A 144,179-nucleotide genomic window follows, 5' to 3' on the forward strand; every position below is an offset into this window, starting at 1 on the left:
ATGTAATTTATGGCGAAATGTTTTTTCATCAGAAACTTTTTGATGTTTGATGGTCCCAAGCTTCTGAAAGTATGAAAGGAAAATTTTCAACTTTTAACAATGACCAATAAGGACGGGCTTTGAAGGTCTGAGTGGTGCGGTGCTTAGCTAATAATGATCGTATTCCTTGAAACTATTTCGATAAAAGGTTAATAATAAAACTGGTTCACAACAATGAATACATCGCATAATATTAGACACAAAAAAATTGATATTCCTACTACTGTTTTAAATGGAAATGTTTGTAAGGATAGATGAACGTATGTTTGCATTTTTACGCAAAAACTACTAAATGGATATATATGCAATTTTGTACAGGGATAGGTTACATCCTAATTTAGAATATAGGATATTTTATATTATACTGATTACATAGTCAAAACCGCGATAGGTATATACGTAGGCGGTAGGCAAATAACTTCTAATACCAAACTACATAATTTTATTATTTTTTACGAAAAACTACTATATTAATAATTTTAAAAGTGACTAACAAATTAACTCTCTTACTTTTACACTGTTCAATTTTTAAATGTGAAAAAGGAAATATGGGAGATATTATCTGTAATATAACTTACATTCCTCAGTATATTTCTTAATATAAATCCTCAAATGCCATCAGAATGCTTGCGCTAAATCAGTTGAAGAGTGAAAATTTGGGACAGCCTTGCACAACGTCGATTGGAGCTTGGCGTTCGACTGTCCGGAAATAGTCTGAGAGGGTTTAGGAGAACTGTCTAAAGAATGTGCACGAGAAACGTTGCGTCAGCAAGACTAGTGTTAAATGCTTTCAAGTTTTCCTTCTATTGCTGGGGTAGGCACCCAATTTGTGTTGTGTTATTTTAATAGCATTTTACCATATTCTGATGATGGTGAAATGAATTATAATTTCAGTCGTTAACTGTCCATTGCTGAACATATGCTTTTCCCGTAAGGGGGAATTTTGCCAGTAGTTGCTAGTTTGCAGTACTTGGCAAGCAGGTTGGCAACCGCAATTAGGGTTTTAGCCATGTTTTAAGGAGTACTCTGTTGCCCTTAGTAGACTCTTACGACACCCACGGGAAAGGAAGGGGTAGCCTATTTAATGCTGGGATCACACGGTGAAGTAAATACTGATATTAAATTTTTATTCTATTGCAATACATAAAGTAAATGTCAATATGATATATAATAGCAAAAATGCTAAAGTTCACATATTCACTTTGAGTACGACTCCGATGGGAATCTATGATCTTTTCGCATCTCTATAAAGCTTACACGTTGGATAACCAGCAGTCAATCGTACTTATACATATGTATATGGGTCCCAGATATTATATACAGATTTTACTGTTGAATGGCAGACGTGACGATGCGTACTTATATCTAGATTAAATGCTGGTATCTTTACACAACATATTAGGTACGTATAATGAGATTGGGGTCGCTAGTCAGTTTGAATATAGGGCTCTGCTCAGATTCAAACGGATCGGTCTTCAGATTGGAACTTAATTTTATTTGAGTGGTGTGTTGTAAATAAAATAGGTGACAATTTAGTTACAAAGGCTGCTTGTACCATCAAGCTCGTTTTATATCATGAATCTAATAATTCTAATATATTTTTTTCTAATGTGTTTTATATAAAATAAATAATAATAAGAAATAAATATCACAAGACATATTGCAGGGAGTCAGTGGATGCAGATGACCCAGGACTATTCCTTATGGCAGTCTTTGGGGAAGACCTATGTTTAGAAGTGCACAGATAATGACTGAAATGATGATGTGATGACTGGACATGTTACGCAGCGCCAAGTAATCTTAAACTAAGCAGAGCTTGTACTATGGGTACTAGACAACTACACTAGAGACTAGATAGACACACTTAATGCTTTTTTTGGAAATATGTACATAGTAAACATGCAGAGCGATACAAACAAACATAATCATGAATATGTGAAATATTTGTATTGTGCGGGGATGGAATCTGCGAATTACCTATCGCAACGTGTGTGTCAAGCCGCTAGACCGTCAAATAAAATGGAATAATACAAAGAAAATAAATAATCTGAAAACCGCTACCGAACAACGAAAATAGTTGTTTAGTCCAGCTTATATATATTATATTCAGAATTTCATGTTTTAATATTATATCTTGTTTGTAAAAACAACTATGGTATCTATTTTCGTATGGACCGCCCACGCGTAACATAACTTCCTTTCGAGTTTGCTATATCAATAGTCATGCTTAGTTTCCTTTTTGTATAAATTAATTGACTGTACTTACAGAATCTTTCTTATGTCTATGTAAATATATAAGCAAATTTTTGGTACGTGAAAAGTCTCATTAGAATTTTATAAGGATGTTTGCTTGAATATTATATGTACTCTTCTAGCCGATTTACCAATGAGATAATACAAAAGATTATATAGGTATATAAATGGCCAAATAATTCAACTGTATGTTAAGAATATTTAGTTAAAAATTATCCCTGTGCAATATAATAACCCGGTGGTACCGGCATAGAATGGCCCTTCCTCTCGCGTGAGTGCCGTAGAAGGCGACTAAGGGAACCGGGAACCGGGTCGAGAGATGGGCAGCAACGTCCCTCTTAAAACATCACTAAATCCTAACTCTGATTGTCAACCCGCCTACGAAGCATGGCAACTACCGACAAAACCCTACTAATAGGGGAGGCTTATGTTCAACAGTGGACAGTTAACAGCTGATACAATATACCTATATAAAAACAATTTATGTATATGTCTATATATCACTCATATTCCTTAATATGATGTTTTGTTCGAGCCGTTACTTTCTTTCCGGAAAATTTAAAATTGGGTATAAATTTTATTTTATAAAATATATTATTATGTAGATACATAACGGTACTTATAAATAATCCAATTTATTGGTAAAAATAATATTCAAATATATGCGGAGCAATTGATTAATCCATGTATCAGTATTGAACATTTTATGTAAAACAGTTTATTTTCTGTGGCAGAAAATAGCCGTAATACGCTTATTATTATGCCGGGCCCGCTCCATTGTTTTACATATCAAATTACATTAGACAGCGATTCAAATTTCGAATCTTCCCTTTAAGGGGATCATTTGAGATATTTACATAAGTCATTAAATTTAAGTTATTCATTGTAAATAGGTTAGTCTAATTCGGAGTCGACCTTGATGAAAAGAAAATCGAATGGAATCTACGCAATTTGATTAAGATTGATGACTGATTTAATCACATTTTATATACAGTTTGCGAATGTTGATTCCGGAATATTCCAAATTAATCAGAAGATGTTTTGCGATTGTTATTCTAAAGAAATATTAAAATAAACGTATTGGAAGATTATTAATTCACTTCAAATATTTATTGCATTCTATAATGTAATAAAAGATTTCATAAATTAATAGAATTAATTACAAGCCTTGTCAGGCTTAGTACTCGTAATTAGAAAGAGGGCGTCTTGTTTTATTATTAAATATTTATTCTTCAATAGAACAAAATTTAATTAATTTAATAACAATAATTGTTTAATATTTCACAATTTAAAAGTAAATTCATGAATACAATAAGAAATAAATATTTCAGTGTTGTTCATTATTATTAATTAGTTGTTTCCCTCGGCTTTACTGATGTCAGTTGGTATATAATATATCCTATATTCTAAGCGTGTATTAAATTAGGACATAATCTAATCGTGTACTTTTCATTCAAATTCATTCAGCCGTTTAAGAGATATTGAGTAACAAATACTTTTGCATTTGTTACTCAATCTCTCTTAATCTATCTCAAATTTAATTTTAATAAGATGAGTAGAATATTGAACTTATTTTATTAAATCGGTGCATTTCATTAAAATTGAATTAAAATTTGTTTATTTTTCCATATATGTATATAATAAGAAATAAACAAATTTTAAGAAGGATTGGATATGGCAGTGATATAGAGAGTATGGAGGCATAACATCATTGATTCAATAATAGTAACGCATGACGGAGGGGGGGGGGAGGGTTAGGGATTGTTGCGCCATGTGTATTACAGTAAATTCTGTGTCTATGATGTTATTCATGTTTATAAGGCTTATATGCTATTCTAAATATCATATTATAAAAATAATTTCAAATAATTGACTGGAATGTAATTTATTTATTATAATTTAATTGAATATATGTACTATGTCTAGCATATATGTGAGAATGAAAAACGTAACAACTTATATAAAGATTGCATAAAAAAATCAAAAATATATAACATTTTTTCATACAATTTAATACAGATTAAGTTAAATGAATAAATTACCCTGACAGTAGATGTCAGAAATTTTGCAGTAAAACACTGTGTTTTATTAATATTTATTTTCCGTCAGCTTGCAGTCGCATAGTTACGGTTCATTTTTCTTTATAAATGGGTTTCGAGTTGCTGTCACTAAGCGTCAGGTCTAGTTAACTTTCACAGTAATCTTAATTGGCGGCTAGGAGATTCTCCACTTCTGTTTTCCTGAATTATTTTGGATTGTAATATAATACTTAATGATTTACTTTTAAGCAAGATCCTGATATTAATACATTTAGATTAAATGTAACGCAAAACTGCCAGGGAATAAGCCAGGGAGTCGTTAGCTATTACACACACACACATACCTGTATATATGAGAGAATACAGAATACAATATATATGTTTGTTTGGATTTTTTTACATTTTCAATCGCCTAGTTAGATCATAAATTACAATTGAAAGTAAATATTTGTCAGAACTTAGGAATATTATAATATTGAAGAGGTTATATGATACGAATATACTAGGAGCAAAACAATAGGTAGCACGACGTTTGAACGGGGTGATCAGATAAGCTTTGAACATTTAGATGGGAGGCTAACATCAATAATTCAATGTGGGTAAATATGCCTAACCATATTCACGAGAGGGTAAGTATATCTATATATGTTTAATAAATAACGTGTCGGAGATAAATCACAATTGGCTGATGGAAGATTAGTGTTGTGACTTTGTTACAGTGTTATGGCAATGTGTCTTTATGAATGAATAATATGCTCTTCTTGTATCTTGAGATTAAGTTGTACGTATAATACTAAAATAAGTTCTGCGTACATAAGTTATAACTATGTAAAAAAGAAAATACTAAATGTATTAACAGGTTATGCCCGTTGTAGATTAGATGGCAGACGTAACATTCTTACTTTTTTATAATCTTTATGTTAGTTATTACATAATTGACATTTATAATTTCAATGAAATTTCAAAATTATTATTACATTTAGTATTTTCTTTGATGATAGATTATATTTTCTTCAAGTCATGTTAAGTAGTTTAGATTCCTTTTTCATACAGATTAAGGTACTAACGTCTACTTCCATTTACGTCTATGACTTTATTAATTTTAAATTAATAATGTTTTGTGGTTTTGGTTCTTTTTCCAATATATTTTTTTTAAATATTACCATCATTATTATTGAAGTCTTAAATTGTCTACTGTTGAACATAGGTTTCTCCTAATTTAAATGAACCTTTTATACATTTTATATAATATTTACTTTCATTTGGTCAATAGAGTTATTTATTATATATATTAAATAAACTTCTTAATAAACGGATCTGAGCCATCAGCTTCCATAGAATACTGCAACATTGCAGATTTTCATTTTGGATTCTATCACGTAGCTAAACTCTAAGCAAAGCAATTTGGAGTTTCTGCAGGTGGCTAGCCGTGCTGTAAAGACCTTCATTCAAATTTTGAGGTATTCTAGTATTGAATGAATTATAACTATTTTAATTGGTCCCGGTGTGTTAGCAGTTGGCTAGAAGTTTTCAATGCAAGAAACACTATCCTTCACATTATATAAATTGTTTCAGGCCAAATGTTCGAACTTGTGCACGCCTGACAAAACTCTTGCAAACCAGAAGGACTACTTACTGGAGAAGTTGCTTGTAACAAAGTTGAGTCATTTCATGACTGTGTTATGTATATGTATCGTAGACATGAAGATTGCTTTTTGAAATATGACCTTTCAAACTTTTACATAAATATATACCTGACGGTACATTGTTTATCTTATGCTATTAATATTATAATAGTGAAAGTTTGTAAGGATGGAAGGATGGATGTTTGTTAATATTTTATTAAATTAGGTGCTATCTTGCAGAAGTATATGTCACTGGTTATATGATTAGAACTATTTTGTTTAATTCTGCTATCATTATTACTACTAGAAGTTCAAAATAATAAACTTTGAATTTAATAAATGATATTATCATTCTTCAACTTCCCACGAATATAGTAGTCGGCTAGGGTCAGTTTGCTTCGATAGGTTCCACCCTTTAATACCTATTACTGTTGAGAGTCATTGTATTTCGGTCTGAAGTTATATATAATTTAAATATAGCAACTATGATTTTGAAAATTAAGCTGTAACAACTTATAGTTTTCGGCATTACAATATGAGTTCTATCTACAGATGATGACGCGTATTATTTATAATAATTGTAGCATATTTTGTGATATTCATTTATGCTTTCGTCTCTATGCAATAGTTACTATTTTCTTATTAGGTGGTGTAGCTATTATTCATAAATGTATAAAAAAATTGTTTTGTCAGGTTTGCTTACAACACTTCTGATCGAAATATTCAGAAAATTTCTCGATATAATATTTTTGCATCTACATATAACTTGGTAGTTGGTTGTGACTTAAGAAATATTTAAGGTGATATAAAGTGAGCAAGTTAACGAACCGAATCCATTAGACGTGAAATGCTGAAACTAATTTTAACGCAGGTGTGTGGTACGGGGCGGGGCGGGAGCTGAGACGAGATGGGGTGACAAGGGACGATCAGATAAACGCCTCAACGACCTGCACCCTCCTTCCTACCACATGCTTTTATCTGTCGTATATGAGAGTTCGTACGAGACGTATATTGCCAGTTTGGTTGTAAGTTAAGAATTATTTACTCACATGGTAGCTGTACCCGAGACTTTGTCTGAGTGACCGCGGTGTGTAAATTAACTGAGAGAAAAAAATTGTCTATGCCTCGCTTCATGTCATGTTGTATGTTGATTGAACAATTGAAATTTTTTTTCACTGTTCTTTAACAGACAACCCAGATTCATACGAACTACATACATATTAATTGTGTAATATTTTTTGTTGAATAATATTGTAAAAAACAAAAATGTCTAATTCATATTCTGTACACAAAATTTTTTTAGATTTTATAAAATTTTATATATTTTATATTATATCGGTGTATAATACCTACTCTTAACAAATAAATAAATATTATAAATAAATTGATTTTTGTAAACACTTTTGTTATTCAATCACGTTTAAACGGATGTTATATATAATAAGTTATATATAAATTATATATTATGATTTGGTATACAGATTGCTTATATCTGAAATCAACATTGTATACATTTTTTCTAATTATCGTGGATAAAGCCACGCGAGACAATTGGTTGTGCCTATAAACTTTCCTGTGAATGTCATATTAATTTCCTTTCAGATACTTGTATCAGCTCGATCATACGGACTGACAGCTACCCTTCAGGAATTTCTTTGTAACCTACCAACTAACGATATTATTTGCGAAAGTTGTTATATTTACTTACTTTATGAAATGCAACCAAACAAGTTTCCGTCGTTTGTCTCTATTTGTTACTTTCATGCGATAATTTGAATGGATTCGTGAGCATTCTGCATCGGTATAAGGTGTCCTTTATAGAAAGGTTCAGTTTCAAAATATCAGTTCGTACGTCTATTTGCTTAGTCTGGGGATCAGTTTGTTTAGTTTATCCAGTACTTTTGAGTAGATCTGAACAATGGTTTGCTAAGAAGTTCATATATGAAAATACTAGCTCTTGCCTGTAGTTTTGCTCGCGTGCAAGTAAACGGTTGTATAGAAATCTGAGATTTTCAAAGTGAGAACCATGAAATTCAATCATGGTTACAATAAAATATATTACAGCATTTTTATTTATCATTGCATAGTTTTATATATTTATACAAGGTTTTGTCTTCAATAATCCGTTAAATTTAAAAGTTTTATTACTATTTTAGTACAATCAAAGCGTATTACTTGCATCTTCCTAGATGATCATATTGACACATTTTATATTTTGCATTTCATTATTTGCACCTTGTAGCATGCACCTATATGAAGGTTTATTTAGTGAATACATACAGACAAACGTGCTAACCTTTCCAAACGAAAATATAAAAATTGCCACATTTATCAGTTCAATCAAAAAACATAAATAATAATTTTGAAGCAGATCAGACTATTTTAGTCCATTTCCCCATTTGAGTGGGGTTGAATTTCCAAAGCTTTAATATTATGAATATCATAAAATTAATTATGAATTTATTTGCAAGAAATATGATAAATTATATAGATGTTAAAATAGGTAAAAGTTCACATACTTCGCCATACTAAGGTATGCAAAATTGAAGAAGTATAAATGTTTGAATTAGGTATTGAAACGATTGGTAATGTTAAAAATTCTTATAAATCATATATCAGTAGGTTTGATTAATACCAATAGTAATAAATTTCATTCTTCTTGTTTCAATAATGACAGACTTCTCTATAAACTTTCAACACCTATTTCACTCTCCCAATGGATCAAGATAAGAAGGGTTCATAGGGTCACATTTTCGAAAATCCTGAAGTAGGTATTTATTTATTTCTAACCAGAAGAAGAAAATGATGTGATTCCATATAATCTTTGTATTAGGTAGGGGTGGAATTTTGGTGTCAGTTCTAATATTTCAATCACATAGAGAAACGTGATAACGACTGTAATCAGATAAAATGGTGACATTCTAGAGTCGACGGAAACATATGTAAGATCTAGTGATGTTGTATGTCGACCTTTTTTGATATTCTAATATTTCGCCACCATTTAAAAATATAATAGAATGCCAACTAGAATCTGAGGACTCTGACAGGTACTCGATATTACTTGTATTAGTATTTGAGTATTTATTCAGACTCTAATATTTTTTCGATTAATTTCTAAAGCTGACTTTTAACGAAAATAGTGAATGCATTTAATATTTTTGCCTTTGGTAATAAAGAAGACAATTAATAAAATCATGAAACAGAAACAAAAACTTACGATAAACAGGTGACTTGTATTCGAGTACTGCAAGTATTCCAACTGTATAAGAGTATCATTCATCCAAATTCCGTATATTGAAAACTCGAGTATCTGAGTATGCAATTGGTATTTGATTTTTTATTCGAATCAGCCTGATTCAGCACATCACTAATAGGAACCTTGGAAATTTATCAGTGTAAACCAACAGTTTTTGCCTATTTTCTCCTAGAATAAAAAGTAATGTTATAGCTTATTCAATATCCGTGTTGCAATATGCTCTCAAACTGATATTTATAGCTATGTACTGAATATTCGACACCCGACTCCATTGCATATGTATTCTGTTCGGGCATCTAACTGAACAGTGTAAAACGCTAATAGTTTTAAAACACTCTTATAATTAACAATGTATTTTTTTCTTAATAATTGATATAATAATTAATAAAATTTAATACTACTGTTGAAATATGTAATATAGCTAAAACATGTAATCTCAGGGATGAAACATAGGTACTTTAGTATTTTTTGTGTTTATTGTTGATTAAATGTAACAATGTATCAATTAAGTTTTACAAAATAAAAATTTGTATGGGACTATAATACGAATAAATAGGGTATTTACGATTAAAAAAAAATATTAAAATCAATTGTGAATTTCATGGGTGAAGATATTACGTAACAATAAAAAAAATAGAAGTGAATTGTGAAAATTTTCATTTCTGAAATTGCTTAAAAAGAGCAACTAAAGTGATCAAAAGTATAAAATTTAAGATTCTGTTTTACAAAAAGAGTCGATTCAATCTGGCTAAAATTAATAGGGGACCAACAAGCCGAGTAAACTTTTTCGATTAAAAATAATTATCAAAATTGGTTCGGAGTTGGAGAAGATATTGCGTAACAAACACAGGAAAAATACCGTTAAATTCGGAATCTTCTTTTTAAAGTCGTTTCAAAATCGTAAATAGCCAGGAACAAATAAAATGAATTGAACCCATAAAAAAAACCTATATTGACACAATTGAGTTCTTTGGTCATTTTCAATGAGCAATCGTTACAACTTTTGTCGTATAAAACGATCATTAAAACACAATAAACTTCTAACTTTTTTTGCGACACCAATAAAGTAAGACCAGCCACGTTTTATTATTCTAATAATATTTTGTGGCGAGCATTCAGTTTCTACATTTTTTACACCCTATTCCCCATTTTATAGAATGTTATTGAGTATTCGAACAACCATAAAGTGTAAAGGGCTTGCGGTGAACACCATAAAATGAGATTACATATGCATACATAGGTAGGTAGGTGTGTACATTGCGCTGCCAAACCATGAAGATGGAGAAGCTATTCGTTAAAACTTTATTTGAACCGTAGTAAACAATAATAAAAACCTAAGAAGTGATGGCAGGTAAATTTAATTTACGCAAAACTACCCGGAACATGAATCTGGGTTTATGTTTGTTTTACTTTGTAATAAAGAATACCTACTGCAAATTTAATACCCAAGGATAGGTGAGAATACGAGCATCTAAGGGAAAATTTAAATAAAACAGGGAATGTGTACGACATATACTACTTTCTTTTATTGCGTCTTAAGCAAGCAATCACAACTGTTCAAACTGTATAAACTATGTATATATATATATATATATATATATATATATATATATATATATATATATATATATATATATATATATTTTAAATATATATACCATTTAAAATAATTATTTAAGGAATAAATAAGTCTTTGAGAAATAAAAAATAAAATTTTAAACTACTTACGCCGTTAAGGTTTTATGTTTCATCATCTGTCAGTCATCTATGTTTGTTGTTTTCCTTATTCTAAACTACCGTTTTATAAAAACAGAGTGGGGCAGGTTTAGAGAATAATGTTTTATAACCGACCCCATTAATATATTAAAAGAGAAATTTGACTAGAAATCATGAATATTGAATATTTATTGGGCTTAATTATGATTTTGTAAGGATTATCTGTCATGATTAGACAGTTTTTTTCTAAGTATACTTTAAAAGTCAATAAGATTATTGTTAAAACAAATACAATGATAACTGCATATTCAAATTGAATGCATGTAAATGTTATTACATACATTTAGTTTAAATACAAATTGTACAATCCATTGCAATTTGAAGAAAACGTTCTAATAACCTATTCAGCGGAAAAAATTCCCGACAAGATTCCAAACCCATTACGTTTCGTATCGCTTCACCCGCTTCGCTTTATTTTGTTACACAACTTTTATTATGTTTCGTGTTTGGACTGAAACGGTATAGGTAGCTTCAAGTATTTTCGGTAAAGTCAAAACAAACGGTCAGAAACCACAAATGTGGTTTATATTAATTTCGTGTGGCGAGGTTGCGATTTTCTGGATGTTACAGGCACATAACACTGCGGTCGAGAATAACAAGATTAATAATTATGAATAAAAATACATATGATAAAATATAAATTATCAGGCTTATAGAAATAATATTTTATTTTTCATTTTGATATTACTTTCGAAAATGTGTATAGAATTAATTACCTTCTTTCTTACGTCGTTGTTGTTCTGGGTCTATATTTGTATTCTTGGTACCTTTATGAAGAAACCTTATTTTTATTAAATTCCGAGAATCTTAGTTCCTGGTACAACTGTCAGCTGGACAACATTCGTGTCTTGTTGAATACTAGCTTTTATTTGTGACATGGGCCGCTTGCCAACTATTATACTCATAACAGATAAAAAAAAGATAAACGTTAGCCTGTATATAGGTAGTAGTTGTATACCACAATTCATAACAATTGGTAAAAAATAAACAAGTAAACTCACCTTAAAATTTATAATACTAGTAAGGATGTATGAAACATAGCGTTACTTTCTATAGGTAATATAGAGGTGCCTCCTTTTTTAATCGAATCGGTATTTTATTCTATCTTGCTTCTGTCTTTCTTGAACTACATTCATAAAATAATCGTGGAACGCCGTTTTTTACTATGAAATTAGGGGATAATCTAAATCTTTTCTTATGTCTGAAGTGTGAGGCAAATATGTATGGAAATCTACTTATTACTAAACTTAGTCTTAAAGACAAAAACAATATGTTATATTTTACATAGATCGTGTTGATTAGCGCATTTAAAATGGACAATGGCATTGAAATATAGAATTTATTTTTATATAGCAAAGGAAAACAGTTATCATAAATATTGTAAGCAGGTATCTAGATAGAGTTGTAACGGCAAGACACAAAAAATCGATTCACTTCATTAAGCAGGTACGGAAGGGCAGATGAAAGAAAGTGGTGAGGTCAGGGAAGCCATTCAGTTCAACCCTGCGATACATCTAAAGGTCAAGGGTTATTATTATCTTTCGCGGCAACAGAATTATTATGCGATACTGGTAAATGGCGTACAATCAGACTTAGGTGCTCATTTGGAATATTTGAATTTTTAGCTTGATCCTACTTATTTATAGACTTACCTTTACTTTTCACGATTAATTTATTCCCTTTCTTATAGGTATAAAAATGTTATTATGACTCTATTGTATTTTGTCAATTATTAGCTATGATAAATGTAACACTCGATGTGCTCACATTTGGATTAGTATAGTTATTTTTTATAGCAGGACATTTATTTATTTAACTTTAGTATCCTAGTTCAGGCGCCTAACTCTCTTAAACTAAAACAACACTACTGCATTATATTTTACAGAATTATGCCTTCGATTGAATTGTTTATAATAATTAGTCCTCTCCACCCAAAGGTTGCCTAGAAGAGATCGCTTTTAGCGATAAGGTCACCTATTGTTTTCTCACTATGATCATTTATTGTAATTGTTTATATCTATAATAAGTTTATTATTGTAATCTTTTGGAGGAAACATTAAAGAGTATCTATCTATCTGTTTATTTATACACGAGTATATAAATTAGATAATTTAACAAAAGATAAAATCAAAGCCGAAATAAACAATATAGAATGAGGTCAGGGATAAGAAGAATGTTGATGAAACTGCTTGTAAATGAATATATTATTTATTATTATCATTTCTTAAAACACACATATCCCTCTTCAAAATTAAGAAAGCTAACTAATAACCAGCAAAAGCATAGTTAGCACAAATCCCAGGAGAGATAATAGTGTATAATGGTCAATACCTTGGAGCATAGATTTCTACACTTTTCTCGGAAGTGTTCTATTCCGAAAATGATTATTATATTATTTCACGGCTAGTTAACATCTCTAACGTTTTTACGTAATGATACGTGACACAACATTTTCGCGACTGACCTTATCATGATGACACATTTATAGGTTTGATCACAACTATTCATAATGATGGTTAGTCATTTACATTAGATTGTATAATCAAGCTTTTAAAAACTGCTAGCTACGAAATATATTATGCAACTTGTAAACTACTAACATAAAATCTAATTTGACATATGTTTAAGAATGTGAATATATATGAGTTACTTTGTTGATTAAAAGTACATGGGCATAACATTCAAGTGAGCACTTTGGGGCCTCGTGGTAAACCTACTATCCCAAGTCACAGGCGCAATAGACATGAGTTCGAGTTTCACTGACACCAAAAACTTTGCGTGTCATTTTTAATATCGGAGTTCAATTTTCTTTACTGGCACCAAAATACAACACTGATCTCAGATTTTCGCGCATTACCTAATTCTTCATTTAAGTATATATTCTTATTTTTATGATATGAGGAATGCCTGAGGCTTTAAAACTTTCTGCAACACATTTGAACCTTACCTATGTGTACGCAGTGTTTATTTGAACACTGCGTACACTTAGGTTGTTATATATATATACAGCGCACACTTATTTGATTTCCTTGTCGAATTTCGGATCATGATAATGTGAATACGCGAGAGCTCGTCATCACTTTGTTAGATCACTAGTAGACCCTTCATTTAGCGAAATAAATTAAATTGATCTACGTGACTCGATTCTGTCACCATATTATGATGTGTTGTCCTTTTTGTTTATTTCGTTTGCTCTCACGTTTAATCAATTCTATCTATATCTTCCAAGCAAAAAAAATATATATATAAAATAAAAAAAATTGTTTAAGCATTTGCTTGAATAAAGTAACAATTAATATATAATTAAAAAAATAACTTCCAAAGTGGTCAACTTTTTCTAAGACTCATAATGTCTTGAATTGTATTTAGTTATACGCATATATGAGGGTTTTATATTTTTCACATTTTTCATTAATTTCAGAAGATATTTACTGAAGTGTTAAAACACAAACGGACAAACAGATATTTCTAACAATAATTATTTATTGTTTTTAGTTCAGTACGTGATACTGAAGACTGAACTCATATATCTTATTGCATTATTTTTAATGTTATATATATATAATAATTATATTATTATAAAAATATAATAATTATTTTTAATTATTATTTTTAATAATGCATAATCCGTAGAAAAATGTGATTTGTCTACGTGTATTTAACAAGCAAATTATAGAGTTCAGTATATCTACTGAAAATTGTGCATCCAAATAATATTTGGGAAAATCTCGCAATTCTATATAATCAAGATTAATAGCGGCAAGCCACAGTTGAGAATAAACTGTAAAGCCCGTGTAAGTCCCGGGAGACTTCAAAGAATTTTATCAGAAAGTATTAGGAATAGTTGGAAATTACGTAAAATAATTCAACAATCAAAATAGTTTTCAAAGATATTTCATTTCTGTATATAAATATACGTTCGAGTCGCCCTCCTACATTTTACTGTAAAATTTAATTAATCATGATGCTATGACGTAATGTTAGGGAGATGGACAAATGGAGATTATAAGATTAGGCAAATACAATAGAACTAGACATGTAGGTGGGGTAAGGATATAATATAATAAGACTATGAGAGTGAAAACGTGAATACGGATCAATAAGAGTCTCGTTAGACGAGGGAAAAGAATTGTTAGTAATGGGTTCTAACAGCCCCATTGCTAGTAATATACCTTATCAGGGCGATTTCCACGCGGTTCCCCATGGAAACTATCGTGGTTAATTCTTGTCGAATTCTTCACAATGGGCCGATTGGCCTGCATAACCCTCACCTATTATCTATCATTGGTGATCCATTGGTTACCAACCATTTATACCCTTTAAAATAAATACTCGTAACATATGTGTGTGAATATTAGTATTTTTGGCGTAATTTGCATAATTATAATACTTATCTATTACATTATATGGTTCAAACTAGTGGTACTAACTATTAAATGCATTGCCTATCAAGCGCATCTGTTGCAAAAGAAGTTAAAAATAAAGTAAAAACGATATAAAAACGACTATTGCCAGTCTTGCCACCATTAACTGAGCAAAAATGTCTTTAATTAAAAGCTGGAGTATTTTTCTTTTTTATAGCTGATGCGAAATACCAATTAGCAGATTCTTAAAGTTAATATAGACGAGCTTTGTTTTAGATAGAGTTCAGTGATTTTTGTATTTTTAAGTAGAGGGATTCATTGTCGAAAATATTCATCAAAATAATTTTAGGGTTTTGTGACAAAGTTTTTGCATAATTTTCGTGGTTTAATTTATATACAACAAAAGATCTTTTCTTCTCTTAAATTTCCGGGGAAACGAGAACTGGTTTATTGTATTTAGTCTAGAAATTCTATTAATATTATAAATTTAAAAGTTAGTAAAGATATTTGCCTGTCTTAATATTTCGATGTTTATTTTTCAATCACGCTTAAACAGCTGAGCGCATTTCGATCAAATTTGGCACACGTGTATTTGGTACGTGGTATTTATTTTTGTACGTGGTTACATTCTAACTTAAAACGTAGAATTCTCTGTACACACAGTCATACAGGCAACGCCGCGGAAAACTGCTAGTGCTGTTTAATTACCGTATATGGTGGATTTCCAAAATATTACAGACAATTCAATGAATATAACATCTATTTAAAACCACCTGTATGTAGTAACGATTAAAAGTTAATTTACATCGGCATTCGTGAAGTTAATCAAAAAACGTTTTCCTGTTGGTGTACATTAATATTACTGGAGCGGCTCGGCTATAAAAGCGTGTACCTATCTACGAAAGGTTGCCGAATAACGTTGTAAAGAGAGAGTTTAATAATGATATAAAATCCAGAATATTGCGCGCTAAGAATTCCTTGAATCAATTTTAAAGATTAAACTCTAAAGTGATCATCCTTTTTTAACTGACCATTTTACGTTTACGGCGCATTAGCGTTCTACGGAGCGTGTCTTCTTTTACGTTTTGCTTTTGTTCTGAAAGTGTCTCTTAAATTAATTAAATATATGTAAATAGATACTACCTATTTACTTAGATTAAAGTTTTTATTATAATGCAATTTTGAAATTAACATAATATAAATTATTTTACTACGGACTTGATATTAATGCAAATTAATGATTATATTTCTTGCACTAATATATGTATTTATTATGTCTATCTCTCAATAGGGTACGCAGAAATAATGGAACACTACATGCTTCGATTTAAAAAAATAATAACAGGATGAATATATATTATCCTATTAATCCTACAGATATTATAAATGAGGAAATTTGTAAAGGTGTTAGGATATTTAGATGTATATACGTTTATTACTTAATCACGTTTAAATGACTGACCGGATTTTAATTGAAATTGGTATACGGCTAGGTATATCCTAACTTTATACATAGCATACTTTATATACTAATACACGAGGGTAAAGTCGCGAGATATAGCTAGTATACTTATACATATTATATCTACTACTAATGTGGTAGATATGTAAGTGTTAATTTAATAGGTAATATTGAAATTATGTAAACATATGTTTATTTTTGTAAGTAAATTGTATATACATACTTAATACATAATTACGTAATATTTACGTAATTAAAATAGATTTATATTTTAGAAAATATAATTAACAATCAAACCTATCATATTATTTAAAAATATATGTACCTTAGAAAGTGTCTTATTGCTGTGCAATAATAAAAGGAGCAAAATATGATATATTTAGAAAATAATTTTAAAACAAGTATAAAAACAGTATGTCATTATATAAATATATAAATTGGGGTCTTAATCTAAAAATAAAAAATAAAAACATTTGTTTCTGTAAATGTGACGTTGGACCCATGGGCGATCACTGCGATAATCTCCATAAGCTGATATCAATAGGATTTCTCGCACGGGGATTCGAAAGCTCCCTTTTAGCATAGTATGATAAGTAAAAGTATATTATGTACGTATTTTATTTTTAAGTATTAAAAATTATTTCAGAAAAGAATATAATTTCGAAATTAAACATGTTTGTATTCTAACATTATGTGTAAAATTACAAACAATTTTAGAAATTTTATTTGTATTAATGAATTTAAAAAATTTGTGGAATGATTAAACTACATTAATAATTGCATCATAAAACCGTCAAATATTAATTGTGACATAATACAGGAGTAATACGGAAGTAAATTGAAAAAATAATTAAATCTGATTAGAATCGACGAAAACAGCGTAATTAATATTCGTAGAAAAAATATATAAGCGAAGTGTTCTCTACAGAATTTCCTCGTCTTTCCTTTAAAAAGCCATTTAAGAATAAATAAGTCAAACAATAAATATAATATCTTCGTTTCCGCTCCGCTGAGGGGACTAACGCCGGTGAAATTAACAAAAGCTTAAAAAAGGCGCACAGAGCCAACAATAAATATTTTTACGTTTTGTAAATAATATTCATAAATTAAAGTTGTTATCAAGTATAGTATTTAGTAGAAATATGCACCTTGTTCCAATAAGCTTAAAGTCTTGATAATATGCGTAAATTATATAACTTACATACATATAAGCTGCGTTGCAGATTCTTTATGAAACTGTATTATATAATGTCGTGATAGCAATTTGGCTAAAGGCTCCTAAAATAGTTCTTGTTTTATTTTGTTCAACAAAGAAGATTGATGATGACAATAATATGACTAGACTGCCTCGGAGGAGAATTCCGAGATTAGCTTCTCCGTGTTGGGCCTGCGGGTGTTCAAATTCGTGCGGATTATCCGCATTGGCTCATGTCTCACAGGATAAGTCTCTTGTATTATAACACCGGAACAATTTTTTGTTGCTTTATAAAGCTAATAGCATCCAGCATAGGGCATCAAGTTTCTTGTTGTGATTTTATTTTAACCATTTATTTCTAAGTTTGTGTGCCACTTTAAATGGTTATAATGGTATTAGCTCTGTTAATTAAATTTTGATGATGCCTATGCATATATAGGTATATATCAAGATTAAGGTAAAAAAGTAAAATCTCAAGTACATAAATACACATAATATGTACATATACTAGAGGGAGACTTTGTACAAAAGTCTTTTGCTTGGGTACCTCTGTCCCATTTGTGTTTCCGCCGTGAAGCAGTTGTGTTCGCATTGTTGTGTTTCAGTTTGAAGGGTGGGATATGCCAGTGAATTTACAGGGTACATAGGTATAATACCTTAGTCCTCAAGAATAGCAACGTATGGGTATAATATATTTTGTTGTCCATGGTATTATGTCTATAGGCGATGGTTTCCATCAGGTGGGCTGTCTGTTTGTTTACCTTTCTAGTTGAATAAAATATATATAGCAATAAAATTTATAAGCATAAATAAATACATAGTGTGATGGATAATAAATAACTTTGCGAACCAAATTACGGATCATTAAATTTTGGAAAAGTTACAAAAGGTGAGCATGTACGTTTTTAATATTTATGAGTATATAATTTCTTGTGATTTTCTTTTCCAATTTTTTCTTTATGACTGCTCTTCTAATGGAAACTGATAATCTATATTTGATATTTATGTAGGCAATAGTTTCACTGCCCAACAGATGGAAATAATAATTGATTACAGATCATTTACGTCATCACTCACATTATACAATATTATGTATAAGGCATCCTTCATGCCAATCCTGATTCAAATATTATGTTAACCATAAGCTTATATACGTGAGTAAGTTATACTATGTCCTGTGACCTATTCTATCCCGGGACCACACGGCAAATTATTTATTTGAGTTTAAATGAGAATTAAATGAGACTGTGTTTTTTAATCATATCTTGTACACAATATTCCTGATAGTTCTATAACATTGCATTTAAGATAAATGTTTAAAGCATAGGTAATTACGTAAAAAATGTACAACTTTGTGTTTGTTTTTCATAATTTATATTATATTTAGGTACAGCATACTTAATTGTAACCAACAACATTTATTAAAAACTCATTTCATTTCGAAATGTAAAAATAATTAAAGCTTATTCTGTTCATAGTCCCGCCAAATCAGCTTCGAGCTTATATTTTTAAATGTTTTACTTGTCTTTCTTGCTCTATCATATGTTATTATGTTTTTTCTCTTTTACTTTACCATATTTTATAGTCTAAGGTTTATGTAGAGATTACATTGTCTATATTATAGTTCTCAAACTGGAACATACGAATACAAGAATTACTATTTTACAGCTGAAATAGGTGAGACGGTAGTCGATCCCAAGGGAGTCGTAAAACTACCACTATAAAGTTTTGGTTCCTAAAGTGTTTTTCAAATTGATAGTAGAGTTGCATACGTTCTATATATGTCTATATAGACAAGGCTGTTATCCTAACCACGGTAAGGGGGTGTGGATACTGCAAATCGATATGGCAGTACCTTTGCGGAGTTGTAAGCACGTCGACACAAAAGCCACGTATCTAATCTAACCCCATTTGCTGATTTAGGGTATGGAATAAACTGAGATCTTCTTTTGCTCACATTTCTCATGAAAGCGTTGAAAAAATAGCTTATCAGTTTTAAACAGCTTTTATTTATTTACTTATTAGTGAAATCAAGTATTTTGTTGTTTGTAGTTTAAATCATATCATGTATACAAATTAGTTCCAGAGACTTATCTCATACATGTTTTTGTTTTTTGATATTGTTGTGCATTTAGTCCATATCTGAAATAGATTTTAGTATAAAATAACTTTTCTATGAAATTTTAACGCAAAGAAGGTGAAGCTATTTACATAGATACCATTATTAAATACACTGCCATATCCCATCCTTCAAACCGAAACACAGCCAAAGAAACGCAACTACTTCACGGTTGAAACACAAATGGGACAGAGGTACCCTAGCAACTGAATTTTGTATAAAGTCTCCTTCTGAATATACATGTTTTGAAGTTACATAATATGGAGCATAATAGCTTAGTTTCTAGGTATGACAACAGATGGGTACTGCTAGTCATGGTACACCATGACGGTTATCATTTCCATCAAGTCATCAACTTGTTTGCCATATTATGAAGTGTAAAAAACTAAAAAGGTAGATTGTTAAAACATAAATAAATAAATAATGATGAAACTTAAATAAATTCTTTATTAGATAAAACTACTTATTTACAAAGAAAATGTTTGATATCGCTCATTACACTATATTTACATAATGTTCACCAGTAATCTTGGCTTGCTAAAGGAATAGTTATGAGGTTAATATTTCGTGTTCACGCCGTTTATTTATGCAGAGGGTTACTGTAGTGTCTCACTGAGGAATCATTATAATAATTTCCATAATCATAGAATAAATAATAGTACAAGTACTATAAGAGAAACACGGTGATTTGTTTCATCAAATCGTTTATATTGATGGAAAAATTAACGTGTATTCATTGTAGACTAGTGTAAATCTATTTCACTTATATCTATAAGTAAAATAATTAATTAGTGATACCAATAATGTAGATAATTATATAGTAAAATACAAACATTTATTTCGTGTTACGTTTGAAAAGTAGATCATTGTAGATTTCTAATAAAATAGAGCACTAATTTAATTATAAAAAAAATATTTGCTTCTTTATTTAAATATTTTACATAGCAAGTAATTTTATTTTAGCCACATCTTTTATTATACAATTTTCATTCTACAGAAATGGGCGGCAAGTGTAAACCGAAATAATGTTGAAAGGTTATTCGAAAGCAATAGCGAGAAACGCCTGCTTAGACCAAATGCGTCGTTTGTCATAATTTTTCATTATTGAACGATAGAGACAACCATTATCACTTCATCGTCCTAAAGACGCTATCATCATCGTTATAAAACTTTCACTACAGAAAATGATGTAGAATGGTATGTTGTAGTATATGCCTAAATATAGTGTGCAAATTAAAAGAATGTGTTAGTATTCTTTTAATTTAGCCTAACTTAAGGAAGCATAAATTGAGGAGTAACTGAAACTACTGGTTTTATATAAATTGTATACAGAAATGGTAGGAGTAACTACTAGAAGAATTAATATAAATTAACAAAATAAAAAAGATTTGGTTAACATTATATCTACAGATATAATATATAGATATGAGAAAATGTTACCATATTGCTAAAAGTTGTAAAAAAAAGATGGGTCAAAGAAAGTATTGAAATAGGCATTATGTAAGGTAAATGTCAATCAAGATATCTTAAATAATAGTGGTATAAAATAATATATTCTTGTGTAATATATATTTGTATATATATGTAAAGATACACACCGATTTTTGGTCCATAGTCATTACTTTCTATGTTGGGTATATATTGCTTGTAATCGTAAATGTCAATAAACTATTTAACTGTTATTGGTATTGGCAAACATTTTGTATGACATATGCTTACGGAGATTACGAGATATTGTTAATTTGATTTATAGATGGAATAAACAAATATACAACGCACGTCTCTAATCTTGGGCTGACAAGGCTAATCTTGACAACGCTGAAACAAAATCCTGGCTTTGACTGTTACAGTGTGATTTATTGGAAATTGTTTACACAGATATTTTGTTAACGCATTATACCGTTTCTATAACATATAGTCCATGTTAATCCACTACTGGGCATAAGTCTCCCTTATTTTTATCAAAATTTTGTTGCATTGCATCACCTCGAACCAGTTCTCTTTAAGTCAATTCAGGTCAACACATTAGTAATTTAGATTAATATTTGTATATGTTAATATATATTATGAAAATTAAAAATTTATTAGTAAGTATATATAACTATTTCTTTAAGAACACCATATTTTAAATTTTGTTTATAAAATAAATTATTTTGTAATTTTTTATCAACAAAAGTATATTTAATTATCTAGGCGGTGTAAATTGTCCGAAAGTCAAAAGTGAAAGCAAGTAAACATTTTTTGTAACAGCAAATATTGCTTTTCGTTTCACCAAACATCTAAGTCTTTTCGCACATGTTCTTTATTTATTTTACTGCTTTTGTGCTCCACATATGTTCCGTTATTATTCTTGTATACTTTTAGTATTACAAAGAATATTTCTGTATAAATATGTATTTGCCTAACAGAATACAATGCCTCTATATCAGACTTAACGAAGTTTCAAAAGGAGATTAAAAAATATACCAACACGATAGGTGTACCTTCCTTGATGTAATTGGAAACGTACTCAATTTGAGAGTAGTTACGGGTTCTTATGGGATAGTTAAATGTTACTTTTTTTTTATAATAATCCATAATCCATAAATAATTACTACTTTATTGAAACTATTCAATAAGGTAGTAACCTATATTATATAGTTTGTATGGGAACGGGACACTCGGGATTTATTACAAGCGATAAGAATAGACCGGAGCACAAAAAAAGTGTATTCTCTCGACATGTTATCCCTGATGGGCTATGGGGTAGGTATTTTCATAATATTACCGTTGTGGAGAATGCAGATAATACTTGACTTGCCCGCATTTCACCAAATATATTTGAGTCAAACGTAGGTAGACCAAGTATATTGCATTTGACAGCAGTCTATCTAATTAGTTTAGTTGTAATTATGCCATTATCATTAAATTAATAATAACAAAAATATTTTAACATTATATATACTTCGTATAACATTAATATACAAAGATTTTCGTGTTGCCAGACTCGAAACTCCTTACTTTTTTCGGATATCTTTATCTTCAGGTATTTTAGTAATTCGCTGAGTTACCAAGATGCTTCATGTACATATATATCTAATATGAATAATTAATAACTCAATTGCGAAAGAAATTTTGCGAGTTTTACTGCAATTGTAGCTAAAATGAGAAATTATATTTAGTAAAAGAAAAAAAAAGACACAAAGCCCCGGGGCGGGGCCGGGTTTCATTAGCAAAAGAACAGTTTTTCTGCTCTTCGTTTTAAATCGTGCCGACAAGTGGTGTTGAATTTAGGTTAACGACTACTCATTGACCTGAATTTATAGTCCACAAGATATATGTGCCTACATATATACCTACGCAACCTGCTCAAATAACTAAATTACTTTTTTTATTCATAAATTATTAGTGATGAAATAATTTCTTAAATAACCTTCGCAATGCTTCCAACAATTAAATAACTCTTTGAGAAAATTTTACGTAAGTACTGCAATAAACAAATACTGATATGTATATACATATTTGTGGGTAATTCCATAAACAAATTATGAAACACTTTGTTCAGAAATCTTTGCTCATAGGAAAGTGAGTTAATTTAAAACCTTTTGAAGTCTTGGAACTCTTGGGAGGCTTCACTAATATTTATGAAATTGGATATACAGGCAATATTCGGGATGGAGACGGGTGTAGTCTATTTTTTATTTCCACATTTTTTTTCACGCAAAATACAGGCACAATATTTAGTAGAACAATGTGTGTTAAATGAGAACTTCTCTGTATATGTAAATTTATTTTCGAGACTTAACGTGACGTGATTACATGTAAATATACTGTACGTATATACTATCTGATTTTATTTTTCCAGTAATCGAGCTGCGTTAAGTTAATCGCGTCGAGTGTTACTGCAATAGCCTCTGAGTACCTCATCAGGGATTAGAAGTGAGAATTATAATCTTCAATATTATCACATCGTAATAGTTGGTAGAAGATGCCTTTACGAGTATCATTAAATCCATCTTTTGTACCAAATTTTATTGGTCTATAAAGTTTAAATAACTAAAATATATAATACATTTTATAATATACATATATAATATACAGTTAAAAAATCGATATAGATTTAAATAGTTTCTGCAGCTTGAAATTTAGTTTTTAAAAGGGCTGAGATCGATTAAATTTAAACCAATAATATATATATGTATATATACTATTTTAATTTTCATCCACGAGTTAAATTGTTTGAATTGTCGAATAACTGTAACTAAATAATTTTCGCATCAAGCTTGCATTAATATTATAGTACAAACGTGCTCATATTATTATGTGATAGTCTATATTATACAGTTTTTTATATTACATCTATACAACGGTAGGTATATTTTATACCAACGACTTTTGGACAAATTGGTAATATTAGACATAAGCTAGATCATAAATATGTAGATAGAGTCCTGCTTAGAAATGCTTTAACAAAAATGGCCTAGCTTTTGTTTTAAATTGCGCGCTTCTCGAATTGTATAAAGTTAAATTAATATTGTAATTGGTAACTATTATTACACAAACTGTAATACGTATTATTTATTTAAATTTATTATATTCACATCAGACAACAGTTGGGTCGACATTTTGGAACTTTTTTAATATTCTAAGTTTCACCCATACGTATAATGATTTAACGTAAGTAATATTTACATTATAGTACGTATACTTATCAGACAAATTAATACAATGTCACATCCTGAGACATTTATATATCTAACGATTACTTAGATATTTGGTCTATAAACTTCGATAAATCTAGATGTAAGAAAAAAAGATGATATTTATTAGAAGAGAATAAAATACTATTCCAATAATAGGTGGTTGTCACAATGAACTACTGCTTCAACAAAACTATTGTTCCATATAACTTTATAAAACACCACTATGTTATGTTCTCTGCCTTTTTCTTGGTCTATCATTTCCGCTCAAGATCTTGATAAGTCTCACGGCTGGTGCTTCGAACGATATTGAAATAGCAAACGATGATAGGAATGCCATCACAGCATACCCAGCATATGTCACGATCTGCAAACAAAAACAAAAAATATATACTTGTTAATATTATAAATGTAAAAGTGTGTTTGTTTGATTGACTGACCTTTTTAAGGCGAAATCAAATTATGAAATTTGGCATATAGGTTTATTATGGGTGTTCAATGACATATAGATATGTATGTGTTTATATGTATTGACCGTCTGCTTCCGGCATAGAATACGCCACCCCTTCCTTTCCCATGAGTGTCGTAAGAGGCGACAAAGGAGGGGCGAGGCATGGGCAGCAACGTTCCTCTTAAAATATTTCTAAAGCCTAACTACGGTGGCCAATCCTTGTAATGCGTGCCTATCTGCTAAGTATGGCAATTACTGGCAAAACCCTTCAAGGGGGAGGCTTATTTTCAGCAGTGGACAGTTAAATGCCAATACGTTGATGATGAACGACATATAGTAATTTTTTTTTGGGTCTAAGGACTATCCGCGTCCTTAGCTATTGGAGGTACTATGCTTACGAGATACATCACTCGCAGGTGTATTATATAAATGTCATTAAATCGTATTTTGGTTTTGTAATTGTTTAACTAATTTGTTTCTTAATTCTTAGTATTATAATTATTACTATGTGTATCTACTAGTTTTGTTACTTCTTGATAGTGTAAGACGTGGATTTCATTGAACTATTTTCTATATATATAGTATTACATTATTATAGTGTAAAATCGTCTGAAGTTCACATTTTTTAGGTTTCAGATTCTCTACAGCGAAGGTGTCATTGTAGATGAAGGCTTTTGAAGTGACTTATCAGACAACGGCTTTACGTTCAAAGGATGAAGTAAATGACAAAAACTGTAGTATTCTGCTATTTCGTACGTGCAAATTTCAGAAGTTAGAAAACCAATGAAATGAATCACTTTAAGACTCATATCATAGGCTCATATCATAATAAAACATACACTAGTTTTTAATTTAGATCTTTAGAAATATACCAGTAAAAACTGCAATCAATTTGGTGCAGTAGTTTTTGCGTAATATTGGAACAAACATACAGACAAATAAAATTTCTAAAAAACATAATTTTGGCTACTATTGCTCCTATTAAAACATCTTACATAATTGTTTTTTAATATAATCATGTACAGATATCGTCCAATAAAAAATTCATTATATTAGTAAGACTCAATAAATTGTCACCACAGCCTGACAAATATTTTTTAAATGATTCAAACATCAATCCTTGTTTTCTGTGAGTGAACTTTCTTGTAATTTTTGGTATCTATAAAAAAATTATTACCAGTTTATCAAAGAGAGACTTTGTACAAATGTTATTTTGTTTGGGGACCTCTGTCCCATACGTGTTTCTACCGTGAAACAGTTATGTTTAAAAGGCTGTGTTTCGGTTTGAAGGGTGAGATTTGACAGCGAATATACAGGGTACAGAGGCATAACACTTTACTCCTCAGGATTGGCAACGTATGGAGGGTATCATGGGCGGAACAGTATATTCCGTTAGAAGCAACGGTTACCACTTTTCGTCAGGTTGGGCTATCAACTTGTTTGCCATTTTAAGTTACAATAAAAAGCTACTGTAATTGTTTGAAGGAAACAATAAAGAGTATCTAATTTATATATCATTCAATTATAAAAAGTAAAAAGGGTAAAAAAGAGAGCAGGTAGCTTTTTTTTAAACAACTTAGAAAGGCAAATAAGCTGACGGTCCACCTGATGTAAAGTGGTAACCGTCGCCTATAGACATGATCAGTACCATATACATAACAGAGTATACTGTTTTGCCCATGATATCCCCCATGCATTGCCATTCCAGAGGACTCAGGTGTTATTCCTCTGTAGCTAAAAATATACTTTCAAATAATTTTGTCTTTTGAAAAATTCAGATAAATTATCGGGAAATTTGATCTCGGAATCTATAATCGCAGTTAAAAGCTTTTCAAGTGAATAATCATTGTTCATGGATTAATAATAAATCTGCAAAAATTAAACCAAGTTCATATGATGTGAATCTGAATAACATTATTCACGGTTATATAATGTCACTTGTTATGTGATTGTTTTAGCTCATTCTCTATGGTTTTTTATTTTAACTGCCACTTTAGATCAACTATAGTAAGTAATAGATTTCATAAGCTTTCTATAAGCATTTATGTATTTAACTTTTATTACGTAAGGAGACAACTGTACTTCATTTCACAAATTCAAATTTTAACAAATATACGGTATGTCGTTAAAATTCATATAGATATATTAGAGAGTTAGGTGCCTATTGTTATGTAAATGTATGTGAACAAAACACTATAAAGGTTAGAGCCGTCTGGTGTGAATGTGATGCGTTTGCAATATTGATGGACTGAATACGTTAGCATTCAGTGAACTGACATTGATAAACATAATCCACATATTCAATCGACTTTTGTTCAATCCACTATCATATTGCCGCAATATTTAGAAGTTTTATGTACCAATAAGAAATTTTGTGTATTTCGTAGAAATTGAATATTCGACGTTTTCATAACTGATCAGATATGTATAAGAATGATTGAGAGTATTATATAAAAGATAGATTTATAGTAACTAATTGTTGTTTATGTTTTAATGTAGAAGTATTGAACTTGATTTAATTATTTATTTATGTTTAGGGATGTGTGTAATTATCTAGAATGACAGACCGTTCTAGATAATATTACCCTTGGTCGTAGACATAACTTGTTTATGCCCTAGCAATATAGAACCTTAGTAGCAAGTCAGGTACCGCTGCGATTGATCAACGTTCTTCGTTTTTAAAAAAATAACTTTTGATATTATATTTAAAACTTTACATTTCATAGACAAACCAGTTCCTTAGAGCACTTTTTTTGTAGTACTTGAAAGGTAGGGTTAAAACAAGTGACCAAAAATATACTTTATGAATAAAAAAATTTGACTTTTTTATTTCATGTCAGTATTAGTGTCAATTGTCTCTTAGTGAGCATCTGGGGAAACTGTAATGTTTACTAATAAAGTTAAAGAGAAATATATAAATATTATTTTGACCGACTAACCTATACATCTCGCTCTCATAATATTCAAATTAAATATTCAAATTCGCGCAACATTTCTTTATCCTATTCAATATATCTTTTTTTAAACCACATTTATCTACGATCGCACTACTTTCTATCTTATTGATCTGTTTAGCTTACTCATGTCACATTCAAAAAATATATATAACATATGAGTATATACATACATTTTGTATAACTTTTAATGAAAATATGAAGAATTTTTTTTTAACAATATAAATCATCTTTAAAAGGTTGCTGGCCAAAAAACTAATGAAGCAAAAATTGTAACATATTTAAAAAAATATATTTAAATTTAGTACAGAATAATCGTTATCATTGAATTTTATAATGTAAAAACTATTACTTTATACTATATAAATAATAAGTAATGCACAATGTGCACTTTCCAATATAGGAGATATAATACAGAGAGTGATTTTGAAATTTCACTTTAATTAAGTAATACTCAATATTAATTATAGTTATTTCCATACAAATACAATATTATTTTGTATATAAATTGGTTTGATAACAGTATCCGTTGATTTTCCTGTGGATTCTTAACGGATAACAACATTTTGAACATAAAAATAATGACAGTCACAAAAATAACGTTTTAAAAGAGCTTGAAAACAAGTCTATTCAAATAAAGATGATTTCCATTCTATTCTATAACCGGCGCATTTATCGCTTGTTTATTACGCATTGCATACGTTGTGGGGCGAGAGCAGTTAGGATATGGGGTTTTTCGCCGTTGTTTATTTTACGTTCTTTAGAAAGATCATGCCATATGTAAGAAACGTTATAGAAAAAATATTAAGTACACAGTGACAGCACACATAATTATTTTATCATATTGTTAAATAATTTAAAAGCGACGAAGTGATTAAAACAATATGAATAAGTAAGATGCCTTATGTTTGTAGTCGGCGCGTAAATGAATGCAAATGTTATCACCTTCAGGTTTCATTTTCTAACGCTTGGAAGGTGTAGACCTTTATTATAATATCATTGTTAATAGGTATATAAACATTATTATTTTCCGTTATGAGAATAACATTTAATACTAATATTACAGAAAGGGATCTTAGTGATACACGCAACTTCAGCGATTTAAAACAGTAAGTGCTTCACATCAAAACATTGTTTAGAAGAGTTTAAACCGCGGTGACGCCACAATACCCTGAAATTAAATGTTGATCTCGAATTTGCATGTTTTCGTTTACATTGAGCAATTTTCGAGTCCGTCCCTGTCCATGTCACCAGGCACGAGATTTATGGCTGCAATAAAGACTGTAGTTTACAAAGTCTGCGCCTGGAGATCTATGTTCCGGACAGGATCACTATTAATCGACGGCAAAATGTAATCCAATGATTCTTAAATTGAATATATTTAAGTGAAAACACTTTTATTTCACAGTATGTTTTTTTGTATTGAGACTTAAAGAGGAAATAAATACATAACTTAAATCAATTTAAGAACATTTAGATAAAAAATCAATTTGTTGCTATTTTTACATATTTTGTAATGTCTATGGTTTTGAAAAGTAATTCCACTTTTTTCATGTCTTACGATGTACGTACGTAATTTATAAGGGACTAAGTTAATAAAGTTATTTTGAAATACCTCATTTTTCAATGATAGTTCACATTTTAACATATGAGTCCATGATCTTTATTTATCTGTATATTTGTTATTGGTACTAACACAATCCATTATTCATGTCATTTTATCTTAACTGTAATAGGCACTATTACAATTTCACTTTAAAGGGTAAAGTCATAGATTAATATAGGGATATAAGTAATATTTTGTATGTCGGTTCATTGTCTAATAAACTACAAGTAAATTTAATAACGTTAAGTATACACATAATAAAGTTCCAAATAGACTATTAAATCCCAAGAGGCTTTATTAAATTTCAGGGTAAAACTTTTAGTTTTGATTAATGAACTTCAACCTTGAAGGCAATGTTAATATTTACACCTTAAGGATAACACAAAGTAATTCATAATATATTCCAAACACAGCGTCGACAATATCGAGTTAAGTATTTTATAGCGAATCTTCAGGGGCAGTAAAAAAAAACATTTTTCCTTGAACAAATTACAGTCTCAGATCGTTTCGAAAGAATTTATGGACAGAAGCAATTTATGCCTAATAATAAATTGATGTTATCCATAAATTCTTTTCAATATCGTAAATGTTTTCAAAATAGATCCGCAACTACCTAAATTTCTCGCCTTTCTTATCCCGTTAAGATACATGTATTGATTTAATATATAGTTATTTTAATCGAAACGTTACAATTTCCTTCAAATTGTATTGATAATAAAATTTCTAAAAAATATTGTTTTAGCTTGTATTGTTTTTATTAAGACCCTTCATATGAATTTTTCTTAAATATCTCCCTACAGACATCGTCTACTTACAATTTTATTGTATAAATAAGATAAAATTACCATTATACACAAAATGATTTTATGTTATACAGAAACATACCAACAACACCATTGAATTTTGTGTCTTTTATTTTGGGATTTTATTCTGTTAAATATCATATGCAGAGTATCATATACGTTCAAATGTTCTATAATATCACGACATAAATGACAGTAGGATCGTTTATTACGTAATTTTAGTCATAATGCATTTTGTATTACAGGCGTGCGCGTCAGTTTTTATTAAAACTAATCATATCAACTTCAAAAAAGTTAAGGTTCGCAATTCGATTGTATTCTTTTATTTGTGATATCTCTCATAATGGCGTCATTTATAAACTAATTTGTTTTTTTTTTTTATCTCAAAATATTTACTTTCAAATTGGTCTCATAGATATTTCATCAACATAAATGGTTTTTCTACGAGTCGGTGTTATTTTTTTAAATAAAATCTATTATTGTTAGCGTTACTTACCACCATAGTATTTTGCAGGTGAAGTGGACCATCGAGGTGGAATGTGGAGATGACCATGATGGTGGGGTGGATGAGATATGCACAGTACGTGAGCCTGCTTAGTGGCAAGAAGCCGCGGTAAGATAACGCCGAGTTGATCAAACCTCCGTAGCCGCAGCAGCATGCGATGGCCACCCACGCTAACGCCGCACCCCACGCTGCAAACAAGTTGATTATGTGTACAAATCTAATAAATTATGTGCGGGACAACAGGACAAGTTGTTATTAGAATGTACAGTATGATTATATTTAACAACTTATAAATAACAACTGATGAATTCCTACTCATCATATCAGCTTTTAACTGTCCACTGCTCCTAAACCTCCTTTAGGAGGGTTTTGCCAGTAATTGCCATGCTTGGCAGACGAGTTGGCAATCATAATTAGGTTTTGGAGATGTTTTAAAAGGGTCGCTGCTGCCCATCCCTCGCTCTATTAATTCCAACTAATCCTTACTAATTATTACAAATGTGAATGTGGTTTTGTTTATTTATATATTTATTTGTTTGTCACCTCTCTTGACATTTAACCGGTTTAATCAATCGTCATAAAATTCGGTATACACGCACTATTTGCAAGGAAGAAGGACATAGACTACTATTTCAGCCATTCAACATATTCTGGTCACTCAGATGAAGTCGCAGGTAAAAGCTAGTAATTAATAAAGATTATATATATACGAGTATATATCTCTGAACACCAAATCCAAGAAAAATGAGTGCTAACGACCACCCCTTATATATACTCGTATTTCTTGGTTCATCCGTCTTCATATAACACGGGGAATATAACTTACGGAGACTTGACTCCTCCCTAAGATAACATAAAGTCTATCTTATATTCTATTAACAGAAACAAAAACATCTGATAAGATCTCGACATAAAAGTGACCATGGAGATGACATGTTTCCCAAAGTACCTACCTAAGCGTAATGCAGTAGAAGAGATAATAAATCTTCTTTGTAGCCATATTAGTTCCTTATTGTTTGTCATGTACTTGACATAAAGTGTACTCGATAAGTTATTATGAATGTACCTACCGTCATAACTGTTATATTAAGGAAATATCAAATTAATAAACGGTACAGATATATTAATATATAGTATATTATTGTAATGACTACGTATTTCCTGTATGTACCCAAAAGGATTTCGCACAACTGTCGCGTAACGTACCACATTTAATTTCTCGAGAACAGTAATATTTACATAGTGTCTTATTAGCAATGCTTCGAGTAAAACATTATTGTTTTATGGTTCGTTCAATCAGGTACTCGTAAGCTACGAGTAGATAGGTTTATGTGGAAAAATACTGACGACGAAATACTGCATTCAATTTGAGAGATAAAATGTTGCAGTAAACAAATAAAGCCACAACACATACGTGCTGACCGTGAAAAAGCTATTTGCTAGAAATACGGAGTCCTCCTAGCCTTCCACGGTCAAAACATTCACATATAATTTAAATGGTATTGAGATTGGGCTATATTTTGTTAATGCACATTTACATGTGTTTACGTTTAAGCATTGCATACAAATTGCCATTTTAGTTCATGGATATTACCTTAGCAAATATTTCGAAATATTTTGCGTGTAACCTTCATTCAAGTATAAACATAATATGTATTACAAAAAGACTCGGAGGTTTCTACCACAAATTATTACAATAATATATGTACTGGTCCCGTATATTTATATATCATCATCATCACCGTCTACTATCCACTGCTGAACATAGGTCTCCCAGTTTTGCCAGTAGTTGCCACGCTTGGCATATGTATATTTTATATATATATATATCATTTTTAACTAATTTAACGTAAAATTGTTTGTACATTTTGAAATGACTTAAGTCAGAGCTTAGTTCACCTGTAATTTATTCTGAACTTATTAATTCTTAATTATTTTTGTTATCGCTAAAAAATAAAAATTTTGTCACAATTGAAGTTGATTTTTTTTGTGGAACCAAATCTTAAATTATTTTAAGTTGTTCTACATTCAAATTAAAGTGAAAATCTATATTTACCACTGTGCCCAATGCTGACGTAGAAAGCAGTTGGCCAAACTTCAAAGTAGCCGTCGACCATGCCAAAAATAAGACTACCGATGATGGCTAGGGCACTTATCCATCCAGCACCCACTAACCAGTACGGTATTCTCACTTGACATTTCGTTTTATGCAAATACCATCCTACGATCATACCTGGGAATGGAAAAATCTTTATTCCCTAAGCATTCATAATTATTAGAATAAAAATACTAAACACAAAAAGATTAATTTAACATTTTATTGACGGGCTGCTCAATACAGTAATGTTGGTTTAGGTAATTTAAGTTTGGAATTAAATTGCAATATTTTATAATCCGTATATGAAATCCTATTTTTATATTCTTCCTAATATTGTAAATGCAAAATTAAGTTTGTTTGTTAATTGTTTGCGCCTTAACGGCTTAACTAATTACTATAAAATTTGCCTATAATCTTCTCCATGCTATATTATACACATATAATATAGTATGGAGAAGATTATGGGCTTTTTATCCCGGTCAGTGGGCATATCCCGGTCACGTAGACAAAGTCTCGAGTAATAGCTAGATTTATAAACACAAATATTATAGTTATCTTTATTGAATATCCAAGTTTCATTGAAAGCTATTTTTATTTTTATCAAATCAACATAAGTAGCCTGCCCAGCCCTATCGACCTTCGTTAGTAGATATATACAAGTAAATATATATAAGAAGCTACAAATGTTGTTACGGAAAAAGTAAAAATAGGAACGTCAACGAAATAATTAGATAAGTATAATAAATAAAAGGACGAGTGCTGTTGTGAATAATAATAAATTAAATTCGGCCTCATTTGCGCAACGATTCAAAACAACTGTTTAGAAATTATGAGATATAATTATTAAAGGTAACGCAGATTTTAATTTAACAGGCAGGTAGTTAAAACATAGCTTTTTAAAATTATTTTTCAATTATCTATCAATTTTTATAAATTGTCAATGTAATTTAAAATTAATGTAGGATAAAAATAATTTAAGGTTTAAAAGATATCTCGAGTTCCGACCATTCGGTCGGGGGCCTGAAATTATCGGATTGTTCAATCCAGTCATTTGCTTTTTGTGGGCCGCTTTTATGACGGGCTCACTGACCTATAAAAGGGATAACCGATACGTTCTTAGAAGCAAACTACAGCTTTTTTGTAAGAAATCGATGAGGATTGTAGTAAACGTTTACCGTTCAAGGGTTATGTGAAGTCCCAAGGAGTATAGAGAGTTGAAGTCTTTATCATCTTACCGACTAAATAGGGACCGATTCTAGACCACGGCTTGTCGTAAAGTGCGTCGAACATTTCGAAGGGTTCTTGTATTCTTGCTTTATATTGATGCCACACTGAGATATATATGGTTGTCACCCAAGAGCTAACCAAGACAACACCCAGTGATATCGATGCAAACTTTGGATGCCTGCAGAAGAAATATATAATAAATCTGAAATTAGTTCAGTGAATACTTTAATATTATATGTTACAATAGTTTCAGTTTCTATAATCATAGGAATATTTAAATATATTAGCAGTAACATGAAAAATTCGTTCTCTCATCACTGCGATTCAAATGTCATCAGTTCCCCTTGGTAAATGTTGTTAAGAGGCTATTCAATTAGTAGAAAAAGCCAACCGAAATGAAGTCTTTTAATAAAAGGCGGTTCTTTGTCATAGTGAAATGAAATATTCAGTCGTATTTTTTTCTTATTTGTTATAATGATTTCGTTCTAATTTAAAATTCAATTCAATTAACAATTTAATACAAGACTCTTAAAAAAATTCTAAGCATATTTAAAAACGTATATGTAATTTCTTTATTTATACAACTTAGTTTGGCAAACAAGTTGACGCCCACTTAATGGATAATGGTAATAGTCATCTATAGATATAAATAGTACAATGGACATAACAGAGTATACTGTGTGCCCATGATACGTTACCATTCCTGCCTGGTCTCTTTACGCTATAATTTCGTTACCATATCCCTACCTCTGAACCGAAATACAACCATGTAAATACAACTGCTTCACGGCAGAATCACAAATGGTACAGAGGTATTCAAGCTGATGAGGTTTGTATTAAGTCTCCCTCTGGTAAATACCACTAAAACACATTTGTGTAATACAAATGTGTTTTCGGTGGTCCCTCCATTACATTTGTATAAAAATTATCTGTATAGATACATTCCTCTGTACCACACGTGTTTCAATTGTGAAGTAATTGTACTAGCATGGTTGTATTTCGGGTTGAAGAATGGGCAAACACCATAGACGTCGGGAATCAGTATCACTGCGTTGTCAATGCATGAGTGGTATCATGGGCACCATTGTGTTTTCTGTGATATCCTTAGAGCTGTTCGTGTCTATAAGTTATGGTTATCAGTTATCATCAGGTGGTGGATGAGCTTTGTTTGCATTTTTTTTTTTATAATATCTACTTAATGTGCTACTTTCAATGCAATAGTTGGCCGCATTATACCGGCTCACTAAATTATTCTTCATTTTACGTTTGAAAGATTTGAAATTATAGGATAGGATTTGATATCATTAAAAATTACACTATATACTTACTTTACTGAGAGTAACAAAATAATAATGCCAACCACATAGAACTGAGTATCGTTTGCCATGTACCAAGACCAGACCATGCATATCTCACGTTGAGGGTATAGGTTATTGATGTACAGTAAGTTCCTCCACCAGTATGCGTCGCATGTCAAGTGATCTACTATAGCTGGCTCAAACGCACTCTGATTGTATACATAAGTGAAAGAAATTTGTGTCAGCCAAATCACAAAAGCATACGCTGGTGTCAATCTCACAATTCTATATGAAATTAGCACGAAAAATGATCTGATGTTATTGAACAATTCTCTCTTTGTGCACATTTTACTCTTTGGTTTGTCGAGCATGTCATCTTTAAATGATTGCTGGCTTATAACGGAAACTGATAAAGCCGAATTGGTAAAACCATTAAGATTTTTATTAAGATCTTCTTTGTCAGCCTCTGCTCTTTTTTTCTTTTTCTCTTCTGTTCTTAGAAATAACACGGTCACAAGTAAGCCACTGAAATATAATAATACATAATTATAAACATTGTGAGTATTTTTTATTAAAAAAAAAAAATGGAATGGTAATCGCGCGTCCGCTATTGATTTACGCTGGCCAGTACATTCCCGTCTATTGCCCTTGAGAGCGATAGGCGAGCATAAAGTCAAGTCAGTAGGCCCATTGTGACGAATTCATTTGGAATTAACACGCTCAACGATTCACATGATGATCGACCTGATATGGTATATTACTAGCAATGGAGATTTAAGTTTCCATTACTGAGAATCCACTCTCCCTTTGTTAGCAGTTATGCATAATAAAATAGTAAAAGTTTTTTTATGTCCATAAAAATATGCTCATGTTTAAAATCTCTAATGAGGCATTCAGAGGCATTTGTTGATTGTTGCTGTATATATATACTCGTACGTATATGAATTGTTTATAACTATAAGATAAAATGTCAAACCTAATAAAAAAGAATGTATCCACACAATAAGATGCGTTGCCGACAGATTGGTACATTAGGTTTCGTTCGGTGACAACCCTCATAGTTTTGTTATCGGATATATAAAAGACGGTAAGGTAAGTGTGTACCATAATTACCCACGTTACGGATAAAAATCTGAAAATAAGAAAAAAATTATAAAATATTTATTCACATGTCAAGATATAATTAGAATGTTTCTAAGAAGTAAAATAAAATATATGGGGGAATCTTTATTCGATAATAAGATATTTTAATGCATTTATAGGCTAGGATGATAATATTTTTTTTTTAATCTAAATCTATGATAATGCATACCTGTGGTAGTTGTAAATCTCGATTTAATGACATTAATTACATTTATTTGGTGGCTTTAGTTACATTAATTGAATGAACATACAAAATTATTAAATTAAATATGGTTAATAATGAAGTACCTTATTCCATGTAAACTGGTCAAAGCTCCGTCACTAGCTCGATGTATACTGAGAATGGTACGACCATTTGAAAGTACTGAAAATGACAGTAACAATTCTGCCCAAATTCCTGTACAAAAAAGTATATTTATTAAGTACTGAAATTATTATGTTGTTATGAAAATCTGAAACTGATTGCATATAGTAAATCATTATAATGGAGTATGAGAAGCCAAAATTATAAATACGAGTATGTCTAAAATTCGTAATGTGTAAAGCAATTTTACGATACGTCTCGTGTTCTAAATTCAAACGAAGATCTACACAACACAGGGTACATTTTTGTTTACATCGGTTTAAATTGAAAAAGTTACCGTATTTGGGGGAGAAAATTGTAATGAAAAGTCGCTTTTGACGACGGAACTGTTATTGAGTAGATTTGAAATTCATTATAGGGATTTAAGTGGGCAGATTTCAAATAGATTAGATAACGTAACGTTTAATGCGCCTTTTATTCAAAATTAATAGTCGTAAAACAAATATGGAGCGATTTGCTCATTTTTATTTATGCAGGGTTGAATAATTGGGTCTTAATTATATTCTGAGCATATATTATTAAAATGTTATATAATAATACAAAACTATACAAATACTGGATATGTTGATTATTTTACAACAAAGACATCGTTTTTGTTTGACGTTACGTTATCACACAGCTTCAATTTTAACTTCAAACATGTACATATTTTGTTCTAACTGTGTGACTTAGACTTTTTTCATAAAATTTGAAGAAGTATATATATATTTGAATATCATAAAATCCCCACATATTTTTCTGTTTTCTAATGCAGGATATTTTAGCTGCCAACCATTAGATCTGTTAGTAAAGTCAGCAACAAACATAAACTAGGAATAAATCACAATTCTATTATTGAATAAATAACTATCTGACAGCTCGCTTGTGTACTCATAATGCTTTTTTCTAATCGAAATAGTATGATTTTCGTGAAAAGCTTGACCCTTGTGTCAATAGTAATTATAGGTTTTGCTCTTAGTTTTACTCTTTTGTAATGTAAAAAGATTTTGTAATGTAAAGAGAAGAAGAAAATACCATTAAATTCAACATACGAGAGGTTTTCTTATTTACTGAGGTGTAATAAAAGATAAAGGTTAGCTAATTGTTCGTTTGTCCTAAATACGACAGCAAGAAGGTTAATTATGAAATGTTAGATTTCACTTATTGCAATGTCACTTGGTAATTAACTAAATAAACTCTTTCAAAAAGTAGGTCTATAGCACCTACCTACATATTTTATTAATATTACTTTAAATATAAAAATATTTCTCTAGACGAATTACAAGTTTAACTTATTAGTTACCTATTTTTTAATTAGGGATAACGAATATTATGGGGAACAACAAACATCAACACAAGATAAGGATGTGTCATGCTTTATAGATTCAATTTTCAGATTAAAAATAATTTAGGAAATATTTCTTAGATTACAACAAATTATTGATCTTTACCGATAAATTTCATTGATCTGTTAATAAGATATGATATTAACATTATGTCAGTACTAAAATCAAAGTGAATTGCCAATGTAAGGCTATTATTAGCGGGCTATATAAGTTTACTGCAGAACATAAAAATTGGCTTTAAGACTTAGACCTTCCGGCATTAGATTAGAGAAAACTGAAGAGAACAATCTGCCACTGTATCTGGGGTTTTTATAAAAAAACATTTAGGAGTAGAAATATGAACTGCATTATAGTCACCTAAATCAGATACCATGTCAGTCTACGTAAATGTACGTCTGTCGAGAGGTTTTTTTTGGAATGATAATACCTTGGATAATTCACCAATGACATACTATTGGTATATACTAAAGGTTAAAATGTGGGCGAAAACGTTCCCTTGTGGATGTTTCTGTTCAGGAGACTTTCAGGAGAGGCAGTAGAAGATTTAGAAAAAAATAATGGAGGAAGAAATGAAATTATTCATCATTGAGATGGCGCGGAGGGACATGGGCAGACAAAAAAATATAGTCTAAAAATGCAGATAGAAGTAAAATTAAGACGGGCGACTCTAGAAAATAAAATATTGGCAAAGTGGGAGATGGGCAAAAAAAGGTTGAGAAACTATCTCTATACGATCAAGTCGACTCATCTCTTTCTTTCAGGACACTGTCACTATAAATTCTCAGGGCAGCAAAGGCGTATTTAAAGGTAGTCGGGTAACCCGTGCCCAGAAAGCGTCTGAGCGGAGCTTTCAGTTATGCGTAAAGATATATCTGAGAGTACATATGCGTCCTTTTTAAAAGGTCAGGCGCCACTGGAAAATCTTAAATAAGTTCATGTAAGACAGTGATTATGAAACATGTTCTTATATATGTATATATCACAAAAACTAAAAACAGTTCTGCTTGTTAGGGGAGATAATTCTTAGAACAGAAACATCTATTACGGTCTTACACTTAATCATACGGGCAAGTTAGAAATCGTTCAGATTCCGAGAAGGATTCTTGAAGAATTTTCCTGCACAAGAGATTCCAATTCGAGGATATTTACAGATAATCTTAATGAATTCAACAAATGTCAAAAACTATATAGCTATGAAAGACACGTTAAAATACCTTTGATCGGTAGAGCAATGTTTATTTGGGTAGCTTATTGGACCGGTAAATGCCTAATAATTAAGATCTTTTACACACTGAGCGCGTTCATTTCATATATTTACTTGAAACTAGAAATATATTAAATATAAAACTCATTTATAAATATAACAGGAAAGAAAAAAGTAATGAATGTAAAAAATAAATTTATAATAAAGATGTAACGTGAGCTACACTCAATTCAATTTAATCCTGGAATCAAAGGTTTCAGCGCTGTATTTTATTGGATCGTAACGTTATGTACCTTAAATAACATCTGATAATAACACTAAGTTTCAGGAAATATTTTTTTTTTTTTTCCAAGTCTAATACAAATATAATTCTTTTTTTTTTTTTTACAAAATTCCTTAAATACTAATAACAATTAAAAGTAATCTCCCAACGCACCACACCGAGGCAGCGTACCCAAGATACTGGCAGCATTACCTCTTTGGATTGCCAAACTTATCTTTTGGGCAAAGTAGCTACCAGCTCTTGGGTATATACAGGAAATATATATTGTTAGATATAATTTGTTTTGTAAATATTTATTCTTTGTTACTCAAAAAATATAACGTTTTTGTGTGTGCTGGTGTATATGTAATTGCGTCTCTTATGACTTACCGCAGGTTTCTCGTCGAGGGCCTTTTTCATTATTGTCTCCGTCTTCTTTGCGTTTCTCATCGGTTTGTGGTACATTATTATTATTCTGTAAACATACGTATCTTAAATCTAGAGGCACAATAGAATTCTGTTCACTGTGGTTACGCTTTAATTGAAAAACAGACTTGTTTGTAATTTGACAGTAATTTTTTTATTTGTATCTTAATAAATATTGTGTAAATAATGATATTATTAACTTGCGATGGAACAAAATCAGGTAATTATATTTGTTATTTCAGTAATTTTAAATGATGTTGCTTGCAATTATAAATTCTCAAAGCCTTAGTACGTACATTATAAAAATAGTTGATTAACCTACTTAAAATGTTCTTGACTCTGTTGCTCATTAATATTATTTTACATGCAACTACAGTCGTTTTTTTATAAAAAAAATCTGCTCAAAACTAAATACTATACTATAATATACATACATATATAAAGAAAGTTAAATAATAATAGTATTAATAAAAAAAAGGTTAACTTTCATTTTCTTTTGGTATACATACATCATTAAATCCCATTAGATGGGTCAATTTTGTAGATGTCCTTTATTATCTAAAGCGACACGTTATTTTTGTCTTCCTTACGCTCAATCGCATGGAAACTACCCTCGGTTGGTAGAACCGTTCAATAAAACCTTGCATAGACTATATTTAAGTACAGCTTTACTCCTCTACTATATGAAGTACAATCACCTTTTTCTTCTATTAGGTATAATAATCAACAAGTTTTGATAATAAATGTATGGTAAATTAATTAATTTTGTGATTATTATTATAAAAATAAAAAAAATCAGAGTGAAATGGTTTATGTATTCTCTGTGGGAGAATACATAAACCATTTATATAAGAAATTTCTGAAAATACCACAGGAATGGAAGATAAGCGGATAACGTGGTGGCAAAGCTGCGGAAAATAGCTAGTAGGTACATCATAATGCACTGAAATCTTAAATCTGAAACAGTAAGGCTTGGCAAACGCGAAGCGCGTTATTTACTGTTCCCTTGGGTATTTCCAAAAACCCATTCTCAGTGGATCAATATCAAGTGAAAAATCTTGGAGCAAAATGTTTTCAGACTTTATAAGGTTCCGATATTTCGTTAAAAAATCAGTGAATGGTATGACTTTATAAGTAGTTATTACTTGCTTTGTGTATTCAATTAGTGGATCGTCATTAGGTAAGTTGGTAGCTAGCTGGTTTATATTTTGAGAATAGATTTTTTTTCTTATAAAGTAACTGAGAACAATAACTGGAAACCAGAACGTGACTTGAACCCTTTGAAATAAAGTTTGACAGAACTGACATATTCTGACATGGACACGGGTTCTGTTCTTAAGTTAACGAACTGAAACTAATATTTAGCAGTACTGACTACTTATCTAAATGTTACAGAATATGCTTACTTATGAATAACAATATGACTGGAGTTTAAGACAGAAGAGTCCATTTATATATCTACATATATCCTAGAGATTGTCTGAAAACATATTGTTTTATTAATAAGACAGTTTTTTGTGTCTATTCTTAGTCAGTTTACTTATGTATGTTAGTAAAGGAATGAGAAATTAATTTACACATTTCCAGTTTTATACTGGAATATTTACAAAAGTAATAATTATGAAGAATGGTGGAAGATAAGAGATGGAAATATCTCTTAAAAAGAAGAATGGAGATTTTGCATAAAATTAATATGATGAGGTGTACCAACAGTTTTTTGAGTGGTGTCATTATGTGCCAGCTCGAGGTCACGTGCTGCTGCTGCTAGCTGGTACTTCCTCTCCAAGTAGCCCTCGAATAATGAAGCTGTGAGCATCAGGAGGAATATTACGCTCACGACTGTCCTGTGAAAATGTAGTTTATTAAATATGAGTCACACATGTAGATCTCGTATAGACCTCTAGATAGTGTCCTGTTACAAACGATTCGTCAAAAAGAGTCTATTTTTTATTTTTGTGTGCGTAACATTGTAAATGTCTATTGTAAGATTAAGTCTAAAAATAAAAATAATACAAAATTCTTATGTCCCCATTTGAAAGAACAGGGTAGACAGAGCGTATATATTTATAATGAAGGTTGTTTTCATCGATCATTTTAATCTATATTTAATACGTTTTTGTAATATATATATATATATATATATATATATATATATATATATATATATATATATATATATATATATATATATTCCTATACGAATTATAGAAAAATTGCACCTTTATATTGTTTTAAAAAATATGTCAACCAAAATTCATTTCTAAGTAACCGTTTTTGGTTTATTTTTTACCCTCGATACTTGATTTCGTGGTATATGATCTTAGAAGTAGCAATTACTGAGACGAATAAACCCGACAACGGCCCATTGGTCTAATGTAACAAATCCCCTCTTTTCAAGGGTCACGGATTTTTGATACCCACATTAAGACCACTTAGCGCAAATACTTGTGTGCCTTTTAAAACATTTGTTCCAAGTTTAGATACAAAATAAAACAAAAACATTTATTAGCTTGTGAAATGAGCTTAAGCTGTGCATTTTAGCTATTAAAAATAGCCACTAATATATAAAATTAAAAATGTAAATAATATGAAAATAAGTTTGTTTTTTATCTTTTTGCCTTCAATCAGTCATTATGAATTTGGATATATCAATTTTGGTCAATATATTTTGGTCGTCAATAAAGAACAGTGAATACTCGTAACGTCGTGCATAACGTATCGCTTTGTTTTGTTTATTTAATTTAAATTAAATTATCATTTATGCTTTATTTAAATCAATAGTATAGTAATGTGTACCACTGAGTTCAAGTTACGTTGTTTAAGTTTGATACGATTGAGTTAGCATTTAAGAGTCTAATCTTTTTCACACTTAATATTCATTAATAGGGTCTAAGACTTTATATTATGTACCAATTTACTCATGATAAAATTTAGGGCACTATATATTACAATACAACAAATGTATCGTATGTAACACCATGGACATTATATAGTGTCACCCATTCTATCTATATGTTACAATCTATAGATCTTTCCATTAGGCGGAACTTCACTATGTTTCCTATTCACAGTATAATCAATAATATAAAAGAAAAGAATAGAAATATGTTGGCTGACATATGAAGAATATATTTTGTTCTAAAAAACTGTAGTGTAATGTCTATTATGTACATGTTACCTACACTAGCTACATTATTTAAGAACAACGTCCCTTTTTTAAAAAATGTAAGTGAAATAAAAAGCAAAATATAAAAGTTTACTTAGCAGGACAGCGTTGCAACTCGTTCCATAATATTCACGTTACCACGGCCATTTTCACAGAAAATTGTGTGAACTAAAGGTGTTTTAATTATAATCCTTAGTGGTGAGCGACCAGATAAAAATTAAATTTTTAAAATCTGAATATAAACGTAGTACTAATAACTAAGTACATTTTTATATATTAGTTATTATTTGCGACTTTGTTTGTGTGACCGTATTTCGGTATGAATGTAATAAAGTGGCATATATGTATCTCCATTTAAATATAACGTCTATACCAATATTCACGATGGCCTATCCTTTACGTCTTTAAGAACACGTAAAAAGACAAACTCATTTTCACATTTATAATATTACTTAAAATTCTGGTATTGGCTAGATTGTATTGGGCACACGCGAATAGGTAGTTAGTACAAAAAGTTGTTTAACTTGACAGTTTGCGCAACTGCAGAATAAATCGGTTTACACAGGTAATACTATTTGCTAAAAATACAGCAATATCATCATTATATTACACGCACATGAAAGAATTAAGCCGCGAACTTTACTTTTAAAAGTATAGACAAGACAAACAATAAAAAATGTTATATGATTTTGTAATAATACGATACTTTTTTTATTCAATGGTTGGGTTTTTCCTTATATTTACTAGCACTGGCTTCGCACGGTTTCTTGAAAATATATCTATACATAAAAGACTTTTAAAAACCGGTTAAGTATTTATGACTTTATCCATTACAAATAAAAAATAAATTTTTTCTTATTCATGACATTGGATGGAAAGCTTCATCAAAATCCTATTTTTCGCATTATTTTTTTTATTTCTCACGCTTACTTTTGAACAGATTTTTTTTTGTTTTAACAATTGATAGAATTATTTTATGTTATTTCTTTTGCGAATGAATTCACTGGTTTTTCAACCGAATTTAAAAAGAAATAGGTCAGTAGTATTTTCAATTCAGTAGTATTTTTTTTATGTTTGTTACCTTATAACTCCGTCAGTTATAAACTGATTTAGAAACCTATTTTTTTCTGAAAGGATATACTTAGAGATTGGTATCATAGAAATTTTATCAAAATTGGTTTAGTAGTTTAATTTTTTAATCAAAATTACTGATTTTGCTACAACTGAAATAGTTTTTTTTTCTGGAACACAATCTTAAATTATTTTACTTTGTTATCATACGAACATTTTAGTACATCTTTAATGGAAATTATTTACTTATTCAAGAATAAAATTTATTCTCCTACATCTCCCTATAAAGTTTTATGTAGATCAGACTTAAGCAGCAAAAGTTATGATGCTGCAAGTTACGGAAAGATAGCCAGACAGACCGTTAAACAACATCATAACGGAATCGTAAAAAGCAAGGGTTAGCTTTAAACAAAATATAAATTCACTTACATGAGCGTGCAAAACTTGTAATCAGATAGTAAAGAGTATGCGCCGGGAACTTTCCGCACATCAGATGTTTGGATAGTGGCAGCGAAGCCAGCTTCGGAAGCGCGCTCCGCCGCTAACCTCTCTGCGCTTGCCAAGAACATTGCTACTGCCTCTGAGTTGCATGATGCTGGTAAACATTCCCCAACCAAAGTTATCCTGCCCTGTAGCATACACCAAAATGAAATATTAATTCCATAATAAGCTATTATCGTCCCATTTTTCCACATGGACGCCCCATTAGGCGAGGATACTAATATTTCGCGTTCTTTTTATACAACGCTAACGAGAAAAAACATCCTGAGAATGAAAAGAAGTGGTAACATGTTGTGAACTTATTCCGATATTACACGGATACTTAATTATGAGTCAGTTTTTTGTCTAATAAAAAGTATTTTTTAATTTTGAGCTACAAATTTGTAATATCTTAACATTTAAACTTTAAAAAATGCATGCGTGGATTTTTTTTTTTATAATTATATAAGGTAAGTATGATGTTTTTTTATTTAGTGTTATTAGATATAAAAATTATAAATATTTTTTTTTATTTCTAGTGATATACCAATGTAAAATAAATATTTATTTTATAAATTTTTTATTAAAATTATGTGTTTTAGATGACTTTCGTAAAACACTTGAATCTACAAATTGAATTCACTGTTGTATTATTACAAATAAATAATCATTCATTTGTTTACGTTGCTTATGAATTTTATTTAATAAACATGACTTTTCTTCAAACGAAGCATACAAATAAGACGTATAATTAATTATCTTTATTTAAATATCTTTATGTATTTAGGTTCATTTTCGTCTAATTAATAGATACTTTAATATTAAGCATGGGAAGCAAAATCTTCAAAGATCTTATTATTTTATGTTTGTTTTATCGTGCATCTTTACTTTGGTAGATACCGACTCTTAAGTCTAGCTACGCTTGTTTAAGTAAGCACTTTATGTCAATCATGTCACAAGAAGTCACTTCGTACTAAGTAAATTTTAGACGGCTATAAAGATTAAACTTTCAGCAAAGTTCATATCGACAGAAATTCGAGAAATTTTGCTAAGTATGTAGTAAAACTTTTATTTTAAGAGTTGCGTGACTTTACAGTAATATCGATTCACGCACGATATTGTTATGCTTGTTATAGTTGTAATAAGGAAATGTGAAGTTTACTTGAGGGAGATGATCACCGTCGAGACTGATGTTAATTTTAGCCACGTAGAAGTTGGTGGCGAACGGCGGCGTCTGTGCGTAGTACTGCTTCAGCTGCAAGTCTCGACATGCGTTCTTCGAACCCACCCAGAAGTCACTCCCAAACATCACATTGGGAATGTACTGCCCTGAAGCATCGTATACTGTAAATAAAGAAAAACACTGTTGACAACTGCAATAACACATAGTGATTCAGCAAAACAAAATGCTTGTCACGCCACAATGTTTTATAAAAAATGCGGTTTAATATGTTCGTAAAATATCAAGAGATTAAGAAACGTAAAGTGTTTTGGTATTATCATCATGATCATTTAAAGACATACTTATACATTTTGTTTTTAGTTCATTTACATATAATTTAAATACCTTCATTTAAATACATACAAATGGTAGGCTATGGGACGTTTTTGTAATTTACCGTAACATGATACAGTACGCCGCGATTTTATTGTCATGATATAATGGGGAAAGCAGGGCCGTAATACAATAAATTTTAGAAGTACCTATTATCTCATAATAAGTACATATAAATACAGACTTTTAAAATCTGTGAAACGTGGTTCATTCACAAATGGTTAAATTAAGTTAAACTGCGCTTATTCGCAGCCGTATTGTTTACAACCGCAAAAAAATTACTCGTTGTTTGTTTCATGTAAGTGTTATCTATTTAATAAGCAATAATACTAAGTTGATAAATATATTTAAATTAATATGATTAGTTATATTAAAACTTTTGACTAAATGATATTTTAGTACTTTATTTTATTCAACTTAGAATGACAAACATGCTGACGGCCCATCTGATAGAAAGTGGTATCCGTCGGCTATAGATATGAACAGTACCATGGACATAACAAAATATATTGTATTCCCTATAATACCCTTCATGTGTTGGGGGTAGGGATTGTTAGTAACGATTAGTCCTGTTGTTAGCAATATACTTTGTCAGGTCGACCTCCACAAAGTTCCCCTGGAAACCATCGCGCTGAATTCTAAGTGTATTCATCACGATGAGCTAACTGACTTGCCTTTTTACTTTCACCTATCACCTCTCACTGGTGCTCTGCCAGCATATACCAATAGCGTAGGTAGGTACCGTATATTTATCATTCATTAAAACACCCTTCATATTTCTGTCATGTAGCATAAGTTCTAAAACATAAATGCTTCTGTATTCTATAATTTCACTGCCATATCCCACTCTTTAAAGCGAAATACAGAATGGGACAGAGGTATCCAAAAAAACGATTTTTGTACAAAGTCTCTGAAAGTTAAAATGTGATTCAATTTTTCTGTCTCTATTAATTGATATTAGCTACCCGCAACCTCGTCCGTATAAGATTATGTTGGTAATTCAGGATATTCTTCTTAATGCACTCTTTTTAGTCATTTAATCCTTCTCGCAAATAGTATACATACACCTTTTTTATGATAATTGATTTGAGCCTTTAATGCACAAAGATAAAAGAAAACAAACTCACTTTCACATTTGTAATATTAAGGTTTGTTTTTGTTTTCTAATTTGAATGGATGAAAACAATTTAGATCTTGATCTCTTTAGGCAAAATGCGTGATCAGTCCCGATTGATGGTTAGTGATTTTATTAGTAAGCCATTATTAGCGTTTTTGTTATGAGGAAAATTAAATACCTACTTGTTAACTAAAGAAAATATGAGCTGACAGTTTAATGTGCTACAGAATGGCTACAGAGCACTAGAGTGTACACTGTGTCATTTCCCGTATTTGAACGCTGATATTGTCGAGTATAACAACTGTAATACATGGAGGGCTGCACAATTTCACTGATTTATTGTCTGCTACATTTAATAATTCTGTGAAATATTACTTTTGGAGACGAGGTCGCTCTTCCATATGTTTGGGTTTATTACAAAGTGGCTTACTAGATGGTATGTGCTCAATGTGCGCAATTTCGACCTTTGTTCTTTTATGGAACTTAACCCCGATACGATACGGTAAAAACATCCGTTAATCTTTTTATTAGCTTTGAGCAATAAAACGACATACTAAATAATGTATATAAAGGATCTTTCCCCGAAATCAATCTCTCTAGGGGAGCTTCGAATGCATTAATATTTACTAGTTATATCCTCGGCTTTCTTCGTGCAGATAATAATTTAGATGGTACAGAAACAAGAAAATGTTTATTTAAAAATTTTACTTTTAAGAATTCACTAATTAGGTAGCGTGTTTGGGGCAAAATTGCATATTACTTTTATACTGAACTTTTTCGACTATCTTGGTAATATAACAGTTTAACATTACATAGCAATTAACGAGCGACTATGCCAAGAGTGCTTTGTCTGAAATGTTGTACTTATAAAGCAAAGAACAGTGGGTTCAAAAGCCTGACTGAACTGATGTTGAATTTAGAAAATAGTCATGTTTTGTATGAATTGTACTAGTAGTTGGCTCATAGGTGATAATCCGCGTCCAATCATGATGATTGGAACCTTAAGATTATCACAAAATCTATGTGTAAAAGTAAATTTTTAAAATGTATATTTATAAGAGGATTGTTTTACCTTAACTTGTACTTAATATATCTAGAGTAGTATAGAGATTACATGATAGTTATTCTATATTTAAGTGTAGTTCGATTGTAATTCTAATTCTGAGATTATCTATGTTTATATATAATTCAAATAAGAAAAATATCAGAATAATATATGCGTCTATCCCAGTTAGCTGAAGACTTATGTGTATATCTATTCATTTATTTGAGATCCGTTTTCAGTATTAAGATGGGACTGTTAATAGATTAGGAAGATGTAAAGCAACATATAAGTACATTCATTCATGATTCATATCAGCTGTTAACTATCCACTGTTAAACGTAGACCTTCCCCATAAGCCATTATGATATAATCTATAGATTTTGTCAGTAGTTGTCAGGCTTGGTATGCAGGTTTGCAACCGAAGTTGTTTTTTTGGTAATATTTTTAAAGGGACGCTGTTTCGACCATTAAGTTCCCTTATTTGCCTCTTACGACGCCCACGGGAAAGAAAAGGGATATAAATACATACTGTATATTAATCAAACTTACAAATTTACTAACTTTTATGTAATATTATAATATTAATGACGATATCTCTCTGTGGATAGTTAGTATATCATTAGTTAGTTTTGAAGGTTCCATATATATATATATATATATTTCATATGCATTAGATTATCCATATATATATTAATTATTATTATATGTGCATTTCTTATGTGTATTATATGTTTTTATATTGTGTATTGCCTTAATGTGTTACTATAATTGTCACATATTTTTCACCACATCTGCCCTTCATACGCTTTCTGTTTTTACCCAATGGTCAGCTAGTAGAGAATGCCATATAGCATTAAGTTCGCCATTTGCACAAAGTTTTAAAAATAAAGAATAAAATAAATAAATAAATAAAAAGAGACTTTTACATTTTCTTTATTCATAATTTCTTTATTACATTTATTACAACCATAGAGAAGGTCAAGAGTTATTACACAATGCAGACTCAATATAAATTATAATGGATAGCCGCTACTATAAGAGTTTTTAAGTTTAAAAATATGTGACTGCGACTTTCGCTAGGTAATAATGTAGCGAAAACACCACCAGTATGCTGGATTTATGTGCTCGCCGAAATTCGAAAACACTTAAATTACGTAGCACTATACGGCTATCTGTGCAAGGTTTAATCACACTTAACGTCTCTCGATCGACATCGACAAACGAGTACGATCGAGATGTGAGTAGATTGTTAGTAGGCACATATTAGTATCCTGGCCTTCGAATAAATCTGGTAGGTTTAACAATTTTATTTAGCGATTTCTTTCTGTATATGTGTGTATGTTACGCAGTATTTTTACTAACTGTGAATCTAATTTGATTTTATTTGCATTTGATAGGTTTAATTCTATATTTATCGATATTATTTTTTTTGATTGAAGTCATAAAATTCTCTCTAATATATAGGACAATTTAGAATAGGAAATAAAGTTTTTTTTTCAATTTAGAATAGAAAGAAATACTTTATTTATTTGATAAATCGTATCGAAAATAGCACAACCATTTATGAGCGGTTGAGTTTAAATATCTAATCATCTGAAAAACATGAAGAACTTTTATAACTTCTTAAATAATGAATGACTAACTAAAGTAACGAATTTTGGTTAAAACAAAATTCGTTACTTAAGTTAACTAGAAAACTTTTGATTTTCATTTGCTAATTTTAATGAAAATACTTCTCCTCCTTTGGCCACATTATAAAATGTCTTTGTGCGTTCCAGTACTAATAGCACATTAAAAATAATTTTAGCTTTAAAAGAAAATGATACTCTTGACAGTAAGTGTTAATACCACTAAGTGACGGGAACTTTTTAAAGGTTCAACAACAATTAAAATATCTTAGTAATCTGATAAATTTTGATTTTGATTTTGATTCATTAGTACATGGTGGATATAAATCCACCATGTACTAATGAATGAATAAATAAATGCAAGAACACTGCATAATATTACTCGTAAATCGAAATATTTACAATGACTTCAGAATGCTTCTAAAAACTCTTAGTGCGTGTATGAAACAGAAATTGAAGGAATAGGGGACGAACAAGAATTAATCCACTCTACTTTGACAAGAGCCCATTCTACAACGTGCAAATGAAATAATGCAAAACAAATGGTGATTCAGAACGTGAAACTTAACAACTTTTGTTCTACAGCTTTTAAAATTCGCAGAAAGTTTCCCGTTTCAAACAAATTGGCCGAGCCAGTTGATCGGTTTATAAGGAAAAGCGAAATTGTTTGTAAGGAAAGTTGAAAGTCATCCAACAAAAGTTGTATCTACAGTTTCATGTATTGTGTCTAAGAATTTTAAAAAACTTTTACTCAATACTGGCAGATATTTAGATTATACACTTTATAATATAAATAGACTAAAATGAAATCCCACAAGATACTGAGCTAAAATCAATAGAATTGTAAGCTTTTAAATTAAAATGAAATATACGTATATACGTTGAGGTTTTCATAAGTTTATTATTTCTAATATATCTAAATATCTAATGTAATCTAATAATCTGATACTGATAATTGTAGTGATTTATTATTACAAAAATTCGAATTTTAATAGTTTCAGTGGTATGGCCACATGACAGTATCTATAACAAAAATCATAAAATCTCAACATTACTATATCTAATTAGTTATAATATTTTGTTTTTTGTTAAATCAATGGAGATGTTTGTTTTCGATGATAATTAAGACTCTGTGACATAGATATAAATATAAATTATCAGTTATTAATTAGTATTAAATCCTTGTTTTTTAATAAAATTTAATTCACAAAAGAGGTAATCATGGTAAACTAATTTTGTGTATAAGTGGCTAAAAATTAAAATTTTTCTCATTTGATCAAAAACAATATACTAGTCAGCTCTTTTAGGTTTTCAAATAAATAATATGGTAGCAACTTAAAACATATTCTCATAGAAAGACGACAGTAATACAAATTGCTATTGTTAGAAACAAACAAAGTACATCCTACATTAACTATGTGTTTTTCTGAATTTAAATTTTTTTTTCTATATAGGTTCAGGGTATATGTCTTTCCAAAATAAATAAACAAAAACGGATTCAACCACTAATTGGTGCCAATTAAAAATATATAAGTATAAAATATACCTAATAACACAGAATGACCTAGAATGACAGTGAAATTAACTATATTATAACGATACAAACTTACCTAAATATTTTAATTAATAATGTTACTTAAAACGTTTACAAAGTCCAATTGTTTTGTTCAAAGTGACACGGACCTAGTTTGTAAATTAATTTTGTGTTCAATTTAGTTTTAACTTCGTAAAAGATATTTGCGTTTATTTTTTGTTTCTCTATGCTTTTAGAAATCATTAAGTCAATCGTAAATATTATATATTATAATTATTAGTATTCTTTTAAAGAAGCGTTCTTTCAGTTAATATAAAAATTTTAAAATAAAATTAAATAAAATAAAATAGTAAGTAAGAGAAGTCGGGGTATATTTAAGGATATATTTTAAGACAACCTATTTCTGCAACTTTGACTTCATATGAATACGGGGACTAATGAAATAAATTTGTATTTTTGTAAAATTCTTCTAAATAAACCCGACCGAGAATCAAACCCGGGACTTTATTAAGGCAAAGAAATATACGCACTGCTGTCTTGTGAAGGTTGTCCAATATTATTCTTTATACATTTAGATAACAGACAAAATATTAATATTTATGCTAAATAAACTCGTTTTTCGTAAGATTAGATTGTGTATATATTATTAATTTTTATAATCTTATAATTTTTTAAAGGGAACAATTAAGTTTTCATTAATTTATTAATTCATGGTAAGAACAACACTAATCGATTTTATTATTTTTACAAGTTCATCGCAATTGGTAATATAGCACAGAAATTAGCTCTGCATCTATATAAATGAGTAAATTAATTAGATAATACATGCAAACTTAAATATATTTAATTATATTAATTATAAATATTGTTTACTTACAGGTTCAAATCTGTTTAAAATTGTGCTAAAACGTCGTTTATATATATTTATATTATATCACACTAAACACAGGTTTATTTATATTTTTGTTTATTACTACGTAATTTATCAAAACATGTATTGATTAAGTTATTATAAAAAAAAAAATATAAGCGAAGCACTGTTTTTGAAATGGCGCCATTATTTTGACTGTCAATGGCATTTATTCAAGATGGACATGATTCGCCATGTTAGAATATAGTTTCTTAAATTTTCTGGGGTCAGTAACATAGATTCATACAAAAAAGTTATTTCAACAATGATGTTCTCAGAGTCACAGGCCTTCTAAAGAGCAAATAATCACTACATTATTTAAGAGTCATTAGTGTTTTTATATTGAGGAAATTGGAAAATAAATCTATGCAACTACCTAGAAGTATCAACACCATAATACAATAACAAATTAATATTCATATTTTGTAGAATACAAATATCATACTTATTTAATTATTTAATTGACTAGGTGAGCTTTATAGTTTCTAAATATGCACACCTATGTTATGTATAATATGTCTCTGTCAAGAATATTGATATTGATAAGTAATACTCGTATAAGATTTAGTTACTGTACAGGTAAAATTGTCATATTAAATGTACTGGTTACATAGATTTCATACATAGATTTTTTGTTCAAAGTGACGCTGATCTGATACCTACCTAATTTCAATTGGCGCCAATTCGACCGCTCCAGATCTGTATTATTTTTTAATTTTAAAATAAGTACGCATTCAGGTAGCTTATGTGTTTAGTATATAAAGTTAACTATTACTTCTTAACAAACTGGAAATACAATCACAAAACGAAACGAAAAAGTGATCGCCTTAGTGTGTGTGAAATGTAAGTGTAAGCATGAAACAGTGCTGCACTATGCCTTTCTGTCGTTACATATTTTGTCGACACTTATAAGTAAACTAAACTTAAAAGCTTTAACCAATTTTTTAAACAATCAGAAGGTAATAATTATTTATTTACCTTCAGTACACATGTAATGAATTGAACATAGTATATATTATGTAATAATCAAGTTGTAATATTAAAACTTTTAGAAACCAAATCTTTGTGAACTTTATGCAATAAAACAATATTAATATTATATTAATAATAGTGTATTTTAACAGACTTCAAAAGATGGAGGAGGTTCTCAATTCAGTTATACTTTTTTTATATCTATTATCTTATAATTCTGTAATTTATAAACTAATTTGGAAATTTCTTTTTTTTTATCTGAAAAGATATATAGTCCCATATAATTTTTATTAAAATCGGTTCAGTAATTTAGTTTTTAAATCTAAAAATTGGTTTTCCACAATCAATCTCTGAATACATTGTCATTCTTAAAGACTGATGTGTCCATAATTTGTATTTTTTTTAACCAGAGGGAGACTTTGTACAAAAATCATCTGCTTGGGTACCTCTGTCTCATTCCGTATTTCTGCCGTGAAGTAAATGTGTTTATACGTACATGACTGTGTTTCGGTTTGAAAGATGGGATATGGCAGGAAAATTGCAGGATACAGAGGCATGACACTTTATTCTTCAGGAATGGCAATGCATGAAAGGTGTCACAGGTGACAGAATATATTTTGTTATGCTTATGATAACGGGTATATCTATAGGTAACGTTTACAACTTTCCATCAGGCGGGCCGTTAACTTGTTTGCCATTCTAAGTCGAATAATAAGTTTAATGTGTTGTCCCATCGTTAAGACCGAAGCACAAACACGGAAATAAACCTACTCCTTTCATTTATAAAAGATTTACTAAAATCGGTTCACAATTATCAAAGATGTGATATATATACATAAAAAATATAGTCAAATTAAAAAACATTCATGTCAACAACAAAAATATATCTTTAATTTATTGTTTCCTAAGTCCAAAAATAATTATTCTAAAATACTAAATTGGCATTCTTAATTAAATAGGAAATGATATGTTATATTGGGAAATACAAAAATTTACTTATTTTTAATATAGGTATTGACGATATAGAGTAATAATGTTAAATATATCACTGGAATTCAGAATGTTACGTTATGTTCTAATATAGTTGAAGTCTTTGTTCAGTCGTGTATAATAGATGGGTTGTAAACAGAATACGATTAAAAAAATTTATTCCAATTGATTAACGATGGTATATTTTTTTTTGCGTCTGCGGCCATTCAAAAATTATTTTTAATTTTTTTTTAATTTATATATAAATTTGTATAATTATTATAGATGTATATGTAACGGCATATTGCCTTTGCCAATTTATTGTATCGATACTATTGATAAAATGTCATTGCACTTATTAACAATCTCTTAAAAATTAAATTTTTAACTCAGCAAACTTATAAGTGTGTGTTGAAATTATTAAAATATTTATTTTTATTTCATTACTTACTGCTATTTTAAGTATTGTCTTGAAATAGGTACTTATATAAGGAAATATAAAATATAATAAAATATTAATTATTTCTGCCAATGCTAAATTAATATACATTGATACTGATCTTATTATCTGTTTACCATAAATTTTTCCATTACAGTTCATTACACTATAACCATACGTTCTAGGTTAAATTAAAACGAAAGGTGTCGAGAAGGTCATTGTGTTCACATATATCTGTGTCAGTTTTAATCTCTTTCATACGTAAACTTACGTTTCCTAGTTTTGTTTACTGTATATAATTGGTACGGATCTTATTATTTGTTTACCATGAATTTTTCCGTTACAGTTCATTACACTATAACCATATGTTCTAGGTTAAATTAAAACGAAAGGTGGCGAGAAGGTCATTGTGTTCACATATTTTATAGACCCTTGTCAATGTCGGTACATTCATATAGGATAGGTACTGCAAGGAAAATGAGCTGTGAGTTGAAGGTTATTAAAACTTATTTCATATCGAGACAGGCAGGTAATTAGAAGGTGGTTTCGCTTCGGAGTATCTCAGTCATGGCTGGCCACTGACCCACATTGACACTAGCTCGACTCCCGTTACCACTTTCAGTTTGTTTACGAATAACATTTTAATATTATTTATCTAAAATGTTATTTTGTAACTTAATTAATGCATTGCAAAATTATGATGTACTTATTTAAGATATTATTAATATATCAGAGATAATATTACTTAGAGAAATATTTATTTATTGTCTTCCATTTTATAAAATAAAATCTTTACTAATATTATAAAGAGGAAAGATTTGATTGTTTATTTATAATGAATAAACTCAAAAACTACTTAACTGATTTTAAAAATTCTTTCGCCTATAGCAAGCTACTTTATCAACAACTAACCACAGGTTATATATAATTTTCGAAAAATCTACTTGTAACTTGTAAACAAATTATTTTTATTCTATTCTAATAAAATGGTGTTTCTAAATAGTACTATTTTTGAGAAATTAACAAATACTATACGCACACACACATATACATACACAAATATACATATACATATACGTATTATAAATTTATTGAGAGGCAACTTTGAGGATATTTAACTCCTTAAAACATTCCCGAACAGATACAATATTTAATTACTATCATCAAATACGTGGATATAATATCAATATAATATTATGGGCTGCTTAATTCTGTCAGTTAACGTCAATAACATTTCAGATACAGGATATTTCTTACTTCGGAGAATAAGGATATATAAAGGAAGAATATGGCATGCCTTAAAAACAAAATAGCTTTCCAACCGACATCAAAAAAGGAGGTTCTCAATTCCGTTGTATTTCTTATGTTTGTCATCTCATGTCGCTGTCAGTTGTAAACTGACTTGATTTTTTTTTTAACTGAAAGGATGTACTTACAGATTGGTTCACAGATAGAAACTTTATCAAAATCTGTCCAGTAGTTTAATTTTTAACTGGTTTTGCTACAATTGAAGTTGGCTTTTTTTTATGGAACACAAATTTAATTATATAAGATCAATTACTTAAAACCGTTAGAATAGTTCGGTTATGATACACTTATATAGAATCTCAAATTAGTTGAATGTAATTAACTTTCAAGGTGTAGTCAACATGTACTGTGTGAGATCAAAAAAGATATTTCAAATCTACAGCAATTACGAGTAATGAATATAAAGGCTAGACTCTATTATATATAAAAGTAATAGCTACAAGTGAACGCTGCGTATAATTGTGCAACATCCTTTGTCAAATTACCAATTCCATTACATTAGTGACGCACAGTGAGCAGGTTTTTGTTGGAATCGCCTGCAATAATTTAGACGCACTTTTTGAATTTGTTGAAATGGATTGAATCAAACATGCATATTTCTTTATGAGTGCATACATATTGTGTACTAAATCATTATAAAGATGTAAAATGTAAAAAATTAAAGACTTAAGTTAAAAGTAGTTAACCTCAAAAAGTAGTTATGATGAGATTTTAGAAAATTGCATATTATAAATGAACGACCGACAGATAAGAAAATCATTTCATATTAGTAATGTTATGTCCATTTACTGCAAAATAAAATGCTGCACCGACATTAGTACCTATGTAATATTTAAAATTAAATGTACTTACTATGTGTACCTAATAAATAAAAAAGAGTGCAAAATTTTATTAGACTGATCATGTTTTACTAAATGTTGTTTAAATTATTTGGAGATAAATGTAGTATTCCGTATGGTCCCGGCATAGAATAGGCTACCCCTTCCTTTCCCGTGGGTGTCGTAAGAGGCGACCAAGGGAGGACGAGGGATGGATAGCAGTGTTCCTCTTTTAAAATTTCCTATGCCTAACTGCGGTTGTCAATCCGTCTGCTAAGCGTAGCAACTAGTGTTAAAATTCCTCTAGGCTTACGTTCAGAAGTAGACAGTTAAAAGCTGATATGACGACAATGAAGTAGTATGAAGTATATATCTTTGAATTGACACTAATCGCTGTAGTTTTATTAAATAATGTTTTTATTACAAAATTACAAAAATATTCAGATCAGTAAAATGTAAATTTTAGTTAAAATGTAATTTAAATTTATAAACAAAAATCTAGTTATTGAGGTAACTATTTCAAAAACTAGGTATTTGTTTACAAATTAAAATTTTAAAATTCATATGAAGCATGAAGTAAAATATATTAGACCTATCTAGTTGCGTGCAGACCTCAGGGCACACAATAAGCCTGATTGTCGATTGCGTCGAATTTGGGGCAGGCTTGCAGCGGGAGTCGGTCGCGTAGATAAATCCGCTTATGTGTTAAGCTCTGGGGAATTACGAACGAAATAGGTAGGCTTTGATATTACATCCTCTTAAAACGTTAGCAGTCAATGCGTAAACGTATTTATTTTCAAATACAAACACTTATCCTTAATTGAATTGTGTATTGCCTTTTTGTTCTTTTATGAATTAAAGCTACACATTTTAGCTCACCATCCTGTATGTGTAAATGATATCCGTGTCAGTACACAATTCGGTAATTTCAGCACGGTAATGTGTACATGTGTACATAGCCTTTAATTTAACATATCGATGGCAGCCGGCTTTGTAATAATAACAGATTACCTGCCATATCATTAAATTACAGATGTTGCAATCCCATTAGCGAAGCGAGTTGATTGTTGGCTCTGTCTTGTCATATGGGTGATGAGATAGAAATGGCGCAATAATAGTAACACCTGTTAGGACGCAGTCAGCGCAGTAATTTAATATGTGGTACATACGATTATTGTAGAATAATCGTATACTTAAGTTTGTGTGTGAATACTTCTTAAATTGACGTAATATTTTTGCTAAAATATGTTTCTTATTGAAAATTTATTTATACTAAATTTCATTAAAATTATCACTTTTAAATGTTAATTGTTCACTACTAAATATAGTCATCTTCCATAAATTATTAAAAGTTGACCTTGAGCTGCTGCATTCATTGACAACACAATTTAGAGCGTCGTTAAAGTAAGTAATCGAATGCTCAACAAATTCATATAAAAATGTGTAGGTAATTTAAATAATACATAAAAGTTCAGTTATCAAACACATTAAAAAAGTAGTAAGTATGTTGGCTTATAAATAATGCATAAGGTCAATAAATTTCTATAATTAATGTGAAACATTAACGGTTTCACAAAAACTTATCTCAAAACCTTTAGCACGAAATATTTGACAAGAATGTTCTACCATGGAGAGATTTAAGATGCTATCGACATTCCATGTCTGCGTTGACATTCTCATTTAGGCACGGAATAATGTATCCCTAGATGTTGACGTGAATCTTTTTCGTTTTTAGGGTAAATTCCGTGTAGAAGGTACGTTGAGTTGGGTAATGATAGGATATTATAAAAACTTCTTTAGAAATGTTATTTAGTACAGTTCAAGTTTAGACCAATTAAACATCATTATGGCATGTCTGGATTTATCCTTAATTGAATGACGTAATTAATAACTGCACACATCCTGCCTGTCCAGCCTGGCACCCATCCTCAGTCATAAGATTTGAAGATACAATTAAGAAAATTCAAAGTTTGTATCTCAAATGTCTCAAATGGAAATTTATAACAATAATTGCAATTTGATACGAATACTTCAACTAATACACCAAGGCCGTTAAGACCCCAATGTCCAACGAGGATATAAGTTTAGATTTCGAACTGATTGAGTAATCGTGTTCTCGTTATACTGTCAGATATAGGTATTGTGACAATCTACTTGTATTACGGCAGCGTTACTCAACTTGAGGTTCAATAGATCTAGCTTAAGCATAGAAACGATGTATTAAGATTCCACTATGCAATTATTACTCGAAGGATGACTACATTTAATGTCGTTAACCTCGTTGATCGATGCTACTAGCACCGAGCGACAAACTTTACAAAGCTGTAAGAAATGTAAGAAAATTTCTTAAAAAAGGCATGGATGGTACATTTCTCTTTTTACGACAAAAGATATCTATTAATTGTGAATGATAGAATCTTATGGTGAACTAATACAGTATAATAAGTATAATTTATTTTTGATTAAATCAATAGTATACCATAACATCGGTACCTGCTTAATAAAATACATTAGTTATATACGCAGTTAAAATTAATAGTTGGTATCTACCTCTATAGAAATGAATTCTAGATATTATTTTATTCATTACTAAATGTAATGATTTTTAAATAAAAAAAATAGCTAGTAAACTACTCAACCGTAATTTTTATAAGACTAAAATTTTTATAGTTTACGATCTATTGTCTGTTATCAACTCGTGAAATATGGATATAATACCTATTGATGAAAGATCAGAGATAATAGGATACATGATAGAACGTCTTCTCAAAACTATTTAAAGTAGAATGAAGTAAAGTACATTTTAGTAGTAATTTAAAGTAGGCCAGGACTGATTTAGTTTTACTACCTACACTGATAAGGAAAATGGTGACCCTGGATTAACTTATGGAACATAGAAGGTACTGTAAGAAAGATATATTGAATCCATGAATGGCGACGTTGTGAGCCATAAAATGTTTTCTCAAAAACTATTCTATGCTACATTACTAGGCTATGATGATAATGATTAGGCTATCTATTGAATATCTAAATGCTTCCTAATATATTATCAAATCATATTTAAAAGCTTTTCTTTAGGAATCCAAATAATTAGACTGTCATTTTTTTTATACAACTTAGAATGGCAAACAAGTTGACAGCCTACCTGATGGAAAGTAGTAACCTTTGCCTATAGACATGAGCAGAGGTTTGTTCTTTTGTTTTTGTTCGTTTCTTCTGTTTCGCCCATGATACCCCCCATGCGTTGCCATTCCTGAGGACTCAGGTGTTATTCCTCTGTACCCTGATACTGATTCATTGCCATATCCCACCCTTCAAACCGAAAACCAACGATGTAAACACAACTGCTTCACGGTAGAAACACGAATAGAATAGAGGTGCCCAAGCAAACGACTTTTGTACAAAGTCTCCCTCTGGTGAGACTCTCCCTCTCCCTCATATGCTTGTTGTTAATAATATTTATATGTGTTACGATGAAAAACAGGCATGTTTACACGAAAACACCAACATGCCGCAATAGCGCGTGTGTATGAGTGAAATGAATCATTTACTTTCACAGGTTACTTATGAAATTTGCAATTTACACGTTATGCGCTTTATTTTGCGCAATACTTGAACGTGGCGTGGCGCGACGCGGCCGGGCGGCCGGTCGTGAAGACAGCAGCCGGCGCATGCGCACATTATGTCACAGACCACTGCGCTCATTGACCTATAAGCTCTTGCTTAGCAACAATTTGTAAACATTATTTTCAAACGACTTCAAAAAGGAGGACATTTTTAAAGGAAACTTGTAAATGTTTTATATGTTTGTTAGGTATATTATGTTCACCAATTATGAGTTAATTTTAATTAATCTTATTTATAATAAAATTTTTAGTCACATACTATTTTTTTTTAATTGAAATAAGTTTTTTAATGAAAAAGCTGTAATAAAAGCTTTTCACTTTTTAACTTCTATAACAAGAATAGTTAGTTGAAATTACTATCTAAACTGAAGCCTATTGCTGTTGCCCTAGTTAAAACTTCTTGAACTTAATTATAGCTACGGACCTAGTTGCATTAGGACAACAAACGGGTCACGTTGCCCAGCGCAAAGGCGGCAAAGAGATGCAAGGGCGCGTTATAGCGAACGGGTCGTATCATTATTCAGGGGTATTCTTTTATCAAACGCGACGGTAACCTAACGGTAAACTCAGTAGCCGGTTATCTGGGTCACTCGTATATTTTTCATTCATAAGATCTTGTAAACTAGTTCTGTCAACATAACTGGGTGTTATGTAACTAATATTTCTAATATTCCATAGTATCGACATATACTCGTAGCTTCTGGAAATCGTAAAAACCAGTTTTATATAATATTATCTTGTTAATATAATAAAATTGTAACTAGACGATGTTTATACATAGGAGATATTTAAGAAAGAATAATATAAGGGGCTTAATAAGAGCAATAGAAACTAAAACGATAATATTTAGAAGTTTTGTCTGTTGTTGTTATATATATATATATATATATATATATATATATATATATATATATATATATATATATATATATATATATATATATATATATATAGTACGGGAAAAATAACCTTGATATGCCTATACCGACATATATTTATTTTATACATTGAGACGACTGTTCCTAGATCATATCTGTACATTAATATACATAATAAAATACTTAATTCGATAACACGGTTGATGCTTATGCATATAAAATACGAGTACTTTTATGTCAGGGATAATTGGGTATCAAAGATCTTTATCCTTACACACTTATTTTGTTTATCCACTTTCCTGACTGATATCATGTATATACGCCGGCTCTGAAGAATTTTGGCTCCTCCAGTAGATGGCAGATTGTTGTCTAAATTCGAAATTTAAAAAATTCTACACATTCGTGTTACAGACATACATTTGAAGGTTAACTGTAATAATTTTCTTACTATATAATTCTTTTTAAGGTTCTATACTTCTAAAGGAAAAAATGAAATCATTATAAGATCATTTTGTCGTTTGTTCGTCTGTCAGGACCCCTTTTTCTTAGGAACGCGTGGAGGTAAGCAGTGAAAAAATCAAGTTTCTAAATTCCCGTAATTAAAAGACACGGCTGTTTATGGCATATTTTGACATTCGCAAAGAAAATCAAAATGTACAGGGTATTTCCCATTGACTTGGCAAGAAATAATGTCATGAAAACAATAACTTAGTAGTTATATCACAAAACAAATTAACTTGATGATCTTGTACGGAACCCTCGTTGCACGAGTCCGACTCGCACTTGACCGGCTTTTTTATAACGCACAGCTTTAGGAGGTTATTTCACATTTTCATATAAGAAATTTAAGATTTGATACGTCTAATTAATCACCCTAGAAGACTTTCACTATTGAATATGTGTTAAAAATACTGTTAATCAATGTTTCTTGTTTACATTATATGACGACCTCGATGGTATAACGATTTAATACTAGTATATCGCTTTACCTTCCGATGGTCACGGATTCGATCCCTGCACAATAAAAACATTTGTATTCATGAGTAAGACTGTTCGTATTGGTCTGGGTGTTTTCTATGTATAATATGTATGAACATATTAAAAAAAAAAAAATTAATTACTATACCTATCAGTTGTCTAGTATCCATAAGCTCTACTGTACTTTACTAATGGAAATAGTTGACATCGTATAATAATATACTCGGACTTAATGCTATAGGCATTCTCTATCAGTCAGCGGTATATACACAACACACAATATTTTTAAGTAGATAGTTCATTCTGCAGTGGTTAATAGAAACATTGAAAATTTTAGACAATTTTTTTCTTTCACCTAATATATCAATTATGTAATTTTTTTCATCATATCCTAACTTAAAGGTCTTATTGATTATCTGTATTTGTTTTATTTATTTATTTGTACATAATTTTAATGATTATAATAAAATAATATTATACAAACTCAATGTTTTAAAACTACAAGCATTTGAAGTAAGTATAATAATTTAATTATCGATTTTGTCCACAAAGACCAAGTCCGATCATAACAAAATTAATAAACCTTTCGGAAAAAAACATGATAATAGTCACAGAACCAACGAAGATAGCACGTACACAAAAAAGACAGTCGAATTGAGAAATTATCTTTTTGTGGTTAGTTGAAGTGACGAACAAGACGTTTTATAGATTTCTCACAAATCTCACGAATCGATGAATAATGGAATTCATTGGAAAGTAATATGAATGAAACAATCATAATTATCGAACTGAAATTTTACAGATATTAGGTATTAAATTAGAACTGGTATTTACATTATTTTGCTAGTTAATCCGGTAAGTGTTCCTGTTTTCTTTATCAAAATTTCAATAAGTTTGTTTGTGAAGTTATTAAAAATATGTTTAAACAAAACAGAAATGACGAATAAACGTATTTCATTGTGATTAACTAATATTTTGGAGAACTGTATATATTACTAGTGATCCGGCCTGGATTTACGAATTACGAAAGAATTTCAGAAAATATTATATAGCCTACATTATCTTATAATAACATAGCTTATACTTAGGTGAAATAAGTTTTAAAATCGTTTCAGTAGTTTTTTAATTTATCCATTACAAAGAAATCTTTCCTCTTTGTAATATTACTCGAATTCATATTATACAGTTTTAAAAATAATATTAGTGCAGTGTATTTGACCTATTTTCGACACTTTTGTTTTATAATGCAATATAAGAACTTGAAAAAGCAATGAACAATTTAAAAAGAGAATCGACCTCAAATTAATTACTACTGGACTCGACCAAGTGCTTTTACCATTCCTATCGACAGTTACGATCAGGAGAGCAATATCGTGGAGATGAAAATATATGTATAATATTTTCTATTCTTATTTTGTATGAATTAAGAAAAACTGTATAACAAAAAAAGAAAAACAACTACTTCTGGTGTGAATATTAAGTTATATAATTATGTTATTCCAATAATGTTATAAACAAAAATTTCCAAAATTATAAGTCCTAGATAAGATTTGACATTGATAAAGCCGCAAGAAACGACTACTAATAGCACTTTAATGATATAAAATGGCGGATAATGGTTAGCGATAAATAAATAGCTATAACGCATTATGCAGAAACTTGAGAGGTCTGAAATAATACTTTCTTTTAAAACCTTCAATAACGTTGAAAAGTAGGAAGAATTAAATAGGCATTGAACATTTTTACACATTTTTGAAGAGTTTAAATGAATTATGACTAAAATGTATGCTCTTACTTTACGTGCGCAGATACTTAAGTGATAGTGAATACTTAATTTTAGATTTTAATATAACTAATTCAAGTTCTCATAAATGAGGACATGTGTTCTTGAATTGTGTTTTTAGTAGTCTACATAATACATTACAGAAAGTTTTAGGTATATGACAAAGTAATGTTTCCCGATGATCGATTGTCGAGGGATAGCAATAGATCACAAAAATAAAACTTTCCAGAAGAGGTCGTTTCGCGTAGATACCTCCACAGTATGAGCTCAAGTCTTGTGATTTACGAGTGAGATTATTTCGAAGATATTACTCACCTATACATCTTTCCTTCTTAGTATTCGTTCGCTATAGATTTATTAATATGTGAGCATATTATTTCAACACATTAAGAGGTTCTTCTTGAATCTTCGTGAATATTTTGAGATTATATACTATATTCTAGTTTGTTTTAATTTATCTACTAATATTTGTAATAAAAATTGTGGTTATGTCTTTTTTAATATGTAATTAAAAATTAAACTAATAATAATATTGTTTTGCAAATAATTTTAGTAAAAAAATATTGAAACTAATATTTTATAATAAACCCATTGATTTAAAATGTGTCTATTAATTACATAGTTATGAACAAATCGATATTAAACCTAACTGTATTACTAGAGAGCACAAAATAACATAATAAAAAGACACGGTAAAAAGAAATAGGAAAATATATGGTGTATTAACTAGTGCTGTTCATTTTCGGTAGGCATCTCGTACGTCGAAACTATGTTAGTAAGGCCGAAGTAATAACATGCGGTCTTGCATCAATAGTTTAGTTTTGTTTGGATTTTAATATTAACGATTGAATTTTCGTAATAACCTCTTATGAAATTTTATTTGGATTAAGCGTGAGTAGTCTTCGTAAATAGGTATGCCAGTTTTTACAAGCGAACGTTTCATGTCTTAATAGAGTTTAGGTTTTATTTCTATCCAGCAGATAGAAGATTTATCATGTTTTATTGAATGCTAACATTTTTGAGCGGCAATTCCGTTCGGGCAAATACAGTGTAGGACGACCCCCCACCAGACATAAAATGCATTGCAGGGAGTCAGTGGATTCAGGTGGCTCAGGATGATTCCTTATGGCAGTCTATGAGGGAGGTCTATGTTCAGCAGTGAACAGATAATGGCTGAGAGGATGATGATGAGGATACCGTTTCATAGTTTGAAACCGGTCTATATATGGAGGAAATTATATGGAGATTGCAATATTAATTATTCATAAATCATTCTAGTTTTTCTTTTTTATGTCTTCTTTAGAGAATATCAACTATTTATCTACTATTCACATAAAGAGAAGCAATAAATAATATCGGGTTAATAGAATACACAAAAGTGTATTTTCAATACCTGTGAGTCATCACTAAGAAGAAAAACTTAAAGTTTTTAATCAAGAGTGTATCTAGCGGCAGGCAGGCAGGCAGGCTCTATGGTAGGCTGTATGAAACCCATGGCCATTAGTAGATCATCAATAGGTTATTAAGGTAAGGCTTTATAGGTCTACGCCTGCGTCAAAAAAAAAAACAATGATTTGAATAATAAATTTTATAAATATCAGATCTAATATTCAAAGCTAAAATAACCAATTCAATTTTGTACGTATTGCCCATTGTGTACTAACAAATAAATTTGAAACCATCTCTGAGTCTACGTTATATTCAACAAACAATTGCTACATGCTGCGGCAATCTAACCACTTTCCACTGGCTTTGGTTTTTTTACGATTGACAGTCTCTGGGGAAATGTGGGTTTTTGAACACGAATAAAAGGCCTTTAATTAAATCATACATGGCTCACAGTTTGTTAGAACTGGCACTGAGTTTTACCCGTTTCGTTAGGATTGACATTAATCCATATAGATTTTTTATTGAATTTAACACTGAACAAGTATTATTTGACACAATTTTTCAATATGAAGAGTATTATGCTCTATTTAGTTGTAGAAAGAATTCGCTCGTCTTCAATTTGTGGGTTTTGTATAAATTTGTATAAGTCAATTATTTTATGACCAAAAATTCCATTCTCTGTTTGCGTTAAATAATGATAAGAGAGAAAACATTGTAAAATGATTCATACTCTTTTAACTCAATCTTCATTTACTGCGATGACGTATATACATACCAAAAATATTTTATGCTATGCATTTATTATTTAAAAATAAACATGAAATCCCACGAAATAGTTAATTTTTTAAACTTTCGCGTTGTTTACACATATTTTTAATGCACTATCGGGATTTAACTTGATGAGAATTTTTTGTAGGCAAATAAATAAGTAAACCTGCAATCCACGTCGAAAAATCGGCAATAAAGAAGCAGGTATGTAGGTACTACTCACCTGCAAAAATATAGTAATGGTTAACACAGAGTAATAATAGTAATCCGTCAACTGTTAATTATATACCGTTGTGGTGAACACTCGACATGCTATATTTCGCCGAGCATATTTGAATTTGAAATCATTGTGATAGAGGGCGAACCTATCACTGTTAATAATAATGACAATTTCGTTTGTTTATTATTCAGAAAATTTAATTGATATATATTTTTTTATCTGCCAGATTCGATCTTACTATCATTGAGTTTGTAAGTTAGAGTAATATAGATATCACATGGCTATAACCCACTTAATTCATGATAAGTCATAATTATCAAAAAATAATTTCATCATGATTAGAACGATTTTCTGTAACTATGCATGCAGTTTCAGTTTTCGGGTTCAATTTTAGTTTTTGTTATAGTATAGCAAAAAATTCTTTCACCATCTTAAATTTCAACAATATTGGAGTTCAATGTTACTTAATATAAATAATGAATTCTGACTATTGCAAAAATAACACACCAATAAAACCTTGACTTCAATCCAAATTTTTTGTAATTATTTTTGGATTCATTTGCTAAGTACTTATGTACTATCCTTAGTAATTGAAGTGAGTTTCATTATTATTGTCTTGATGCCGTAGTAGTTCAGTTAATTGTTATAAAATTTGGCATTCATGCAGTATTTAGTATAATAGAGAAAAACAACTTATATAATAAGTTTAGATTCACACTATAATGCCGGTCACGGTTCGATCTCGATCTGTTAAGTAGAAACTCTTCGAGATTGACCATGACTGGAACGGAACTGGACTGAACAGTAATATAATAATATACTGTTGGAACGGTATGAATCTGGCTTGGAATCTTATTTATAACAAATACAATTAAAATATGGAATAAATAAATTAAATTAACTCCATTATTCAATTCAATTTTGCATGCACACTTTACAGTACATTATTATTAATTATAAAGAGAGAAATATAAGTTAACGGCTTTATCAACGCATATTGTGGCTAGAAACACAATTTAGAAAGTAGGCAACTTTCTTTTCTTACGTAGTCAAGTTATACAAAAGAATTTCGGTAATTTCACTCAAAGGGTCTAAAAGAAACGACAAAAGTTTGTGTGTTAATTCATAACCTTTTAAGTTAAAGAATAGTTATTCTCTATTATAGAGATGTCAAGACAATTTAGAATTTAAAATGCCACAAGAACTAGCTCTGCATTCAAACTTTTTTAGATATTAAACATTTACTAGTTTTATTAAAGTTAGTGTAGGAGATTACTAATTAAGTAATTCAGTTGAAGACGTAAAAAATCTTATATCTGATACTATAGTGATGAATTGAAGTAAGCTATCTCGAGGGAAGACAGTTACAGTGCTAAGTCGGTCAAAATTAACACTCCACCAACTAGATCAGATCCTGGTATCTAAAGTATCTTGTCACATTCAGAACACATACACACACATACACACACATAATAAAACTAAGTTCAATCAACAAGATTACCATTATTTTGGTCACTCGTTAGACGATTAGTACGAAACAAATGATAATGAATGTTCAAAATGTTTTGAAAAACAAAAAGTATATAATGTGTAACAAACTAGAAACCATTGATTGTTACTGATGAAGACATCTATTTAAATCCATTATCCGTTACACGCTACTTTGACTACTTTTAATTTCAAAATACTCACGAAATGGATCAAACAAATCCGTTCAATCAAAGCAGCGTTCGGTTACCAGGTTTAAAATAAATTACGGTACGGTGGATTATTTTACTCCAACACTGAAATCGTATAAAATAGATATATTTATCTACTATAAGTATTTTTCATGTAGCTTTCATAGGATTACTGTAAATACAAACCATATATTACATAAACTGGGTTAAGCAAATTTAATTTTGTTATAAAATTATCATATCTCTATTCCAAATTTGACTCGCGTGTTATTAATTGTGTAAATATATAAAGTAAATAATTGAAATGGTTGATGCTATGCGCAAAATATTACAAAACACATCAACTCATTAGCAATTTTGTAGATAATGATAAATTAGAACTGTATTTACGAATACGAATGGACAACGCGAATACATTTTTGAAGACAATAGGTATTTTATCTGCAGAGGGGTACCAATTGATTCTATAAATAAAATATGTTCCTGGCAAGTACAAACAGCAGCTTCCTTTGCATGCATCAATCGGTAAACTTGTTTTGTGTTTAAATAAATAAACGTGGTTCTGTTTTAAAAATTAAAGTTCTATGTTAAATAAGCGCGCTGTGTTCTCGTTGTAAAATGGTGCGGCTGACAGCTGACATTTTGGCGGTTTTTACTGTACAAGAACTATATCCATATATCTAATCGTATACTCACTGACTGAGTGATATTTTAAAGTAGACTAACGTACGTATTAGTAATTTATTTTTTTACATTTTTGTGACCTTTCAGCTGCACCATATTATAAGGCACGAAGTATTTATGTACAATAGGAAGATGGCCGAAACTTACGAGACATTAGATGAAAAAGAATCTATAAAACAGACATGCGATGAGTTATGAAAAAAGCTGACATTAAATATAGAATGACATTATGTACCTATTGATAGACGTAACTAATCGATAAATTATCAAATACAAATTATAAGTCCGATCCACTGGCATTACATTCGTGTGGATAGATATATATTTATATAGATATAAGTAGATGCTCGTGTTGTATATACTAATGTCTGACCAACAAAAAAATGTAGACCGATCTCTAAACACAATAAAAGTAAAGCCGCAAAATCAAGCTCCACAAAATAAACACATAATGCTCATTATTTATTTGCATGAAATAAATATCGAAATTACCACAAATTGCTATGAAACAGATTTAATAAATTAAGAACATTTTAATTTCATTTTTATTTTATTTATTAGTCTCATTATGAACACATTATAATATTATAATGTGACCTGAGGCGATACTTTGGCCGTTTATTTATTTATATTCCAATTATTTAAATATAAATAGAATTACGACATTTCTTAACTTACACACTTCCAGAATAATATTTTTAGTATTCGATAACATTACGTCTATATTTTTTTGTAGATCTGATGTTGTAATATAATATATCCACCAATATATAATGTTATCTAATATTGTTAATTGAAACTACTTTAATACATATTAATTCGAAAAAGTTAAGAGCGTTCATATTCATTCCAGAACGTAATTACATTGACAAGAATTCAATTATTTTTTAATCATACCTATTCAGCAGTAGCTATCTAGTGTTCGATTAAAATATATAAATCTACTAGAAAAAATTAGGTTTTTTTAATATATACTTTATAGTTACCAAATATTTTTTTTAATTATTAAGTACAATTACGTTACAAAGTATTAATAGAATCTTATTGAATGATGGATGAGGTAGTACAGTGTTAGACTATTTTTTTAAGATTTCTCGGTTGTATTTAAAATAAATTCATTATATTTAATATGCACAAGTTGTACAAATTAATTATGTTAGAATTCTCACACATGACACGTATAAGTCATTGCTAGTCTAAGGATGTAAACCCTCTTAACGTTTTAACTATATTAGTAAATGTGATTGCACTACAAAGTGAGGCAAAAGTGTAAGCACTTAGAAGTTCAGTCACGTCGTATGAATAAGAAGAACCCAGCGAAGGGTATTTATGGGGTGACTTTTTGGAGACGAATGGGAAAAGACTGATGAGTATCAAAACGATTTATGACTATCAATGAGTGAACTGAACCCAGAACAACGATGTATTTTCCCATTTACAATGTCATTTACTTTGATAGAAAAATATAAAAGAGTATTGGATGAAAGGAAAGTTCCACAACATGGATTTGGCTTCATTTTTCCGTTACTATGCTTTGTAATAAATATATTATGTTAAAGTAGTCATTGTACGAGTAGATAAGCTTTACCCGCGCCAATCGATCATTTTCTGTTATCTTGGGAACTTTGGAAAATATTTACTTAAGGAACTGAGCAAGATTTCATGTTAATAAACGTAACGATAGGTATTGATTGTGCGTTGTCTCACAGTCACTCAGAGCTAAAGTATATATAATGATAAAAATTTAATAAAATAAATACTAAACTTAAAAATTATTATTATTTATTATTATTACTATAATTAGGTATAAAATTATTGCTTTTTGTGATAGATATATAAAAACCCAAGTGGAACAAAAATAAGATATATTTTTTTTAAATAAGCACCTATTAAATAAGAAAATAAAGTGCTTTTAATGTGTAAATTGGACTTCGACTAAATAAACCGCTTCAAGCCGCTTAATTTTGGGCAAATCTCAATCTTCTTAAAGCGGAGGCCATGAAATGATTTAAAACTTATATTTCTCCTTCGTTTCTTCGCGATTGGTTTAATATTTGTGTTGACTTTAAATTAAGTAATTAATCAATAAGTACAATTTTACGAAAAATATTTTGAAAATAAACAATGTTTGTTTAACTTAATATAATTAGTATTATTGGTGTAATCACAGATAATATAATATAGTCTATAGTAATTAGAACTTAGGTAGATATCTAGGAAGAGAAGACATCTGAATATGTCACCAACAAAAAAAAAACAAAATATTCGAACCATACCGATAATGATTAGGTATTTAAAAAAAAATATAATTTAAAGCTAAAACTAATATTAATGTTACCACGTTAAGTTAAGACTTTAAATAATTAATTAATTAAGATATCTCATTAACGTAACTGTACTACAATTAGTGACAGGCTATTCTCCATATAGAAAAAATACCGGTGTTATTTTCAACGTTACATTTTATTGCAAAAATGTCTGTTTTTTTTTTACAGAAATAGCCTTTTCTTTGGTTGAAATTATTAAAAAAAAAGAAAGAATAAAGTAGAAAGTTTTTGTAGGGCTTGAACAAGAAAATTTTACTTGGGAATAAAGTCAAACGTAAATTTCATAGTTCATTAAAATTTCATCTTAGAAGCCCAAGGTTTGTTAGTAATTTAAGGCCGAAACAATCTAATAAATTTAAAGCTTCGTACCGGGCTTGCACAGACGCGGTCGGTAGAAATAAAGGGCCGATAATGATCTGCAAAACTGGTGAATAAAGAGAACGCATGCGCTCTGATGTTAATCTATGGAAGTGTATGCAAGTCAGTGCAGCGAACGATAATACTTGCTAGACAAGTGAGTGACACATTTGAAGTAAATAGTAGCAGCAGTATTGCCAGATTGGGTACTTTTTTCATAATTTTTGTTAAAAATTTTAGTCTTGGAGGAATTTTAGAGTCAGTGTAAAAAGTTTCGGGCAATTTATTTGATTGTTTGTGGCATTTTTTTTTCGTTCTTCATGTAGTGGTTACTTGACGAAATGTAATAAAAATTGATAAAAGTTTATATTTGAGTAAAAGTGAAGGAAAGTATCAGTTTTAAGAAAAATATTTTAAACTTTGGGGAAAAGTAAAAAATCGCACCTGGCAACTCTGATATGCCGGTAACCAGCCAGCCAGCTGCCACTGGCTTTCTTACAACTGTTCAACACTACTCTTATGTAATGTGACGCAAAGACGCGTTTGCTATACCTACGTATGCGGCAATTACAAAACGAATCAACATTCTCACTCTGTACACAACTTAGATGTAATCGGATTGCGTTTAAAGAGTGTTAAGCATACAGATATTAGCAAATGTTTATTGATAGAAGATTATAATTATGACCATCAATTTTATTATCCGTTCAATTACGTAGAGATATGTAATCATTAAATCGTATATATAATCGAATTAGTGGAATATAATTAAAGAAAATGTATGATTTTATTAAATGCATACTCCTAATTATGAGAAGTTCATATAGGTATGTAAGCTTACCCAATTATTCATAAAAACTAATACCTCCTACAAAATTATTTTAACTATAAGACTGCTTTGTCACTGTTTTGCAACTAGAGAATTTAGTGTAAAAAAAAAAAAGATAAAACAGTTCAACAGTTAAAATAGGTTTATGGTACGTTGGACGTTTTTGTAAATAATAATCTTTATCGTATTATATTTATAGTATATTTATATTATTACTTTTTTTTAATAACATTTATTAAAAAAAAGTAAGTTTAAATGATGATTTTGATGTAATAAATAAATTCTAAATTCTCCAAGGGAAGAAAAAATTAGAGGGTTAAAATCGAAATTTTTTTATTGTAATATGCATACATATGTAAACCTTGAAACCTTATACATTCATTAGCAGTAAAAAATATAATAAAAAAGGCATTTAAAATTTTTGAAGAATGAATAATTTTAAATTATCCAATACTTTTATAACAATTTAAATTTGTAAAAAAATACAAATTTTAACATGCTATCAATTGCGATTATAATTGCGCTGAAAAATGACTTGTTTTAAAGCTGTGAATTTTTACTTAAGTTTTTATAAATATAATTAAAATTCATGTTTAGCTAATAATTAACTAAAAATATTTTAAGTAATAACATTTGTGTGTACTGAGTAATTAACACAACATTAAGAGACTTTTCATAGTTACATATTCTTAGAGATTTCTTTTGACAGAATTTATCTCTTAAACTTTGACATACAGCATATTTTGAAACATAGTAGTGTAGCAGTAATAAATACATTACATCACATAAATGAGGTCAATGGTTTAATTTATATTTGAAATCGAGATTATTTAGCAAATACTCGTAAATCTGCATAGACTGTAATAATCAAATAGACTGTGTATTCTTAGAGCAGTGAAATCTTTTGGAATCGCTGAGTACGCGTAAAATGAATTATAAAAATGGGTGAAGCAAGAGAATTAAGAAGAAGTACGATAAAGATAGGTGCTTTTAGTATACTTTCTGAATTTTCCGAAGGAAACTTGGTGTGAAGATAGATAAATCTACTAAGAGTCAACGAGCCCAAATATTCAATGTTTTACGTTCAGATAATTATTAAGTGATTGATTATAAAAATAAATTATAAATGTCAAAAGTTTATTATTTATTACTAGCTGTATCCCGTGGGTTTGCCCGATAAATCAGTAGGTACATGATATATCCTATGTGGTAAACTAGAATTGAACTAAAACAGTATACTCTATTATATCCATGGTACTGCTCAAGTCTATAGGCGATGGTTACCAGTTTCCATCAAGTGGGCCGACAGTTTGTTTGCCATTCTAAATTGCATAAAAAAAATCCTACCCATGTACCAAATTTTATTCAAATTCGTTCAGTAGTTTTTATGTGAAAGAGATCTATCTATCCTTACAAATATTGGGATTTATAATACTAATAGATTAATAACTGGATAAGACAGAAATCTTCATTTGAACACCAGTCATTCAGTACAGTTAAACTAAAAAATATATACAATACAATAGCTTTACATAAAAAAAGAACAAGAAATGCAAACGTGAACACTTTGGTGAATACAAAGGCAAAAACTCCTACTACTCTAGATGACAAATAGTTTTTTTCTAAATCGATTTTTGCAAGACGTGACCGTATCAAATACATAGTGATAATGTTTAAACAAGTGACCCGTTAATAAAGTTAATGCATGTGCCTACCATGAGTTATCGATAGTTTTTTACATTTCGAAAATTATAACATAAATAAAGTTGACTTAAATTTAGGGACGTTGCTCTGAAATGCACTTAATGAATAGATGCAATTAACGTAATCTTTAATGCATAATATCTTGGTAAACTAGTAATAGATACATTGGTTATCAAAAAAGGTGATAAAAAAGTAAAAGATAAAAAAAGGCATAAAATCCACTTTGAACCCAGTAATCTAAAAATTACCTCATTACAGTGTGCAGTCGGTAAATACACTAAATAAAGAGTGTGTGCCGAAATTCTTAACACAATTTTTGTGATAATATACACGTATGATAATGAGTGAGTAATAGAAAATACTTCTATCAAATATCTATTAAATCTAGGGAGCAGAGGCATGACATCGCTGCATCAGTATACTCATGTCCACGGCCAATGTATAATATATAACCAAGGTAAATTATCATAGTTTACCTAAAAGTTCCGTCTCTTATAAGTCATAAACCATGCAACGCAAAAGTCTAAATGTTCCACTTACTTTTAGAAGCCCATAGCTGGCCATTGTTTAATGCTACAATGTAATTCCGCAAATCTGCTTCACATTGTTTTGGTAGCGGGGTACTGTCCAAGATTTCCATCCAATAATGATGATCTAGTAAGGTTTTTAGCCACAACATCCGCGATTTACCTATAGACACCTCACTCGTCGAGTTCACACTTGCACCCACCACACTCACTAACACGAAAATAATCACTGTAAACATTGTTCTAGTACTTGGTATAATATTTGATTCTTTCTTGTTTATAATTCTTTTGAAAACTCCCATTTTCTATAACTGATTTGTTTCACTGCTGCGTGTCCATGTTATTGTGCACCTGGAAAAGAAAATGAAAAGTTATATATACGATATCGTTTTATTAAAAAAAGCGTTCGCTTCGGAGGACAAATTTGTTGTTTAATTTTATTTATAACTATATTTAAAATATTTGTCCGTAATGTTACACTATATTATGTTAGCTCCCTGTCGAGGTTTTTCCAAGAGACTACAGCATGGGGTTCTTCAAAAAGGGTATAAAGAGGATTCTTCAGGGTCGGCAACGAGCGTGTAATACCTCTGGTATTGCAGGCGTTCATAGCCTACAGTAACCGCTTACCATCAGGTGGACCGTATGCTTGTTTGCCACCCCAGTGGTATAAAAAAATTAATTAACGCCCTTATTCATAAAATTGTCAAAGGTCTCATAAACCTTTTTAGGTATTGAACTGTTATGGCTCTTCCTTTTGCCCTAAATTCCTATTTAGAAAGAAAGTCACAAAATACTGTAATAGTTAAAGTAGGTTTATAGTAGGTTTTAGTTTTTACGAATAAGGTGTAAAAACATAATAAGCACAGTAAAATATATAAAAGTAACTTAAGGGGCTAAAATTTAAAACAGTAAGAGTTTATGATTTAACAATGAGCACTAATGGTTAATTTTAAGCCCTAGAATTATTAATTAGTTGTGTCCGCGCCTTGGCACGCGTGGTTGTTGAGACTAATCGTCAATACAATAATTTAGTTAATACCATCTGGGGGATTTATTTCTAAACTTGATCATCCAATTAAGAGTGACGATCTACGCAACTTCATATATATATGTTTCATATTCATACAACAGTTAAGCTATCACTCGTGATTCGCTCGACCGATTTTGATAAATACTTACCAAGTTTTAAGTTAGACTAATGGTTACTTAATTACAAAAGTTTGTATATTAGTTACAAAATTCATTCAACTGATTTCTGCTGATGCAACAAACAGAAAAGTATCAATTTTATAAATCGATGATTTGAGTTCCATTTCTTATTTCTAGCCTCCATAATTAATTTTATTGAAAAAATTACGATTTTATTATTTAAAGCATAAAAAAAATTAATTTACCGAGGCTATTGGTTTTATAATAAATAGATGTCTAGAAATTCAATCTATAAAAGCAGGATATAATAATATAATTTGCTTGGTTTAGTAACATTTTATTTAAGTTTTTCTTGATCTTGCTAAATAATTTTATTTCTATTTTTATTTATACACTGATAAAAGGCGAGCTTAATTCGAACGAAGAAGAAGAAGTTCTCGAAAGAGAACTCTTGAAGAGTTGTCTTCCTCAAACTCAACGCGGAAAGAAGCATTAATGTCAACGGGTAGACTGTAATACTTTGACAATTTACAAATAAAATGATTATAAATAAAAATTTTCATTAACATTACGAAAGAAACAATGTTGTACGACGTTTTAAAAGTTCAAAGTCTACTGAGGTGAAAGGAGGAAAAAAGGTTGCAAAATTTTGTATGGACAAACTTTTTCCGTGACTGTAAGCAATTATTTCGTTTTAATTTACGGTCAGATATTAATAAATATTAGGTATCAGTAACCACAAAAAAAAAAATACTTTGTAGCATCACAATACTTATTGTTATAAAGAAAAAAATCTATACAATTAAACTTATTCGTGTTGGTTACAATCAAAGTTAAAAAAAATACAGACTGCTTTTGCCCAAGGGGGGGGGGGGAAGGGATATTCAGAATAAGTTATGTCAATACATATTATTAATATTAGGTTACTGTTTAATAATGAAACGATGATGATGATGATTATGTGATAATAAATATTGTGAAGAACATGTATATGAGACTTATGTAATAAATTTTAAAAAAATCCAGTTTTACATTATATCAATGAATCAATATAATATATATTAAAAATATAAATTACTGTTAGTATTCCTTGTTCGCTGATAGGTAACATGATGATTACACATTTAGATTTAACATGACGACATGTAACAAATACATGACTACTGTAATATAATCTGACGGAAGACTATCAGTGATATCCTACTAATATTAGAAATATGAAAGTTTTTAAACAAAGATGTTTGTATGTTTGTTAATCAAACATGCCTAAACGGCTGAGTGGATTTAAATGAAATTTGGTACACTCATAGGTTATAATATCCCATCTGAACATATGGAATACTTCATATACTCATTCAATTAAATAAAGCTGCAGAAATCGGTAGGTAAATAAAAACCTTTCCTTAATGATGAGGACACAGAACTGAAATATAAAAGTATTAGAAACTTGTTAATTAATTAACAACGAGCAATTGGTGTCATATGCCAAGCTTATGATTTCACAAATATGTTAGATTGTTAATTAAGTATTATTCTTCATAATTACATTATAAAAAATACACCCCGATGTTTTACCCTCGTCGTTAATTTGACATTATCTGACATGAACTTCTAAATAATTAATTTTTTCAAGGCTGTCAAAAGTGATTTAGAAAACAAATCTTATATAAGCAAAATAAAATGTACAATCAGATATTAAAACACGCCACTGAAAATTTTGTAGAAATGTGATTTCTCTTTTTTGTATGTAAATGAATACTTATCATTTGAATTGACTCAAATGAGTTCTTAATCAATTTAAATTAGAATATATGTTCGAGATTAAGAGTTTTGAATGTGTAACGGTTATGGCCTTGTGAATTTGTGTGAAACCTTAAGCTTTAAGTAGTATACCATAATATAACGATATACAACTTGTGTCCCCATTTTTATATTAATATTTTTTCAAGGCTGTCCATTATTTTATTACCAATTACAAATCTTATATAAGAAATAAAATGTTCAATCAAAGATTAAATTACGACGCCATAATATAGTTAATATAATTTTTAATTTTAACATAATATAATTATACAGAAATGCAATTTTTCTTTTTTGTATATTAATGAATATTACTTATGAACTGAATCAAATGAGTTTTCAATAAATTTAAATGATAATATATGTTCGAGATTTAGAATTTTATATATATTGTGGTTTCAGCTTTGTTGATGCGTGTATATGTAATTAGATAACATACGACTTATGTCCCCATTATTATATTAATATTAAATACTTAGAAATCTATGATTACTTTTTTCAAGGCTGTCAATTATTTTATTGTGTGGTCCCAGCATAGAATAGGCCATCCCTTTCTTCCCGTGGGTGTCGTAAGAGGCGACCAAGGGAGAGCGAGGGATGGGTAGCATTGTCCATCTTAAAACATCTCCAAAGTCTAACTGCGGTTGCCACTATTATATTAATATTAAATATTTATAAATAGATCTGCCAAACAATAAAAAAATATCATCTTATCTTCAATAATGAATTTACAAATTGTCTATTGTTTCATTTTGTTTTTGTTTATTGTGATCGTTATTCTCGTTATACAAAAAAGTGAGGATGATAACAAACGAACCCTTTGTCGTTTAGGTTCCAAACACTGCTGTAAATTTCATTTTCCCAAGCGATTTATTTAATATTCCTGTTGACATTTCACGCAGAAATCGATTAACGCTGGACGGCCGGAGCTTTTGAATAATGTATTTTACGTTTTTTGTATCATAAAAAAATTGGATTTACATGGATATCATCTTTCACTTTAAAAGTGATTTTTTTTTTATAAAAAAGGGTTTTAATCTGAATTAGTTATATCTACTTTTTGTATCGTCAAATATTTATTTTTGATTGATTGAAATTAAAAAATCGGATTCAACATTTTGTCTTTGTTAAAAACATCTATAATTAAAGTAATTGTAACTTACAAAATAACTTGCCACATATACTAAAGTACTTATAAAAATAATCTTAATGCATTAATACCGATTAATTATGTATCTAATGTAAGGAAATTTATTTTTATAAATATAATTTAAACGATGTACTTCGTACGTAAATAAATGTAAAAATTAAAGATACACTAGATCCACTTCAAAATTAAAACTACATTTTATTCAGCAAAAAACCACAACAAACGACAAATGTGTGCCTGAGGCATTGTCATTAAATGTGTCTCATGAATGAAACTCCCCCACTTACTGTTTCAACTTTGAGATGGGTAATAATCTCATCTTCATTATTATTAATAACGAAGCATGAACTCTATGAGCAGACATGTAGGTGTCAAAACTTCGTAATACAACAAGTACCTATTACAAAGTTTATAAATTTACAGCAATAATTTAAATAAGTACCAACAAGACACAACAAACATTTTATAACATTACATTTGTGTAGAAGTTGTTAAACGACAATTGATTATTATATTCCATTAAAAACACCTATTTCAATCTCTTAAATTATTAATTAATATGTTAGGCATACATGGCTGTGTTTCGGTTTGAAGGGTGGGATATGACGTGAATTTACAGGGTACAGAGGAATAACACCTGAGTCCTCAGGAATGGCAACGCATGGGGGGTATCATGGGCGAAACAGTATACTCTGTTATGTCCATGGTACTGCTCATGTCTATAGGCGACGATTACCACTTTCCATCAGGTGGGCCGTCAGCTTGTTTGCCATTCTAAGTTGTATAAAAAAAATCTACACTTTAAATATAAATCCGAAATCATTACAAAACAGCTAAAGTTTTATTGTTTAACATACACATAAAAAGTACAGTCGAATTGAGAACGTCTCGCTTTATGAAGTCAATTTGAAAGATCACATACCAATACACCGACGAAGACAATGCCTATTGAAATAAGTATTTTGAATAATCACTGCTCAGTGATTAACAACGTAAAAAAATATTCTGTGACAGAGAGGCAATTAGGCACTATTGTAAAAGTCTTTTTAACATAAAGGCGGTATGCGCTTCGTGAATAAACTTACAATGGAAAAGGAAAGCGAAAACTCCCTGATTCTGTATTCGTGGAGCAGAACAAATTAACTGATTGGTTTGCAAACCAGATTAATTGTACTTTAAGATTAATCGATATATACCAATATTATCTATCATCTACTGAAGAATGATGTAAGTATATATATTAAAAATTACGTTACAAAACAGAATGTACTTATAGCTTAGCTATTCTTTCCAAACCATAAGCAAAAAGAACTGATATTTGGATGGGTGTGTGCTAAATAAATATATGTATAACTACAGTATAAGTAACAGTACTACAGTAGTATAACTGTAACTAAATGTATTCACTAGCATTAATACTTATTCTAAGATTCGTATTTTGTGTTAAATTATTTAGCTGTTTATTTGCTTAATTGTATTAAAGTAATTGTTTAATTATTGTAATAAAAATTACGAAATTGAATAAGTTTTTTTTTTAATTACGAACAAACACAAATCTGAAGCAATATAACTACCTGCTCTTCTAGCCTGCAAGAAATGTTGGGGTTCTTAAAGTTTGTACTAAATACAATTTTAAGTCTTAAAAACTTTTAGATACTTGGTATCAAATTACACCTATAATATAGTATGGACAAAGCCACATACAGCTATACTAGTAATATAAATGTGAAAGTGAGTAAGTTTGTTTGTTTGTTTGTTTGCATCTTAATAGCTTGTGTACCTGTGGCTTAACCAATTACTATGAAATTTAACGTATTATATTGGATGAAGAAAGCTATAGGCTACTTTTTATTCCGATCAGTAAATATATCTCGAAGACGTGAACGAAGTCGCGAATAAAAGGTAGTGGTATAATAAAAATAACTATATTATATACTACCGGTTATTCACAAATTTTTATATAAAAAGTTTATTTTTGTAAACCATTTTAAACAAGAATAAAAAACAAGTTTAGGTCGTAAAAACTTTCCAGTTATAATGTACGTGTACCGCCAAAATCTCTGGTTAGACAAAGCTGGATAACAGTACATTAGTAAGTGCCTCGGAAACTAAATACCAACTCATTATATAACAGAATTTCAAAATTTTATTTGGGTGCTACATTTGAATATGTTGCTGTAAAACTGAAAACTATTAGACTAAGTTATATAATTACGAAGTCAAATATTATACAATGGAATCTATTTATTGGTGGTTCTACTCGTATATTTATTGACTGATTATCGTCATGACAAAATAATTTGTAGGTGAAAACATTTAATTCATATTTTTTCTTTATTCACAAGACCTTGTGTCTAAAGATAAACAAAATTGGTGTAACGGATAAAAACGTTCTCCAATATACGGCGATAATATTCATGAAATAATTTTTATTTTAAATCAAATATGTAACCAATTTTCAATTTTTCACAATAAATCGACAACGTGACCGTGCAGTGCGGTTGAAGGATCAATCTTTATATTAATACTCTTATATTTATTTAAAAATAAAGCCCTTGACTGATTTACCACAAAATTTTCTGAATTACAGATAATAATATTATATACTATGTATCCCGCTACTTTGCCGGTATGATATATAATATAATGTATGTCAATGTGTGTTGTGTTAATCTTAGATCATCTTAATTGTGATTGAGAATCAAACATCTAAATATTCAAACGTCTTTACGAAAATCTGTGATAAAAGTCATAAAGTATTACGGTCATCTCTGAGGAACCAAATAAAAAAATTAAAATAATTTTACACATGACCGCACGGTTCGTTTTATTTGTTCAAGAAACTTTCTTGATGAGCACTGTCATTGTGTTTCGGCTTGGTATATATTTCCGTTCCACCATATACCCTATACTTACAAGTTATTTTATTAAATTGCACATATAATTTCTATTTGCAAGTAGATTTTCTTGTTCATATTTTATTAGAATATTTCAAATAGAATATAAATGAAATGTTTCATAAACGTAAAATAAAATTATCTATATTTTTTCATAGTAAAGAGATATAACACCTTTACTAAGTAAATATATGCTTAATACATCAATAAAAATGAAAAAGGAACTTATGAGACGTGGATCATAGGAATAACAATATAAAATAATAAAAATAAGTAAACAGTAAAAAGGTTTTTCTATTTGTAGTAGTCGAGCTCCTAGAAAGACGAATAGCCCCAATGGAAATTTAAGGATGCATTCCGAATGAGTGAACTACCGATGTTTACTGAAACTGTCCCATTTTGTACATGAATAAATATTGCTTTGCCCAATATCGCAACCTTTATATAATTTACATATATTTTTTTATAGATTGTAGACTGGCTACAATTTATTCCACTTTATGGTAGCAGGAAATAGTGAACCAATGACTTACATACCTACTTTTGTACACGTAAATAATTATAATAAAGGAAATGACAGTTGTTGTTAACAAAAAAACATTTAAAATTGTAGGCATACTAATATTATATTTTTATTTTATTTACAGAATGTCAGACTCGACTAATTAAAATACTTGAGTTGAGGATACAAGTCTTTTAATTGGTCTCACAGTCGCGTAGTTGTGATATAACTTCGAAAACAGTAAAATTCTGTAAGTGTATATAATTATAAGTAGATATAACTAATTATCGCCGTGTATGCCCCGGCATAGAATACGCCACCTCTTCCTTTCCCGTGGATGTCGTAAGAGGCAACTAAGGGAGGACGAGGAATGGGCAGCAGGAAGTCCAGCAATGGACACTTAACGGCTGAAATAATAATAATAATATCTAAACGCATACATAAAATTATATGATTGTACAATAATTGAATAAGTATATTACACACAGTGGGGTTGATTCTGAGACGCTATTTATCTAAACCTATCCATCTCTAAAATGAATTACAATTTGATACCACAGTGAAATACACATATTCACACATACACAGCGACATATTTATTATAAGGAACAATATAAGAGATAATTTTAAAGAATTGAAATTTCAGAATCGGCTCCAATGTATCACCACTTCTTATCAACCCCAAATATTGTAAGAGGCGATTAAGAAAACAAAGTACTTTACACCAATACAAAGAAGGGAATACTTTCAATAAACTCTTATAATACCAAATCGTCTCTATTATGATATACTAGGCACTGACACCATATGTGAATTAGTTATGTATAATTATTTATTTGATATATACGTTGGTCGGTAAAATAAACTCGATCCCGTTTTATTTAGCTAATTAATAAAATAATATCTTATTTTTGTAAGTAGAGACCTGGATATTAGACATTAGATTTTCAGTGTACTTAATGTTAGACATTGCGGAGTAAAAGTTATTTGAAGAGAGTTTGTTGAGTAAATACTCGTACCATACCATATGTCTAAATAGTAATACTTAAATTTTACAAGTTTGTAGATAGCTGTCAATCTAGCGCTGATGGATAATGACAGAAAAAATATAATAATATTAGTTGTAATCTGTAAATAAATAAAGTGAGATCTACGAATTTAGCTTTCAAGAAATAGTATCGAATTCATATTAGGAGAGCGCATTAAGTTAGCGGATATCCTAATTCCTCGGGGTGTTCGATCTACGACTAGAAGTCAGGACTAAAATAAACAAAGGCACACAAATTTCTCCGTTCCGCGGGATTCAGTCTATGTAGCGAAATAAAAATACACTATTTGAAAACTTGACTCTTTACATAGAATGCTAATACTAACTGACTACATTAAAAATAATGCATACTATTGCATGAATTAATAACTTCAACTATTGTTACTACATAAAAAAATGAAAATACCTAATTTTTAAAAATATTATTAAATTAAATAGAGTTTATAAACATCATCGATCGCAAAGAGAGATATTAATATCGGTTCAGAATTTCGCTAAGACATCGTACTATAATATCCTATTAAGGTTATAAATGTCAAAGTTAGTTATATCTTTATATAATATAATGTTTGTTATGTCTTAACATATAGAACATGATATTGATTTATACGGGCAAAGCCGCAGGAAACAGTTGGTAAACAAATAAATTATATACCAACTGAGAGCCGTCTGCTTTCGGAAGTCTCTAAATCTCCAGGTGTGACCATGTTAGAATTATGTCAAATTTAGCTAAAGATTTATGGTATTAATATATTATTTAGGTGCTTGTTACCTACCTTTCATAAATGTCATAATACCCTCGTTACTCGCAAATAATCTCGACGTCAAGCGACCCAAAATGTAGCCAGGTCAAAGGCTAATTAATTGATTAATGAAAGAATAGGGCGGTATAAGGGGCCAGAGTTTACCATTCGATATTCGCTAACGTTAGACGCTAACATATAAAAAATCCACAATAAAGTGGGTAATCAATAAGAAAATTAAGCAGATTTTCATTAATAATGTATTTATATAATTTAAATTTAATACGATAATATTTTAAAGCATATCAACTGTAGTTTTATAAATCAAATATCGACTTAATATTCTTATATCTGAAACTTATATTTGGGTACACAGACGTATAAAGGATTCGTGTTTCCTTCCACAAATGCTCAACTTGTGAAACGATCTTCCTGCCAAGTTTTTGGACCGGGTGTTTTTTGTCCTCAAACTGAAATACGGTAATTCAAGCATTATTTCTTTACGACAAAATTAGAAAATGATCAGAGTGTGTATCTCTACCATCGATAAATTATTAAAGCCCTTGAAGAGTATCCATAACTATCACAGTTCATTTTTATACTGTCCGTATTGTAACATTGATTTATTAAAATCTATACTTCATTAAGTAATTAGTTTTCGCAATGGACGTGTGCGTGAATGTTGATTACGACTTCGTCGCGAGCCGAAGGGCATCCAACCGTGTTCATAAAAGTCAATCTGGATTATTTTTACTCTTTCAACACACTATGTGCACGTAACTGTATCGCTAGCTTTTCATAACTGGTTCACTCTATACGTTCAAACTATGATACATTGGAAATACTTAGTAATACAATTATAAACTTATGTCTAAAATTAAATTTTCACTTAATAATTCAGCGAAACTATTATTGTATTGCGGAGGTCGTACTTCTAACTCAATTCTATTGTAAATTTATTTATAATTTTTACTGGTTCATAGAATAATCATTTATCTGTAACGAAATAACTGAAATTTTAGTTCCAGATGTTGTGAAGTGGATCCGATATATCCAAACAACGAATGAACACGGAATGACAAATAAGCTAATATCCCACCTGTTGGAACATGGTAAGCGTCGCCTATGTATATCATCGTGATATCACAGAATACCCTGTCATGTACTCACCATGTATTGCTATTTCTGAGGATAAAGTCGTTATGCCCCCGTATCCAGTAATAAGCCATATCCTACCCCACCCTTCAATCCGAAATGCGATCATAGAAACACAGCTGCTTAGTGGAAAAAACATGAGTAAAGTAGTATAGTGAGTATTGAAATTATATTTCTTTTCTTTATTAATCCAGAAGTTTATATTAGACTTTTTCCATTGTTGTTGATCTCATTTGTTAAATAGACATTTATAATTATTTACAATATTTACATCTGAGTGTAATTTAGAAAGTATGGACTGAATTCCTTTTCTCTTCTTACAATTTTTATTAAGATTGATCTACAGAATTCTTAATAAGCTTATTTTGTGACAGAACGCTGCCCCTTAAGTACCGTAGGTATTTATCCTTAAGAAGACTTCCGGATAAAGTTGAAGCAATTGTCGGAAACGACAAACTTAGTAAGTTCATTAAAATTTCCATTAATCAATAATTCAGTTTGGTAACGAAGCAGGAATATAACGTGTCACCACTCCTTCCGAGGGTGAATAAAGCAGAATACAACTGTGCAAGAAGAGTAAAGTTCGAAACAACTTTCTTAAGGATCATACTTACAAACTTATAAATACCGTTATACTTATTACTTAGAGAAATTGTTTCAAACTGAGCAAAGCTTGTGCTATGAAAGAAGAAAAGGATTGTTAACAATGGGGTCTAACAGGCCCATTGCTAGCAATATACCTTATATAGTTCAACCTCCTCGTGGTTTCCCCTTAAAACTATCATAGTTAACTCTTGATCAATTCGTCACCATGGGCTAACTGAGTTAACTTCATTCTCACCTATCGTCACTCCCGGGTATACTAATACGGATTACCATTATCATCTCATATAAAAGTTTGTACTTACTATAAGTAGGTAGTAAATAAATTAATACTTATGCTAGTCGAAAAATAATATACCTACTTTTTAAATCTTTCATTAAGACAAGGTTTAAATAATATTTTCATTCATTTTTAAATTAGGAATATTCGTTGCTGAATGTTGTCCAGTAAGCTATATGAATTTCGAATTGGCAGATCTTTACCAGTTAAACCTATGTATATATGTTTGTATGTTTCTTTGACTGGTTTCATACTATACATTACTAATTAGTAGTTTAAATTAATACGTAACATTTTGCTCTGGTCATGATTACTACTTTTATGGTTTAACTTTGATTAATTCTGCAATCAGTCGAAATTTCCCAGTTACTTTCCAGTAGGTAAGAGGAAAACTTTGACTTAGTACGGTAGATCCAATTAAAATACCAAATTGATATCCATAATTAAATTTATTAATAATATGTGTTGCATAAAAATGACTTCATTAAGAAAAACTGGTTTTTCTTAATCAAGATTTTGTATATTGAATCATTTACTAGTATTTAATCTGAGTTATGTACAATAAAGATTTTTACAATACAATACAGTACAAGAAGGTGATTATAAAATAGTGAAAATAAAATAAACTATATCTATTATTTAGGGATTGATTGTCAATAGTTAAAGATATTACTTTTGTATATAAATATTACGTATATATAGAAGTAATTTCTGTGCATAAAAAGGGGGTAGAATGATAAATAAAAATTGGAAATCTAATTATTAAATTATTTATAAATATATATATATGTATTTTAGAGAGCTTTTCAGATTTACCTGTATGATATTATGATATATATACATATACCTGTAATATGAATGAATGACGTTTATTGCTATGTATTTATTAATATGTGAATAAATGGAGTGTTTATGATTTACTTTCAACTCGACTTTTAAGTAAATGTAAATAAATAAATATTATAATGTCAAGAATAAAAATTGATTAAGTTTTGAAAAAAGTTTAAAAATATATATTTTGTAGAAATGATTTTTTTCTGCCCAGTAATGGGGAACTTATATAAATCACGTAAGGCACTTCATACATCACTTTAATACAGAGTAGAAATTGAAGAAAATTGGTTAAATTATGATATTTTTATGACATTTTACTTTTTTATTGTGAAGAGATTATAATCAGTTTTTTAAGATCATTGAAATACGGCGGTCTTAATTTTCTAATCATTGATACTACGTATTTCAGTCTTTGGCTTGAACGTGTGCATTATTTTGTTAAGGCAACAAAAAAATATATAATTCTCACATATTTTTATTTTATATGATAAAAAATATTATTGGAGGATCTATTGAAACTTATTTATATTAAAAATGCGCTAAATCTTTAATACTTGATGCCTAACTTATTGCGTTCAAACATTTATAGGAGCAACAAAATATTTATCATATTAATATGAATAAATATTGTGAATAAAAAAAAATATTTAATCGGTTATGAAATAATGTTTGTGTATTTAGGTGCCCTTTGTATCATTATGCACCATTTCTTCTTACAAGTAAGTTTTTATATATATGATTATACTGTAGGTATAATCTTTCAGTAATCCAGAAATTTGTATATTCGAAAATTTTACAAGAATTTTATCTTGGAACCAAGGACCAGGCGTTATCTAACCGAGTTGATACTATTAAATATAAATATGATGTACATACTCGTATTGTATGAAAGTAAAATAAGAGCTAAAAATATAATTTGAATAGGTATAGCTCCTTATTTTCATAAACCCGAACTCATAGGGTTTCATGATGGATTGTGCTGACGACGGATTATTTCCTGATCATGTAATGGGTGCCTAACATAATATTCGCGGTTGGCCGCTCGAGCACGTAACATACAAGATTGTATCTATTGCAAGCGTTCATAGACATTCAATAAAATATATAGATCACGGAAAATCCAGATTTTTTCAATAGATATTGTTGTTGTCTCGATTGCTTCTATACACAAGCGATTATTACAATTATTAGAATAAATATTGATCTCTCTAGCTAAAAAAAAAAATCTAGTGTAGGTATAATATTTAATACGAGTATATCCTGGATATATAGGGTGTAATCAGATTCATTAAATGCCATTTATAATTTCGGCATACAATGGACCACTCCTTCCTTTCCTGTGGATGTCGTAAGAGGTTAATAAGGGAACTTAATATTCGAGCGATGGGCATAAGTGTCTCTCTTAAAACTAACTTAAGCCAAATTGTGATTGTCAACCTGCTTGGCAAGCGTGGCAACTACTGGCAAATTTCCTCCAATGGTAAACTGTCATAAGGAATGGCCTCGTTCCTTCTAAGAGTCTATGGGTGATGCCTATGTTTAGCAGCGGACAAATAACGATTGATATGGTGATGGTGGTGGTTTTACCATGTTTATTATGATACGTAAATCGAAAAACGACAAACATTTTGAGCCTAAAACACAGCCTATTCAACTATTAAGTTAAAAATGTTTGGAAAAAAAAATTGGAGAAAATATTCACTTTCAAAAATACAACACACTCGTTTAAAAGAATAATTATTCGATTTCATATCATATTCTCTATTTGCCAAAGATTTATCAGATGTCATTATTTAATCTAAAGTTACTTTTAAGCCATTAAAATTGTCACTGATATTTGAACTTTTTTTTGAAAAACTTTAGATGGTCTCTACTAAGCAATTAATTACTATTCACACATAATAGAAAATCATAATGTTTACATGAAATATTCGTAAGAAAAATAATATGGTGTTCAATATTAGTGTAAATTCATAAATCTATGGGGAATTCACACTAATGCACTATACTGCGACAATAGCGTGTATAATTAAATTATAGCCTGAAATGCTTCCTAAATGTTACGGAAGCAAAAGCTTTTAGCACGTACGTAACTGGAAGGCAAAGTGTGTCCCCGAAAGCCAGTAAAACATACCTGGGCTTAAAATAAAGGTCTTTAAATCATAAAGAAAACGAAATTAGTGTAATTATAAAGGTAATATGGGTTGTTTTATCTCTACTTTCATAACAGTTGCGCGTAAATTCAAAAAGCTTTACATTATCATGATCGTTATACTTAATTATAAATAACAATAGAAACATTCGTAAAAATAGTCAATTAAAAAAGAAAATATTTGGATATCATTAGCATCATCGTTTTAGCCATTATTCGTCCACTGCTAGACATAAACCTCCCCCATTGACTGCCATAAAGAACGGTCCTAAGCCACCTGCATCCACTGACTCCCTGCAATGCATTTTAGGTCAGCTCTCTATCTAGCGAGGGGTCGTTCTACTGCGTTAGCCTGTACTGTCACTTAAGAACCTTTTTTCCCATCGGTTATCGGTTCTTTGAGCTATGTGACCAGCCTATTGCCACTTCAGCTTGGTTCTTTTGCGGATATCTTCGTTTCGGATTCTATCACGCAAAGAGACTCCGAGGATAGCCCTCTCCATAGACCGCTGTGTAATTTGAAGCTTTTACATACTTGTAATCGTGTAGGACTATGTTTTGGTTCCATAAGTCTGGCAACACACACTGGTTAAAGACTGTCGTCTTCAAACTCTGAGGTATTTTAGATGAAAAGATATGGCATAGTTTTCCGAAAGCTGCCCAGCCAAGCATAAAGATCATTAATATTTTTTTAATTTGAATATAAAAAAATATTAATTTTCTTAGACGTAAAAGATAATTATTGTTGAAACGAATTACTATTATAATAAACATTTATCAATTAATATCAATACAATATGTATATATCAACAATTTAATATATAATAGATTTTTTTAATATTAAAATTGAAAGAATAGAGAAGCGGTTATTTACATCGTCAATTGAAATCGTTAACATCTGAAAACGAATATTTTTCTAAAAAAACGTTCATTAAACGATGAAAAATGCATTGTTGTACTTCAAGGTTACAATCCAATTTTTGTCGTATATTATTTAGTTTTAAAAATTAAAATATTTAGTTTTTCTAGTAAAATATTCCTTAAAGAATTTATTTATTTATTCACTTTTTATATATATTATACTTTTGAAGTACAAAAGACGGTCTCATCGCTAAAGCAATCTGTTCCAGACAATCTTTGGGTAGATGAATAAATAAAAAGATGTTTGCTATTGCCGCAAGAAATGCATCGAATAAAAAAGAATGTTAATGATTTAGAATTTAATTTGTATAGGTGAATTAATAAATTATATTGTATTCAGAGTTACGGGTAATTAGTTGGTTGTGGAATGAGAATCAGCAATCAATCAAGAATGAAGGTCAAGTAAGTGGACAATACTCTCATCATTTGAAACTGGCAGTCACAAATCGTCTCTTTGGCTTCTTACCTAGATCAATCACTTATCGTCCATCAAACTAGATACTCATCAAGACATCGACTGATTGGCTTCGATTATTCCCATATATCAAGCCTTGATTGCATCAATCGAAATTCCCAGTAATACCAGGGTAATGCTTCCAGTATAATGCTTCCCGAATCGATTTATCAACCAACCGTAATCGATTTATCTTATTCTCTATCAAACATTAATACTGAATAATATCAATAAATATAATTATTTTTATTTATTTATACATAGACGTAGAGTAGCGGCCCGCCCCAGCTTTGCATTATTTGTCCATATTACTCACTGATAATATAGCTTTCTTCAGGAGAAAGAATTTTTAAAAACGGTTAAGTATTTATTAATATTCTTAAATTTATTATAAAGTCCATTTTTTTATTTAAATATATCTAGTAAATATTGATTAAGTTTTCATTTCGTTCAATTCAGCAATTTTTTTAATTTCTAACGAATTAATACAATATTGCTGTGTGTGCTCTGGCATAGAATAGGCCACCACCGTACAACTTGCCACAAACTAAAGTTTCAACCCAATCATCTGGACGAGTGGCGGTCTTCCACCGTGCGTTTTTCAAGGCACTTTCTTCCACGCATAACATTCTTTGGAATCAGTTTTTAGCAGCAGTATTTCCGAACCGATACGACAACATAACTTTCAAGAAAAGAGTATATTCCTTTTTAAAAGGCCAGCAACACACCTGTTATGCCGCTGGTGTTGTGGGTAATCATGGGCGGCGGTAATCACTTACTATCAGGTGAGCCGCGTGCTCGTTTCTCCCCTGTGTTGTAAAAAAAACCTCTTCCTTTCCCGTGGGTATCATAAGAGGCTAATAAAGGAGGGCGAGGGATGAACAGCAGCCTTCCTCTTAAAACATCTCTAAAAGCCTAACTGCGGTTGCCAACCCGCCTGCCAAACGTGGCAATTACTGGTAATTCACTCCTTATGGGGAGGAAGGCTTATGTTCAGTAGTGGATAGTTAACAACATTTTCTCATCTACCCAAAGGTTGTCTGGAACAGATTGCTTTAGCGATAAGACCGTCTTTTGTACTTCAAAAGTATAATATGCATGAAAAGTGAATAAATAAATAAATAAAAAAAATCTTTAAGGAATATTCTACTAGCAAAACTAAATATTTTAATAATAATATAATATTATAATATATATAATATTACAATATTAGGTACTATTTCTTTTTAATGCTATTGATTTCATATATCTTATTATTTTGTAAATCTCTTCTTTAAATTTTTACTAGAGAAATAAAATGCCCCAGTCATAGATTAGATATATCCATACAATTTCAAAGTCGTTTAGTGAAGTGGTTTATTCAAACATGTACAAATTTAATAGAGAAGTTTCACTACATGCTAAGTCTAATTACTTATTAGGGACTATTTTATGACTCTCGGGGATAAATTAAGTCTTATTACTTAACTAGATAAGTGGGAATGCAGACCCCACACTACGTAACCCCACACTAACGTACGATGTTTAATTCCTTAGAGAAATACGACTACAACTTAGTACGGATGTTGTTAGAATAAATAAATGGTTTCGAATACCTAATTGTAGACAATAATAAACAATTTTCGTATTTATTTTGTTATTAATCACCTAAAATAAACAAACTGCTGAAATTTATTAATTATATTTTTAATTAATATTTACTAGTATTATTTATTTATTTTTATTTTATTTAACTCTTTATTGCACCATAAATAAAAATATACAATGACAAGTGAATAATTCAAGTGAAATACAGTAACAAAAATACAGATTAAAATATACACATATGGGTACAAAAGGCGGTAATATCGCTAGGGCAATCTCTTACAGACAACCTTTGGTTAAAGGAGAACAGATAGAAATGGGCAGGTGGCGCAAGAGTGAATTAATAATTTTTCGTGCATAAAATACAAAAACAATTATAAATGTGAAGGTGAGTTTGTTTGTTTGTTTATTATTTACTATTTCTCAGAACTTTAACAGTAACTTTCTTCACAGGCGAACGCAGTCGCAGTTAAAAACTAGTTCACATATTTTTGGTGTTTCATTGATTTTTGTCTATTTGAATTTTATACGACTAATTTTGATAAACAACATGTTAAAATTGTTTATTAATAATGCCGAATACAAAAAAATAGATTATTAGTACAGTGGCTTTGGCTCATTATATTTTACATAGCCGAAATCTTCGCATTTATATGAGACGTTATAAATTAATTATAATTTTCTAGTATGTATCATTATTTAAATAATCCAGTTATAATAGCACACCAGGGATACGACTGTAGCGAAATGAGAGTCATATTGTGTAAATATGGTTAATATTATATGAACACTCGCAAAGCTCGAAGTATTTACTGCTTGAAAAAAAAAACTGTGATGTGCAAAAAGATTTCCCCAGGTAAGTATGAATTTATCATACGTCTCCAACTAAGTACTACCAGAAAGGTGAACTCGCCATAGGTAACATTCTAAAGATGTGTAAATTTATGATTCACAAAAGTGAAAACATATATTTTCATTTCTTTTATACATATGTTTGTACGAAATGGGATTTGTATTTAAAATTAGCATTGGCCGCGTCTTAGCGTGTTAATCTTTTTTTAAATTTATCAAGGTGTTCACGATCACATAAACACACAGTAAAAATCATAAAATAATAGGGTCAATAGCAACACAATGAAGATACCAAGGTACCCTACTAGTTAGTACGTTTAATTTACCAGTGTGTACACTTAAAACAAAATGATGAAATAAGAGATGTGAGCAAATTTCATGGTACCCTCCGCTTACTCTAAAGTAAATATATAATAATAATGTAGATACAATTATTTTATGTTTTTAATTCCGACCATTTCTTTTACTTCATTTCAAACACCCGGCATATTTATTAAGAGGCACTGAAAATTCAAACATAGCCTAATTAAGTATGCACCTACTATTTAGTTAGGTGTGGAAAACTGATTAGTTTTGTATATTGTGTGAGGATTTTTAATACTGTATTAGCATACTAAGACATTTAGCGCTTTATTAAAAAGGTAGAAGCAATTTAATATTACGTACCGTAAATTTTAATCTACTTAATAAAATTCTATCACTAACGAGATGACTGAAATGTCTGGAAACATAATATTTTGCACGGATATTAGATACTTAAACAAATAACATCATGAAAACTAAAAGAGGATTGCCTAGTTTTTGACTACTTGAAATTCTTATGGAAGCAGAAGGCAAAGAATTTCCACGAGCAAAACTTTTAGCTAAGTGAAATATAAATTAATATTATAAAGAATAAAAACTTGATTTTTTGTTTGTAAAGTATATACGCAAAAAAGACCAAATTATTTTTAAGAAATCATTCGTCTATGTAAAAAGTTATATTATCAGTAATTGTTTTTATTTAAAAAAAAAAGCCTGAAGACAGGGTGGGTATCTGGTAAGAATATAAATGCAATAGTACTCTATTTTTAATAAAATGTTACTTGTATCGTAAAATCAAATATATAGTTATGATGATATCTTAATAATGCATATGGTAATAATGCAAAATAGTATCAGAGTTGACAAGAGGTTAAATTATTAATCGTGTTCGAAGTTCAATAACGAATAAATATTTTTCTTTGTCCTTTTTTCTATGCAGATGTAATTTCGAAGTTATCGCTTAATTCCAAATAGCAATTTATAGTAGTGTTTCATTTCATTTATTTATATAAAATAAACCATTATGGGAACTAAAATGTGATGACAATATATGTGAATCTTATTAGACTCATTGCCTTGTTTAGTAGATATTTGAAATTTTCGGAATATTATTATTTTCGAAATTACCCGAACGCGCCCCATGTAAGCTTAATCAATAACAAATTCCATGGCGATAATGGTATTATATAAATTGCATACGCCTTGTTAGTCACATAAATGACATGACGCAACGTGACATCTTTGGCGGAGGCAAAACTAACAAATGGTGAAAGTTCAGTGCTGTGCGGCTGTGGGCCGCGGCCTCTTGCTTAAGGAGTCGATTGTCGATATATTATCGATTCTTTAAATGTCAATATCTACTTGTAGATGAGGATTTACTAAATAATGGTCCGGATGTAGCCAAATGGCGGAGAAGTGGGGCCAGGATATGTGTACAATATTTTACCACTTTCCTCCTCGCAAGTGACTCGAAACGCAGCGCCTGAAATGGAGCGGCAACCGAAGACCGGTTTTTTGTACCACTTTACGCTAACGCAACTGATCGACGCAACTATATGCCTGGATTCCGCAGTAGTAATTAACTCGACTGTAATAAACAGTGTACTTTTATTGTTCTTGTACACAAAAACAAATTGAACGCGCCCAATAACGAAAAGAAGGTATCTATGAAGTAATTACTAAATATTTTTATCTGGCGGCGCACCTATCTACATTTAACATCAGCATTAAGTCAATAGTTTCACTATCTCTTGCAGAAATATTATAGTTATTATACAACATTTCGTCATGGTTTTGACCGTCTTATTACATGCAGTTATGGCTTTAGATTTATTACTTATATACTTAGCTTAAAATCGCCATATGTGCCTACGCTTAAACTAAGTTACGAAAAATATTACATTGTCTCACTATTACTTGTGACTAGGTTACCTCCATTTCCACACACACTTGGTACTTATTCGCATTTTATGATTCGCACATCTTCTGTTCGCCACTTATTGTGCAATGTCAACTGTTCAATTTGCCTATATTACATATGAAGCAACCCGAATTTCAATTCAAATTCTAGGTCAATCAGAATGTTCTCTAAGCAATGTCGATATCCTGTGGCGATTACAACACAGTCGCGATTATGTATAAAGTAAGTATGTAAGTTAACTTTAGTACCTATGTACCTATTTACTGAGACGGTTATAATGGGTTGTTGAACGCATTGCAGAAATCTTTAAGACTCCTGCTAATAATATTGACAAAACAAAATTTTCGTATGTATTTTAAAAAACAACACATTAATTTTGCTGCGATTGCACTAACTGTTTTTTTTAGGAAGTTAAATCGTTCAATATCTAAATTAATTCAAAAAATTTATGGTTCATGAGAACTACCACATAAAAATATAGAGTTGATTCTGTATTTTCATGTGTACAATATATTCCAAAATTTTAAACTGTTTTTGATATTAGTATTTGCAATCTATCTATTATAGTCGAATCAATAAGGTCGATTCTGAAGCATCATTTTTCTAAACTTATCTTGTAAAATTAAAATTAAAATTGGTATCACAGCTATATCTTTATTCCAAGGTCCAATATTACTAATTTACTAATAGATTGAAATCAAAATTATTGTAATTTTACTCCATGATGGTCCATAAATTCCACGCAAAATTATTAAATAAAAATATTAAGTTAAGAGTTAGGTTTAGAGAAAAGGCGCTTCAAAAACGGCCCTATTTAGGTTTCTGTTATGATTAAAATCTTTGTTTGTGGTACAAAATCTTAATTCATAAAAACTTATAAGTACCTATGTAAACTTCATGTATAAAACCTAAGTACTTTATTTATACAAAGGACTTTATATATGTTCATTAATATTGCCCATTTTTTTTAGTGTTTTATACAAACCTCAATTATAGTCCTAAATCCTCAATTAAAGATAACACAACTTCCAAAACTTCACTGTTCTTCAGCCAATATTTTTATATTTTATCTGAAGATTTTATTAAAAATGTATAGGTACTCGCGGGATGCTATATAGCGACCGAGAGTAACAAGTGCGCGTGCGCGGATACTGCTGCGCCGGAGTCGACGGTCGTGCGGATACTGCGCGCCTAGATCACCACCACCGCCACCCACCGACCACTATGAAAGTATTTTACATCTACTTAATGAATATCATTTATTCCAATTTTCCTAACATTTACCACTTATTATGTCAATAGCGAGTTGCAAAAGAGAATGCGCCGGCTACAGTCTGCTACTCCGAAGTGCCTACTTACCTATATGAATACGTAATATTCTCATCACCTTTTATAAAGAGCTACTAATAACCGATTCCATCTAATTACCGGTTCAAATTGCGTCTCGCGAACACCCGCTGCTACCCTTTATTTGCAATTAAATTAATTGAACGTCACAAAAGTTTCATTAAGTAGAAGCGAGTGAGTGAGGCCAGAATAACAAAGAAGAGAGCCGATGACGCGAGCTCGCAATGTTTTCGGGGCCCTGACAAATTATAGGCTCTTAATATTCTCCGCTGAATGCAGGGCCGCGTATATTGGACATGGTGTGATGACATTGTCTACGTCATATCACTCATAATCATAAAATACGCGTGTCCTTCGTCTCTACATTTTAACTAGAATGCCCTTTGTTTATTGTTCATTAATTTCCATTGAAATCATCAATTATTACTTTTCAATCAACTTCAAAAAGAAGGAGATATTCAATTCGATTGTATGTATTTTTTTTAATGTTTGTTACCTCACGACTTCGTCAGGTATAAATCAATTTGGGGAGTTCTTTTTTTACCTGGAAGGATATACTTACAGACTGGTCCCATAGAAATTATGTCAAAATCGGTTCAGTCGTTTAGTTTTTAAATTAAAATAACTTGTTTTTTATGACACAATTGAAGACAGTTGTTTTGTGGTAAACAATCTTGTTAATATCTTATAAATTAAATATACCTAGTTTTTATTATAAATTAGAATCATTAAAATGTAGTCTTTAGCCTACCTATTGTAATAAATTATTTATAAGGTACATTTGTTTATATTTAATTTATTTGTATGACTTTAATGATAATACTCACACAATAAACAAATATCCATTAATTAATACCATAACGCTTACGGAGTCCGCCCATTAAACGTTAGTACCCCAACAAAATAAGGTATTGTGTTTATTTTATTGGTAATATCAATGACTTTCTAACCTTTTTAACCAAAACACAGGAATTAAAATAAAAATTAATTGTTGCTTTTGCTTTTTTTCCATGTGATATGAAAGTAAAGTTGTGGCATATTATTTTTTATACTTTTTGTCTACTTATAGTTTGAATTTATAAGCCAACACTACATACTACTACATATAATATTATCATATTACTATTATTATAATACCATATTTAATTGTCCATTGCTAAATATAAGCCTGCTCCTTGGGGGGTTTTACCAGTAGTTGCCACGCTTGGCAGACGGATTGGCAACCGCAGTTACGCTTTGAAGATGTTTTAAGAGGGACGCTGCTGTCCATCCCTAGATCATTATTCGCCTCTTACGACACCCATTGGGGAAGAAAGGGGTGGCCCTATCTAAGCCGGTACCACACGAAACAGAATGGGCTCCTCTAAGATTTCAATACAATATACGCAATACTAATGGCGTCACATCACAGTGATATCTATGGTAGACATAGATAATATATAGTAATATCTATATATTTTGACTTACAACATCTATATATTGGCTCTACGGATATAATTAATGTTAGTTATCCAATATACGTGTATAGTATTGATTGCAAGACGATAATATCAATATTAAGGCGATATCGAAATGGATGATGATTTTTTTGTCATTAATATTTAGAGGAATATCGGTATCACTCTAATATCTTAGAGTGATACCGATATTATACATCCCTAGTCTATGGTGTTACTTATGTTTAATAGGGAAAAGTCATTTTGCATTAAGTGAGTCATCAGTTTTTTATCATTCCTAACTAAAAAAAAGCAATAGTATATAATTATGGCTTATTGTAATGATTGCTATTATTATAAATGTGAAAGTGAGTTTTTCTTATATGTTTATTTGTTACGTCTTGACTCCTTAACGGATAAACAATTTTTTATGAAATTTAGTACACACGTTCTAGGTACATGTGGGATGGTAAAAAACATATTTATTACGTCGGTCAATGAAGATCTCTCGGTCACGCAAACGAAGTCGCAGATAAAATCAAGTAACATTATAAGAAGATAGTACTACTCACTAAAGCTATTGTGAACAAAAATTCTTGGATCAAATAGGAGAAATAAATACGTACCTACTAATACCCAATACATTTTATTGACACATTTCACAAAAGCTCTCATAAGCAAATACACTATTTACTATAAATAAAGAATGGTAGCTCAGGTGCGATATGTAGGATAATCCTCTTCGCTTCCCGATACGGGGCGCGGGTTGTGAGCTGATACGTGCAAGGGTTCCGTAAGACGCGAAGGTAATAACCGTAATAGCTACGTACCTTCAAGGTAACCTTATTAGGCCCTAAATTTCTTAAATTCAATTTTGTTTCTAACTTGTTTTCTTTCTTTTTTTTCCTTCTGGCCTTTCAAGTCTGTTTTCGTAACATCCTAATAATATTACGTTATAAAGTAAATATGTTTAAGATCTACTTATAAAATACAGGAAAATAATTGCAAAATAAAAAAAAAAAAAACAAATTCATCAAAATTATAACTATCAAAAATATTTTATTGTCAACACTGGCAAGAATTTAAGTAGATATATAAAATAAGTAATTTTTTTCAAATGTGCCTTTTTTAGTAATAATAGAATATTTTTTATTCAAGTAAATTAATTACGAGCATTTTTGATTGCTCATTTGAAATGCAAACTACTTTGAATAATGCAATAGTAAAAAAATATTTGTTACCCTTAAACCTATATAATTATATACACTATGCCTGTAATAAAAATATAATATACGATCTATTCTCCTCAGTAATCTTTTATGGATGATAATGGAACAGTAACCCCGCCTGCGCTAACGGTATACGCTGGCGGGGCACCAGTGAGGGATAATAGATGAGAAAGAAAAGGCAGGTCAGTTAGCACATCGTGATAAATATACCTGAAATTCAGCACGGTGGTTTCCAGGGGGACCACGTGGCGGTCGACCTGACATATTACTAGCAATGAGACTGGAAGCCGCATTATTAACAATCCCTTTCTCCCTCTTCTCTGTAATAGGTAACATTATTTTTTCATAATATGATATTAGTGAATTGTCTAGGGACTTATTGCCACTACCGTAAATCAGTAGTTCAGGCAGTATTACCAGGTATCCAAACAGGAAAAAATAAACAAAAATTATACGTTATCAATTAATTGCTATAAACTCAAGCGTCTGATGAATAAGTCAGTAGATTCTCTGTTTTATACACTTACCGCCAATTATTATCAGACGAATGATTTTCTTTCGTACAGTGCCATTTGGATGCCCCCGGCTACAAAATAATAATATAATTATATAGTTTTAGTTAGCTTTAATCTCATTTAAGTGAATACTTGTATTCTTTAGAAAAGTAAATAGTTTAAACTGTAGCTATTTGGTAGCTACCATTTCATTTTTATCGATTAAATACAAAATACCACTTATATATTCATATGAGAATGGAACTCTACGAGTATGGAAACCGAGTCGAGATATTTCTAGGCCGCTTTAGTTGTCGAGTACAGTAAGGCCTCTGACGTGAGTTACAGGTACCTACCTGATTGCTTGCTATTAACAACTTTGAAATCACGACCACGTTTTATTATGCACTATAATTAATAACATCCTACATCAATTCAAGCGCAGCAATAATCTGACACCTGTATATTTATATATCCATCCATTACTAACTTTAAGGCTCGTGTTCCATGATTTAAATTTTATAGGTAAATTATAATCAGATACCTAGGTTTATCTTAACTTTTCTAGTAAGGTTACACCCGTTAGGAGCTGACTTTTGATAACCCTCGCTAAATGATAATATATGACCTAAATATATGTCTTAATAATCTAATTTTTAATCTATTTTCCTAATAATAAGCTATATGTAGCTACATTTACAGCACTAAATGTTTTTTTAAGTTGTCTTTTCAAGACATTGACCACTTAGTAGCAAAATAACCAGGAATCTCTATTGTAACGGTAGATGCTTACATTATATGAAAAGCGATAGGTTATCGCATGTTGTTGCAAATTCATAATGGCAGGGTCTAGTCTTAACAAGGCTTCATATGAGGACTAAAATAACCCACGTAATAGATAGGATTAACGGAGTAATAGTCACCTCATGTTACTGTTATAATCCTGTTATAATAATACTGTTATAAACAGCTGGCAACCTATATTAAGAAATACATATTCTGAGTATAATAATTGAATTTTATAATGCCTCTGGATAGATACCTTTGCTATGAAATTAGTTTTATTTCGCAACTTTAAGTGATCCTAAACCCTAATAAACCCTTCACTAAGTATTATATATTTTTCCGTTTGTTCCGTCTTCTTTGATTAAAACTGCAGAAATTTACTAGCCTGTCTGCCTGTCTTACATATTTTCAATTTTCACAACAAGCATAGGCATATTTAAGAGGGGCAGGGTGGGTTGTGTCCACTCCGCCCCCTCTTTTTGTAATTGTTTGATGCCCACCCCAGGATCCAAGAGAAGCTTCACAAACACATCTCTGAAAATACATTTACACCTTTATTAAGAGCCCAGGCCCCCTCCTCATCCCGGAAAATAATCTTCAATATACGAATGACAACAGGTACTCCTTGTGGAGCAGGCAACGAAAAATAAGTTTTAACAGTTAACTGAGATGGGGCAAAGGTCCTTTTGAAATCCGTAAAAAGGACGAGCCGAGCACGAGTATTGATTTTGATATTGCAAGGTGCGATGCGATGAATATCTATGACAATCGGCAATAACCTTTATGATATGCGGACCGTACATTCGATTGCCACTCTAAATATACGAACAAAAGTAAAAATCGACTAAATGACGTAACATTGTACAGAGCAAATAAATGACCCTTAAAATACAATGTAAATATTCTCTAAGAAGGGATTTTCGGAAATTCCCAGGAGAGCAGAAAATAAAGGGTTCCGCGGGGAAGAAACTGCAAGGTTTCCAAGTTTATATCCCGAGTCGTCATTTAGAATTCTTATTCCGGAAAATAGAAGGGTTTTTTCAACCAACAGTTTACGTGAAATTGTAACAAAATAGATAGTTTAATACTTTTATATAAAATTCGACATTTTATATGCCTCAATTAACAGTTTTCAAACAAATGCTATAAATTTATATCTTTTTATGAAACTTGAAATGACAAGGAAGACCTACCTACTTAACGGTAAGTGGCAAATATCAACCTGTACACATAAACGAATAAACATCACAGTACATTCTAGCACCTTCACAAGTTACCTAAGGACTAAAATATGCTCCCGTATACGAGGTCTGTCCGGAAAGTTCGTATAAAAGTGTTCTGGAATGCGAGAAAGAGGAGTGGGGAGGCCAGGTAAGCGCAGGACCCCTTCCTTATGTCCCTAACAATGCTTCAGTTCTGGTCTGACCGCCGTGCGGTGCGAACTGGCTTGTCACGCCATCTGTGAAGTTACCTCTTAACGAAACCCCGTCGGCATGGAGCCCGCTTCCGTTGAAGAGCAGCGCGTCGTAATCAAGTTTCTCTCGAAACTCGGCAAGAATGGCCGTGAAATTTTTGCCGATCTCAGAACAGTTTATGGGGATGATGCTGTGAAGGAACCAACCGTCCACAAGTGGCTAAAAAGATTCAGAGAGGGCCGAGAAAGAGTTCGATGTTCGGGGGATTGTCCATCAAGAATTCGTCCCTCCAGGCCAGACAGTTGATGGAAAATTCTACGTCGATGTGCTCAGACGCCTCAAAGCTCGTGTGGCACGAGTTCGTCCAGAATTGGCGCGAGAGGGGCGTTGGATTCTTCACCACGACAATGCCCCTGCCCACACCTCTCTTGTTGTCCGTGAGTTTTTGAGTAAAAATTCCATTACGGTGACCGAACACCCCCCCTATTCGCCGGATTTGGCCCCGTGTGACTTCTTCTTGTTCCCAAAAACCAAATTGGTACTTCGGGGGCGGCATTTGGGGGACATAAATGAGATAAAAAAAGCTACGACGGGGCAGCTGAGAAACCTACAACCAGAGGACTTTCAAGGAGCCTTCTCACAGTGGAAACGGCGTTGGCACAAGTGCATTATGTCACAGGGGGAGTACTTTGAAGGGGATAAAATTGATTTACCTGAATAATTGTAAAATAAAATTTTTAAAAAACTTTTATACGTATTTTCCGGACAAACCTCGTACTACAAGTTCACTCGTTATTCTTTAAACTTTTAAGGAATTGTTCGTCATATGGATTAGTCGGTTGGAAGTTAGGCTTCCACGCGGTTCCGCCTGGAAACCATCATAGTAAATTGCTGGTAAATTCATCACGTGCCTCTATTTCCGTTTGGTCCCAGCATGGAATAGACAATCCCTTCCTCTCCCTTGGGTGTCGTAAGAGTCAACTACGAGAGAGTAAGCGATGAAAGGCGACTAAATGAATTTAATGGTCTAGCAGCATCCCTCTTAAAATATCTCTAAAGTATAACTGCGGTTGCCAGAGGGGAAAGGGATTGTTAGTAATGGAAATTAAGAATCCCATTGCTAGCAATATATCCAGCCAGGTCGACCTCCTCGTGGTTCACCCTGGAAACTATCATGATTAATTCCTTGTGAATTCATCATGATAGACTAACTGGCCTGTTTTCATTCTCATCGATCACCCTTCACTGGTGCTCCGCCAGCGTATCCCGTTAGTGCAGGCGGGGTTACCATTCCATTTTCATTAATCAAAAAGAATAACTGCGGTTGCCAATCCGCCTACCGACGTGGCAACTACTGGCAAAACCACTCAAGAGGGAGGCTTATGTACAACAGTGGATATTTAAAGGCTGATAAGATGATGATGAATTCATCATGACGGACTAACGGACCTGATTGTTGAAGTCAAGTTAGTTACCCTGTTTATACTCCATCAGTGAATACCGATAGCGCAGGCGGTTTTACTATTCCATTTGTATTATTTTAAAAAATTTCATTCATATAACCTACTACGCAGGCATAATCGATGCTTGAGAGCGGAGTCAATGGGGTAGTCACCCAAGCGGACAACTTTTACAATCGCCCTCTTGCAAAGTTGTATGTGTATATATATTATTACTACTTTACAAGTCTTAATAACATCCTGTTATAAAAATTATGTACACAGTAAGAAAACATTTATTTTTGGAAATGTCTCTTTAAGTAAGTCAAGTATAATTATTTGTAAAGTTCTTGGAAGGCGACCGAACTGTCTACCTACGTTTACCTCGTTTTGATGAGCGAGTCTCTTAGTATCAAAATACGTGATTCGAATGATCGAAAGTTTGGCGTGGATTTCACTTGTTAGTAGTTAAAAAAATGAAATTTCACTTACTAGGTATTTTTAAAAAGATACATCGCATTATATACTTTTATATTTCATTTACTACTTTCGGCTGTTTTGATGTGCGAGCTTTATTTTTGAAAACATAGCCATAGCTGACCCGGTAAACGATGTTTGGCATTTTACAAATCATTTCTTGTGCTATCAGGATAAAAGATTTTCTATCTCTCAAAATACAATGAATAATATACATTTCAAAGCGCTTTCAAAGATTAGCATGAACAATATTAGAGTTTTATATATAAACTCTCTACAATCAGGATTAGACATGATACAGATGTAAATTTAGATGCAGAAATGCATTCAAAAACGGTATTCACCTTCTTTAGCTTTTATTATTTTATTTTATTCCTTGCTTTAATTTAAAAAAAAATTACCCAGTACGTCCTTCCTTACACGTACACATAGTCACGTTCCATTACTTAAAATATAACAATATTTATGATTATAACCTTATTATAAACCTAGATATTATTACTGAATTGACAAATAGCTTGGAATTAAATAAGTAGAGGAAGGTAATATCAGAAGTGCATCGGAAATTATGCCACACAGATTCATTTTTGTACATATATTTCTGTTTAAAGTAATTGTTTCCAACCTACCTCTCGAGTTATTGATACTTTTGCCATTTTTAAAACTATATTGATGATTTCGCTTAAAATCGAATGATATAGTAATGTTTTATGTATTCATTTCAAGTATTGCTTTATTTTTCCTCTATTCATGATGATTGGAAGAGAGCAGCGTCCTGTGTTAAGTGTATTTTTTTTTAAATTAGTATATAATCTGGTTAACATTGTTCCTATAGGTAATCGAATATACAAGTATCTACTAATTATTATTGAAACACTATATTACTGGTAGTAAGGTACTCGTACTTAGTAGATTTCTAATAAGCAAGGCTATGATTTCTGCATGCGATCATTAGTTTTTTTTTTTTTTTTTTTTATTTTAATAGCTCTTGATGTTTATAGGCACGTAGGTAATTAATTACTTTTAGTAGAATGAGTAGATAATTAATAAATAAAATAGTATATATTCGTTTGGTTATTAATCTAATGATAATAACTAGACCAAGTAATTTTCTTAATAACAAGGAACTCTAACTTGAGAACTAGACAGTATGGCAAAAATTAAAGATAGTCCCTGTTTTTGATGATATAATTGTGTGACACTAGGTATCAATCAAGCCCCTCATTGAAGTTTCAAAAGAAAGCTATAATTTTATGATCCTAAATCAACTTAAATTATCACAAATAATTATCTACTATAAAAAAAGTCAAGACAAATGATATTGTGAGATGACTCATTATGATACAGATGTTACAGGCATTTAGTCACCCAGTAATAAGTTATTTAATTTGACCACTGTACCATATTTAGAGCTATTTGATATAAATCTCCAATTACCCTAATCTTCCTCAAGATCCTTAGATAATGCTCGTTTCTAGTGTTATCTAAAATAGATTGATAATAACAAATACGATTATTTTTGAATACCGAACCGAGTTAGTATTCGTGAAGCATAAAACTATTTTCTTACTACAATAAGACTCACTTAACATTTGTATGATGTACGTTTTGCTCTGAATATATTTGATAAGTCCTTTCTGTGTTTCTTCTTATGGTTACCTGGCGCCCAACGTGGAAAGTCTAACGGTTATATTGAAGGAAAGAATATATACTGAGATAAGAGCTGATAAAAAAAATAATTAACTCGATCTCAATATAGGCATATGAAAAGCATACCATATTTTTACTATTTAGATACCTGCTGAAACTATTAAAAAATACTTTTTTAATGTTACTATAGACTCTTCCGCGATCACCAACGCGTCGGGCTCTTTGTATTAAATGACCACACTATTGTACGACATAAACTAGAACAAGAACAAAAGTAAATAAATTGAGATAACCTTAATGGCCAAGGAGAACTTTTTAAATAATTCACCACGGTTGCTTTTTTTTTAAATAAACAAAAAAAAAAATCAAAATAAAAATGAAATTTTAATACGGCACTGTTTGTCCTAAGATCAATAAATGAAAATAATTTCTGGATGCAAATTTAGCCGAAATAGCACAAATTGTAACGAAAAGTATTTGTATGCAGTTGCGGCATCTACTTATTTATAAACTAGTTGTCATCTAGGTAAGATGCTCCAAATTTCAAATGTTATGCAACAAAGCCGGGTTAACTTCAACTTATTCTGCTCATCAGTATTCCGTTTCGGAGACTTCAAACAAAAACTTTAGTATACCAACTGACTTACTGTTTTACTAAAATTTCTGGATTATAATAAATTTAATAATTCGTTACGTTTTCTAAGTTTCTTCCGTTAGCTAAAAGCTAGTTGTCTGAGATTTCTTTAAATAAAAAAAATCACAAATACATTATAGGTAGATAGAAATTACATTTCTGTACGAAAAATCTGAGACCAGTTTAATCGGATGATACCTATTGCTTGTCGTGAGAAGCAAGCATAATAAAATTTCTCTCGTTTCTTTACCCATGTACCAACTATAACGTAAGGTACGTTGTCTATACCATGTTATTACATGGAACAAAAGCTTAATTATATAGAAGACGTATGAACCTAGTGACTTCATAACTTCCGTTTCGGTTTTGTTCGTCAACTATTGTACAAGTAGATCCGTCAGTAGAGGTTCTTCTGCTACAAATTTCTTGAAAACTATTCTAAACTGATATGAATTTAAATGAAGTTACCATTAAATGTATGTTAAGCACCTATTTATAACACATCTAATGTTTTAATGATTATATGTAGATTGGAAATATTACGCACGTAATATGTTATTGTGCCTAATCTATCGTGAACCATAAAAGCAATCATTAATTATAATTTGTATTGATATTTAAAAGCAAGGAGAATTATTATACTACTACTTATAAAATTTAGATTAAAAAATAATAATACTTATTAGGTATCTACCAAAAAATCAACCAACTTTGTTATAGGTATTAATTAATTAATAAAAAATGTAATTGCTACGAGTTATATTGTTATAAACGCAACCATCCACTTGCGTATGTTCTATTTTGATGATTTTACCAACTCGCGAATTATGCCTACTGTATTTGCCATTCCTGGAAAGTTAATTCGCGTTTAATATTAATGAGAAATTATAATTTACTAATGTTTTTGTGTTTGTATCACTTAGTTACAATACTTTATCAGTAATTCATAAGTACTCGTATAATTCAAGCAATTCACCTATCCACACAAGTATCTAAAAGTGGGTTGTGGGATATTTTTCTTCGCTCGTTGAATCGGTCACATTATATAATAACTACACTTGACTATTCCACTTCAAACGGGAAAATAATTTAAATATTTGCACAATCCCCGACCTCAGAATGGCGAACTACAGTTCCCGCAAAACTTGTTTTAGCTTGGGAATTAACGGCGTACCTACCATGTTTGTCTTTGTGGAGCTTGCTTGTGGCGTCGGTTCGCACATAATAATGTACATTGACTGATTATAACCTAAAGATAAATACAAAGTATAACTGATGCAGTAATGAACATTTAATATGTAATGGCTAGTTAGTGCTGTATGTTACGCAATAGTTGCATGGCGAGACACGGAAGGCGGTACATTCGGCCAATAGTACAAACTGCAATGTAACCTCATATCTCTCATGCAAGCAGAATTAAGTTTGTTCAAAAAATTTTTAAGTAATATTAGACTAATTGAATCATTCGGATTTGCCGGTATGAATAACAAGTTTTTATTTATTATTATATGAGCCATTAATTGCCCACTGCTGGGCATAGGCCTCGCTCATGGGGGTTTTGCCAATAGTTGCCACGCTTGACAGATGGGGTGAAAACCGAAGTTAGGCTTTGGTGATGTTTTAAGAGGGACGCTGCTGCTCATCCCTCAACCATTAAATAACAATAGTTTGTTTGGTTTGTTAGTAATGTGGACGACCGATTCCAATGCTAGCAATATACCTTGTCAAGACCTTTACGTGGTCTGGAAACCATCGTGCTGAATTCCAGATGTGTTCATTACGATAGGCTAATTAATTTACTGGGTACAGAGGAATAACAACCGAGTCCTCAGGAATGGCAACGCATATGGGGTATCATGGGCGAAACAGTATACTCTGTTATGTCCATGGTACTGCTCATGTCTATAGGCGACGGTTACCACTTTCCATCAGATGGGCCGTCAGCTTGTTTACCATTCTAAATTGTATAAAAAAAAACCTGTCTTTTCAATCTCACCTATCATCCATCACTGGTGCTCCGCATTCGTATACAATTAGCGCAAGCGGGGTTACCACTGTTATCACTACATTATCATCCGTTAAAAAAAAATTGGGCATAACGACGTTTGCTGGATCTGCTAATAGTCTTGAAAAGATAAACCATTTGTAGTTTTTAAAGTTATGGCTTTTTAACACGTATTTCTGCAGTAATCGGCGAGTGATCAAAAGCAGCGTTTCTAGTTACATTGATGCGCGTATGTGGGATAATAGGCGGCGTGTTTTCTTATCCATCAAATATAGAAACCAAATTAGTGGCTGGGGATCATTGCAGGCTTTAACAACTTTAGAAACATGATAGACTTTTTAAAATATTTATCCAAATAATTTGTTTGAAGGTTGCAGAAAGATATAAATTAAACAAGTAATTACGATGTCCTCATATATTTTATTTTTATATAAAATCAAATGCGCTCGTTCATTCCTTCCTTTCACTATATATAAATACATAACGTATCCGTATCTCTGCATTCAGCAAATATTCAGAAAATAGCATTGGCTAATCAAATATATCTAGCTAGCATTAAAACTAAGTAATTTCCATAAGCAATTATAATACATGTCTGCGTGGGATATGGGTTACAATGTTCATTAATTCTTTACGTAATATATGTCAATTGTATTTAATAATCGAAATAATTTTAAAGTTTACATATTTTACAATTCATAATTAAATTTATAATCTATTTTTGCTATAATTCCAAAATACACTATGGCAGAATCACAATAAGCATGAGTATAACAACTATAATAAGTACGAAAAAATCTTAATCAATAAACAGCTGGCACAATGAAGATCTAGATGAGTTACACAATATTATATAATATTATTACCATTAACATTAAACTATAATGGCATAATGCACACATGAAAATATGTATGTCACCTAGCCGAGAATATACACAATAAATAAGAACATGGAATGTTATTATGATTTCCTTTTCATATAATCGATCGGCGTACGCCAAATTAACAATTAATAGAAAGGACATGATAAAAAAATATTTCTAATTTTCCCGTAACGATAAATTATAGCAAAAATACTTGTTACTATATATTATAGGCCACGAGTAATATCCGAGTGAAACGTCGCTAATATGATTGCGTTAATACAGCACGGGCTCTCACTGAGAGTTCACAGCCGGCACCTTACCACGAAATTCACTCACTATAATGCACTGTTACACCAATCGGCTGCTGGTTGCACGACCACTTGCAGTTTGCCACCTGAAATATATATTACAGTTAGTCGCTATTTATGGTAAATAGGCGATTCACACCACGTGCCCAATGTACGGAACATGTTCACGGTATGAATTGGTTTATTGACTTCTGGTAAATGTAGAGCTGTAAAATATACCCTGCAATGAAACAGCGACTACAATGTTAGTAAAATTAATATAACACCAATATGGGGGTAAACATTATTGAAGTCGCTTGAGTACTTCAATTAAAAATCAGCCAACAATAAAATAAATAAGTACAGAACATATTTACAAAGTGTGTGGAGAAATTGACAGTCACTAAGAAAATTGAAAGAAAAAAAAAAAAACAAGGAGCCATTATCAAATACGATGGTTATGATGAGAAAGTAACAAAGCAGCTGAGTATGAAAATATCTGATACCTTTCAATGTACCAAAAACTGCAAAAGATGGAAAGAGCATGCTCAAAACTTGGGTCGGGTATATGAACTGTCAAAAGGAAAAAAATGGTAAAGCATACCTATTTGGTGTTGAAAATATCTTGCGGCGGCACGGCAGCGTGGTTGGCGGCTAGTGGTCGCGCGCGTCCGCGTACAGCGTGGTGGCGATGTACGTGGTGGGCACGAAGCCCTCCTCGCGCGTGTGGCGGCGCCGCACCCGCGTCCAGCCGTCGCCCGCGTCCGTCTCCAGCACTAGCAGCCGCTCGCCGCACTCCATACGCATCGTGGAGCCTGTGCCGTTAGCTGACACACACGAACGTTGCATACATTACAATCGTGGGAGTGTTACTTACCTTATGACAATAATATAAAAAAGAACAAGAAATATGGACGATCTTTTATGGGTTTTTTGACTGTCTTATGACCATTTATTTCCTTTGAAATGCATTCCAAAGGAATATTAGTCGCTTGGTATTAGTTAGACTATGGGGTTTTATTTTTAGTTTTCCTTCTCTTACTATTGTATTGTCTTTTGTTCCTTTAGCGACTCTAACGTTGACTTGGGGATAAAAATAGTGGGGACACATTTTACTCTTACTGCACCACTATACATTTATTTTGTATGGGCACCACCCAGCTCTGAAACGGGTAAGCGATTGACGGACCGCTCGCCTATGCTCTCCACGAATCTCAAATTCCACCAATTGATTAAAATGCCAACATTAATTTTAATTAGAAAAACTTAGCTTACCTTCAAATGCATACAGCGCCATGCAGTACCCGAGCGGTTGCAAATCGGGTTCGTAGTAGTAGTCAAAGTCCGACTCGTGGTCGTTGTCGTGGTCGTGGTCGTGGTCGCCATCGCCGTTGGTGTGGTCGGCGTGTGCAACAGCGAGCTCTCCGCCGAGCCCGGACTCCGGCGAGCCGCCGGCGGTACGTCCGCCCGCAGTGACGCCGCCGCTCCCCACGCCGCCGCCCGTGCCCCCCGCACCCGTGCCCGTGCTCACGGACGATTCGGATGCAGATCGCGATAGGGATTCGCTGTTTGATCCGATACTGTAAAATTATCAAATAGATGAGCGAAAGTGAAAGGTTCCTTGTCATGGAGAACGAACAAATAACGAATTTATGTAAGTGTACGGTAGATAACAACACTACAGGAACATATTATGATATATTCCTGAATTAAAAAAAAAATTAATGGACGTTTTTTAATTTACCGAGACACGAGCACGATATCATACCATTTTTAACCGACTTCAAAAAGAAGGTTCTCAAATCGGTTGTTTTTTTTTTGTTTCTTACCACCTGATAACTCCAGATCTAAACCTCTTATCTGATAGGATATATTTACAGACTGATCCCATATAAACTTTTATCAAAAACGGTTCAGTAAATTAGTTTTAAAATCAAAACAACTACTCTTGTCACAAGTGAAGTCAGTTTAGTGAGACACAATTTGTAATTATTTAGTTTATTGGAAGTAAAACTGTGTTCAAAATTAAATTAAAGACAAATAAAAACAAAATATAACGACACTACTATCGATATCGATATTTAAGACAAAAGTATTTTAGTAATATAGTATTATGAATATTCATTTATGTGTTGCTACGTCTGGGTGATTCTATACTCGTAGATCTATTTTTCAATTTGGTCAACATAAAGTGATGACTCATGAATAACATAGTGATTACTAACTGTATGGCTCAAAAGTTCCACTAGATGTGCAATATACCTGGTGGCGGGTGCGGGCGGTGCGCCGTTGGCCCGGGCGGGTAGCGTATGTAATGTTGTAGCGCTCACTTGGCTGTTCGCATCCGCTAGCAACTCTTCAAACTTGCGCAATTGCGTACGTAGCTTCTTTAGTTTATCGCAGCATTCATTTAATTGACCTGTACACATTTTGTTATCAATATTTTTTTCTGATCTTTGCAACACACGAGTTAAACAGCGTTGCTTTACATAAATAAAATCTTGGAATCGATCCTTAACCAAGCCAATAAAACCTATTGTAATTTAACAAATATATGACTCTTCTAAGTTGTGCCGAAAACGGTCAATTTCTTCATTAAGTATTATACAATCAATTTGCAACAGAAAAAAAACAGATAATTGATACGTAAAAGTTATTAACGCGCGAATAGCAAAAAAGATTGGTGCTGCCTCTATAGAGCGATAAAGGAATTAAATTTCCTATATTTATTGACCATGATACTCTATTATTGCCATTAATAGATAGAGCTAATGATATCTTTCAAAGACAAGTTTATTTAGAGCATCTTATGATTAGAAAGCATTAACGTAATATACTTATTGTTGTCAATTAGCATACATACATACATACATATCTGTCACGCCTGTCTCCCATTAGGGTAGGCAGAAACAATGGAACGCCAAATGCTTCGATTCAAACAAACCTCTTTCGCTTCTTCCACATTCATCAATCTTGTCAATTAGCAATTAATCATAAAATGATTGTCTACTAATTTCTAAGTAATCAACTTGCCTGTTTCTAATGACGCAAGATATTCTAGCTTGACAAGCAGAAAATCATTGTAAATGTAATGTAGACACATTATGAAATGTTCAGAAATATAAAGTCTTTAAATTTCATAGAGTTGCCCGGTGCCATAAACTGGTTTTCACGAATTAAGTTCAGAAAGAAACGAAAATTATACAAAAGAATGTATGTAAAGTAAACATACACAACTCAAATACAATAATATGTATAACCTACCTTCTACCGTCATGGGATCCCCTAATGTTGGATTTGTTTCATATACTCCTTTCATTTTCATTAATCCTTCCATGGCAGCTTGTTCTTGTGCCACCTACAAAAATAATAAACATACAAATATCTTGGGATCTAATCACAAATTTTTTAAAACTTGACAGGTTTTGGTCATATGACCACAAATTGATTTATTTTGTCCACTGTTTCAGTATCAACTTGCAGGATAGCTAAATTTAATCAAAGTATTTGGTTTCAAGCGCTCATATTGAGCTCCCTGGTTACAGTGACGAAGTAATAACTAATAGAGGAATAATTTGAAAGTTTGATAAAATTATTTATTTATTTATTCTTTATTGCACAATAAAACTTTGTACAAGTGGCGAGCTCAATGTCATATGGCATTCTCTACCAGCTAACCATTAGGTAAAAAATTATCATGATGTAAATATTCTAGCAATGTTAAAGTTTCGAGTTTCGTCTGTTCTTATATATTTTCATTGTTGTTCTGTTTAATTGTGTTATTTGTTCTACAATTTTACTAGTATTTTATATACACATAGAAATGAATTGATTTTTTTATATGCAAGAGTCATGGATTATTATATTTAGTGTATAAAAGAACTGGGAATCTGTAAAAAATACTATCAAGTTAGCATTCACCAGATAATCTTGTTGTAGGTAATAAGGGAAATTTGTAATACATATGCATTTAATCTAAATAATATGCCCAAGGCATTATGTGTTTTCAAGGATGCTCTAAAAATATAATAGAAAAACCTTAAGGAAATATTCAGTAGTTAAGGATTCTACCGTATAACAATAACCTTCTCCTTTCTATATAAACATTTATATGACGTCATTATTACCTGTTTCGTTAACTCATGTACTTTAGCCTGTAGTTTCTTTTTCTTTTGATTTGGTGGTAAATCTGAATAGTCCTCCTTTCCATCCGTAGACATGTTGTTCTGTAAGATTAAACAGACTTTATACAACCATATTCATAGATCATTGCTTTAAAAAAAACACAGACACATACACACACCAATTTTACTATAGCTACTAAAACTATTTTCAAACACCATAAATTTATTTATAATATGTTTTTCCATCCACAAAAATTAAGTGATTTTCGTTGTTATTTATATCACGTAGGGCATAAATTTGAAATGAGGCATATAATCTTAGACTGAATATACAATAAATGAACGCCCTTATGAAAACGACATAATATCTGTAATATTTTGTATACATATCCAAATGTATTTATGAACATATTTAAGGCTCAAAATTTTCTTCGTACGAAAACTTTTCAAAAGCCTTCAATAAGAATTAGATATTTGCATCTCATTTTATCATTTACGTTGTCATAACATTCGAAGACGGCTATTGTATAAAAGTACCTAATAATAAACATATACAATATATAGATACATATATTATGGTATTATAAAATGTTTAGTCACATTAAAATGACCAAATTAATCAACACAAAAACAAATATCGAATACGTATTAGAGAGGAAAGTGCGTAGAAAACCAAGCCGTGTAAGCAGTTTTAGATGCATAACAAGCAGTAAGAAGCTAAACACTCGGTTATGATGACATTCACTGGTCGACAAATGTGTTTAATTAATATTATAATTACTTAAATATTGTAATTCAATACAATGTTTCATTATAAAAATACCAAACTATTACAAATTGATGTAACCAATGAATGTCACCATTTGCCCAAGCGATTTGTCACGCAGAACTGACCTTGATCGAGTTGCACGCCTCGACAATCTTCTGTGGCCAAAGCGTTAGATGTGGTGGAGACGCGGCGGAGGCAAACAAACAACATTAAACAAAGAGGTATATGGGACGTACACCGCTTCGCGGGCGAGTCCGAAGCGACAGAACACGCAACATGGCAACACTACTGGCGACTAATGAACTTGCCAATACTATTGTCACTTTGGCTAAATTTAACAACTTTTTAAATTCGTCAGCTATTATCATTTTTAAAAGTTATGTGCATTTTTTGGCGAATGAACCATTTAAGAAAAAAAATGTTTTTTGTTTCCACATAAGATATACCCATACATTAAAAATAGAATATACTAGAAGTATACAAATCGTTTGGACATAGTTAAGCTAATAAGTCAGTAGCCAAAATGTCAACAGTGTTTGTCAATTTGGTTTACGACGTTTACGTACGTATTAACTCCTACGTCAGTTAGGGTTATAGAAGAGATAGATAAATCACTTATCATTAATATATATTTTTTGTATAAGTTATATATTTATTCTGAAAAATAAGTTTTAATTCTATTATCATTTTATGACTGTAATAGAAATCTTCAAAACTCCTGAAGATCTAATATCTCTAGTAACGCCCTTTTTCATAAAAACTAAAGCCTACTACAAACTTATTTTAGCTATTGAACTAACTGTTTTGTTACTCTCTTTCAAATTAGGTATGTAGCATATAAGAAAGAGACAAAACAGTTCAATAGCTAAAATAGGTTTTTCTCAAACATGCTTGGAAATGTGAGCATTATTTTGACAATCTTCTTCGAGATAAATCAAAATTGCCGTACTGGCCAAGATACATGCGGGCAGCGGCCGGCAGAAGTTGTATGAAAATCCATATCTGTCGTGTTTTGCGGCCAAATAAATTACTATGTAAACTCATATCTGTCCTATAATTTAAAAATGGAATGACTTTTTACTTCGAAACATAGCTACCGAGGAGGTAACTAATACAAGGTTTTATTTAAAATTCGAACTGGCTTGCAAATAGAAAGCTGTTTATTGAAAAAAAAAAAAACAAGGGAACATTATGGCGCGTGAAAAATTATTATTATTCGTTATTCGTCATTGAATTTAAAAACTAAAATTGTGTTTTTGATTTCCGCGCATTGTTTGAGAAAAGTACTATACAAGCCTTGGCCACAACTAGGCATTGATGGACTCACGTATGTGTGCCTCGGTTACACCTCGGCCCACATTTGCACATTCGTCCATCATTGCCTCAGTTGCTGGCCGCTGCAGTAATGTACTATATGAGACGTTTATTGCTTTTATTAATAAGAGCGTAAGTCTTTAATACGACTTTAATGTAGACCAAATTGACAGAGTAACAAACATGTCGACAATAGACATTTAACAGAGTAAAAAATATTGCATTGAAACTCGAGTAAACTGAAATCAGTATGGTGTTATAAACAACAGTGTACTAGTATAAAGTATATTATGAATAAGTAATGAAATAGAACAAGAGAATGAATGACTCATGCTGATGACTTGATCCCCATCACTCAACTTACTTTTCCACGTGACAATGCACCAGTCGGCCGGCAGCCAATAATAACAATGGTCGTTATGTGAACCCATGTTAGGTGGGGATCGAAAAGGATAACAGATAAAAACAAATTAGTACCTCCAACTTACAACATAAATAAATAATAAATATATGCATATATAGTCTACTTCAATAGAATTTGATAGAAGTGTATACAAGTTAGATATTGCACAATGTAATGTTATCTTGTGGCGAGCTGATAGTAAAATTACAATTATGTTCTCTAGATGTCGCTACAAAGAAATTTAAACGCGGTATAATTTGCTACTGGTGTGCATTAATATATCTCGGTAATACAATACTAGGTAATCGTGTTTTTCCCCTCCGACCAAGAGGTAGACTTTGAGAATTACTCAAAGTCGTCTGCATGGGTACCTCTGTCTCACTGCCGTTAAGCAGCTTTTTATGCTGTTCGGTTTAAATAGTGAGATAGGCAGTTAAAATTGCTTTAAAAAATGAAATTGCATAATAGTGCAATACCTATTTATGACATTCATAGATATTATGTATTGAGTCGGACTTTTTTGTATGTTCCTATGCATTGATAAAAATTGACAATAAACATGTCACTGGCATTCGAATATAACGTATTCGAAATTTATATACTGCGTACTTTAAGTATTTGAGTCGGCTTGACTCGGAGTATCACTAATATACAAAAATTGTTTTTACGAATTTGGAACAGAACGAAACTACTTGGCTTAATTTATATCAACTGGACTTTTTATGAATAAAACATTTAATAATAAATGCATTTCATCATATGCACAAAACGAAAGCCTGAAATTTCAGAAATAGGTTTATTTAGCCCTAGAATCTAAAAGTTATAAAACGACGATTTATTCTTGATAGGATCAAAATCCCTCTTGGTTTTGTTTAACTTTCTACTAAATTCTATTGAAATACATTTTAACTGGTATTGAGTCATTGGCATTGAAAATATAACTTAATAATTTGTTGGCTATACACCTTACCTTGTAGTGACTGTATACCAGCTAAATAAACTTAAAACGACATAATAGAAAAACAATACAGTACCAATATTACCATAAGCATTGTAATAATAATTTCTATAGCATAACGCATGCGTAAAATATTTTGATAGAATACCTATTACTAATATAAAAAATTAAGCTCTATAAAGCTCAACAGTCAATCTCAGCAAACAGCCTCTTAATCAATATGAATGATAAATTGTTGTTTCCAATATAGAAAAAAAAATGCATAAGTTATAAACTGATATTCAGATTCTCTTCAATTAAACTTTTTACCGCTAAAACCATTCTTATACTTTACCAATAAACCCGGAGTTCTAAAAATAACTACTTTCATGATGAACACAGATCCCAAAACAATTTAGATTTGCATCCATCCAATTGACAAGAGTACAAGATACAATAAAATTGACAGTCCATTAAAAATTTTTTTTTAACAAATTTTGTATTAGTAAATGACTTTAGAAATTCTTTTAGAATCTGTTTTAGGATCCTATTTATGAAGACGCAGATTCAATTTAGACCAAATGACCTCAAATTCTGCTGTTTACAATTGAATATGTTAACTATTGTCATCAACATAATATGTATAATCAACACTTATCATCAGAATAAACTTATCTTTATTTTAATAAACTTGATTCATGTTTGTGTTGTACCTTTTTGATAGAACTTCATTATATGATCATGAATTATATGATATTATTTAAAATTCTTGTACTTTATATTAAAACATTTGTATTATTTATACACATTCATATACAAGATTCGATAGAGAAATAATACCCTATGGACTACTCTTTGCTATTATTCAACTGAAGCATTTGTAAATAGCAGAACTAGGACACTGTAAAGTTATTTATCAATTGTAACTTCATGTGTTTCACTTTTGCAGCATATATCTATTTTACCTTATTGGAGCTAAATATTGAGAGGAGGCCGCCACGTTTCTTTATCCTATTCCCGGAGACGGTGCCGCGAGCTGCGGTCAGGTGGTTATGATGGTGATGGTGGTTGGTAGACGAGTCCGTGGTGTCGCCACCCGCTGCTGGTTCGAATTGGAAATCCTCTGGTGGCACGAAGCCTGATTTGTACCTATCTATTACTAATTGTGTGTCCTGAAAACAAAATGTTTTATTGTATTTAATATATGTTTTTTTTGTATTTAAATATTATTACTACTTTTGTATGTCTTATTTATGTCTAATTTCGACAAAGATGTACCAATGTTTTTTATATTATGTAAAAAATAAAAAAGACATGCCACTACAGAATAAATCGATGTGATTTGACAATATTACGAAAAAAAAAAACGATTACGATCAATATCAAAGTCAAAATTATGCAAAATTCCAAAGATAAAATAATAAGTATTATTATAGCTACTCGTTATAACAATACATATTCAATAACCATGTGGCCCAGGCACATAATGGACTAACCCTTCCATTCCCGTGGGGACCGTAAAAAGCAACTAAGGAAATTTAATGGTCAAGAAATACACAGCTACGTCTTTCTTAAAGCACCACAGCCTAACTGTGGTTGCCAATCCTCTTGCCAGGCGTGACAACTACTGGGAAAACCCTCCACATGGCTCCTCCTTGTCTTTGCTATAGGCCTTCGCCAGCGAACAGTTAACGGCTAATATTATGATACAAATATACAAAATCCTCAAGATACAGAATTGAAAGGCCTTTTATTATTATGACCGCCTTATTCACTTTTTACATTGCTAACTTACCCTATGATACTAGGACATACAACAAATCTCATTTATTTCAATACTTAAATCATCCATCCGTTTGGAACAAGAAAATATACACATAATCTATATGGACAGATATTTGTGAATACTTTGGAGTTTATATTTTTCATGCGTTATTAAAAAAAAATTATAATAATCAATATTTACCTCTTTTTCATTGATATTATTCGCTGCTTGCTCCATTCCTTCTAGACATTGCATTATTATCGGGAAAACTTTTCTTTCGACGTCGACCGAACTCAACATAAAGTTCTTTATATTTTTTATTCGTTTCTCGTCTAAATCCTGTAAATAACAATATATAGAATTATAACATAATCGTGATGTTTCAATCCCATAGCATAGATGTATATTGTAATACTAAAATAGAGATTTTACTAAATCTTGACTTCCCATTTGACCTAGTTGGCGAGATGCCAAAATGCACGCCCTACGGCGGTGGTTGCACTTGGGAGCGGTAGTTTTCATCGAATTGTTCAAATGTTCACACGAGTCATGGAACTGGGGAAAGCTCCATGGTATCTAATTATAATACACAAATCTTTGTAGACATATTGTAGATCAGCGACCCGTCTCGACTTCCCATGGTTATCTTTTAAATAAAATACAGTCCATTTACGCTAATAATGTAGTTTTCTATAAGTATTCTTTTAATCAGTTAAGTATTTTTAGAGTTTATTCTACTTACTATATTTTATATATTACAAACAAAAAATCTCTTTATATATTAATTTAAACGTATTATATAAATCGTTAAACAAAACAATCCTTGACTATATAATAATATAATATACAATAATTTTTCCTCATCATAGCTATTTGTGTCTTTTGATTAGTAACAAAGAAGTTAGGAAATTACACTGCATAGTATTCAAAATATAAAGTTTTGATACTTTGAATTTGTCTTCAGTAAATTAGGGAATAAAATAACAATATTTTTATGTTTCTATTCACATGAAACAGTACGGAACTGAGACACACTTCTTATTTAAATACTCTTAAAACAGATAAAAATGAGTAAGTAATATTATTATAATAATTGATTTATATATTTTTTAATAATAATAAAATCCAGAATCCTGTCACAGAATAACAAAGACTTATTATCCCGCAGCCTCTGACTCATGAAGCGTTTAATCTCCTTTTTATATATATTTTCTAGTACATTGTATATAAGCTTGTGAAATAAGTGCATGCTATTTAGTTGTTTAAAAATGTGTGCAGAACGCATCGAACCTGTAACTGTTTGAAGACGTGAGGTAGCCGCTGCTCGTAGTGCTGCCGCTGCGCCTCGTTGGTCTTCCTCAGTTGGTCCGTGTACTCCTGCTTGGCGTCCTCGGACGCCTGGCTCCGGAGTTTCATGTTCGCTTTTTGTTTTTCTACCTCCGCTCGACTGTAAACATTAATCATGCACGAATTAAAAAAATATATATACACAAACTGACAATTTTAATGCTGTAGCGATTTAACTTATTGCAGAAAGTCTTATTTGTACTAGCAGTGACTCGCAGCTTTGGCTGCGTGAAATAGTATGGAACAGTACTCTATGATAATGCACGATCTACGAGTATCTATTTCAATTATATGCTAATAATAATTCGTTCAGTTCTTTGTATGTGACTGAATAAATAATATATCAATATTTGAAGTCTAGATAATAATAATAATCCTATAATAATAATCATAATCCTCCTCTGTATACAAGTCTGTCACCAAAATTACGAATTAACCTATTTCAATGCAATCATTTTGTTTAACTTGTGAAATCATATATATATATATATATATATATATATATATATATATATATATATATATATATATATATATATATATATATATATGTATATATGTACACACATAATTAAATACATATATAAAAATCCTACGTAAGTTTAAGCGCACCATATATGTGAATCGCAATACCAAACGTGATTTACAAATTCTCTATTCAAGGTAAATACCCCTTCGAATGTGTTAGCGTGAGGAAATAGAGTCACCTCAAATTGAGATCAGCGTCTGCTCTCTGGAAAGCTTCTAGCGCCCGTTCCGACTCTCTTGCGGCCCGTTCGTAAGTTCTCCTTGCTCGCTCCAAGGCGCCAATCGCAGCATTTAAAATTGCAGTTTGCCTGGCACCCTCATTTAAATGTTGCTGTAACATACAAATAAATCATTTGAAGCACAACTATAAAGAGACATTAACTGTGAGCTGTAACCGGACATGGGGGAGATAAGACGGTGGGCCATATCAACGAATGCATACACATTAAGATAAATAGCTGATGGGTAAATCGATAACTTAACCAGGTCAACAAAATAAATAAACATGAAAAATGAAACAAAAACTGCTTGGCCAACAGTTACAAAAATATGAGCGTTTGCTAGCCAAGTGTAGTTAATGTTTGCAGTTTAATTCGTGTTATGATAATATTTTGGTAGACTGTAGACTATAACAGTCTCCTTACACGTTCTATTTATTAACTACAGTAAAATACATTGTATTTTTCTATATTTCGACTACAATATCAATAAAGCTGCTGAAATTGATGGAATGTATAATTACTGTAAGATTTGATATTATACAAATTATAGCAATAAATTATACTTATTCCACAAATGCGTTGCTTTTACGAATAAAAATTTGTTTGAGGTTATATCTCTGGATACATATAAATTGTTTAAACAATTGAAAACAACATGGAAACAATTTATATATCAATTTACTAGCTTTTACCCGCAATTATGTGCGCATGACCAGAATATCTTACTGACCGGGATAAAATGTAGTCTATACCCTTTTCCATCCAAATAATAAGTATATACCAAATTTCATAGTGATTGATTAAGCCGTTAAGACGCTACAACGTAAGGATTAGATGATGCAATAGAATATTTATACAGATGATAAAATGTATGTGTTCTACCAGCGTAGGCCGGCCGGCATAATTTATCTCTACATGGTATAAAACAGTTGCTTTCCGCCGTCTTTACGCTTAAATCTTTTAAAGCCCGCAACGGATTTTAATGCAATTTTCATCGATAGAGTGATTCAAAAGGAATGTTTACACGTATAATTATTTGATAATGTTTTGTATATTAGGCAAATTATTAGATCGCTGCTCCGAGCCTAATGTTAACGTTCGGGACCCAAACTGCAAAAGGTTGTTGCCTGAAGATGCCTCGTTTAAAGGTGAAATACATGTCGCAAAATGTGCGTGAATAAACTGGCAGTCGGAAATTTATGGCTAATAAGAAAGGTTATGGAACTTCTAGTAGTAACAGTGGTGGTCAATCTTCAAATGCAGTCACACGTATAGGGGAAAGTGGGGGAATTGGGAACACTTAACTTCCAACGTCCAAAAATAATAGAAAAAAGTCTTAGATATAGCAACTTTTATTACAATATAAACTTTACTTATCTATCTACTTATCAGTTACAGAAAAACTCTCAAGAATCAACGTTTCATTAGAAATTTTAACGAAAACAAAAAACGTTGTCGTTTCTTTTTACCCAATACCCTATGGGGTAATTGAGATTATCCCGAAGGGTAAATGGGAACGGTATGGGGTAATTAGAAACGACACAATTAAATCTTTATAATAAACTATAGTTTTTTTGGTTGGCGCATATCACACACGTACCCTAGACTAGTCTCGCCAGCAGTACATTTTTCATGTGCCCAGAGTTTACAGATGACGCACATAATCTAATCCTCTGTCGGCGGAGATTCATATTTTTCGTTGCACATTATACAAAAAACTCTTCTTCGAACTTATTTTCTTGCAAAGCCTTCTTTAAATTTTTCCCTCCTTTACCCTTGACTCTTAGATTTTTTTTTATGGTTTTAATGTTCTTTTATAGTGTTTTATTCGGAACTTTCTTTTTTAGCTTTTCTCTCATTTTGTTTCTTCTGCTTTCCCTCAAGTTCAATTTTTATCGGTGAGCTGGATAAAATTTGAGAATGTCTCTTATTCTGTCGCACAGAAGTGGTTCTTGTTTTAGGTATGATAGGCACATTAATGATTTCGGTAAGAGGCACAGAAGTGGATGGAGAAGGAGTTTTACTTTGACTGACAGTGTTATCGGATAAATTTAAACTTTGCTCAGCTGTAGTTTTATGAGCATCGCATTCTTGAATCTGACTGATGTAGGATTGATTAGATGTCATATTCTCAAAGATGTCTTTAAATTTGTCAGGATTAATAGGATAAATTCCAGCGGCTCTAAATCCACTGACAGCCTTGCTTATGTTAGCTGTTTTATTGTACGCCTTTGTAAAAAGTTCTCCAACCTCGTATTGGGTTATTCGTTTCCCAGGATTGTTAACCATGTACAACTCACATTCCTTATTGTATGTTATCTTCAGTTTCTTTGTTAAAATTGTGTTTCAGCTTTTTTAAGAATTAGCTTCAGCAAATCGAAAAGCAATTCTACGTAATGAACTTGGTGTTATTCCATAAAAAGTCTTGCAGCAATCAAGTATATATTTTTCTAGTTGGTCTTCTTGTTCTCTATTAAATACAGCAGATCGACCTTTTTTTGGTGTCTTGACTTTGTTTTGTTTTAATTGTTTGAATAATGTTGATTTTGGTATTGAATATTTGGTAGCAGCTTGGCCTAATGTGAGCTTCTTACCTCTAACATCTTCAACTGCATGGCAATTGAAGATGTTAGAAGTACTTCAATTTTGTATTTCGATTCAGTCTTTCGTATATAGTTTCGAGGCATCTAAAACAATTTTTAAAGTTATAACATTTTTACATAATTAACCAGCAGTACTAGGGGTAAACTAAGAACGCGAGAGGTAATTGAAAACGTTCCCAATTACCCGCCTGATGCCATTCCCAATTGCCCAAATTAGTCAATATATATCAAAATGGCCGCCATCCTCAATAGTATTTTTGATAACCTTCAATCACGTAGAGTTTGGAAGCAGATAGTACATGCATGATAATAACAAAATATGGTGCCTTTGAATTCAAAAATATGATAGTTACACCTATTATAAGACACGACAAAAATTATAAAAGAAATGCAAAAAACATTGTTCGACTTACCATGACAGCGTACATGTGGCCTTTCACTCTTACTATTTGGTGTACACTGAGGGGCGCTGGATGCGTCCGTTGAATAAGCGCGGGATGGTGTAATGTGGGGGGAAGTATTATTTACCTAGCTGTTCCCAATTACCCACCGTTCTCAATTCCCCCACTCTCCCCTACTAATGGTAGCGAAATTATACAAAATAATTCTAATTAAATAACCAGTCATATGGACTTCCGCAAGATAGCGCCCAGTTTAATACAAATTTTAAATAAAAATTAAAGATGCATGAGATCAATCTAGATACCAGGGCTCTGAAGAATCTCTGTCCATCATTAGTGGTACACTGGCAGTTAATTTATTATAAATAAATACATACACAGATGATTATGAACAAACATAAACGTACTGATAAACATAAAACTACATAGATTCAGATATATATATATATATATATATATATTATAAATATAACAATATATATATATATATATATATATATATATATATATATATATATATATATATATATATTCTTTATTGCACTTGTAAGTTACATATAAAATAATGTATTTATAAATGTTGTGAGCAAGGGTGGACTTATCTCTGACAGAGATCTCTTCAGTCAACCCAGTACAGTAAGAAAGCATTTCGTTAGCGGGCACCTGAAGTATCTAATAAAATTAATAAATTAATAAAATTAATAATTAATAAAAGCGGAATATTATAAATTATACTCCAAGCTGATAACTTCATTCATAACTACATTTATGTATACCTACGGGACAAAACCCTATCAAATACAATAATAAATATTAATAGAATTATTAGAGAAAAGATCTGTATACCTTTCGTTCCTCTCTTAATTCTTTGGCGAGTAGATGTAACTCTCTAACAACGTTTGACTGTAAATTTTCAGCGACAACCTCCCGTTGTCCCGCGAAGTCGCCTAATTCCTGGAGCAACTGTCTGAACGCTTTGCACGGTGTGTATCTGAAACAAAAATCAACAGAATTTTTAAACAATTACTATTTTGTTATTATATAATAAATTAAATAAACTTGAAAATTTTAAATTGTTTAGGTATTTTACATTAATATTGTGGTTACTTATTTAGACATTTTGTATTACGTTTTCTAAAGAATATTACATTTACTTACTGGTATTCATCCTCCTCTTTTCTTTTTGGTTGATAATTTTTAACAAGCCTCCTGTAATAAAAAAAATAGATACAATTAATAATAATATTAACAAGTATATACGAGGTCTGTCCGGAAAGTTCGTATAAAAGTGTTCTGGAATGCGAGAAAGAGGAGTGGGGAGGCCAGGTAGCGCAGGACCCCTTCCTTATGTCCCTAACAATGCTTCAGTTCTGGTCTGAACTGGCTTGTCACGCCATCTGTGAAGTTACCTCTTAACGAAACCCCGTCGGCATGGAGCCCGCTTCCGTTGAAGAGCAGCGCGTCGTAATCAAGTTTCTCTCGAAACTCGGCAAGAATGGCCGTGAAATTTTTGCCGATCTCAGAACAGTTTATGGGGATGATGCTGTGAAGGAACCAACCGTCCACAAGTGGCTAAAAAGATTCAGAGAGGGCCGAGAAAGCGTTCAAGATGACCCACGTTCAGGACGTCCTTCCACTTCACATTCCGACGAAAACGTGGAAAGAATTCGAACTTGTGTTAATGGGGACCGTCGTTTAACGGTCAAACAGGTGGCTGAAGAGCTTAATTTGGGCAAAACCGTGGTCCACGAAATTCTAAGAAACGAACTTCAAATGAAAAAAATTTGCGCCAAGATCGTTCCGTGAGTTTTTGAGTAAAAATTCCATTACGGTGACCGAACACCCCCCTATTCGCCGGATTTGGCCCCGTGTGACTTCTTCTTGTTCCCAAAAACCAAATTGGTACTTCGGGGGCGGCATTTGGGGGACATAAATGAGATAAAAAAAGCTACGACGGGGCAGCTGAGAAACCTACAACCAGAGGACTTTATATATATATATATATATATATATATATATATATATATATATATATATATATATATATATATATATATATATATATATATATATATATATATATAAAGATCCGATCTAGACGTGTAGATATCTGTTTTATTTAATTACTAGTTATTATAAATCTAATGTTTCCATTAAAAATGCTACAGTATGTACTGATTGGAATTTTCTCTTAAAATCAAAACAATAGGTATTGTGCTATTTTACAGCCAGAAACGACTCATTATATTTATTGACATTATTGTTACACTGTAACCATGAAACATTCCATTGAGTCACAGGATTACTGCAACAATGACGTATATTGAGTGACTTGATAAGTGGTTTGTGGAGTTTGTGGATAAATGCAATAGTCATGCGGTATGTGTGTCAATAGGTCAAAACAAAGCTTACATCCTATGTTACACCTTAAAAGTTAGATAACGAAATGCAGTTATCAAATTATCATATATAACTCTTATTAAGCAGGTATTTATTTAAATTTATTACGTAGAAATACCTCATTAACGATTCAATATAAAATAGTAAAAGTGATTCAATAGAAGAACCGGTGTTGCTGGTTTATATTTACACATTTCTTTGAGTCAACTTTCTTATCTATTTAATAAAATTATCTACTAGATAAATATTTTGAACAGGACATTTGATTTTTAATTGCATGACGTAACATTTAAAGCATTATAAATATATAATAAGAATGTTTTTTAAAAGTTTTTCTATCTATATTTATATAATATACTATATATATAATATTGTATTCATAATTGATAAACTTTCGAAAGTTTTTATAATATTTGTATTTAATAACTTATTAAAGAAGAAATTCTTAGCATTCCATATAAACAAATATTAAAAAAAAACATTTCATGTATAAGAAAAAAGTTTTATTTTACCTGAGCTTTCCTGCATATTCTAATTCTATCGCGCACCTCTCCTTAACGAAATTTCCATATTTATCCAGAAATTCAATTCCTTTGTGTGTATGGGCGGCTAAGTTTTCATATTGATCCTGCGAACAAACAATATATTAATTAATTAACGCTGTATTTGCGAAAGACAATTAGAGAAATATCATAGATTCTTATTTTACATTTAATAAAATGAACCAATGTATGACAAGATTCTAAGATTCGTGTTCTAAATCCAAAGATTTAAAATATTTGGATTTAGAACACGAAGTTTACAATTTTTGCTTCGTAAAGAGACTTCGACATCACAAAATTAGTATGGAGCGAAAAAAGATTAAACCTTATTGATCGCATAATAAATATTAATATCGCTCTAGAATATACAATAAAACGCGTACAATATATTTAAATAATGTTTTCCAAGATGTATTTATATATATATATATTTATATATATATAGTGTTGTAATCATAATTAAACCAAGACGAAGTTCATGTGGTGATAATACTTACGAGGCCATCTCAGCGGGAACTAACACGTTACGCCCGATAAATCGGTACCATTAAATTAACACAATTAGCTGATTCAATGTTTCATTACTAATTGTACAATGATTATGTTATCATTATATACATATGCACAGTGCATAAAATCCACATTTGTAATAACAAAAGACTCTGAAACCATTGCCAAATTACTGTAATTGTAGCGGATTACAGATCATGTATATGTAATTTACAATAATATACCTATAATAAATCTACATATTTTTTTATACGAAGAAAGGACTTCCCTAAAATAAAAAGAATTGCGTCCTACAAAAAAACCGACTTCAATTGTGACAAAACCCAATAATTAAAAAAAAAAAAAAAAAAAACTAAATTTTGATCGAAAACTAGACTACTTAACTGATTTTAATAAAATTTCTATGGAAGCGATCTATATATCCTTTCAAATAAAAAAAAATCTAAATCAGTTTACAACTGACGGAGTTATGAGGTAACAACTTCGTTAACGATAAAAAAAAATATAATCTAATTGAAAACAACCTTCTATAGAGCTAAAAATTTCATCGTAAACGCAGATATTTGAAAGCCTTTCTATGATTCATTATTATGATTATTCATGACATAGTGTTTACATTTTTTGCATGTATAACACCAGCCAAAGAAAATATCATTATACGCACAACGTCAGATTCCCAGAATACCGGAAAAATATATATGCAAACTGTAGAGAGGAAATTATAATATTTTGTAGTATACCTATTTTTAATGTTGCATTAATTTATATCAGTATATTGTATGAAAAATGGCTTATAGGATTGGAGATGTACAACTTTGAATATTCTTTTCGAATTATTAGAAATATTTTTTATTATATCGAATCGGCTTATTTGGACATATTTCAAATTCGTAATCGTACTAAAAAATTTATTGCCATGTAAACTTTTAACAATCTATTTAACAAAATAAATATAAACAAATATAAGTAAAAGTTTATATAAAAATATCTAAAGATCAAATCGTATATTTTCAAATATAGTTTTTTTTTTTAATATTTAAGTTTTAAGATTAGGGAATAGTTTTTGATTGTTGCGCACTACTAGATTATTTTTAATTTCAAATTTAATAAAAAAACCATTCAATATAATTGAATTTATTATTTTCCGCTTTATTGTGAAACAAAAACTTAAATACTAATATTACGAATTAAGTTTATAACAAAAAACTTTCATTATTATTGCTGTTATGTGTGCCTACTTCAGAAACCTATGTTTAAAGCAATACAGGAAAAATGTGGTTTTACTATATTTTATCCTCCCGTGGCAATAGACTGTTTTGTATCATATTATCAAAGTAATAACATCTACTTTTAAAGACCTTAATAAGTGTAACTTACACTGTGTAAGTAACTATTTAATACCATGATCATTATTTGAAAAATGTAGGACAAACAAATTCCTTAGGCATCAATAAATTTTTATTAATACTCATATTAAAACTATAAAAAGTGAGTCAATGTCCTCTGAAACTAACTTTGAAATGACTTCATAATAGTCGTAAAAATCTATTAAAAGGTTATCCAAATATTTGTTTAAATTACTGTAACCGAACAACTATTAAATTAGTAACAGCTCAAAATGCTAATATTAATAACATATTTCTAACTAAATGGATATGTATAAGCAATTACTTTACTTCAAAATAAATTGAACTTCATTGTTTTAAGAAAACGGATCAATAAAAGTAAATAAAAGCAGAGAGAACAAATAATGACGTATTATAATTTTTTCGTGTCCAATGGTGCATGGAATTAGGCTTCGGTTTCCCACTCCCACAGTGAGCGTTCAGGCGGGAATACAGAGATTGCGTGCCGAGATGCGCACGCGACGCTCCCATCAGCCGCCCTTGACTCTCACAGACTGCAGTGTTTACAGTACAACGACACGTGAACGGCTGCGCTTTTAGGTGATATTTTTTGTACGTAAAAATTTTAATATTACGTTTAATTGACTGAACCTATAATTCTGAAAGAACTAAAAATGTCAAAACGAGTTCTGCACATTGGATTTTTTATTTACACGTATTTTGAAAATTAAATTTGCTTGAATGCGTTTGTTAACAAACGAAAATTTTCATTGGATGTCTTTGTTCAATATTCAATTAATAAACTTTATTATCATCATCTTACATTTCCATATAATTTGAGAACAGTGTAATATTTTTGTCTTCCATTCATCTTCATTTGCAGTCATTGCAATTTTCTTTTAAAATAGGTATTCGCTCAATCTCTTTTTAGATTTTTCTCTTACAAACGACATTATTCTCTTCTTTACATACCATATGGTTTTAATATTTAATATAAGTATATTTACCTATCACAATAGTAACGTATATAAAATATATGTATGTATAAATATTCTACTAATATTATATATAGAGTATCTAACTCTTTGTTGTTTCCTCCAAAAGATTACAAAATAAATGTAAAAGTAGCTGTTTAAATGTTTATTCAAAGTACTTTATATATCAACAAATATGTTCAATGAGAGACAAAATTAATAATAACTTCAGTTTTAATAGGTCAAATAGTGTGCGGAAGACCGTGGTAGGGAACGCGATGATAATGTGTGACAACTAATAGCTTTAATTGAACGCGTGGACCAACATCTGCACCAAGTCATTGTACTGATGCTGAATGAAACTCGAAAATTAATATTTTTAGAAATGACACTGTCAATAAAGATTGTGCCGGTTATTAAACCAAACATGTAGATAGTAAAGATAACAAATCGTTAACAGCTATCGTCGCTTTTGTATAACCTAATAAACATTAAAAATAACGAGCAACGTTAGTTTATCGCACTATCATAATGTTTCGGTTCGAATACTAAGAAAGTCAACATAGACACGTGATTCAATTATTTTATTCGACCATTTGCATTTTCTGAATTTTCTTTGTTCAAAAATCAATTAAAATCAATTGCGATCAATACTAATCCTACTATTTATTAAAAGCGAAAGTGAATTTATTTGTCACCTCTTAACTCCTTAACTCAACTGTCATGAAATTTGAGAAGGAAATGAGTGATGAGAGATGATTGACAATAACAGATAAATGGAAAACCATGACGCAACAAGCGTTTAATTTACAACACAATTAAAGTTGTTTTTCGTTATTATTTTTTTTACTTTTATATTACAAATTATTAAACTGTTGTATCTTGTAGTGTTTGTGTAATAAAAGGCAACATTTTGAATGTTACGTATAACATACGCAACATAAACAAGATTTCACTTTCACAGGTTTGGCAAACAAATCGGCAATTATTTTATCAGTTCGTTTGAAGCACTATTATATGTATAGTATTTTACAAAGCGTATTAAACAATTTAAAGACTCTATAACTTGAGAAAATACATAAAATTTGAAATATTACCATGTATTTTAAATGGTAATTTTCACGACAATCATAATCTACCGTGTAACAGTAGAAACTTTTGTCGATGCTGTATCTAAAACGCAATTATTTCGGTTACGTACATACATAACAATTAGTTTACATTAGTGATGAGTGAATAATAACCAAACGGAAGAATAATAAAAGAGTAGACACGTCTGTTGGCATGATAAGAGATTATGGTATAAAATATCAATGAAAACAAACATAAAATGTTGCCAAAGTGAAAAAGAAAGTTAATTATAAAAAGAAATTTCATATTTATCTATTGAGCTTTAGTTATGATGTTTGAAATACTTTTAATCCCAAAATCTCACGATTGTATACAAGCTTAAACTTCTACATTATCAAATCACGTTTGGATTTTTTATCATTTAAGATACTTTTCTTTATACTACAAAAGCGGCAAACAAGCCGATCTAATAGTAAATGGTCACTGTATCCTATGCAAACCTATAACACTAGGGGTGTCACGAGCGAATATTGCTCATTCCACGGCCTGAGCGTTCGCGGAAGAAAAATCCTCTGAAACCACACTGTATGCGACCTAGAATCTATCCAGCGCATGTGAGCATAATTTTGAACAATTCTTAAGAACATAATCCATTGTACAAGTCGTAGAACATACAAAGGGAAACAAAGTCTCGTGGTAAGCGTTCGATACCGCCTGTAAGCTTGGGATCGTCAACAATTCTCATAGTAGTCAATTTTTTTTTCGATATATATAAAGTACGCTATTCTATGTACGTACTTATTGTAGCCAAATTCTCGCCACAGTTCCATTACCCAACAATGAAGGGCATATGCAATAAGTATATGAAAAATATAGAATAATTAAATGACAGTAGAATTTATGGCATAATTCGATAAAAGGTTAAAGGTAACATTCCATTTCAATATATACAATATATTGCGATTTTTGCCTGAGGCGACATTTGAATGACGATCACATATAATTGATAATTTTGACAATCATGCCATTCATAATGTTTACTGCAAAGTACACTTACGCACTTTATACACATTACACACACACATACACAGATAAACAAAAAAATTTTAGATAAATAGTTACTTGCAATGTACAACATAATTATATTGGATACATAGATACTTAATATCGCGTAACATACATAAAAAAATACATGGGAATTGAGAACCTCTTACTTTTTGAAGGCACATAAAAATAACTTCACGTGACAGCCAAGTCGTGAATATTACTTGCCTTCTCTATCATATCATAATAGCACCAATCATGTTCTTAATATCTAAAAGAAGTACGTACAATACTAGCTAACCGCTCATTATGTTTTAACGACATAACATTACCAATGTACCGTTGCATTTGGAAGACTCATCGATAACGCTTGTAAACCTGTAATAAACACATGTCAAATAAAAAGTGAAAGGCTTTCTTAACTATAATGACGAGAATTTGCCAGATAAATTTCCTGACAGTTTTTTATAGTATTTTTTATTATAATAGTCATATATCATTGACCAAATGCCGTATAATGTCTTATAGCTTTTTTTCATTTACAGGTACAGTTATGAATGTTGTACATAGAAAAGCATAAAGCTACAATGGCTCATACAATATTGTAGCGGGTCGGTTCGTTAACCTGACTGCTGGATAGAAACACTGTGCGACATATGAGAGCGCGCAGACGTCGCCAGAGCAACTTACCACAAGTTGGCTGGCGCACAGGACGTGGGAGAACAGGCTTGGTGACAAGGCCATATCTTTAAACGATAAGAGAGTATGTACTGGCAGACGCAATTACTTTAAAGATTATTAAAACCGGAGCTATTTCTACAGCCATTAGGGTTGAGTATGAAAAACAAGTGACTATGCGAACAGTTGAAGCCTCAGCAGAGCATTTAACACAACATTTAAGCACTTAAAATGATAATACAATTGATTTTCAACTAATATTTCAATCAACAATATTAATTTAGATTTTAATAGACGATTGTAAAAATCGCGCCTTCCTCATACTAGTATGTATAATCTAAGGTTGTAATATTTTCCTGTACATCACCGTAGTGATGTCTATTCAAATAAATAAACATTTATATTCTTATACATTTTTGAGGTCTCCAGATAATGGGCTCAACAAATATTTATCTTGATTACAAGAAATAAAACTACTTTAAATTTGGGACGGAAGAAGACGTTTATACTTTTTTGAAAATATTCAGATAAGATGACGGCAATTTTAATGATAATGAATGCATACTATTGAATATTAATGTGGAATGACTGTGAGAACCGTGTGGTATCTATTTAAATTAAATCTTATATTAAATTGAATAAACACTGCAATATGTAAGCTTCGTTTAATGATTAGATGTAAAAAGAATGGCAAACATATGATACATCAGAATTCGGATACTGAAATACAATACATATTGCAATTTGTATTTATAATAACATGAAACCAATATTATGACTGTATCAGAAATAAATAATTACAAGACAAATACTCATAATACAAACTCGTAAACATGACTAGTTTTTATATTATAAAACAAGAGATTTCCACGATAACTTCATTTAATAATTATATCACGTATGTAAGTAACTCGTAGCCTTGAGATATGTGGCATAAATTAACGGAAACGTTTGAAAAATTTTCAACTGTGTCAGTTTGTCACGTCGTAGTCGGTTAACGACGGTTGATGGGCGGTGCCGAGTGAGCGATGGAATGCGCACACGCAATGTTCGGACATCAGTCCACCATCTGTATGCAAAACACGACGCAAGTGGTTACCAAACCAACATATGTACGGCTCCCGATACCTTGGCTAATTATTATATTAATAGATATTCAACATATTCATATCGTTTATGTAAATATGTGTCATTTTTGGTAAGACATCATAATATCAACATATTGTATAACATGGTATAATAAAACGAGAATTGCATTTCTATACGCACTAAACATGTTTTCTTATTTTCTTGTGAACTTTATTGGTTTCACTTATATAATGCCTTAATACTATTTAAGGTTAATTTTGCAAATATGGGAGTAGGTATAGTATTTTCTTGCTGCATGCTGCCTTACTTTATCAAAACATTTAATATTAATAAAGTATTATTTATAACCTCTACTTATCGGGGGGAAAGGAATTGTTAGTAATGGGGTCTAACTGACCCATTGCCAGCAAAACATCCTATCAGGTCGACCTCCACGTGGTTCCCTCTGGAAACCATCGTAGTTTATTCTAGTGGAATTCATCAGGGTGGACTAACTAACCTGCTTTCATCGTCACCTATCATCCCTCATTGGTGACCCAGTGAATACCGTTAGCGCTGGCGGGGTTACCATTCCATCATCACCCATTAAAAAAAAACTCTACTTATATATTTCCTTTTAATCAAATAACCATTTGGTTGCTGCTCTGGAAAGCTTTTTTTCTCTTACCCTTATTTCTGAGTATCACATACGTGCTTAATATAGATTTCAATTTTAGGCCATCCTACTTTCTAGTAATTGAGTAAAATATTATGTTATCTATGTCGTAGTCATTAGAAAATAGAACAGCATGCCACATTGATATGACGAATTCGGCATTCACGACAGGTATGTCGTTGAACTTCGCCGGAATGGCAGTGTTGATGCATAATTGTGGCGTGCCGTCGGGTCGGTCGTCGCCGTCGTCAATACTCGGTAATTGCTACATGTCACACGCGATAATCAAACCAAACATTAGTTTAATCGCTGTATGGATACCACACTTACAATCCATACTTTTCGGATTGAACTTTGTTTAGTTAGTGTTGCCATTTGACCCGCTGAGAGCTGTCAGGTTGTGTAGATCTAAAAACGGTACATGTAATATGCTCTGTCATCTGTATCTTATTGGTAGTCTAAACTGTTTTTGTATACAACAAAACAATATATTTGTCCTAGAAACGATCGTAACATATATGGTATATTATTTGTCTATAAAATATGTATTAAATTACCTTCAACTTCCTAAAGTACATGCCATTTGAACAACTTGACAAGTATGTATTTTTTCAAAGTTCAAACATGAGGCATGAAAATTGTTGATGATCTCACAAGCGGGTTTCACAAATTTAATGGGATGACTTTGTTTTTCCGCCTGTTAGTATAACGTATAAGGTTATGTTACGCATTTTAAAGAATTATTTTGGCATTATTTTAACGCATTCCATTTCTACGATTCCATTCCCGCTACCAAGAAAGAATACACAATCACACCAATGTAGTAAACACTATGCCGACATCCTTACTAACCGAAATGCTCCAAATAAAAAAAAAACAACGTTTTTCAAAAAAAGTACAACTTAAAAAGATTCTTCAAAAAGTCAGGTATGCACACGTGACCTCATCCGTGTATTGCACGCTAAGGTAACTAGCCAACCAGTAACAAAAGCATAAAACCCACCAAAATTGTTTAAAATGATGTTGTACTTTTAATGAATTTACGTATATTACTTACAGTTATAGAATATTAGTTTTAACAATTAGTATATTAGACTAAAATAATAACCTATCTATCAAAATAATATAAAAGTTAACTGCAAAGATTGCTCGGCGATAAAAGGCCGCCTTTTCACTTCTCATTAAAATTAACTGTATTTACTATTTTATAAATAGTATAATAAAGTGTAAAAATAAAAAAAAATATTACCTCAACAAAGTACAAGTCAAGCACAGGCGGCGGCTTGTAAATATATTACAAGCAGGTATCGTAAATGACCTTGCATTCTAGGTATCACAACGTCTCACATGAATGCCAATGTCAACTGCACGCCACATCACAAAATGTCTCAGGTAACATTGTTTTATTAGGTTTCACAGGCTTTGATTGCAATACTTAGTTTCAAGTAAAATAACAATCTTTTTACTATTAACGCCTTATGCCATAGGCAGATATTAAATAGGTGATTATTACTGAATTACTTGAAATTAGGCACCTGAATAGCTATACTTTAAAATTTTATTTTGACCTGAGGATAAAAGTATCCTCAAGTCCATCATATCGGTTTGGTCAAACCTTCAAAACAAGGCATTGACTAACCCAATGGATACCTTAGTTGAATCGGGGGAAGGTATTGTTAGTAGTATAGACTAACAATCCCATTGTTAGCAATATATCTTGACAAGTCGAACTTCACGTGTTTCCCCTTGGAAACCATCGTGTTGAATCCCAGGTGTATACATCACAACGAGTTAATTGACCTGCCTTTACACACTCACTTGTCATCCGGCATTGGTGCCCCGCAAGTGTATACCATTAGCGCAGGCGGGGTTGCTATTTCATTATCATCCTTTAAAAAAAAAACATTCATTGAACCCTAAGAAAGAGGATAGGCTATTTGTTTAAAACAATCACAATGTGAATAAAATAGAGGGAACAGTATAGAGTGCTTGTAATTCATAAACTTCAAAGAAGAATTCGAGCACAGTTAATCAATCTTGAGTACAATTTACAACTTGAGAATCTAATGTTAAACATTTGAATGATAGTCAGTTACAATACTTTAAACCAGAGAAATAAGTTATCTTTTGTGACCTTTCACACGAGCTCACGGTCGCACAGTTCATTCGATCGTTTCCACCGTCTCGGTCTCTCGATACATCGACATTGATTGTAGTCATACCGGAACAGTCGGCGACGAAAGCAATCACTCTAATTTACTCTTGGATGAGTCACGGCAGAGGAACGCCCCGGCCTTTAGCTGATTAGCACTCATTACTCATCGTTACAAAGTTAATCAGAAAACAATACCCACCAACTGCTGGTCGACTTGATAATATTACGCGATTCTGATACGATCAATAACAAGTATTGCGTCGTACCGCATACGTCTTTCTACGAAGCCACGATTACAAAACTGTTTTATGCGTTTTATTTACATTCAATTATAAGATACAGGTAGGTATAGACAAAATAAACAGAATTGTTTCTTACTTCAATACATGTTAAGTTTTTTAAAGTTTTTTTTTTTTTTTTAATGGAGGTTCTCAATTCGGTTGTATTTTTTTGTTATTTTTGTTACCTCATATCTCCGTCAGGTGGAAATCGTAACTCAGTCAGGTGGAAATCGAATTAGAAAATTATTTTTTAACTTAAAGGATACTTGCAAATTTATCCCATAGAAATTTAATCAAAATTGATTCAGTAGTTTAGTTTTAAAACAAAATAACTGGTTCTGTCACAACTGAAGTCGGTTTTTTATTTTGTGGAACACTATTATAAAATTATTTTGTTTTAAGAAGTAAACTCATTTAAATCTGTATCGATAAAATATAGCAGAAAGGAAAATTTTATAATTGTATTTAACTAGCTGCTTCGTGATTCGTTTGCTGATAGCCTGCATCTCCTTTCTATCGAAAAATCCTTTCTAAATGCACGTTTACATTATAACAAGGGAAATGCAAAATAGACACAGCAAATTGGACTATACATTGATCTATCAATCCAGCAATAAGCATGCTCAAACTAAAAGGGAAAAATTGGGTAACATTATTATTTGAACAAGTTTAAAAAAAATTCAATTATTCATAGCCGTGAACTCATCAAAAACCACTGAAACTTGTAGTACCAAAACACTACAAGCACATTGATTTGTTCTTTCAAATAGAAGATATGTTGCACTATCCAACATCACAACCACATCATATTAGTTATTTTGAACAAATAGATATGGTAAAGGACAACCAAACCTAAAATCTCTTTTCCTTTTTATCTTATATAACTTTAAGATTTCCAAAATTTATACTAAATATATAAATAATATACTAAAATAAATAAATTATAACATAACCTTGACACTTATTTATATGCTAGCGAATGGGAATTCTATAGGCAAAGGCTCGAGGAAAATGATAATCTATATTAAATACATAAAAATTTACAATAATTTTAGACAAATAACTCGTTATATATCTTAAATAAACGTCTTTCGTTTGTCTTTTCGTTCAATGTCATAAAAAAGCATAAAAATCAATAATATGCTACGACTTCCTTTCAGGACGGCAGACGTTTGATTTCGATTCTATATCGAGTTGTGCTTGCCACGAGACCGAATTCTATATCGGGTCGGGGTGAGTCACGTGCGATGACGTCATGGGGTGCCGGGCGCCGGGGCGCGTACCCTTGCGCGTCACCCGATGACTCAACGTCTCGCCGCCCACAAGACAGGATAAAATAAATAATTCCACAATGCACTTGTATAAATTAAACGAAATCAACAACTATTATATAACTGCAATAGGTACCTTGCAGTCACTAATAGGGAGTCGAACATATGATATGAACAGGTGGTGTTACTACATTATATACTTTCATTTAATTGCACATTAATACATAAATACATAATTAATTACAAACAAGTAAGTAAATATGCTCATAATTGCAATTCTAATTCAGATAGCCAGTGCTACATAATGGCAAAACCTCCATTATTAGATGTAAATGTCTCGCACATAGAAGAAGAAAAATAATCATAATAAATTCATAAAAAAAAAAATAGCAATTGTAACTAAACATATATTTTTTATTTGCAGTAACATGTAAAATAATCGAATCGTCAGCATCACCGCCGTATAATCAATTCTGTATTAGGTAATTTAATTAGTTGTGAATTAATCGATTATTTACAATGTCAATTCGCTACTATACAGCACTCAATTAATTCACTTTCTTTTTAGTAGACATACTTTCGACATATCAATTCATGGCACGCCTCATAATACGTAACATTCCGCTTTCGTCCTAACTTACAAATTAATGTGATTAGGCATCGTACTACCTACTATCATCGTACTAATTCAAGTATCTATCTATATATATATATATATATATATATATATATATATATACTTGAATTGACTGAAACATTCCCTAATTTTCATTTGATATTTATATAGCATAAATTACACTTTTCATTTGGTTTCCTAAAACGATAGAACATAACATGTACACACATTTTAATTCCTGACTTTAGAGGATACGTGTCTAACAAAACAAACAGAACAGCATTAGGAATATCTCAAATGACACAGCCATGCACAAAATTAGCTGAATTGACATCTTTCGTATTGTAAGCGATATCTACGTGTTAGAATATAATACAAGTAATTTATAACAAATTCACGAAGCACGTACTCACAAGTTTTTACTGCATAAGTTTTGGTGCTTTCATTACAAACCCTTTGTTCTGGGCACGTTTATACAATAACAATTGAGATTACGTTACCGTAACATAAATCGTGTGACAATCAGCCGCCACTAATTGTTTACAAACATACGCTAATGTTATGTTGATATGAAATTACACGTTACAATTTACTATGAGATGATAATGCTTATCTAGTTCATTAATACGGGTACTCGCAAATACAGACACATTGGCTAAAGGGAGCCAGTGTGGCGCATGCCTTTATTTTCAATAATTTTGGATAGTCCAAATATTTAAGCATGAAAATTATCAATAAAAAAATTAAAATTAACGAACATATGAAACAGAAAAATTAAAATTAACGTGCACAACATAGTAAATGAGGGGGGGGGGGGGGAATTGGGGACTTCTAATACAATATAAATGCTTTAATGTTAAAAGAAGCTCATTACTTAACTCCTATTAATTCTTCGTTTTGCAGTGTTATAGAAAACTGAAAAAATTCTAATAATTTTTATTGGCCTTAATATTATTAAATAAATATAAATGAAATATATTAATATATAAAACAGCACAGAATACGAGTATATGCATGCTTGTAATTATGCACACTGTTTCGTAAAGGTAATATGACGTCGATGGGTAAAAGTCGTGGAAAGCTACTTACTCTCGCTCACGTAGAAAGTACATTACATATTTAACACATATCACAGTACGATAATATATTATTGACGACAAATCATGTTTACGTAATCCTTACTAATATAAATGCGAAAGTAAATCTATCTGTCAGCCTGTAAAGTTACATAGTACATTTGCACAGCTGGTATATGTCTTTTCAGAATATATTGAGGCGCATGAAGGTAAGTAAGGCGCTTAGACCCATAGTGATACAAACATCCATTAGGAAAGGAGACTTTAGAAATCCCATGGGAGTAGAGAAATCGGGTTATTGATAAACATTTTTGATGAGTTTAATTTTTTATTGCACGTTTTTGTAGCTCGTTGGTCACATTTAGATTGTGAAAGGTGCTTACAACAAGATCAACAAGGTGCAACACCATGTGCTGAAACTGTGTCATAGTAGCGGTCTGTTACATAAGTAGTGATCGAAACATTGCACAATCAACGCTTCGGGCACTTTACTGACGTAGTTTCATTAGGTACTAGTTTACGGGTTCCATTAACAGTAGCTTCATTCAGTTGATCTCTCTGCACCCATTCTTTGCTATCAATGTATGCAATAGGTAGAGTAGCATTGTTAATTTTAAAATGATTCTTCAAAATTTACGTTAAATATTCATTGTGATATATGAAATTCATTATATTTGATCGAATTGAGTATTAAATTTTGCTACTGTCATATTAGCTACTGCATTAGGTGAGCCATATAGTTTGTTTGCTATCTCAATGGTATAAGAAATTATAAAACTTAGCAATCGACTTCAAAAAGTAGGAAGTTCTTAATGCAGTTCTATTATTGTCTATGTATTTATGTTTGTTACCTCATAACTCCGTCAGTTGTAAATCGATTTAAAAAAATCTTTCTTATCTGATAAAAAACGATACTTACAGATTGGTCCTATATAAATTTTATCAAAATTGGTTAGTACTTTAGTGCAATTTAAAATCACTATTTTGTTACAATTGAAGGTTTTTTTTTTATTGGAACATGATAACTTATATTACTTTATATAGTAATGCTACTACAACTTTTAATACTGCCAGTAAACCTAGAATAGACATGATTTTTATCTTAGAATTGTTAAACTAGAAACTAGATTTTAAAAACAACCCATAGTAGATACTGCCATAAAGAAATTATCCTGTCTCGGTCAGATTACATGCGACAGAAAAAAGATGGCAATACGTGCATCTACATCGAGCACTGCATTGCTATATTAAGTAGGTACTTATGTTATGTTGTTGTGAATTAAAAGTAGCATGAAATTATACGGTGTACGGTTACCTACTTACTGGTTTTATGATAGTTCAGATTTCGCTCGTTAATGCAGCGGTTTCTTGAAACTCACCTCATTACCTATTTGGTACAATTTCCAGCATTGCTTCTAAGACTAGTTAGTAGTTAATTTGTACCTACTTTTGTCTTCATATATAAAAATGTTTTTATCTGAATTTAAGAATTATAGATGGCAATTAACTTTAATTGTGTTTATTTTAATAACGAAGACTTTCATGATAATAATAATGAGTTTAACTTTCAAAAGCAATTCCCGTCTGCAAAGTTTTTAATGCCAGCAACGAGCCTACCAGGCGAACAATGCAATGCCTCAGAGCAATTTCAATATACATATGTAGACATATACATATATCTTATATACTTCCATCGTAGCAGGACAGAAACTTTTGCTACTGTAACACTCAACAAAACAGCAAACATTCTCTTTGTTTTTTTTTTTATATAAAGTAATGTACATTAAGTATCAATGATATTCTCTATATTATACGCGTAATAATACATATATAAGTATCTCCAATTCACCAGGCACAGCTTAGATATTATTACCAAGTAATCATTGAGTAAAGATCTTACAGATGAACAAAACTAACGATACAAGAACTACTACGCATATATGTATGTAGCAAAAAAGGTGCAGTTTTAATTACAGTAAAATGTTTTACAATATCTTTGTCAGGCTTAGATATAACTTAGTGAGATCATTTTTTATTACCATATTTATAAATCTACCATAATATACAATATGATCATGTATGTACACATACATATTAATAGTGTTATAAATCCCTTAGAAGGCAATAGTCGCGCCGTCGAGGGCTGTTGAGGGGCGACCACGGCCGTATATAATTTAAGAATCTTAGATAGAGGCCTTAGAAAGAACCTTATCATATGCAGTCTATCAGTATGACATTTATTTCCTATTCTATAATTATGTTGGCATGAATTCACAGCTCTCTTAGTGAAATATTAAAATAGTGTAGCAATTAATATATAAATTAAGCTGGGGTATTCCCAATGTTTGATATTCAATATACTTACTGGGTTTTACCCGCAGCGTCTTGGTATTTATTTATATTTTTTCCTACATTTTGATTGAAATATATGTTCACACTTCTGATCTCTAACTGTTCCGAAAAAAACACGTCAAATTATTAAAATCTTGACGGGAAAGAAAGACAGGCTAAAAAAGTAACTGTCAAAATTATATTATCAGTTAAGATATGAACAACAGTATTGCCTATAGCACACTCTAATTTATCATCACAAACCACTAGTAACAAAGCATTAAGGATTTATGGGCCACAAGTCTCTCCCCAAGAAATTATTAGCCCATCATTATCGTTTTTTTTTTTTTTCTGTAGAAAATATTAAAAAAAAATTTAAACCATTCCGCAAAATGAAGAAAGAATAAAGAGAAACTGCAAGCACGTCGCACTCGAGCATCCCGTCAGTGCAGGAAATATGCACTTTTAATGCTGGAATTATTTATTTTTATCGTGCCAGGGTTGGCGGACATTGACTTCATGATAGCAAATAACAGGTTCCATTGCAACTGAGATTAAATGTTAATGTATTAAATAGAAAGAATAAAAATGTAATTTGATGAGATATTGTTAAGATAGAAATTGGCAGCTAACTTCTGCAGAACATGAGGTCGTGTAAAAAGTTCTACTACACCTCTGCACTTTACACAAGATGCTGTTCCTGTGTTTAGAATCTTCTCGCCTAATAATTACAAGATAAAATCCACTATTGTATATACTGGTAGCAAAAATTTTATATTTCTATGGACAAATGATAAATGACGTAAGTGTAAATATTTCACGAGTACAAAACCATGAACATGCACCTACAAGTATAAACCTTTAAGCCAAAGGAGCTTTACCTTTCTTTTTTAATCTTATCTACATCCATATTAAATTCTATGTATACATAATTAATAATTACATCATGGAAAATATGGTGTCATTTACAAAATAAGCAATATGCGATTCCATGATGTCAAAAACCGAAGTTGAAGAGCAGACTATAATATTGTGTTATATATGTGGGAAGGCTGACGAAGACAAGTAACCACGGGCGTATTGTGTTGGCCTGCATACTACAAAAACTTTTTATCATTCTATTGCTCATTGTTATTACACAAAGGGCTAGTTTCCTGCTATTAAACTTAATATTAAATATATTGAAGCATGTTGTACGAAGACAGAACACAATCTCTACTCGAAACAAGAATGTTTAGTGACCAAAAATATAATAAATGTTAATTCGTTAAATAGAGTTCTTAAAAGTCTGCATTCGACAATTTCCTCTAATCACAATGGGGAGCACGCCCTTGCAAGGGATTTGTGATTGGATTAGTGTCTCAAAGATATATTGCTTGGGCTGAAGGGTAGTATAAATAACCAGCAAGGAATAGGGAGACGAATAAATTCAACCTTTAAAGTGGTTATAGATAGGGTTATATCCCTAAAAAGAGAAACCGGAATTCTTATAAGATCTGTCAAGTATCTGTCACAGACATGTGCCTGATTCTTAAATAATTTCAATATATTACTAAGTAAAAATCATAAACGTAACATAACAATGTGCAATTTGTTGCACATTATGTCAGAAAATAAATATATAAAAGAATATATTGACTGTGCAATACAAACGTGTGTTGATTTTATTTCTAGTATGAGACGAAGTATGTCCATAGGTTCCATTTCTTATCTTTACTTTTAACAACATTATATTGCCGTTGACAGACGACGACGTTAACAATCACGCGCGGTCGTCAACAGCATGTAACACATCAGTAGTTCTTAGAATAATATCACAATAGAGACGCAGAATGTGGTTCAGACACGAGCACGAGCCATGAGCTATTGTTGAGACACACGCATTTCCGCTTTCTCGTGGAAAAATGCAAGCGATATAGTTACTGATGGAAAGCACGTAACTTCGAGCATACGTACACGTAGATTTTTAAAATCAAAAGTACCATGTAAAACAATTTAAATTTTACTTCAGACTAATTATTTATTTATTATTATTAACTTGAAATATAAAATACATGGTGTTACATATAAAAATCACA

At 30.9% G+C, this 144,179-nt stretch overlaps 2 protein-coding genes and 1 long non-coding RNA gene across 7 annotated transcripts in view; 1 reads left to right on the top strand and 2 right to left on the bottom strand.

Annotated features, from left to right (window-relative positions):
* Positions 1-20,555: 20,555 nt before the first annotated feature.
* Positions 20,556-96,754, bottom strand: LOC113522955 (nose resistant to fluoxetine protein 6-like). Its single transcript, XM_026908808.3, has 13 exons — positions 96,571-96,754; positions 75,248-75,585; positions 46,353-46,534; positions 45,140-45,339; positions 42,185-42,317; positions 40,438-40,522; positions 37,181-37,289; positions 36,726-36,881; positions 35,780-36,274; positions 34,460-34,629; positions 33,183-33,359; positions 31,118-31,314; positions 20,556-25,174 (listed from the first exon to the last, which is right to left on the bottom strand). The coding sequence occupies exons 2-13, from the start codon at positions 75,534-75,536 to the stop codon at positions 25,037-25,039; spliced, it is 2,331 nt and encodes a 776-aa protein (XP_026764609.2). The 5' UTR covers positions 75,537-75,585; positions 96,571-96,754; the 3' UTR covers positions 20,556-25,036.
* A 12,143-nt stretch (positions 96,755-108,897) lies between these two features.
* LOC113523094 (formin-binding protein 1-like) overlaps positions 108,898-144,179 on the bottom strand; it is a 55,271-nt gene continuing 19,989 nt past the window's right edge. Inside the window, exons 2-15 of one of the 4 annotated variants that reach the window (XM_052897644.1) lie at positions 126,975-127,090; positions 125,221-125,271; positions 124,909-125,053; positions 121,017-121,168; positions 120,253-120,409; positions 119,164-119,301; positions 118,163-118,369; positions 114,669-114,695; positions 113,778-113,876; positions 112,915-113,008; positions 111,913-112,069; positions 110,926-111,230; positions 110,255-110,477; positions 108,898-109,757 (exon numbers count right to left, since the gene is read on the bottom strand). In XM_052897644.1, the coding sequence (XP_052753604.1) occupies positions 110,305-110,477; positions 110,926-111,230; positions 111,913-112,069; positions 112,915-113,008; positions 113,778-113,876; positions 114,669-114,695; positions 118,163-118,369; positions 119,164-119,301; positions 120,253-120,409; positions 121,017-121,168; positions 124,909-125,053; positions 125,221-125,271; positions 126,975-127,090 (1,821 nt within the window). In that variant the 3' untranslated portion in view covers positions 108,898-109,757; positions 110,255-110,304. Of the gene's footprint in view, positions 109,758-110,254; positions 110,478-110,925; positions 111,231-111,912; positions 112,070-112,914; positions 113,009-113,777; positions 113,877-114,668; positions 114,699-118,162; positions 118,370-119,163; positions 119,302-120,252; positions 120,410-121,016; positions 121,169-124,908; positions 125,054-125,220; positions 125,272-126,974; positions 127,091-144,179 lie in introns of all 4 variants that reach the window. The other 3 variants (XM_031914165.2, XM_026908974.3, XM_026908973.3) reach the window with 3 other exon arrangements.
* On the top strand, positions 129,110-133,900 carry LOC128201246 (uncharacterized). Of its 2 annotated transcripts, none has more exons than XR_008253130.1 (2): positions 129,110-129,472; positions 132,495-133,900. It is a non-coding gene; the product is annotated as an uncharacterized LOC128201246 (long non-coding RNA). The 2 variants fall into 2 exon arrangements; XR_008253131.1 differs by having other exon boundaries at positions 129,110-129,460.

Source organism: Galleria mellonella, unplaced genomic scaffold (assembly GCF_026898425.1).
Source record: "Galleria mellonella isolate WM207_F2 unplaced genomic scaffold, CSIRO_AGI_GalMel_v1 utg38, whole genome shotgun sequence".
NCBI lineage: Eukaryota > Metazoa > Arthropoda > Insecta > Lepidoptera > Pyralidae > Galleria > Galleria mellonella.

Bases quoted from the DNA above. Each gene is read 5' to 3' on its own strand.
- LOC113522955 (XM_026908808.3), bottom strand. From the start codon at position 75,536: ATGGGAGTTTTCAAAAGAATTATAAACAAGAAAGAATCAAATATTATA. The intron at 45,340-46,352 runs GTAAACTTCACA...TGTATGCTACAG, and splicing joins ACGGTGATCATCTCCCTCAA to GGCAGGATAACTTTGGTTGG. The intron at 31,315-33,182 runs GTAAATATAGAT...ACTTGTTTGCAG, and splicing joins CGTCAGCATTGGGCACAGTG to CGTGGGGTGCGGCGTTAGCG.